This window comes from Taudactylus pleione, unplaced genomic scaffold (assembly GCF_031769625.1).
Source record: "Taudactylus pleione unplaced genomic scaffold, aTauple2 ptg000066l, whole genome shotgun sequence".
NCBI lineage: Eukaryota > Metazoa > Chordata > Amphibia > Anura > Myobatrachidae > Taudactylus > Taudactylus pleione.
The window spans coordinates 20,255,095-20,395,000 of NW_028284468.1; the positions used below are offsets into that span (position 1 = coordinate 20,255,095).

General features: G+C 46.0%; 2 protein-coding genes and 1 pseudogene across 2 annotated transcripts in view; 2 read left to right on the top strand and 1 right to left on the bottom strand.

Annotated features, from left to right (window-relative positions):
- The first annotated feature begins 55,675 nt into the window (after positions 1 to 55,675).
- On the top strand, positions 55,676 to 121,640 carry ALG1 (ALG1 chitobiosyldiphosphodolichol beta-mannosyltransferase). Its single transcript, XM_088466736.1, has 13 exons — positions 55,676 to 56,003; positions 72,563 to 72,640; positions 74,126 to 74,229; positions 77,591 to 77,739; positions 79,915 to 80,004; positions 80,283 to 80,393; positions 96,233 to 96,354; positions 99,012 to 99,050; positions 102,344 to 102,403; positions 104,468 to 104,578; positions 110,766 to 110,880; positions 111,355 to 111,430; positions 120,856 to 121,640. The coding sequence occupies exons 1-13, from the start codon at positions 55,760 to 55,762 to the stop codon at positions 120,994 to 120,996; spliced, it is 1,440 nt and encodes a 479-aa protein (XP_088322862.1). The 5' UTR covers positions 55,676 to 55,759; the 3' UTR covers positions 120,997 to 121,640.
- A 3,834-nt stretch (positions 121,641 to 125,474) lies between these two features.
- Positions 125,475 to 125,593, top strand: LOC148534519 (5S ribosomal RNA; annotated as a pseudogene).
- Positions 125,594 to 133,325: 7,732 nt separating this feature from the next.
- The window catches only part of EEF2KMT (eukaryotic elongation factor 2 lysine methyltransferase), a 96,736-nt gene continuing 90,155 nt past the window's right edge, over positions 133,326 to 139,906 (bottom strand). Inside the window, exon 9 of the mRNA XM_088466738.1 lies at positions 133,326 to 133,473. Coding sequence (XP_088322864.1) covers positions 133,373 to 133,473 — 101 coding nt within the window. The 3' untranslated portion in view covers positions 133,326 to 133,372. The remainder of the gene's footprint in view (positions 133,474 to 139,906) is intronic.

Here is a 139,906-nt window from a genome sequence, read left to right on the forward strand (position 1 = left end):
ACTGGATTTGTTCTAGGGAACAGGATTGCAACAGCTCCCACCCTTCTTTCTCCTCCTTTGCTAGGTCTATTGTTTCTTCTGACGATCCTTTCTTGAGTTGCTAATAACCTTACCCTTATTATTCCTCAAGGTGCTGCAAGGGAACCAAAGAAGCCTCAAGCAGCCACTAATAAGGAGCAGAAGTAACCTACTACTTAGCACCAGATTCCGGCCTAAAGTGTGGAGCCGTCGCTACCTTTTCAGTTCTGATTCCATCATACAAACCATTTTTTCCTTCTGGAAAGTTGTAATTTACAGTTCAATAAAATTTTTCTTTGTGAAGCATTCATGGTTTAGTCCTTCTTTGCAACCAAAAAAGTGTCAGACTCATCAGGTATAAAGGTTTACCCTCCCTTTCACCACTATTCTCTGGGGTTGGATTGCCAACAGCAAGCTTCCGAAAAATCTGAATCAGCGGCTCAGGTGAGTGCGCGAGTGACCGCGTGCGTGCACATGACCCAGGATGCATGTAACCTGCGGGTGTATGTGCGTCCTCGAGCTGCGCTGTGTATAGGCAGAGGGAGTGAAAATTCACTCTCCTGTCTCAGCATTTTTGGGAGGCTTGCTGCCTAACCCACCTGCTGTTGCTAGGTGACAATCCTGTTCCCTAGAACAAATCCTGTTTGCAGGTCATAGATTCCTGCAAACTAGTGTTTTCTCACACACAATACTGTACATTGGGCCTGATTAAGAGTTGTACGCTAGGTCGAAGTTTTTGCAGTTGAGTGATTATCGGACACCTGTGCATGAGTCTGAGTCGCACAGCGCATGTGTCGTGGTACATTACCGTAGTCGCAAGTAGCAACTTTTACTCATACAGTTATTGACAATTAAGGGCAGTCTGGAGGAGTTAACGGGGTGTGCTGCCAAAAATGCCGATATGTGGCGACAGGTTTCATGGCTTGCTGCCTGCGTCTGCGATCACATACTTAAAAAACATGTCTCCGGCATCTCAATTCAGGTGGCCATTCTGTGTGACCATAGAGTTATTTGTGAGGCCGATTATGTGCGCAGTTGCTTGGATTTGCGATAGTACCTGGGGGACTTTCCATACAATCCTGGCATCTGCAACATTAGCATATTTTTACATATCCTCTGCATACAAAATTGCAGCAGTGATGGCAATAGCATACTTCTCTGAATCAGGCCCAATGTACATACTAATTATGTATGTGTGATTCTATAAATTTCTTTGCTCCCAGCTGTTGGTTAAGTTCCTATAATGAAACTTTTTTTGAGTCCAGATCTGTGTGTCTCATTCCGATGGATAATTAGTACAGCCATGGCCAAAAGTTTTGAGAATGAAACAAGTATTGGTTTTCACATAGTATGCTGCTTCAGTTTTTTAGACCTTATTGTCAGATGTTACTATGGTATAATGAAGTAAAATTACAAGCATTTCATAAGTGTCATAGGCTTTTATTGACAATTACATTAAGTTTACGCATAGAAACAATATTTGCAGTGTTGACCCTTATTTTTCAAGACTTCTGCAATTCGCCCTGGCATGCTTGTCAATCAAATTCTGGGCCACATACTGACTGATGGCCGCCCATTCTTGCCTAATCAAAGCTTGGAGTCTGTCAGAATTTGTGGGTTTTTGTTTGTCCACCCACCTCTTGAGGATTGACCACAAGTTCTCAATGGGATTAAGGTCTGGGGAGTTTCCTGGCCATGGACTCAAAATTTTGATGTTTTGTTCCCCGAGCCACTTAGTTATCACTTTTGCCTTATGGCAAGGTTCTCCATCATGCTGAAAAAGCATTGTTTGTCACCAAACTGTTCTTGGATGGTGGAAGAAGTTGTTCTTGGAAGATTTTTTGGTACCATTCTTTATTCATGGCTGTGTTCTTAGGCAAAATTGTGAGTGATCCCACTCCCTTGGCTGAGAAGCAACCCCACACATGAATGGTCTCAGGATGCTTTACTGTTGGCATGATACAAGATGAAGACTTTTGAAGGATGGCCTGGTGTAAAGAAGGGCAGCAAATAAGCCACTTCTCTTCAGGAAAATCATCAGGGACAGACTGATATTCTGCCAAAGGTACAGGGATTGGACTGCTGAGGACTGGGGTAAAGATATTTTCTCTGATGAATCACCTTTCAGATTGTTTGGGGCATCTGGAAAAATGCTTGTCCGGAGAAGCAAAGGTGAGCACTACCATCAGTCCTGTGTCATGCCAACAGTAAAGCATCCTGAGACCATTCATGTGTGGGGTTGCTTCTCAGCCAAGAGAGTGGGCTCATGCACAATTTTTCCTAAGAACACAGCCATGAATAAAGAATGGTACCAAAACATCCACCAAGAGCAACTTCTCCCAACCATCCAAGAACATTTTGGTGAGGAACAATGCATTTTCCAGCATAATGGAGCACCTTGCAATAAGGCAAAAGTGATAACTAAAAGGCTCGGGGGACAAAACATCAAAATTTTATGCCCATGGCCAGGAAACTCCCCAGACCTTAATCCCATTGAGAACTTGTGGTCAATCCTCAAGAGACGGATGGACAAACAAAACCCCCAAAATTCTGACAAACTTCAAGCATTGATTAGGCAAGAATGGGCGGCCATCAGTCAGAATGTGGCCCAGAAGTTAATTGACAGCATGCCAGGGCAAATTGCAGAGGTCTTGCAAAAGAAGGGTCAAAACTATAAATATTGACTATTTGCATAAACTTAATGTAAATGTCAATAAAAGCCTTTGACACTTATAAAATGCTTGTAATTTTACTTCAGTATACCATAGTAACATCTGACAAAAAGGTCTAAAAACACTGAAGTAGCAAACTTTGTGAAAACCAATACTTGTGTCATTCTCAAAACTGTTGCCCATGGCTGTACTCATCCTGACTTCTATGATCATACACCAAACATCAGTTCCAATGCAGCAAAAACATATTCTTCCTTCAAATGACTCTGCCTTAACGTGGGTGGTTGCATTAGATGTATAATCAATCACTGCAGTACTCTTGGAATATGTTTTTTGACGCTGAGGGTTGAAATTAAGTATATATATATATATATATATATACATATATATATATTTACATATGTACATTCCACCCGAGACTTTTCTAAAAATATGCATCTTGTTCACATCACTAATGTGACAACAGTACAATGCACCAAACTGATGATGACATACCTGTACATTTTTTTAAATATCCTGTTGATTTTTACTAACCAGTTGGTGGATTACTAACAAAGTTTGCACTTTCATGGACATTATTTATTTATTACCAGTTATTTATATAGTGCACACATATTCCACAGCTCTTTACAGAGAATATTTGGCCATTCACATCAGTCCCTGCCCCAGTGGAGCTTACAATCTATATTTTCTAACACATGCGCACACACATACACACTAGGATTAATTTGTGTTGGAAGCCAATTAACCTACCAGTATATTTTTGGAGTGTGGGAGGAAACCCACGCAAGCATAGGGAGAATATACAAACTCTGCACAGGTAGGGCCGTGGTGGAAATCGAACCCATGACCTCAGTGCTCTGTGGCAGTAATGCTAACCATTACACCATCTGTACTGCCCATTAACTATTAACAGTAACTGGACATTAACTATACCTTAGTGGGATTGGGCTAATCCATATTTGCAGGTTATTCTTGGATGTTGTGATTCCACCATAAAACACAATTAAATCTACTGCTATCAGTTCATTAGCATTTGGTGATGCATTAATTGAGAGATCTAGGGGTACTAGGAATCAGTTTAGGGTTTTCCATTGGTTTTGCAAACCGCTGAGTTACTAAAGTGAAAATCCACAGGGTTCTGCTGATATACAGACTTCAGAAAGCTATTGAACATTGGCTCACTATCAATGTTTTTTCATTAGAAGTATGGAAACCCTGGATTTACTAAGCATCGGCTTTAGAAAATCAGTAGAAACCGTCCAAAAACTGCCAGAAAACCCCCCAAATAATAGACTAAAAACAGGGAGGCAGATTTTTGCATCGAAACACATTCTTTTGGTGAAAGCTTCATCATGATGCCTATAAAAGGGACACAAGCATGGGCCAAACTGTTGGTGTAGGCAAGATGGATGTATATATGAGATATGCAGCACTCCATTAGCTGACTTAGTAGAGTCAGAAGGCAGATTCCTGAGGTACAGCAGAGCCCATGGAGGCCTAAGTTTTTTCACAGGCAGTTGAACACTGTGTATGATGATGAGTTCAGTTGTTCTGCCTCAACTGTAATAACTTAATGAACTTGTGTGACCTTGTCAAGGATCAGCTTGAGCCAGACATGGCAAATTCATGAGCCTTATTAGGCCTGCACAAGTTGCTGTGTGCTCTGCATTTTTTTGTGACTGGTCCCTGCCGGTCAGTGACCTCTTGAGTGGTGTGCTTAAGTTAACCTATGTTCTTCTGCCATCTCTCCCAGGTGTTGGCTGCCCTAATGACAATTTCCTACTCCTCAAATGCTTCTCCAGCCAGAATTCACAGTGACATGAATTAACTAGCTTTCTATGGTCTTGCAGGCATGCCTTATGTCTGGGGAGCTAAAGACTACATAAACATTGAGCTGAGGTCACCTATCAGAGAGGCCTATATTAATAGGCGCCATGCCAATTTCATGAATGTAGAGATGGTCTGTGATGAAAAACTTAAAAATATGATTGCTGTAGCTGGCTATCCTGGATAGTGTCACAATGCTTTTATCCTTAGTCAAGACATCCATATATTTGAGGCAGATTTAATGCCAGAGGAATAGGTGCTGGGTGTGTTATGTATATTATTTACCCAACCATGTAAGTGACACACATATATGTATGTTAATTGTCTTTTTTCTTCAAACATCGGTGTTTCTGGCTATGGCTGTAACTCCTGGCTTCTGACTCCATTGTTGCTTTGACAGATCCTTGCTAAGCATAAGTTTAGTGAGGCCCACAAAACTAGGTCCAGATTTCTAGATAAATCAGGTGGTGTATTATTATATAGTTCAAGTAATATCTCAGATATTGTTTTCTGCTGCTGTGTATTTTATAATCTGGCATTACATCAAACACCTCCCCCAAATTATGCAATAGACAATGAGCAGTTAGGGGTCTATTTACTTTCAGTGACACTCTGAACACAGAATCAGGGAGGCAGGTGAGGGATTCACTATTGTAATAAACAAATATATTTTAAAGACTATATTATTATAATTAACAACAACTGGTATATGTTACATATGGAGTTTTAATTATTGTTTTTTCATCTATATTATTTTGTAGATATAAAAATACCTTCTTACCAGCGCTGTAATTTTAGTTTTGTTTGTCATTATTGTAAGAGTATAAATAGCATGGAAAGCCTGGTATTCTTATGAATTCATAAGGGCAAGAACGTTATCATCAACAATATGCATTTATAACAGACAGCCAATGTCAGGATCACATTTCTTAAGCTGATTTAAAATCAAAGATCTTGACAAATATGATCTATCCTCACACCTACTGTACATTTTGCATATATACAAATTAAAAGATTTGTATGATCCCAATGTCACGCATATAAACCCAGGACCCCACTCCATTTGAAAGAAAGGTCTTTATAACCCAAATGTTAAGGGTATTATTTCCCTGTTTTACGCTACTATGGTTTCTCCCTCCTTTCCAGCCCTTGAGCCCTTTCAAATAGCTTGGCAAAGAGACTTGGGGGCCCCTTTGGACCAGGAGGGATGGTCCCTCATCTGATCAAAACTCCCCAAAGAGTCTATAAGCACTGCAATCAGGGAAAATGCTTACACAATACACTCCAGATAATATATGGTTCTGTAACAACTACATTCTAATTACCCTCACACTTCCAATCTATGTTGGAGAAACTGTGGCCACGTGGGTTCCTATTTTCATGTTTGGAGGGAGTGCCCAGCTCTATTAACCTTCTGGAATGATGTTCTAGATTTTATTAACAGAGAAATTGGGGTCTCCATCACTAAAGACCAGTTGATTGTTCTGCTGGGCAACTCCATCAAAGATGCCCTCTGCATGTGGACCAGCATGCTCAGCATATCTGTAATGCAGCTAAATTACACCTGGCGACAAATTAGAAGAAAGCTCCTCCACCTTCCTCGGTCACGATTACCAACAAAATACGTTGGCCTCCATGAAATACCTTACTAGCCTGTTACATGGCACAGTGCACTCATTCCATCGGGTCTGGGCTCCATGGTGTAGCAAACCTAATAAGCACCTTCCAGGTTCAATTTAAATGCCGCCTTAATGCAAAAGTTTACTATTTATATTTTGCCGTCTACCCATACTGAATTTGTAACCCTAATTGGTAATATGGTTCAGTTACACTTGTTGTTCTTGTAGATGTTGTTTATTCCCTTCTCCCCACCCCAACCCCGCGTTCGTTCTTTTTATTGCCCCTTTTTATGCTATTTTTTTATGTACGGTATTCTACTATTCATATACTAAAATAAAAAAAAACATCAGTTCCTAATTCTTTCCATACCCTGGCAGCTATTTGAAGTGGTTTTACTATATTATCTGGTTTTTGACTTTCTGTTTATTAGTTCACATTCTCTATTACCTATTATCAGTCATTCTGAATGTCAATCACTCTGTTTTCTCGCTCTACTGTAACACATATAAAGATTAAACAATAGATAAAACATCTCTTCATTTATTTATTGCTTCACCCCCAAAACATTCCAGGTGAGCACAAAAAAGTTAAGGTCCCCATATACTGCACTAGCCAGTGGATTGCCGGATCCTGCACTGGGATCAGAAACGCTGATCCACCGGTTGGAAATGCCGACAGGCGGCCATCAATGTTTCGTGAGCATTGGTGAAATTACACATGTTAAATTTCACCAATTTGCTAAACACGATCATATTTTGAGCGCGATTGGCAAATCAGTGAAATCCAACATGTTTGATTTCACTCATCCTGTAACCCAGCAAATTTATTTATTACCAGTTATTTATATAGTGCACACATATTCCACAGCTCTTTACAGAGAATATTTGGCCATTCACATCAGTCCCTGCCCCAGTGGAGCTTACAATCTATATTTTCTAACACATGCGCACACACATACACACTAGGATTAATTTGTGTTGGAAGCCAATTAACCTACCAGTATATTTTTGGAGTGTGGGAGGAAACCCACGCAAGCATAGGGAGAATATACAAACTCTGCACAGGTAGGGCCGTGGTGGGAATCGAACACATGACCTCAGTGCTGTGCAGCAGTAATGCTAACCATTACACCATCTGTACTGCCCATTAACTATTAACAGTAACTGGACATTAACTATACCTTAGTGGGATTGGGCTAATCCATATTTGCAGGTTATTCTTGGATTTTGTGATTCCACCATAAAACACAATTAAATCTACTGCTATCAGTTTATTAGCATTTGGTGATGCATTAATTGAGAGATCTAGGGGTACTAGGAATCAGTTTAGGGTTTTCCATTGGTTTTGCAAACCGCTGAGTTACTAAAGTGAAAATCCACAGGGTTCTGCTGATATACAGACTTCAGAAAGCTATTGAACATTGGCTCACTATCAATGTTTTTTCATTAGAAGTATGGAAACCCTGGATTTACTAAGCATCGGCTTTAGAAAATCAGTAGAAACCGTCCAAAAACTGCCAGAAAAAAACCCAAATAATAGACTAAAAACAGGGAGGCAGATTTATGCATCAAAACACATTCTTTTGGTGAAAGCTTCATCATGATGCCTATAAAAGGGACACAAGCATGGGCCAAACTGTTGGTGTAGGCAAGATGAATGTATATATGAGATATGCAGCACTCCATTAGCTGACTTGATAGAGTCAGAAGGCAGCTTCCTGAGGTACAGCAGAGCCCATGGAGGCCAAAGTTTTTTCACAGGCAGTTGAACACTGTGTATGATGATGAGTTCAGTTGTTCTGCCTCAACTGTAATAACTTAATGAACTTGTGTGACCTTGTCAAGGATCAGCTTGAGCCAGACATGGCAACTTCATGAGCCTTATTAGGCCTGCACAAGTTGCTGTGTGCTCTGCATTTTTTTGTGACTGGTCCCTGCCGGTCAGTGACCTTTAGAGTGGTGTGCTTAAGTTAACCTATGTTCTTCTGCCATCTCTCCCAGGTGTTGGCTGCCCTAATGACAATTTCCTACTCCTCAAATGCTTCTCCAGCCAGAATTCACAGTGACATGAATTAACTAGCTTTCTATGGTCTTGCAGGCATGCCTAATGTCTGGGGAGCTAAAGACTACATAAACATTGAGCTGAGATCACCTATCAGAGAGGCCTATATTAATAGGCGCCATGCCAAGTTGATGAATGTAGAGATGGTCTGTGATGAAAAACTTAAAAATATGATTGCTGTAGCTGGCTATCCTGGATAGTGTCACAATGCTTTTATCCTTAGTCAAGACATCCATATATTTGAGGCAGATTTAATGCCAGAGGAATAGGTGCTGGGTGTGTTATGTATATTATTTACCCAACCATGTAAGTGACACACATATATGTATGTATGTTAATTGTCTTTTTTCTTCAAACATCGGTGTTTCTGGCTATGGCTGTAACTCCTGGCTTCTGACTCCATTGTTGCTTTGACAGATCCTTGCTAAGCATAAGTTTAGTGAGGCCCACAAAACTAGGTCCAGATTTCTAGATAAATCAGGTGGTGTATTATTATATAGTTCAAGTAATATCTCAGATATTGTGTTCTGCTGCTGTGTATTTTATAATCTGGCATTACATCAAACACCTCCCCCAAATTATGCAATAGACAATGAGCAGTTAGGGGTCTATTTACTTTCAGTGACACTCTGAACACAGAATCAGGGAGGCAGGTGAGGGATTCACTATTGTAATAAACAAATATATTTTAAATAATATATTATTATAATTAACAACAACTGGTATATGTTATATATGGAGTTTTAATTATTGTTTTTTCATCTATATTATTTTGTAGATATAAAAATACCTTCTTACCAGCGCTGTAATTTTAGTTTTGTTTGTCATTATTGTAAGAGTATAAATAGCATGGAAAGCCTGGTATTCTTATGAATTCATAAGGGCAAGAATGTTATCATCAACAATATGCATTTATAACAGACAGCCAATGTCAGGATCACATTTCTTAAGCTGATTTAAAATCAAAGATCTTGACAAATATGATCTATCCTCACACCTACTGTACATTTTGCATATATACAAATTAAAAGATTTGTATGATCCCAATGTCACTCATATAAACCCAGGACCCCACTCCATTTGAAAGAAAGGTCTTTATAACCCAAATGTTAAGGGTATTATTTCCCTGTTTTACGCTACTATGGTTTCTCCCTCCTTTCCAGTCCTTGAGCCCTTTCAAATAGCTTGGCAAAGAGACTTGGGGGCCCCTTTGGACCAGGAGGGATGGTCCCTCATCTGATCAAAACTCCCCAAAGAGTCTATAAGCACTGCAATCAGGGAAAATGCTTACACAATACACTCCAGATAATATATGGTTCTGTAACAACTACATTCTAATTACCCTCACACTTCCAATCTATGTTGGAGAAACTGTGGCCATGTGGGTTCCTATTTTCATGTTTGGTGGGAGTGCCCAGCTCTATTAACCTTCTTTAATGATGTTCTAGATTTTATTAACAGAGAAACTCCATCACTAAAGACCAGTTGATTGTTCTGCTGGGCAACCCCATCAAAGATGCCCTCTGCATGTGGACCAGCATGCTCAGCATATCTGTAATGCAGCTAAATTACACCTGGCGACAAATTAGAAGAAAGCTCCTCCACCTTCCTCGGTCACGATTACCAACAAAATACGTTGGCCTCCATGAAATACCTTACTAGCCTGTTACATGGCACAGTGCACTCATTCCATCGGGTCTGGGCTCCATGGTGTAGCAAACCTAATAAGCACCTTCCAGGTTCAATTTAAATGCCGCCTTAATGCAAAAGTTTACTATTTATATTTTGCCGTCTACCCATGTAACTGAACCCTAATTGGTAATATGGTTCAGTTACACTTGTTGTTCTTGTAGATGTTGTTTATTCCCTTCTCCCCACCCCAACCCCGCGTTCGTTCTTTTTATCCCCCTTTTTATGCTATTTATTTATGTACGGTACTCTACTATTCATATACTAAAATAAAAAAAAACATCAGTTCCTAATTCTTTCCATACCCTGGCAGCTATTTGAAGTGGTTTTACTATATTATCTGGTTTTTGACTTTCTGTTTATTAGTTCACATTCTCTATTACCTATTATCAGTCATTCTGAATGTCAATCACTCTGTTTTCTCGCTCTACTGTAACACATAAAAAGATTAAACAATAGATAAAACATCTCTTCATTTATTTATTGCTTCACCCCCAAAACATTCCAGGTGAGCAGACGGATGCATTCCACAGTGGAGTATGTAAAAAAGTTAAGGACCCCATATACTGCACTAGCCAGTGGATTGCCGGATCCTGCACTGGGATCAGAAACGCTGATCCACTGGTTGGAAATGCCGACAGGCGGCCATCAATGTTTCGTGAGCATTGGTGAAATTACACATGTTAAATTTCACCAATTTGCTAAACACGATCATATTTTGAGCACGATTGGCAAATCAGTGAAATCCAACATGTTTGATTTCACTGATCCTGTAACCCAGCATCTCAGGATCGCAGGAGCACAACAATCCGCCGCTAGTGTATGGGGGCCTTAAGAGTGCAAATATGTGCAAGCAGCACATTTACATAAATATGAGATTATAAGAATCATGCGAGATATCATAAAAGATATTTCAAATAATTTAAAAGTGTCAAAATATTAAAAATTAGCACACATTATAACAAAATCTTAAAAGTTCTAAACATTGCATTTCTTGTGTAGTGAATACATTTAATAAAATTACACTTTCTATAGGTGTCCCAATGAGAGCTGAAATAAGCTGTGTATCATAAAGCTCTTTTGTTATTTTAAGTTTTTTGTTTGTAAAAAGGTGTTTGTTTTACCTTTTTCACATCTGTGGATGTGGGCAATGTACAGTATCTCAGGTGGGGAAAGATGTTCTCTGCAGCTAAAGACCACTATACATCAGCAATCTGAAAACTACAATTGAACAATTTGAAGATTTATTTCCCGATTTTAGGATTTCCCAATCTAGCAATCAGTGCCCATATATTACAGATCTTTTCTAGTGATTTGTAGATCGATTGCAGCAAACTCAGATCTGCCAATCTTGAAAGACCCATCCTTTTGCTAGTAACGTCTGCAAATCTGCTGATGATGTCCATACACTAGCAATCTACAGCCCCAATCGATGTATGAAATCCAACAGGTTGGACAATCTGTTTTAACAATTCCAATCACTTTTTGGTTGCAATCTGTGAAGCCCATACATTACAGATTTTTATACACAATCATCTGCAAATTGCACAATTGCCACAATCGATTGCTGATGTATGGGGGCCTTTAATACAGTCTCCTCTGAAGCCTTAAGGTCCCCATACATCAGCAATCTGAAAACCACAATTGAACAATTTGAAGATTTGTTGTCTGATCTTAACATTTCCCAATCTAGCAACCTGCGCCCATACATTACAGATCATTTTCAGCAAACACAGATCTGTCAGTCTTGAAAGGCCCATCCTTTTACTAGTAACTGTCTGCAAATCTGCTGATCTTCTCCATACACTAACAATCTACAGCCCCAATCGATCTGTTAAATCCAACATGTTGAACAACCTGATTTACTAATTCCACTCACTTTTTGGTTGAAATCTGCGATCTATGAACCCCATATATTGCTGATATTTTTACACAATCATCTGCAAATTGCAGAATTGCCACAATCGATTGCTGATGTATGGGGGCCTTCAGTAATTCCCTATCCACAAGTGCAAATTGGTGAGTGATGCATGTGATCTACAACTTAATGGGAATAAATCACTCTGCAGTTTATGCAGTGCCCTTTTGCCAATCCTGCATATTCATTTAGATAGAAAATGTCAGTGCAAATACTTTTGATGGAGCCGGGTAGTGTCCGAGCGGCAAATATCAGTGATCATGAAAAGCTCCTCCACAACTTGTACTGTAATTGAAAGTATCAGCTCAATATTCAGCAGCCTAATGCATTTCCCTGTTCTTACACAGCTTCACCAGAGGCATAATGGGATTCAGCAATTAAAATACAAACATTTTGTTCTCACACAGTTCAAAAAGTAGGTAAACAACCAACATACTACTGTATATGAAAGGATACAGTCAGAGACTTATATTAGGTAGTATTTGAACAAAACAAAATTATACATTATATATAAAGATTAATTCAATCGTGTTTATATACTGTACACATAAAAGAAATACCCATTTTTTGTTCTCATGAAAATAATCCCGTTCAAATTTGATTTCCCTTTTTTTCAATCAAATAATAATAACTGTATGTGTATATGTACTGTATGCATATATATATATATATTCGGTGTGATTTACCGCTGGCCGCATGGTTCAATGGTCCTTTAGGATGCCTAACCCTAATCCCCCCTCTAAGTGCCTAAACCTAACCCCCCCTACCCCAACGCCCAAACCTAAGTCCCCCGGGGCATGTCTAACCCTAATCTTCCGGGGGGGGGGTGCCTAACCCTAAACCCCCTTCTTCTAGCCTGACCCTAACCTCCCAGGGGGGGTGCCTAACCCTAAATCCCCCCTGAAGAGCCCTAAACCTGACCCCTCCCCTCAGTGTGGCTGTCCGCACCCGACATCCCTTTGATCGGGATGCCGGGGCGCCGGTCTCCCGGCATTGGTAAAATGACAGGCGTCTAGATTTAGATGCCTGTCATTTAACCCTTGCCGGGATTAAGCAGACGGGAAGCCGGCGGTCGGCATTGCTTCCGCCAGCTTCCTGAACGTATACCATATACATATATATATATATATATATATATATACTGTACACCCCACACATCCTAATAATTGCATAGCAGTAAGTCGAAAATTCTGTTCAAAAAAGAATGCAGCTGAATTAAACGTCATAAGCTTCTAGTATAAAAAATTGGATTATTTAAATGAATATATACATAATACATAAATTGAGGAATAAACATTTTTTTTCCTTTTAGTTGTATGTATTATATTATGTTTTATATTATTATGAGGAACATTTTTTATTTTATTAAAAAGAACAGTTCACTACATACAGTATATGTGTAAATGCAACTTTATCAATATTGTCTAGAAGCAGAATAGAAAAACAAATAATGTATCTCCTCAAATGAAGGAGAGATACAATTATTATTATGGAATTTTTTATTAGAAGGTACCGATTTTCCACCACACCACACTCATTTTGTATATGTACGTCCACAAGGGAGATGACATAGTTATAGAAAAACAGCAGATTATCGAAAATGCACACAGGCTGCTCAATATGGGGAAATTGAGGCCAAGATTTTCATACTTGGCCGATTGATCGGATAATCGAAAGAATGTGTGTGTGGATGTATTTTAACAGTTTATTGGTGAAACGCTAAAACGATCATTCATACACACTATACAATAAATCAGGCCGGTCACCCGATTATTGAAAAATCTGACCAATAATTGTATATTGTGTAACTAGCTAAAGGGAGATTGGAAGTGGGAAAAAGGTTGAAAAGCTTTCCACAACAAGTGTACTCATAGTCACAATTATCTATGACTAGCACTAGAATGTAACAGGATACTCAAAGCCAAACCTAAGATGAACCAGAACACATGGTTGTCTAGGCGATAATGTAACCTACTGTATAACTTAAGGCGAAGCCCTTAAGGAAGTGTGAATAAAAAAAAGAAAAGGGGTGAATGGGCAAAGGGGGTTTAGGAAGCACTACCATTTACCCCTTTTATACTGGCCAAATAACCAGGGTTATTTCCGTGTCAACCCAGGTCATGGCTAAGTGGAAAAGGGGCCAGGGTTGAATTCCCAGGTCAAGTGACCCGGCAATCCAACCTAGTTAGCGAGCAGGGTTGAACATGGGAAACCCATGTAACCCTGCAGTGTGAATGGGTGACCTGGGTCATCCAACTGGGGTCCTGTTAACATCATATGTAGAGCTGTCTCACCGGTGCTTGGAAATTATATAATCTCCAAGTGCCGCATAGGAGAAACCCGGCAATAACCCGGGTCCAGCCTGAGGTGTAAAATATGTTTTAAGCTGCTGTGACTTGGCTTGAAACCTGTGTTCAGTGACCGAGGCTGGACACAGGAATTTAAAGTAAAAGGGGTATAAATTGGCAGTGCTCTACTCAGTGGCGTAACTTCTTCCCAGGTGCCCGGAAGCAAGATAAATGTTGCAGTGCCCCTTATGCAGTGCCCCTTATACAGTGCCTGCCTATGTAGTGCCCCCCCAGTAATGGTCCCCCTATGCAGTGCCTCCAGTAGTGCCTCTTATACAGTGCCCCCAGTAGTGGTTCCCCTATGCAGTGCCCCTTATACAGTGCCTGCCTATGTAGTGCCCCCCAGTAATGGTCATCCTATGCAGTGCCCCCAGTAGTGCCCTTTTGTACAGTGCCCACAGTAGTGGCCCTTCCTATGCAGTGACCCGTTATGTAAAGCCCCCAGTAGTTGGTCCCCCATATGCAGTGCCCCCAATAGTGGGTCCCACCTATGCAGTGCCCCGTTATGTAGTGCCCCCAGTAGTGGGTCTCCCCTATGCAGTGCCCCGTTATATAGTGCCCCCAGTAATTGGTCCCCCCTATGCAGTGCCCCGTTATCTAGTGCCCCCAGTAGTGGGTCCCCCCCTATGCAGTGCCCCGTTATGTAGTGCCCCCAGTTGTGGGTCCACCCTATGCAGTGCTCCTTACAAATATAACACACACAGATTACTTACCTGAATCCCCATTCCTGCGCCCACCACGTCCGCTCCTCTGTCCTCCCGCTCGGCACTATGGGAGAAACATCATGACATCTCTCCCATCACCACTGCGGGAACCGGAAGGCAGAGCTCATGAGTGAGCTCCGCCCGGCTCCCTCCATGGATAAAGCAGCTAATGAGAGTCTATCTGACTCTCATTGGATGCTAAAACAAACACTTCGCCGGTAGCACCGCTGGCGATGTGTTTGTTACTGATCAGCGGGCAGGGGGGGTTTCTGTTTACTCAGAAACCCCCCCTGTGTGCGCGTCGGGTACTCAGGCGACCATAGAGCACTTCGGCTGCAGCAGGTCATGGAGGTGGAGCGAAAATCAGCGGCGCTCCTCCTCCATGCAGCTCCTCCATCCTCAGCAGTGCCCGGAACAGCCAGGTGACAATGGAGCCAGGTGCCCCCTTCAGGGCTGGTGCCCGGTGGCAAATGACTCCATTGTCTCCGGGAGTTCCGCCACTGGCTCTACTATAAGAGGAGAATCTCCCAGGGACTACTTAAACACAAAGGGCCTGATTCAGCAGTAAAGGCAATGGCGATTATCTATGCAGATTGAGCAATTGTTTGTCATCGTGTATACGTATAAGCCACACTACTCGTGCGCAGAGATTGCATTGCAATTATGGATGCACAGAGGAATCCATCACAAAGTGAGTGACAGGCTGTCAGCATTTGGGAGTGGTGACGGGGCGTGGTCGGGAAACCGCTGGCGTGTCTGTCCGTTTGAATGCCGTTTCATGGACGTGCATCAATTAGCCACTACGATTGCATATGCCGCAGTTCTCTGCATGCTGGGAGACTTGCAACGTCTGCGGCTGGTCAGACTTGTTGTAAACGCTACATGACTGGCCGATGTGGCACGATGTTACTGATGTTTATACTAGGGGTGAGCGGGTTCGGATTTCTGAAATCCGAACCCCCCCGAGCCCCCCTGATCCAAGGCCGATCCGAGTCAGGCTCAACTTTTCCCGCCTGACTCGGATCTGAAATCGAGGCAAAACGTCATCATCCCGCCTTCCGGGTCTCGCGGGTTTTGGATCCTATATAAGGTACCCGCGTCGGCACCATTTTCTCACTCGGCTGTGGACAGTGAAGAGGGAGGGTGGGAGTTAGGGCTGGCTGGGCTGTGTAGTGTAGTGTTGTAGTGTAGTGTAGTGTAGTGTTGTGCTGTGCTGCTGTTGTCCATAGGGGCTGTGTCCACTACTTCAAAGTCCATAGGGGCTGGTTGGACTGTGTTGTGCAGTCAGTTGTCCATAGGGGCTGTGTCCACTCCAAAGTCCTGTGCAGTGCCCCAGTCCTAAAGGGGTGCTGTAGTGTTGTCCAGGGGGTGCTCTGTCCGTCAGGGGTGATCCCCCCAAGTGCAAAAAAAAAATAATGATTTTTTCTGTTTTTGTGAATTGTGTGCACTGTGGCTGCACGTGCATCAACAAAGGAGCAGCGCCAAGCATGCACCTGTGTCCCATAAGTAAAAGGCCGGCTGGCTTGTCCGTTAAAGGGTGCTATAACCCCCAAAGGGCACTCCAAACAAAATAAAAAAAAATATTTTTTTGTGTTTGTGAATTGTGTGCGCAGTAGCCGCACGTGCATCAACAAAGTAGTGCCAAGCGTGCGCCTGTGTCCCATAAATAAAGGGCCGGCTGGATTGACCGCTAAAGGGTTCTGTAACCCCCAAAGGGCACTCCAAACAAAATAAAAAAATATATTTTTTTGTGTTTGTGAATTGTGTGCGCAGTAGCCGCACATGCATCAACAAAGTAGTGGCAAGCGTGCGCCGGTGTCCCATAAATAAAGGGCCGGCTGGATTGACCGCTAAAGGGTGCTGTAACCCCCAAAGGGCACTCCAAACAAAATTAAAAAAAAAATTCTGTGTTTGTGAATTGTGTGCACTATGGCTGCACGTGCATCAACAAAGGAGCAGCGCCAAGCGTGCGCCTGTGTCCCATTAGTAAAGGGCCGGCTGGCTTGTCCGTTAAAGGGTGCTGTAACCCACAAAGTACACTCCAAACAAAAAAAAAAATATTTTCTGTGTTTGTGAATTGTGTGCACTGTGGCTGCACGTGCATCAACAAAGGAGCAGCACCAAGCGTGCGCCTGTGTCCCATTAGTAAAGGGCCAGCTGGCTTGTCCGTTAAAGGGTGCTGTAACCCCCAAAGTACACTCCAAACAAAAAAAAAATATTTTCTGTGTTTGTGAATTGTGTGCACTGTAGCCGCACGTGCATCAACAAAGGAGCAGCGCCAAGCATGCGCCTGTGTCCCATAAGTAAAGGGCCGGCTGGCTTGTCCATTAAAGGGTGCTGTAACCCCCACAGTACACTCCAAACAAAATAAAAAAATATTTTCTGTGTTTGTGAATTGTGTGCACTGTAGCCGCACGTGCATCAACAAAGGAGCAGCTCCAAGCATGCGCCTGTGTCCCATAAGTAAAGAGCCGGCTGGCTCATTTCTTAAAGGGTGGTGTAACCCACAAAGTGCACTACTCTCCAGCAAAAATAAAAAAATATTTTCTGTGTTTGTGTGCGCCTTAGCCGCACGTATATATCAATATAACATAAATGGAGGACCAAACTTTCTCCGATAAAAATAAAATAGGGAAAGATCAAGAACCACTTCCTCCTAGTGCTGTTGCTGCTGCTGGGAGTTGTTCATCATCCCAGAGAGGAAGTAGGAACACCACTACTTTTACTAAACAATTGACCCTCCAACAGTCCCTAGCGAGGAGGATGAAGTACGACAGCAGTCATCCTGAAGCAAAATGTATAACTGAGGCCTTGACTGCTATGTTGGTATTAGACATGCGTCCGGTATCCACCATTAGTGCAGTGGGATTTAGACAATTGATGGAGGTAGTGTGTCCCCGGTTCCAAATCCCGTCTAGATTCCACCTGCATCCTCAAAGCAGCAGCGACAAGCATGCGTCTGTCTGTTAACCTCAAAGTGCGCTCCACAAACAATAAAAAATTTTTTTTTTTTTTCTGTCTTTGTGAAATGTGTGGGCTGTAGCCGCACCTGCATCCTTAAAGCAGCAGCGACAAGCGTGCGTCTGTCTGTTAAAGGGTGGTGACACCCTCAAAGTGTGCTCCACAAACAATAAAAAAATTCTTCTTTTTTTTCTGTCTTTGTGAAATGTGTGGGCTGTAGCCGCACCTGCATCCTTAAAGCAGCAGCGACAAGCGTGTGTCTGTCTGCTAAAGGGTGGTGACACCCTCAAAGTGTGCTCCACAAACAATAAAAAAATTCTTCTTTTTTTTCTGTCTTTGTGAAATGTGTGGGCTGTAGCCGCACCTGCATCCTTAAAGCAGCAGCGACAAGCGTGCATCTGTCTGTTAAAGGGTGGTGACACCCTCAAAGTGTGCTCCACAGACAATAAAAAAATTCTTTTTTTTCTGTCTTTGTGAAATGTGTGGGCTGTAGCCGCACCTGCATCCTTAAAGCAGCAGCGACAAGCGTGCGTCTGTCTGTTAAAGGGTGGTGTAACCCTCAAAGTGCGCTCCACAAACAATAAAAAAATTCTTCTTTTTTTTTCTGTCTTTGTGAATTGTGTGGGCTGTAGCCGCACTTGCATCCTCAAAGCAGCAGCGACAAGCGTGCGTCTGTCTGTTAAAGGGTGGTGTAACCCTCAAAGTGCTCCAAAAAATAAAAAACTATTTTTTTTTTGTGTTTTTGACTTGTGTGCGATGTAGCTGCACGTGCATCAACACAGTAGCAGCGCCAAGCATGCGCCTGTGTCATAAGTCAAGGGCCGGTTTGGACATCTGGTCCGGACTGAAGGACGTGCCAACAATTTCTGACAAGTCTACTGTCACTGCATATGATACTGTCCTCAAAGCAGCAGCGACAAACGTGCATCTGTCTGTTAAAGGGTGATGTAACCCTCAAAGTGCGCTCCACAAACAATAAAAAAATTCTTTTTTTTTCTGTCTTTGTGAAATGTGTGGGCTGTAGCCGCACCTGCATCCTTAAAGCAGCAGCGACAAGCGTGTGTCTGTCTGTTAAAGGGTGGTGACACCCTCAAAGTGTGCTCCACAAACAATAAAAAAATTCTTCTTTTTTTTTCTGTCTTTGTGAAATGTGTGGGCTGTAGCCGCACCTGCATCCTAAAAGCAGCAGCAACAAGCGTGCGTCTGTCTGTTAAAGGGTGATGCAACCCTCAAAGTGCGCTCCACAAACAATAAAAAAATTCTTCTTTTTTTTTCTCTTTGTGAAATGTGTGGGCTGTAGCCGCACCTGCATCCTTAAAGCAGCAGCGACAAGTGTGCGTCTGTCTGTTAAAGGGTGGTGTAACCCTCAAAGTGCGCTCCACAAACAATAAAAAAATTCTTCTTTTTTTTCTGTCTTTGTGAAATGTGTGGGCTGTAGCCGCACCTGCATCCTTAAAGCAGCAGCGACAAGCGTGCGTCTGTCTGTTAAAGGGTGGTGACACCCTCAAAATGTGCTCCACAAACAATAAAAAAATTCTTTTTTTTCTGTCTTTGTGAATTTTGTGGGCTGTAGCCGCACCTGCATCCTCAAAGCAGCAGTGACAAGCGTGCATCTGTCTGTTAAAGGATTACATCGGTGACAACATCCAAGTAGGCATGTCAGACAGTCCGTACATATACTGGCAGGAAAAAGAGGCAATTTGGAGGCCCCTGTACAAACTGGCTCTATTTTACGTGAGTTGCCCCCCCTCCAGTGTGCACTCCGAAAGAGTGTTTAGTGCAGCCGGGAACCTTGTCAGCAAAAGGCGTAGGAGGTTGCTTCCACAAAATGTGGAGAAGATGATGTTCATAAAAATGAATTATCAACTTTTCCAGGGAGACCAGCCTCCAGAACGTACAGAGGGACCTGTGGTGGTGGATTCCAGCAGGGACGAATTAATACTCTGTGAGGATGAGGATGTACACAACACTGAAGAGGGTGAGGAATCGGTGAATGAGGAGGATGAGGACGACATCTTGCCTCCGTAGACCCAGTTTGTGTAGGGCCAGATTAATTGCCAGCTTGTTTTGTGGGGGCCCAAACAAACCAATCATTTCAGCCACAGTCGTGTGGCAGACCCTGGCGCTGAAATGATTGGTTTGTTAAAGTGTGCATGTCCTGTTTATACAACATAATACCAAGGTCAATTCCATCTTGCACCTCTTTTTTTTCTTTGCATTATGTACTGTTTGGGGCCTAGTTTTTCAAACTGCCATCCTGTCTGCCACTGCAGTGTCACTCCTAGATGGGCCACGTGTTTGTGCCGCCCACTCGTGTCGCTTAGCATAGTCATCCATCTACCTCGGTGCAACCTTTTGGACATAAAAACACTATTGTGAGTTGTGAGGTGTTCAGAATAAACTGGAAATGAATGGAAATTAAGGTTTTTGAGGTTAATAATAGCATAGGAGCAGAAAAATCAACACATTCTGTGAATTTAGCTGTTTTTATGCTTTTTTAAAAAAAAATACAGATGCAAAACACAAAACCCAGAACCCAAAACACCGAAGGGTGGTTTTGGCAAAACCAATCCAGATCCAAACCACGAAGAAAGATCCAGATCCAAAACCAAAACACGAAAAAGTGGCCGGTGCACACCCCTAGTTTATACAGAAGAGCAACATTGGAAAGATATGAGAAAGCAGCAATGGACGTCTTTATGCCTGCTGAGCTTTGGCAGGCATTAACATATTTTCGCAGCTGCGTTCCGTGCAAAATTGCAGCTGCAATCACATTAGCGCTCTCTGCTGAATCAGGCCCAAATTGTTTGCATATTCAGCTTCTCTTATTTTATATGCAATGTAATATTTTCTTACAACACTTCTTGTAATAAAAGTTGCAAATGTCTGTGTTGTATCAGCTGGTCAAACTCTCCCATTTCTTTAACACAATTATTTACAAACGTCTTTGACATTCCTAAAAATATTGCACAATAATGGAATATATTGTAATCAAAGACATTTTGTTTCTTATCTTTCCTATCAGTATTGTTCTCTTTTGTCTCAAATAATTTTAATTAATAGTTTCACATAAATTCATAAATTTATCCCAATCCCTGTTATGTAAGATTTATCTCTTATCTGATTTCACCCACCTATAGCTTTCATTATGAGCCAGCAACTTGTGTACATTACATACTGTACCTGTCAACTCTCCCTGATTGTCAGGGAGACTCCCTGAAATAGTAGCAATCTCCCTGACTCCCTGAAGAGTCTAGGGGGTAAATTTACTAAGAATCGAGTTTGGGCGAATTTGGTTGTGTTTAAACTCACTTTGCTTCACGAAAACTCGGGAGAGTTTTCCCCTTTTAAAACTCGCAAGAAGTGAGTTTGGCTGAAAGTGAGTTTTCCGATGGTGAAGCAAAGTGAGTTTTTTTCTCCAAAATTGCAAGTTTAGATGCGAGTTTAGATGATTAGCGGCCGCTCATTGGCTGGGACCCACATGGAGGAGCCGCTCATTGGCTAAGCCCACGTGGGTCCCAGCCAATGAGCGGCCACTAATGTAAGCTGCCGCTGATTGGCTGGCACCCCAGCACTAATAATAGCTCAAGCCCGGAGCTGTCATTAGTGATACTGTAACAATATGCTGTAGCGTCTTGTTACAGTGTCTCTGGGGCCCTCTTTGGAATACTGCAAAGAACATCGTGGGACAAAAGGTGAGTATTGGATCTATTTTTTAGGTACAACCATTGGATACTTTACATTGAGAAGGGGACGTGAACATCTGGGAGCAGGTGAGTATGTATGTGTATGTATGTAATAAAACTTTAGTTTCACAATTTGTGTTGTGTTTTTTAACACATTTCTTTACAGGTGAACTACATGTACCATTGAGCCCTTAATGCCCCGCATACTGGTACTTGTGGTTCTCCAAATACCAGCAGGTGGGGGAGGCTTGCTGGGACCTGTAGTTCCACTGTAATGACAATGTGAATTAATCTAATTTTTACACACTACACCTACACTATCAACCCGCCACCCACTGCCCAGGGGTGGCGGGTATAGCCCCAGGCTATCAACCTTGGCTAGGGGTGCCCTGGAGGGATTCCTGGCCTGGGCTGACTAGCGGTCAGGGCTGATGCTCAAGCTGGGGGGCCCGGTGAAAGGGCTCCCCTGGCTGTGGCATCAGTCCCCCGCTAGAAAGGGTCTGGAGCTTATTTGAAATATAGTGTGAACCTCACGCAATTTTTTTAACCCTGTATTTAAAACCAGATCTGGCCCTGCTGCCTGGTGCTGGTTCTTAAATTATGGTGGCACCCTATTCATTTTGTTCCCCATAATTTTAGGAACCAGGACTGGCTGGCAAGTCTGGGCCTGGTTATGCTTTAGGGGGAGGAAACTATGGCCCTCATTCAGAGCCACTCGCAAACAGCAGTACGCTCGTTGCGTTCCGATGTTGACTAACCACGCATGCGTCGGTGTTACACTCCGCATGTGCGTACGGCAGATTGCGAGCTTTTTTTCTGTCGTTCCTAAAATAGCGTACAGGAAGTGACATGTCAAATGTGATTGACAGAAAAGGGCGTTTTTGGGTGTTGACGGGGGTGGAGATGGAAAAACGCAGGCGTGGCGAGGCGTTTTTGGGGCGTACATACATTAGCAGATGCGAACGTCAAATGTGTTCGGACCGTCACATACGTCACTGGAACATCCTCTTTCCCTTCAAAATGCTTGCACAGTTTAGGGTCTGGATTACTCGACCACATTGGCGATGGCCTTCTCCTCCGTCCCGGGACTCCACGATGTTGCAGCGATTAATCGCGGGTGGTCACAAAAGCAATTAGTGTTGTATTGAAAAGCGGCTTGGTATGTGTTTGGAAAGCAGTTTATTGGGATAGCACAAAACCGTACGCAGGTGGAAATCATACCTGCTAATGTCAGGATTACACAATCAATTGGCGTACATTTTTGGGGGGGGTTTTTGGCCTCAATTTGTTGTTTATGGCCTATTGTGACAATAATGTCATCATGTTTTAATTAGCTCCCCTTTTTTTTTTAATGTGCAATTTGCATCGTTATGTGATTTTTTAAACGTTCCTTCAAGAGGCCTTTTTTTTATACAAATGAAATGGTTTTTGGTGTCCTTTTTTGCCTTTAGGGCCAGGATTAAATGTAACCCATTTGTACAATAATGTCACAATACAATGTCAGATTTTTTTCATAAATTTATTGTTTAAACACAAACCAATTGGCATAATATTTTTTTTTTTTTATGCCAAAGATACTTTTTATCAAAAATAAATAATCAATAACTGATAACATAAACGTACAAAAATAACTTAAAAACATTTCACAAGAAAGGAGAGGGAAGTTTTGACCAGAAAGGAATATGAGCCAAGCACAGAAGGAGTGTGGGAAAAGTCGCCATTGCTGTCACCGTTTTTTCACCCGTTTGGATGGGGGAGGGTGGGCGCCAGACCGGGTCCGGGATGCCATCGGGCTGGCCTGTCCAGAGGCAGATGTTGTGGCCTCTGGACTAGGCACAGGGCTAGGCACATTTGGAGGATTGGCTGATGTTGTGCCAGAGGTGGAGGATCCTGATGTTCCGGCAGGAAGGGAGGTTGGCTCCACCATGTGCTGGCGAACGAGCTGCTCCAGGGCATCGGCGATGCGGATGTTGGCCCTGGTATTTTCTGCCAGGGCCTGACCAATGGTCACGTTGGCCGCAGCATTTTGCTCCAGGGCCTCAGCCACCCGTATCAGACTGGCGTCCATCCTCTGCAGAATCTCCGTATGGAAATCCGATTTGAAATTGAGTTCTGTGAGGAGGCCCACTGCCTGCGAGGGGGCACGCCCTGGACTGGCTTCTGCAGGGTCCTCAGCCGGATGTACTGGTTCCTCCCCTGCAGAGCCAGCAGAAATTCTGCGGCCAAGGCTTCCCTCTGGAGCAGACTCATCCGCCTGTGTCTCTGTTGGAAAAATGAGAAAAGACTCACATTAGAATCTACATATTGGCACAATAGCATTTCAGAGTTGGTGACATCACAATACTTACCTGGGCCAACATGAGGAGCCGCAAAGTCTGGCATGTCCGTATCCATGTTGGACACGCCAAACACCTCCACAGGCTGCACACACCCCTGTGCCAGCTCTTCTAAATCCGTCAACTCCAATGACACAGGGGTGGGACCCCCACCTGTCCCCCTTGCATGCCTAGCCCTGTCCGCGAGTTTTTGCTTTAGGCGATATTTGAAGTCGGCCCATCTGTGGGGAAAAATGGAAGCCATTATCCTTTGGTTTAAAATGGGGTTTGTTTTTAGGGGGGGCAAGGGTTTACTTACCGCCGTTTGACATCCCGGGCTAGACGGACATAATCACCCACTCTATTGACAGCAACGGCTACCTCTTCCCACATTCTCCACTTCTGGCTTAGACTCATATTCCTGTCTGCCTGTGGCAGGATGTCCACACACTTCTGGATCAAAACCTCCATCTCCTTTCTTGTGAAATGTGGCTGCCTTTTTTTTTTGCCCGCTTTGGCCGGAATACTGGGCCCAGCAGCCTCTTCCATGTCATCCTCCTCACCTATTTGTGTAAATTTACAGAATTCACAAAATCACAATTTGCCTAATCTTATGTTTCAAATTAATCGTTGATAGAAAATGCATGAAAGACTTACCGCCTGACTCTTGTGCATTTTTTCCCTGGTCTGTCGCCATGTCTGAGGTCCAAACAAGAAATACACCAGAATTTGAATGTGTTTTCGTGACGTATTTATACATGCGTCCTTATTTTGCGGCCGCATCATTGATTGTGCGGCCCTATGATCCCTCCTTAATTTGTGCGGGAAACGAAATACTATTTATGGCTTGGTGTGTCTCAAGTCGAGGTGGCGTTTTTGGATTGTTGGAGGTTATCTTGGCTGGAGTTTATTGATTGCGTAGAAAGGAGTTGGAGGTTGGAGATTCGTTTGTTGGTTAGATTTGCGTTTTTTTTTCCGTTATCTTTGTTGGTTTATATTTTTGGGACCTCGTTTGTTGATTTGGTAAGTTTTGTGAAGTCTAACTTTTGTTCAATTGTTGTTTCATTGTGTTTCGTATATTTTGTAATTTTTGGATACCTAATTTATTCTATTTTAGATTTTGTTTATTTTCGACCCCAAAGACCTTTTGATTTTGCATCTTAGATATTTGCTCTTGGTAAGTCCATTTTTTATCTTGTATTAGCGAACTAATTAGCGCATTTTTAGTAGTTACTCTTGTGACTTGTATTAGCGAACTAATTAGCGCATTTTTAGTAGTTACTCTTGTGACTTGTATTAGCGAACTAATTAGCGCATTTTTAGTAGTTACTCTTGTGACTTGTATTAGCGAACTAATTAGCGCATTTTTAGTAGTTACTCTTGTGACTTGTATTAGCGAACTAATTAGCGCATTTTTAGTAGTTACTCTTGTGACTTGTATTAGCAAACTAATTAGCGCATTTTTAGTAGTTACTCTTGTGACTTGTATTAGCGAACTAATAAGCACATTTTAAACAGCTTAATAATCATTCTAACTTTTTGATGGTTTAGCTTTCGCTTTTTGAGCCAACATTTCGACCCGTTTTGATGTACTGTGTTAAATGTCGCTTTGCGGTTTTGCTAAATGGGTGTTTGGCATATTTGAACTTTGGTCTTGCACAAAATGTATCCACAAAAATGCACAGAGTGAAATGTGTCAAGTAATTTTGTTGTTTATTTTCAGTTTGGACGTATCATGACAATACCCCGACATGTAAGCAGCAATGGATGGTATCATCAAGCTAAGTTGTTTTAATATAGTTTTGGGGTGGGTCAAAAGCCTTACTTTGAAATTTTTGAATTTCAGGTTGATCTGGGGAGGATTGTTCTGGCCATGCTCCCGGAAGCCGACCAACCTCAATCTCATCCCAGGCGTAGGCATCGTAGGCATGCAAGGCCCCAGATATTTCGAACACGTGTCACCCTTTTTGGAATGCACGATGATGAGGTTTTAAGACGCTACCGTCTACCTCCCAAAATCATCATAGACACTCTCTCATTAATAGAAAGTGATCTTGAGCGGCAAATTGACAGTCCAACAGCAATACCACCACTGACGCAATTTATGGCGGTTACATTTCTGTGCCTCAGGATCGTTTCAAACAACGGTGGGAATAGTGGCGGGCATCTCCCAATCCTCCTTTTCCCGGATCCTGAGGGCAGTGATGGAGGCACTTTTCAAGCACCTCCATCATTTTATTCAAATGCCTTTGGATATGGGTGCCCTTAGTGTGGCCAAGGCCAATTTTTACCAAATAGCTGGCTTCCCACACATCATAGGGGTTGTGGATGGTACTCACATACCACTTCAGCCTCCAGCATGGCTGGAGGCAATATTTAGAAACAGGAAACACTATCACTCCCTGAATGTAATGGTGGTATGTGATGCCTCCCTCCAGATCCTGTCCCTGAATGCTAAGTTACCAGGAAGTGCACATGACTCCTTCGTCATCCGGCAATCAGGGATATGGCAGAAATTAACCAACCTACAAGCTGGTGATGCGTGGCTTCTGGGTAAGTGGAGACCTTTAGTACATAACAATGTTAAGCTTGATACACAGTGTTCCTGGTGTTGTCTCTTATTTTTCACAGGAGACAGTGGATACCCTTGCATGTCCTGGCTGCTCACTCCTTATTTGGCTCCCACACCAGGCCCACAAAGTGAGTATAATTCCGCACTTACAGCCACCAGGCAAGTGGTGGAGTGCTGTATCGGCCTTTTAAAAGGCCGATTCAGATGCCTCCACCGCTCTGGTGGCGAGCTCATGAATTTGCCGGATATGGTGTCGAAAATTGTGGTCCTGTGTGGGATATTTCACAACATCGCCATAAGGAGTGGTGTCCCAATGCAGCCAGAGGATGCCTTACCTGAGGATGGCCCCCCCGAGGTTGGTCGGAGGTCAGTATGTGGGGGGGCCATACGCGATGATGTGGTGGCCAGATTTTTTAGGTAAGTTTGACCCAAACTACAGTGTTTATACCTAATGTGTTTGTGTTTGTTTGCGAACATCTAATTTTTTTTTTTTTTTCACCATCTTCTGTTTGTTCACATAATCTTTGCCACTCCAACGCTCACTACTTCCTGCTACCCTTACCAAACCTGGATCTGGTGATTTTGTCCATATATTCTGGAACCCATATCGCAACGCCATGTTTGTGGAATCATGTTGACATGGTCCTTCGTCAACCAGTTCTTGATTGTTTTTTTTAATTAAATATTTTATTTGTATGTGTTGTATTTGAGATTATCACTGTTTTTTTTTTTTGGGACTGACCACTTTGATTTCTCATTTATGTTGTGAATAAATGTTTGGAGAGTGAAATGGTCTTCCTTTTTTTGGACGTTAACAGCAAGTGTAACCAGGTTAACACACCTTACAATTGACTAAGGGGTAATCCAGTACTGACACCAGTTGATGTAAACTGAAATATGTTTGCAGGTTCCCAACCCACACCAAAAGGAAGCCTGTCCAAACCTTTGGATTTTGAAGATTGGCCAAAGCAGCTTGCACACCAACTAGGAACCTGTAAAATGGCGAAATATCTAATTGACACTACACCCAAAAAGGGAAATGACATTGTTACTGTTATGTGTTTCTTGTGGCTGTTTAACATACAAATACAAAATACAATCTAACTTTTAAAAAAGGGAAATCCTTGCAGGAACAGTCTACTTATGTCAGGGAAAACTATTTGTGTTTTTGAAAAAAAGAATGAGCCAGAACGTATATTAGAACTACAAAATTTATTTACAAAACGAAAATAAACAAAAAAAACTACTGGCGAAGGATGCCAGACAGCCGGTCAAGGGCCACAAGAATGCCAATGACATGTTGGCGCATCTGGCCAACACAATCCTCCACCTCTTGTCGATGCCTCTGTTCCTCTGTGGGTGAGAAAAGTGTGTGGATTAATAAAACAATAGGGAATCCACATTAAAAAAACAAAAACACAACGAAATCACTCCTAAACCGAAAAAAGAAAAACCAAAACAAAAAGGGGGTGCTGGCAAAAATACAAGGCCTATGTACAAATTCACACAGGTGTGATATGTGTATGTTGAAATCAGCAGGAAGAGGTAAAGGCAAACTGCTAAATCACCAAAAGTAAACCAAACAAGCACGAATAAAGGAGCCAAAACGGGAGCTCCGGAAGTCCCTCCATGTTCCTCCTTGGAGGAGCCTTCATTCCCCAAAGAACGGGGAGGGGTAATGATGGACTCCGGGGAGGGGGTAATTGGAAGAGGGGTGGGTGGAGGAGAGGGGGAAGTGGGACGGAGGGGAAGGAGGCCCGACAGTTCCGGGAGAGGGTCTGGGAAGGCTGGGGAGGAGTGGGGTATAGGGGAAATATTTGGGGTGGAGTGTTGGCTGGGGGTTGGGGATAGTGGCCGGGAACGCCGTCTGGCCGGACGGTGACGGCGTAGTCTTGGCTGTCCTCCTAAAATATGTCAAACAAATTGAGGTTCGTTTCTGGGCAAATCCGGGGCCCAAATAAACAAAAAAAAACCAGCAACAAAAAACATGCAAAAAGGAGTAGAATGAAAAAAACAGAAATAGAGGGAAAACAAGCACACGCTGATATGAGGACAAATAATTAATAGGACAGACAGGAAAACATGCACACGCAGATATGAGGACAAATAATTAATAGGACAGACAGGAAAACATGCACACGCAGATGAGGACAAATAATTAATAGGACAGACAGGAAAACATGCACACGCAGATATGAGGACAAATAATTAATAGGACAGACAGGAAAACATGCACACGCAGTTTGCCCCACAAACACAAACATGAAAACCACAATACATAACACTTACTTTCAAGGATCTGCATGCGAAAGCATGCCAGCAAGCGGGGCGTTCGCCGTTGCAGGTCTGACCACCTGCGCTCAAGCTGCCCGATGTTGCGGCGTGAACCCATCGACCGCAGGCGGGACCGTGCCTCCGCATACGCGGAGCGCTTCTGCCGGTTGGTGATGGGTGGAGGCTGGCTGGTGATCCGCCTATCCATCACCTCCGTAAGCACCAGCAGCTCGCGCCTGGTGAATGCGGAGGCTCTCATGATGGCAATGGAGTTTTTCATACAAAACATTTTTGATAAGGTGTGGCAAAAATTTCTGATTGGCTAATGTATTTTGGAAATTAACAGGAGCAATTTTATTGGTTAGTGTATGAGTCATGTGTTCAACAGGGCCAGAAATCTCTGGAGAGTTATGATAGGCTTGATGCAGTGACATGCGTTTGCAAATTTAAATAAAGAAATGAACCCCGGAAAATAAGCGGGGATCCACAGCAATAGAACAATTGTTTAATTGTGGTTCACATGTTTTTTGAACAATAAAAGCGAATGTTCCATCCGTACGTATTCTGCGGGTAAACACAAACACGGACAAGAGTAAAGTTTCTTGCATTGTGTTGAAAAAAAACAAACAATTAAGCTAATTGATACATTGATTGGCATGATACGATTGAGGGAGGTAGGCAGAATAAAGGAGCAGGTAATCGACATCTGACAAGGCCACTTCCGGGTTCACTTGTGCGTGCGTTCCCTTCAAGCCATTTCGGGGATGTACGCTCGCTATTTCGCACACTCGTTAGTTAGAGGAGGGGTCGCCTGAGTTTAGGGAGGAATTTTAGATGCGAACGAAAATACGAGCGAGCCATTGAATTTAAATAATTTTGTACGTACGCCTAACGTACGTGCGCCCGCTTGCGAGTGGGTCTGAATCAGGCCCTATGTCTTTTTTTTTTTTTTTTTAAATAAAAAAACTTATATTAGGTATTCAGCCAGAAACATACACAAGTCACACTGATCTGTGAGTGTTTAAAACTTCAATTGAACAGTGAGTTTGCTACAACTCACCCGAGATTGTAAACTCGATTCTTAGTAAATTTGCGAATTTCATCTTTTCCATGTAAAGTACTTTTGGCCGATGATGAGTTTAGTTGAGTTTGCAAACTCGCATGAGTTTTAACAGTGAGAAGAGAAAACTCACATCCAAACTCGCACCTGTTTGTTCTTAGTATATTTGCGAGTTTGAAAAAAAGGCTAAACTCGCATGAGTTTGCAAACACAACCAAACTCGATTCTTAGTAAATTTACCCCTAGGGGTAAATTTACTAAGATGGGAGTTCTATTTAAGAAGTGATGTTGCCCATAGCAACCAATCAGATTCTACACAATGATCCCTATGGCTACTTGCATTTTTAAATAAGATTTTTCGTGGCCACTTATATGGAACCACTTTTAAAAACACAGGACCTAATTCAGCAGTGCACGATCCTGAAGATCGGGAATCTGCGCAGGCACCAGACCCGTTCTGTGCAAGCCCGCACGTAAACTCGCAGCAGACTGTCAGTGATTGAAAATCTTCTGCAGTTTAGGGGAGGGGGCGGTGACAGCCTCCGTTATCCAAAATGGAGGAGTGTCGCCACCATTGGGGGGAGGGAAGAGGCCAGGATCTCTGTCGGCTGACAGAGATTTCCTGGCCTCTTCCTCGCAGCTTTGATGGCCCGCTGTGTGACAGCATGGGTCTCCTTAGCCGGCCGATGGTCCGCAGAGTATCCGATGCTGTGTTGAACAACGCAGCTCGGATACGTAATGCAGCAGGAGGCGTGATGCCCCCGCATTCCCATATCAGCACAGATGAAATAGCACAGCTGCTTGTGAGCAGCTTAGCTATTCTGTCTGAAGCTGAATCAGGCATCCCGACCGCCGGCAATCCATACCCAACCCGTAATTGACAACAGACTGATTATTTTCAATAATGTGGATACATAATTAAGCCCTGAAAAGAATCAGTCTGTTGTCATTTACGGGTTGGGTATGGATTGCTGGCGGTCGGGATGCCGCTGGTAAGCATACTGACAGCAGCATATCGACAGTCAGAATCCTGACACCCATAGGTAAGTATGCTAGCACTAACCCCTACCCTAACCCTGTCCTTCCCCGATGCCGAAACCTAACCTCCCCCCTAGTGCCTAAACCTAACCTCCCCCTCCCCACAGCCTAAACCTAACCCTCCCTTCCTGGTGCCTAACCCTCCCCCTAGTGCCTAACCCTTACCCTAACCATCGATACTTCCCTGTCGGGATTTCGGCGCCGGTATTTAGACCATCAGCATCCCGCACGCCGGGATGCTGACTACATCCCGTCATCAACATGTAGATCTTACTAACTGCTTTGGGCTCAAGTCTATGACACGCCGCTCAGATGTAGCAGTACACGTCCACTTTACCACCACGCACATAGATGTTGTTTTCACAATCTCCCTGAAATGCTTTTTCAAAAGTAGGAAATATGGTACAGCACATCAGTAGGACCCAGATGACTCACTTGTTATCAGCGTATCTGCCAAGCACTTACTACATGCATTGTTTTTCTGTGCAAGGATCTGAAAGTGGCAGTATTATAAAAGGCAAAACCAGGTTAGGCTGGTGGAGTGGAAATGCTGAAATATAAATTTTGGCCCCGGTATTATAGGCATCAAAAGCTGCATCCCCAGGCTTTTTTTAAGACGACCTAATAAGTTAAGCATCTAAGATATAGTATAAAAAGATGAGCGCTAAAATAGAGGTGGTATGCATAAAAAAGCCTTAAATTATGTGCAATACACAAAATCAAAACACAGAAATAAAAACCATATAATATTGAGATTAGCTCCTCAAAGTTTATGGAGAACAAGGATAATGTCAATAAACAGAATAATTGCGGGATAGAAAAGCAGGTACTTTTCCTATGCTTACCCTAACTTTCTTCTCCCTCCGGTGTACGGCTGTATTGCTGTGTGCAGTGCATTCCTGTGCAACGTCATCCTGCTTCTGATCAATGTCTTGGCAGTGCTTCTAGCCAGACTGCTAGTGTGCAGTATGCTGTGACTGCAGCTTTCTCCTTTTTCGTGCCACTGGTTGCTGTGTCCTGTGAGGGGGACCGGGAGCGGGTGGCTTGTGGAACGGAGGGGTACGCTTGTGTCTCCATTGCGTTTTGTACAGGAGTACTTTACCAAGGATGACACTATGTATCAAACAAACTTTATTGATACTTTGTTAAAAACTTAATACTTTGGAATAAAAAATTTTTAATGCTCTAAATCTGGTTAGTGCATAAGTCATGGCTCATTTATGCATTATAAAGATAATAAACTCGATATTATACGTGTTTGTGCAAATAAGCAAATACTTTTAAAATTAAATATATATAAAAAAAATATCTATATATATATATATATATATATATATAAAAAGCAGTATAAAATTATTATAAAACTTCATTTATGGTTTTACTTGATGTTTAAAAATACTGCCAATTCCATGTCTATATTAAGCCCTTGTAGTTCCATTTGCTTTCATGTTTGTTTTATTCCTTTGTTAAATCGCCTTCTCTCCAGTTTGGATTAATTTTTTGGATGCCCATAAATGTAAGTTTCGACGGGTCCATGTTATGTTTTCCAAGGAAATGTTGTGCGTCGCAACACCTCTTTTTATATTGTACACATATTCTGCAATGCAAGTTTTTACCTCACTCTTCATTTGCCCTATGTATTGATGTCCGCATGGGCTCTCTAAAAGATAAGCAATTCAGGGCCTGATTTAGAGAAAGACGCTATGCCAATGTTTTCACAGTGATTATCAGCTATCTGCATCAAGGTCCATTACCGTAGCTGCAAGTAGCGACGTTTTACTCACAGAGTGAGTAAGGGGTTCGTTAGGGGGAGGTAATGGGGTATGCCGCCATAAAGTAGATATGTCGTGTCCGTTTTCTGGGTGTGTCGCTGCCTGCATCTGTAATCCTGTACACATAAATGTAGCTCTGTCATCTCATTTCAGGTGGCCATTCTGTGCGACCATAGGCTTGATCAGGAGGACGATTATAGAAGGATCTCTATATGTGGCTACGTATTAGTATGCAGTTGCCTGGATTTGCGATGGCATCTGTTTGTGTTTAAATACAAATCCTGGCGTCAGTGACATTAGCATATTTTGGCATATCCTATGTGTACAAAATTGCAGCAGCATCGGCAATAGCGCACTGTACTGTACTTCTCTGAATAAGGCCCTCAGTTCTATTGCACTGTATGCCCTCAGAGATCTCCATCTAACTGCCTTAGCCACTCATGTGGAAGCAATAACAGGCCTAACAAAGCGTAAATTTAGGGAGCATGGCTTGGAAAACATCTAGGAAAGATGTGCCAAACAATTGCAAATGTCCCTAATCTGTGGGTTTATCTTACTTACCGGTGCTCATTTATACCTATAGTATAACACTCACCAATGACTAAGGTAACTAGGAGAGGAGGAGAAATCTGTGACCTACCACCTTGCCACATGTGGACAACAGCGAATCATGTGGAGCTGCTCTTAGGGCTGACTCTCCACCTGAAGCTAGACAGAGAGGCTGCCATCATATTAATTATCACCTGCTGCAAACTAGTGACGTGCGGTGAAGTCAATGGCTGTGGAGGCACACATGTATAAAAACACAGGTTTTATATCAAAACTCTGGAGCATCACAGGAAGTATGATATGGAAGGGAGTATGACAGGGGAGGCTCTGCCTCCCTTGCTTACCCTGACTGCACATCCCTGCTGCAAACATCTGCTTTTTTAATCCTGCAGTGCCCGCCCTGGGACCCTGGACCTAATGCAGAGTCACACACAATGCCAATGTACTCGGAGTTTAGCTATTTGTTGCTACTGCTGATGCGTGAAAATCCCTAAATACTTGTAAGGCGCATGCGTTACACAGAGTGTATGCACAAAGGCACATTGCGAACGAGATGTACAGTATCAGAAAGGTCTTAGAAAAGTGCTGGGCGTTCCTGGACGGTGACTAAACCAACTCATGGATATGGTCCGTCTTATAGGCATGTTATGGGAGTGCTAAGTGTTTGTGTTCACAGAGGCTTCATCGTTTCGATGATGTGACCAATGGTGGCATCTAAAGATGCACCAGGAGTGTTTAAAGCTTTCTACAGATGCTCAAAATGGGTGTCTCAGTCCTTGAACATTCATACACATGGATGTGCACCAGGGAAGGGATTTGTTGCAGACGGGCAACCGGCAAAAGCTGCAGTGGTGTCCACATCTTACTCTGAAACAGGCCCTTTGCCTCCGCTCTTTAAAGCTTCTTGACCTGCTGGTAAAGATCATTTGCCATCTGCAATTCCCTTAAAAGTACCGGACTTCTCAGCTGCAACTTTGGAGTCTCTGCCTGAAGCTCGTCACAGGATACCACTGCCCAAACTAACTGCTGGTGCCTTATTAGGGATAGAACAGTGCCTTCATATGGGACAATCAAAATGCTGACTCCATAACAGGCACTTCCTGCCTAGAGCTATTTAACCTAAAGGAATTCTGTATTGTCACCCCCATCTCAGGGCTTTCATTGCCTCTCATTCTCTGTTACAAAGATGAGGTAAACTTAAAACACCAGCACTTCTTATTGTTGAAACAACATTAACACTACATGAAGAGTTTCACAAGTCCTGTACATTTATACAGATCACCTTGTGTGGTTTTTTATATACTGTGCAGCATTTAATTTTTTGCTTTCCATCTACAGGCCTTCAAGTACTCTGGATCCTATTGAGCCTGCTGCCTCCCTGTGGTTTATAATATTACTTCATCCAAATAATAAAAAGTCTGAGCTTCCTGCCACCTACTGTAACTAGCAGCATTTTGATTCCTTGATCTTGTTCTCCCTTCTAGACCTGTAGAGAGAGCCATACTGCTCTGAAGTTAATTGCTTATATCTGGCAACATCTGAATATTGCTATTTTTTTATATTATTTTCATCACCTGAATATTCCTATTTTTTATTATTATTTTCAGCTTGCCACAGCTCGAATAGGCCTTCAGCCTCACTGTAATCTGTTTTACTTTGTGGTCCTTGCTAATATGCAAGTTATTGATTTCACAGTGTAGTGTGGAGATCTACTGGAATTTGTCTTGGCAACAATTGCAACAGCTGAAACTTCTGCAAGCTTTGACTGATGTACTGTTGAAATGTAACATCAAGTATCGCTGGGGATCCCACTTGAACTTACTAATGTTACACAATGGTAGATCTGCTATTCACAGGGAACAAAAACACCTCAATCAATTTAGCAGTGTTTAGGCATATCTGTGATTAGTCGGCCCAAGTAGTCCTGATTTTTCAGATCCCTAGATCCACCACCCATTCCAGACAGGGATCCTGGCAGATGAGCAGAGGGCCTGATTCAGACACGGTCGCAAGCGCTGAGCGCTCGCAACCGGGTCGATGGTGGCCCAGAGCTCATGCGTACGGCGGTGCCGGCTCCGCCGTGTGCGCATGCGCGAGACCCGGATAGCGACGGGCAATCCGTCGCTCCGGATCTCGTACCAAAGGGGGTGTGCTGTTGATGTTGAGTGACAGCACGCCCCCTTTGCTGGGCGGGCCGGGGGAGTGGCTGCCCGAACGGAGGCGTTCCCATGTGAACGAGTGATGTCAGTGGGAGAGATTTCGGCTCTGTTAGAGCCGAAATCTCTCTGGGGCTTGTGGCAACGAGACCCTACCACAAGGGTCTCGTTGCAAGCCCGATGGTCACGATGGTCTTGACCATTGCGACCATCTTCCTGGCCGCTCGCTATAGCTGTGGGTGGTCACCCACAGCTATGCGAGCGGCTAGGAGGTCACTCTAAAAAACAAGAAGGCCGGCCCTGATTCAGAGCGAGCACTCTGTCAGAGCGTCCAGCTCTGAATCAGGGCCAGAGGACACATACAATGAATGATGTTATATGGATTGAGAGTAGATGGTTACTTTTTTAATTTCATAGATATTTTATCCAGTTTTCAGACAACAAAAAAATAACAACAAATTCAAACAACAAGTGCTTGTCTTATATCCAATAAGCAATACACATAAAACAAGTAATTAGCAATACAAAAACTTAGAACATGAAGGGTGGTAATACGAGCATATACAGTAAAGTAGAATTTGAGAAGTGTCACTAGAAACAATAAGTGATCCAAAGCACAAAGAGTAATAAAATCAATGTTGTAGGAATCAAATATTAAGGGTTAAAAAACATATATATCACATCACACACGGGAGCTTATTTATCACAATCCGCAGCTCATCCTGCAGATGGGATGTGATAAATGTGCCCAATATTGCACTGCGATATTTGAATACATAACAAGGATGTATCAAATATTGCATGCGGGACAGAGGGGTCTATGTACTAAGCCTTGGAAATAAATAAAGACGGAGATAAAGTACCAACCAATCAGCTCCTGTCATTTTTCAAACACAGCCTGTAAAGTGACAGTTAGGAGCTGATTGGTTGATACTTTATCTCTGTCCACTTTATCTCTCTACAAAGCTTAGTACATAGACCCCATAGATTGTGAGAGAGCTCTGTCTCTGCGAATCCTCTTGGCACACTTTTCAGGGTAGTATTTGCAAAAAATACCCTGAAAATGTGACTGTGCATGTGTCGCCAGCTCTCATCCCTGCGCACATTCAGCCTCTTCCCTCCATGATCGCCCAAACCCCTCCCCCCCTGCTCCCTCACTCAGATTCCACTTATATCTGTTCAGGTGATAGGTGAGCTCCTATGTAATCCAGTCATCTGATGGCTGTGCTGAAGATGCTGCTGGGACTTCACAGCATCTCAGTTTACCAATCAGATGACCGTGGCACAGCAATCACATGACCGGGTTAAGAGAAGCTTACCAGGTCACCCATCATATGAATATAGGTAAGTGTGTTTTGTTTTTTTCTGTGTTATCAGCAAATACGATATACCAAAAAAAAAATAAAAAAGTTGAGGCGCTAATCAGTTATAAGAATTTAATAAAATATACCAACTAAAAAGAAAAAATACACAATTTCACAAACACAACTATTAATTTTTTTTTTTAAATAGAACCTCATTAACTGACAGTTACTATTAAATCTATGTTGCTCTTCAAACATTAAACTGCATTAAAAAATCTTTAATATACATTTCATATGCACATCAACATAGGGGTAAAAACCACATCAAAAGCAGCAATTATTGTTAGTTTAGAGCAGCAGATATATTCTATAGCTCGAATAAAGGAAGTTAGTTAAAGCAGCAGTGAGATAAGATGCGGCCTTTGGGCTGTGCAGCAGCCTTGAGGGCTGGTAAGCCTTGGCTTGTTGTGGCCTGTGGGCCGTAGGACAAGATGCGGAATTTGGGCCGTGTAGCAGCCTTGAGGGTTGGTAAGCCTTGGCTTGTTGTGGCCTGAGGGCCGTAGGACAAGATGCGGCCTTTGGCCTGTGTAGTAGCCTTGTGGACTGATAAACCTAGGCAAGCTGTGGCCTGTGGGCCATAGAATAAGTTGCGGCCTTTGGGCCATGCAGCAGCCTTGGCTGCGGTGGTCTGATGAAGGACCTGTGCCGCCGGGTTGACACAGGCGGCGGTATGCTGGATTGTGTACTTTGGACGCTGGGTTGTGGCCTGTGCCACAGGGTTGACACAAGCGGTGGTACACTGAAGTGCGGCCTGTGCCGCCGGGTTGACACAAGCAGCTGGACGCTGGAGTGCGGCCTATGATGCCGGGTTGACACAAGCAGCTGGATGCTGAAATGCGGCCTGTGCCGCCGGGTTGACACAAGCAGCTGGACACAGAACTGCGCACTCTGGACACTGAGTGCTCTGTGCCGCCTGGATGACACAAACGGCAGAGCGTGGATATACGGACCGTGCCGCTTAGATTACACAAACGGCAGGTAACAAAAGCTGACAGGAGGACTGGGTACTCGTCTAGATAACAGGAGACAACACCAAAACTGGAAACACGTGAAAAATTATCACCGGCATCGAAGCAGCCTTCACATCTGCAGGAAATAGCCACAGAAGCCAATCCAGGACAGACCAAGGATGATGGACAGCTGATGGGGGGGAGTTCATCGAACAATTGACCAGCGTAAGCCTCGCCCTGCGTTCTCAGTGTGGTGGCTTGTGGCAGTACCCCCCCTTGACGAGGGGTTAAGGAACCCCTAGACCCTGGTTTTGAAAGGCAAACTGAATGCAAACTTGTGAAATTCTGGAGTAAAGAATTTTTTCACAACAAACTCCTGGCGACCTTGAACGAGAACCGGTGGAGGCCTGACTGAACGCCTCAGAAAAAACCTGGAAAAAAAGAAAATCAGTTTCAGGAGAGAATGGAAAGTGTTGTTGATTCTGAGATTCCAGGGTAACTTCAGTCGAAAGGCGACAGGATTTACTTGAGAAATAATTCTAAAAGGGCCAATGAACTTGGGACCCAACTTCTGTGATTTCTGGTGCAGGTTAATGTTTCTGGAGGACAGCTAAACTAAGTCTCCCACTTTGACATCACAGGGCCTACGACGTTTGTCAGCCCAAATCTTGGAATGACCAGATGCTTGAAGAAGAGAATGGTGCACTTTTTTCCAGACAGACCGTAATCTAGAAACAGATGAAGGAGTTGTAGTTGATGTAGTCTCAAAGGAATTACTCCTAGGATGAGTCCCAAAATTTCAGAAAAAAAGAGACACTGAAGAAGCAGAATGGCAGGAGTTGTATTATGCAAATTCAGCAAACAGCAAAAGAGTAACCCAGTTGTTTTGACACTTGGAGATGAAGCAGCGGAGGTACTGCTCCAGGGATTGATTGGCCTGCTCCGTCTGTCCGTTGGACTGTAAATGGTACCCTGATGAAAGACTGACAATGATACCCAGATCTGCACAAAAGCATCTCCAAAACTGAGAAACAAATTAGGTACCACGATCCGAGACAATGTCTGAGGGAAGTCCATGAGGTCTAAAACATGTTGAATAAAAAGTACTGACAATTCTTTAGCTGAAGGCAACTTGCTGAGGGGAACAAAATGCACCATCTTCGAGAATTGGTCCACAATAGTCCAGATGACCGAACAACGGGAAGACAATGGAAGGTCAACAACAAAATCCATAGCAATATGGGTCCAAGGCTTAGAGGGTATAGCAGACCTGAAGGAGTAGTCTGGAGAGTCTTATTCCTGGAACAGACATCACACGCCAAGACAAACTCACAAGTATCTCAAGACATAGACTGCCACCAAACAGAATGAGACAGGAGTTCCAAAGTCCTAGAAATGCCTGAGTGACCCACCCACAGCTTTTGATGAATGGAAGTCCTTCAAGACTCCTTTACTGAACCTCTCAGGAACAAAGAGCACACCTGACGGTTTTTCAAGAGCAACTTCAGATTGACAAGTCCTCAAAGAATCCGGCAAGGTTCTGGTTAAGGCTAAATGAACCCTGGAAGCCGGAATAATGGTTTCTTCTGAGGTAATAAGAGGATGATAGATTGAGAAACTATGAGAAAGGGCGTCCACCTTTATATTCTTAGACCCTGGTCGGAAGGAGATTATATAATTAAACTGGGTGAAGAATAGAGCCCAGCAAGCCTGCCTTGCGTTCAACCTCTTGGCCGTTTCAATATAGACGAGATTTTTATGATCTGTGAGAACCGACGCCACATGATTAGCCCCCTCTAACCAGTGTCTCCAGTCCTAAAACCCCCACTTAATGGCCAAAATCTCCCAGTTGCAAACATCATAGTTCCTTTCCGCAGAGTCAAATTTCTGGGAAAAGAAAGCGCACGGATGAAACTTGTCATCTTTGAGATCCTTCTGGGAAAGGATAGAGCCCACTCCAATCTCAGAAGCGTCCACCTCCATGACAAATGGAAACTCAGGGTTGGGACGCCGAAGAACAGGAGCAGACAAAAAAGCCACCTTAAGCGTGTTGAGGCTTAAATGGCACTAGTCAACCAATTAACATCCTCCGCTCCTTTTTTAGTTAGCTCCACAATTGGTGAGACAATGGAGGAGAAAGATTTAATGAACCTGTGATAGTAATTTGCAAAACCCAAAAAACACAGGATGGCCTTCAGCATAGGGGATTGTTCCCAATCCAAGATGATCTTTACCTTGCCAGGATCCATGGAGAAACCTTGTGAGAAGATTATGTAGCCTAATAAGGAGACCTCTTTAACCTCAAACTTTCATTTCTCAAGCTTGGTGTACAGGTTGTTATGCAAAAGTCTCTGTAGGACCATCCTCACATGTCTACGATGTTCCTCCACTTATTTGGAATAGATGAGGATGTCGTCCAAGTATACCACTGCAAAGACTCCAAGAAAATCCCTTAACACCTCATTGATGAAATCCTGAAAGACGGCTGGGGCACTGGAAAAACCAAATGGCATGACAAGATACTCAAAATGTCCTGAATGGGTGTTAAATGCCATCTTCCACTCATCTCCTTCCCTGATGCGAATGAGGTTATATGCACCTCTGAGGTCGATTTTAGAAAAGATGGAAGCTGGTCAAATAGAACAGAGATGAGTGGCAAGGGATATGCATTCTTGATGGTGATCTTATTCAATCCTCGGAAGTCAATGCAAGGTCAGAGAGATCCACCTTTCTTCTGGACAAAGAAGAAGCCTGCTCCTACTGCAGGTCTAGAAGGACAAATGAATCCCTTATCCAGAGCCTCCTGAATATACTCCTGCATAGCTTTATCCTCTGGGACAGACAACGCATACAATCTGCCCTCTGGAAGCCCAGTAACAGATCAATGGCACAATCAAATGATTGGTGAGGTGGAAGGACGTCAGCTTTCTTCTTCAAAAACACTTTGGCTAGGTCATGATAAGGAGTGGGAATGGATGACGGTTCTGATGAGACGGCAGCAGCAAGACGAATGGGTTTGAGAAAGGCACTGGGAAAAACAAGAAGATCCCCATTTGAGAATTTCCCCGGTTTGCCATTGGAGCACTGGGTAATGCTTTTCAGCCAAGGCAATCCCAACATAACTGGAGCCAATGGACATTGGAAAAGGAGGAAAGACAACTCCTCCAGATGCAGAGCCCCAATGGATAACTGTAAAGGAGTACGAAAGGCAATCGGAACTTTAGAAAGACTTTCGCCATCCAGACCAATAACTGACACAGGACTGGATAAGGACTCAGCATTCAGGCCCAATATTCTCAAAAAGAAAGGTCCATAAACTTATCTGCAGCACCACTATCCACGAAGGCAGGGGTGGAAATTTGAGCATTGGGTAAATTGATCACTGTTGTAATAAGGACAGAATATTCAGGGGAGATGGATGCAAGGCCTAGATGTACCTCCCCTACCTCATCTAGACCTTGCCTTTTCCCAACTTTAGTGGACAAAGCTGGGCCAAATGTCCTTTACCGCCACAGTAGAGGCAAAGACCCAACAAACTTCTCCTACATTTCTCGCCGGCCGGAAGACGAAATGCTCCCAGTTGCATTGTTTCTTCAGGCTCAGATGAAGCCATTCATAACGGAGATCGCGGAGGCAGAGAAGGTAGATTCTTTTGTACTCTGCCCTCCCGGAGTCGCAGATCAATACGAATGGCCAAACTCATGAGGTCATCTAAGGAATCTGGACAAGGATGTTGGACTAGGATATCCTTTATTTGATCAGACAATCCCCAACGAAACTGGCTTTGTAAGGCCAGGTCATTCCAACCCACATCAATGGCCCATTTCCGGTATTCCGTACAATAGTCCTCAGCTGCTCTGTTCTCCTGTTTCAAGGACCTGAGACTCACCTCCACCATAGCCGCTTTATCGGGGTCATCATAAAGTAGACCCATGTGGTGAAGGAATCCACAATCAGTAATGCCATACTAGAGGAGGGAAGACCAAAGGCCCAAGTCTAAGGGTCTCCCTGTAATAGGGAAATTATGATCCCAACTTGTTGGACCTGCAAGCCCGAGGATCTGGGCCGGAGCTTAAAATAGAGTTTGTAACTCTCCTTGAAATTGAAGAAATCCTTCCGATTCCCTGAAAACCGGTCAGGCAGATTAAGCTTAGGTTCAAACACCGCAGGGGCTGGAGCACCTCGAGTCTCATCAACACAATTGGAAAGCTCCTGCACTTATGGGTCTGGGTGCAGCCTTCAGTATGTGGACCGCACCACTAGACCACTACACATTAGATTTATAGAGCATAGGAGGAACATGCTGAAAAATTGAAGTCACATACAGAAGTGCCCAGCTATTTTGTTACGCCATAGGCTTATTTCTCACGCCACTTATTGCGCGCCACACACCATGCCATGAGTCGCGCCACACAGAAAGTTTAGTAATGTAGCGTAGCGTAACGCTGGAAAAAAGTCATTACGTGTAATACAACTTTTTGCCCACCAGGTGTCACTTTTCAGAAACTACATAGCGCATGTGTCTGATTTCCAATGTATTTTCTGTATCACCGCCCAATGATTGGCTGACAGAAACAGTGATTCGATACACTATACAGTATTACAGCATTTTCCACATGGAATCAGGAATGTATAATAAAGCGGTAGAAGAATGTCTAATAATGTTTTAAATCATTAAGCTCTGTATTACACACTGACTGTGCGGTTGAAATCACACTTGCGCCAATGTAAATACTGTCGGCACTGTCCCAGGCTTAGACATTGTAGTGGTTTCATTACTTTACAAACTACAGAACTGTGGTAATGGGTGAAGTGTATAGCCTGGCCGTCTAATGCCTAGTCTCAGCACTTCTCCCTTCTTCTTGTCCCCTGGGTTCGAGACCTTGAAAATATATATTTTTTTATTATCATTTTTAAAATCTTCACTTAATATATTCAGTATTCAAAACAGTACATGTGGAGCGCATGCCCAGTGCTTCGGGAGTCAAACAGCGAAAGTTGGATTTTTTTATTACTGTACATACTGTACTGTATCTTAGAACGCAAACTTGCGTCAATGCCGGCACTGTCCCAGACTTGGACACTATAGTGATTTTTTATGACCAGCAACTGGTAGTGGGCTCAGTTTAAGAGAGAGGGCTCTGCATTACAAACTGGCTGTGCGTTTAAACCGCAAAATTGCGTCAATGTCAGCACGGTTGGCGCATGCCCAGTGGAGGGGTTACAACAACAATGGAATGTGTGCCGCATGCCCAGTGGAGCCAAGCCATAAACCAAGTAGCGCTATGCCATGGCGTATGGAAGATCATCACTGCGCATGCCCAGTTGTCTGCATTCCTACAGTATAGTACTGTATGCTGCTGAATTTTCACACTTGTGCCATTCTGCACTGTCCCAGATTTACAGTACTTGTACACAATAGTCATTTCATGACTTCAGAAAGTGCTACAGTAGTGGGCTTTGTTTGGGAGGGAAGTCTCCGTCTTACAAACTGACTGTGCATTAGAGCACAAACTTGCGTCATTGTCGATGCTGTCCCAGACTTGGACATTTTAGTGAGTTTATGAGTTCAGTAACTGGTAGTTGGCTCTGTTTGAGAGAGGTCTCTGCATTACAAACTGACTGTGCATTTAAACCGCAAAATTGTGTCAATGTCAGCACAGTTGGCGCTGTTAGCCAGCTCCGAGGGGTTACGGTACAAATGGGATCTCTGGCGCATGCCCAGTGGAGGGGTTGCAATGCATTGCCAGTGGCGCCGCGCCATAGCCTTGTAGCGCTATGCCATGGCGTACAGTATGGAAGATCATACAGTAGCGGGTCATGATTCACACACAGTGAAAGTGGGATCTCCATATTACACACTGACTGTGTAATAATAATATTAAAAAATAAAAAGTGTAACCTTGACTGTGTAATAATAATAATAATAAAAAAAAAGTTTAACCTTCCAGGTTTCGAACCCGGAACCGGGTTGTACAGACGTCTGCAATGTACAAGTTCGATTTCTTACCTCTACAGCTGCCTGATTACTTCATCGTACTGTAGATGTCACATAAAGTACTGTACAGGACAGATGCAATTCTTACTAGGAGAGACTTGTGGGCAAGGGGTTAGGTGATCCGCCTTGCTTACACTTCTCTCCTTCTGTTCGAGACCTTGATAATTTTTTTTTTTTTTTAAATGTTCACTATAGTACTGTAGTTCAGTATTGCTATCCAACCCTTACAAAACTCAATACATTATACTGTATGTACTGTAGATGTGCCCAGCTACAGTACTATAGTTTGTTGCTCCATATGCCATATAGCGCATTGATAGTCACGCGCTACACTGTGGCGTATTGAGTCTCATAGCACTGCGCATGCCCAGTTGTCTGTATTATTGTAAGTACAGTACAATACTGTCGGCACTGTCCCGGACTTAGACATTGTAGTGATTCCATGACTCTAGGAACTACAGTAGATGCAGTAGTCTAGGGGGCTAATGCCTAGCCATACTGCATCTACCATTTTCTTGTCCCGCTGGTTCGAGACCTTTAAAATATATACTGTATAATTTTATTTTGTTTTAAATCTTCACTAATACATTATCCAGAAATTCTGGCATTTCTATGCCACAGTACTTTATGACAAAAAAGTGTAACCTTGACTGTGTAATAATAATAATAAAAACTAAAAAGTGTAACCTTCCAAGTTTCGAACCCGCAAAAGGGTGTGTCCTACAATACTGTACGTCATCGTATCTCAGGCGCATGCCCAGCTCCATACCCATGTAGCGCTATCCCATGGCGTATGGAAGATCACAGCACTGCGCATGCCCAGAGGGTCGCGAGTCAAATGCAGCTAAAGTCTGATGTCTTGCTACGACAGGCTTGTGGATGAGTGGTTACGTGTTCCGTCTCTCTACCTGCCTGTCCTAGACCTTAATAAAAAAAATTTTTTTAATTCTTCGCTGCTTTTGTTCAGTATTGTTATCCCAACCCTTACTAAACTCAGTACATTTTATATATTAGGGGGTACATTTACTAAGATGGGAGTTCTATTAAGAAGTGATGTTGCCCATAGCAACCAATCAGATTCCAAGTATTATCTTCTAGAAGGTGCTACTGTAGATAAATGAGAAGTAGAATCTGATTGGTTGCTATGGGTAACATATAGTACAGTAACTTCTTAAATAGACCTCCCATCTTAGTAAATTTACCCCTACATGTTTAACGTTGTCCCCCAAATTTTTTCTCTTCCGCCCCCAAAATGAAAGTGAATTTTTGGGGTGTTCTGACTGTCAGTGTTTTTTTTTTTTTTTAAATTTACGTAATTTACAGTACCTTTAGGGGATTGTCTGAAGGCTGCACGTTGAAGGCTTCCCGCAACGTTGCACCCCAATTCACCACTTTTTTCCGCCTGCTATTCATACAGTAGGCGAAACTTTTTCGCATACTGTCTTACTGTATGTTGCATTGACTTCCTGCCTAGGCTTCATCACGTGTATTAAACGCAGTTTTCCACTCATCTCCTTATTTAACTCTGATCAAGTTGTAAGCTCCTCTTAAATCAAGTTTAGTAAAGTCGAGACCCCTGAATTCTGTCAAACAATTCTGTAATGAGAGGCAAAGGATATTTGTTTTTTACCGTGATCTCATTTAGACCTCGGAAGTTGATATATGGACGAAGACCACCATCTTTTTTCTTTACAAAAAAGAAGCCCGCTCCAACGGGAGATGAAGAAGGCCTGATAAACCCCTTTCGTAGGTCATCTTGCACATATTCCGACATGGCATGAGTCTCAGAAACAGAGAGAGGGTATACTCGACCTTTGGGTGACATTTTACCAGGAATAAGTTCAATAGGACAATCCCAGGGATGATGCGATGGAAGTTTGCTTGCCGCCTGCTCGGAAAAGACATCAGCAAATTCATGATAAGGCTGTGGGAGAGAAGGTGGAACATCTACTTTCACTTCAGCCATTCGTACCACATGAATCAAACAATTTAATTTGCATTTAGGACACCAAGAAAGAATTTGAGAACAAGTCCAGTCAATATGAGGGTTATAAAGAGTTAACCATGGTAAACGAAGAACTATATCATACATAGAAATAAGTAATACCAGAAACTCTAAACTTTCTTCATGCAAAGCTCCTACCCTCAACTTCATAGACTTTGTTTGATGCGTAACATATCCATTAGAAATTCTAGTCCCATTTACTGCAGAAAGAGAAAGAGAACGGGTTCATTTGACAACAGGAATTTGCAATTTTTTAACCAATGACAGCGAAATAGAATTGCCCACTGCTCCAGAATCTAGCAATGCAGAAAACTCTTGACACGGAGACCCAAAATCAGGAATACCCACAGAGATTAAACAATCCATTTTGGGGAGAACTTTTGACAGCACCCCTAGTTTGACTTCCCCCTCCATCAACTAGGGACGACCGTTTCCCGGCCTCATTGGACATTTAGCCAAAAAATGTTCTGAGGAATACAAGCACAAATTAGAATGCCTCCTACATTGCTTCTCTACTTCAGACAACTTAGCTTTATTAATTTGCATAGGCTTATCAGATGTACCATGAAGGGAGCGAGACTGGGGAAGGGAACTTTTAGAACACTCAGCGCGATTCCTCTGAACCCCTCATTCTCTCATACGCAAATCAATTATAATAGTCAATGAAATTAACTCATCCAAATTCTCAGGAAGATCCCGAGTCACTAACTCATCTTTAAGTTTCTCAGAGAGACCATTCCAATATGCTGCTCTTAATGCCTCATTGTTCCATTTAAGTTCTGCCACTTTAGTTTGAAAGCGAACCACATATTGACCAACTGGAGCTGTTCCTTGTTTTACTCGTAAAATGTCAACAGAAGTGGCCACTGATCATCCAGTTTTGTCAAATATCCTTTTAAAAGTGGAAACAAAAGCTTGGTAAATAGACATTAAAGCATCATTTCTCTCCCATAAAGGAGAGGCCCACTCAAGAGCAGCACCAGACAATAATGACACGATATAAGCCACTTTAACACGAGAGGTGGTAAAACTTTGGGGTAATAATTCAAAATGAATCTCACATTGGTTGAGAAATCCTCTACAGGTTTTTGGATTACCATCATAAGAGGTAGGAGTCGGTAAAGGTAGATGGGAAGCAGAAGCCCCTGATGTACTTGTAACAGGAATCTTAAGTTTATCAAGATGCGTGGAAAGATCCTGTAAACATTGCAAAATTTTAACTTGAGTATTTTCCTGTACTTCCAGACGGGCGGTCAAACCTTGAAGCACCTGTACCCCAGTAGCCTGTTCCAGATCCAGATTCATTTTTAGGTCTGTGCAAACTGTCACGGCTGCCGACCCTTGAGACTCCTGGAAGGAGTCAGGCCTACTGGGCACTATAAACTGAGGTGGTTATAGAAATGACCTGGAATCTCAGTAACACGGCATAAAAGTAAATAGAATTTATTCACAGGCAAAATATATAGCAACGTTTTACATGAAGTCTCAACGACACAGAAGTTCAGATATGCAGTAGTCAATATAGGAGTAAACCCCATATGTAAATAAAGTTTCTGATACTAATGTGGTGGGGAACCCCGAGTCCAATATGAGGCTAAGACCTCAGGATGGTATAAAGGATGTTACTAGGGTTGAGCCCTGAGACGTGGTGAAAATCCGAGGCAGGGTTGAGCCCTGTGATGTGAAGCAGGGTTGAGCCCTGTGATGCAGTGAAGATCTGTGACAGGGTTGAGCCCTGTGATGTAGTGAAGATCCGGGACAGTGTTGAGCCCTGCGATGCGGTGAAGATCCGAAGCAGGGTTGAGCCCTGCAGAGTGACGAGGATCCAAAGCGGGGTTGAGCCCTGCGATGTAATGAGGGTCCGGAGCAGGGTTGAGCCCTGCGGCGTGATGGGGATCCGGAGCGGGGTTGAGCCCCGCGATGCACGAAGGGTTCGGCGATGATAACTGCAACGGTGCAGTTGACAACTGTAGTAGAGGTGAGTTCAATGTCCACGGAAGTAGAAGACAACAGGCAGAGTAAATAATCCAGCAGGGGATGCAACCACAGTGATGGAGCAGGATAACAATACTTAGGCAATGGCAATGCTGAGCTCTGTAGTGTGGCTGGTAACCAGCATCAGAAGTTTAACCGGAACACGGGCAGAGCTATAGCAAAGTCCACAGCAAACCACAGGCACAGAAGGGATCTGGCAGGAGTCCAAGAAAGACCAGAAAGTAACGTTGCACAGACACTGAGACACAGTCAGTAGCAGGCTTTATACTATGGGTCTGTGATCCATAGGAAGTTCAGAACATGTGACCCAATAATATAATAATTAATAATAAGCGATCAGAAATTCCACAACCTGATAACACCTTTGATACAGATGATCATTTCAACTCTCTATCCCCTGTATGTGGGGAACGCCAGCAACCAGGATAGCTCCTCCAACAACCACAATGGAACTTTGGCAAATGTAGTTTATCTTTATGTACTGAGATAATCACAGTCCTGATACAGTGGAAGTACTGTCTCCTGAGGAAGCAGCCAATAAGTCTATGAGGCAGAAAAAAGTGTGGATAGGAATGCCCTTTGAGATGAGAGGATTTATGGAATAAGAAAGGCTGGCCTTAAAGAGTGTTCCCTCGTATTGAAATGTGATCACCATTAAACAGGGAAATTTAAAAGCCCTTTATACTGGATGCTGGAGATTCTAAATTGGGATTGAGTAAAACAATGGACTAATATCACCTTGATGCATGCATGATATTACAAACTGTCCAAAATGAACTCTCCTTAATGGGACATACCTCACAACTACCAGGCAGATTAAGACGATGCAATCTTGATTGTGACAGCCAGACAGAGCACTCATATAGGGACTATCCAGAAATTGGGAGAGTTGGGAGGTATGAATAGCACCTTACACAGCCATGCATGTAACCAGTTACTGTTAGCAGACCTTCTGCAATACTGAACAAAAACCCTCTGAATAATAGACAACCAAGCCACTGATATAGGGCCTGGTTCAGAGTTGTACGCTATGCCGATATTTTCGCAGTCGCTTGCAGTGAGTATTTATTTGCAGTGTTACTGATAGTCAAGGAACTTTGTGAGTGTTGACTAAAAGCGCAGGTGTGTCATGAGCGTTTCAAGGGCGTATCACATCCTGCGTCTGCGATCCCATATGCAAGAAATATGGCTCCATGATTTTAGTTCCCGCGGCCATTCTGCGCCACCATAGAGTTACTCAGGACTGTTAACATCAAATGATCTGCGAACCATGCTGCATCTTTGTACGCAGATGCTTGGATTTACAAATACCCCAGTAGGCTGTCTCACTACACTGACTAGCACTCAGGGCCTGTTTCAGAGGTGGATACTAATGCCATCGCGACCGATTTCTTTCTGATTCGCTGCTGCAATATTATGCATATGCTAGTCTTAGCCTTTCCCATCTGTAATTGCTTGCACTGGAGATTGCAAGCCCTGAGGCCCCCACTTTCAATGTCCGTGGACAATAGAAATCCACCGCTGAACTCAAACACTCCACTATCGGTGCACCATCACGATGACCATCAACACTTATGACACCCTATGGCTAGCGCAGAGCTTCCATCTGAACTTTCTCTAATCATGACTTCTTTAGTTCCCATTACATGTCCATGAGATGAAGTTTGCTTAAGGCCATCTTCCAGGAACACCCGTAAGTTTTTTTCACCAGCTATATTACAAGCGACAGTGTATAGTTGCCTACCCTCCCGCATTCTGTGAGAGACTCCCGCATTACTTTGGAGTCTACTGCTACCCCGCATTGTAAATAAAAAATCCTGGATTCCCCTGCCATGAGTCTGAATTTGACGGGGGTGGGGTCTGGACAAGAGGATATCGAGCCCTGACGCCAGTTGCAAGCCCCAACCCTCAACCCAGCCGCTGCTTCCTCCACACAATCCTGCACGCACAACCTGACAAGGAAGCAGCTGAGACAGAAGGCAACAAGGATCCCCCATTCTCGATCAGAGCTGCACCGATTACTGCTGATCACCTACAGCTCAAGGCACCCTTCCGCTAGTATCACCTGAACATATTCCCATACCTCCCAACTGTCCCACTTTTTTGGGACTGTCCCACCCGCAGGCCGCAGTGTCCCGCAGTGGGGGGGAAGCATACACCACTGCTCTGCATAGCAATGGGTATGCAAAGCGTGAAAAGATGCGCATGCGCACAGCATCTATTCACAGTATGGGGGGCAGCCCAGCATCTTGGAGCATGCCTCTTCCTGATTTAAATGGGAGCATGCTGCAAGACCATGCCTCCTTTCGTATAGGCCACACCCATTTTTGGGAATAGCGCGCGGATGTCCCGATTGGAGATCTTCAAATTTTGGGAGGTATGTATTCCTTACCTGGGGTGGCATTGCACTGCTGGTAACCTTGATGGGTGTTCCAGCAGTAGCAGAACTGGACAGTGTCTTCCCCTTGCTGTGTGCGCACGGACCGGGACTTCATTCACCCACCCATAGACTCGCACCCACACTCGCTGCTTCAGCCTCTTCATCTGACCAGGTACTGGGTGCAGAGCACTTTGCTGCTGACAACTGCTGCTGAATGATCCTGTGTAATGTGCTGCTGACCCCTGCCTCAGCGACTAGAGTCTCACTCAGCTCCGTACGCAGCTCCTCTGCAATCTGCATGTGTTTTCAAAATGGTAACTTAAGCCAATGGTGAGGGGGCTATGATGGTGTAACCCTGGTTAAGGGTTAAAATAAGTACTGTACTCATAAATGATTGTAATATTTATAAATGTACAATTTGTGAGGTAAAGTATATGTATATATATGTATTTAATTGTATTCATGTACATGGCCCTTTTATAATTTATGTATACAGGTATATCTATTTCATGTATTTAAATGGAAGTTTATATGGTACTTCTTTCTTTGGTGGGGATGTGTCTCATTGTATGGGATACACACACACACACACACACACACGAAGAAGGGGCATGGATGAGGGTGGTTGGGTTCCTGTCAGGGAAAGAAGGGCAGGGACAGAGAGATGTATAAAAGAAGCTGCTGGCAGACTGAGTTAAGCTGGCCACACATCTAAAGATTATCTGTCCAACCAGCCAACTAGTTCCGCTATTCTCTGTGTATGGCAACCCAAGTTCCTTCACCACATCCCCCCACCATCACACAATTACTATTCAACTCCATTGAGCTCATTATATGGCTCACCACCACCCCCACCATCATTCACTTCTATTCAATGTTGCCGCATGCTGAGCCCACTATTGACATTGTACACATTGCCTGCTTTAATTTGCACACATCACATCACATACACGACAGGTGCAACTCTCAACATGGCTAGAATGTGTGGGCTAGTGGGCAAGGTCTGTGCCTTGCACCTTGGGGTCTGGGGTTCGAATCATGGAAGGGGAGGTTTTTTTTCTTCTTCTTTTGAATCTTCATTACTAGATTAAAAATAAATCACTTGGTGGTGTGTGTGAATTCTGTTATGGAGCGAGCGTCTTTTATGCGTCTTTTTACCTTCAAATGCATCTTAATCATACAACGAATCAAATTGGTAGCACAAGCAGCTTCTGCTGATTAAAATGATATGCAGCATGCCTATATTCTGTGAGCCAGTTTGGGTGTATCTGCACGTGAAACGTTACGTTACACTAATAGCGACTATAACACTTTAACGTAGTGATTTGCTTGCAGATACACCCATACTGTCTCACACAACATAGGCATACTGCATATCATTTATCATATATCAGCAAAAGCTGCTTGTGCTAATAAGACGCATTTTAGGGTACAAAGACGCATAAAAGACGCTCTGCGCTACCGAGTCACATAGCACTCCTGCGCTATGTGTGGAGCAACTTGTAGTGCACGGAGGATAGATATATGTGGACACATCTCTATTACTGTACTGCAAAGTACCTGTCCCCAAAAGTGACCCTACAGTAGATGCATATTATTGTGCCGAGTCCCAATAAAGCAGCCGCACAGTAGCTAACATTGACCAGGAGACGCACACTAGGCATTACATAATGACAGAGCAACTAAAGTTCAGTTATTTTAAAGAACTCTACTGAACTAAAAGCATTTCTCTCAACATCCCACCACAGTACAAATTTTGTCAGTGGAGCACTTGCCACCTAGAGGTTAAGCAGCGTGTTACATGCCATGGCTTATCTTTCATTGTAGAATACCATGGTACGCCACAGTACAGCCATCACGTAACATTCCATGGCGCGACACAGGAGGCCTGAGTGGCACGCTATGAGCAACAAACTAGCTGGGCACATCTGTAAATAGGGGACTTTGCTAGGGTACTATTTCATGACATGTGAGTTTACATTAATTTAAGTTAACGGACCGTATATATATATATATATATATATATATATCTATATATAAAGTCACTGGAGCCGGCACTCCACAGTACCAATCAATACTTGCCCAGGTGCCATCTGAGGCGGGGGAACCTGATGTATGAACATGAAGAAAACAGCGGCACTCACGGGACTTGGTAAAGAAAGACTCAGGTACACAAGAGGTGTATGGGATTCGACGTTTCAGTCGGTGAGGACTTTTATCAAGATAAAAGTCCTCACTGACTGAAACGTCGAATCCCATACACCTCTTGTGTACCTGAGTCTTTCTTTACCAAGTCCCGTGAGTGCCTCTGTTTTCTTAACGTATATATATATATATATATATATATATATATATGTTTTTATATGATGTGCCTAATTTGTTCAGTTAACATATAAACATCGGGATGTAGTCAGGAATCCGATGGTCTAAGGGCCTGATTCAGATGCGCTCGCTATTTGCAAGCGGTCGCTCTGAATCAGGGTGGATTTTTAAAAAATAAAAATCCGCCTCCAGGCCGCTCGCATAGCTGACGAGACCCTTGTGGTAGGGTCTCGGCTCCCGCAAGCCCGAGTGAACTTGCTGCTCTGATCATGAATGATGTCAGTAGGGCCGCCCACAAACGGCAGGCGTTCCTTCGGGAACGCCTCCGTTTGTCCAGCCACCCCCCGTCCCCGCCTACAAAATGGGGTGAGCTGTTGATCAGCATCAACAGCCACCCCGTTTTGTAGCGAGCCCCGGGAGCCAGACGCCTGGCATACTAAACGAATGTAAGCCGGGGGCGCGGACAGCCGCGCGGGCAGGGGGAGGGTTAGGTTTTAGGGCTTCTGGGGGGACTTAGGGTTAGGCACTCCCCCCCGGGAGAGTTAGGTTTGGGCACGTAGAGGGGGGTTAGGCACCCCTAAGGGAGGGTTAGGGGGAAAATAGGGTTAGTTATACTTACCTTATTAGCGAATGGGATCTTCACCCCTGCCGGGCGGCAGTATTACATACTACACCCATAAACATCATATGCACAATGCTTGGAATGATAAAGTTGTATTTGTGTTAACATTAATTTACAACCATCTTACTAAAGTATAAGTATTTTTCAAACTATATCTTGTGTGTCACTTTCCTGGAGGAGCAGTGGAGGAAAGAAGTACATCATTATTCTGGTAAAATGTATATTCATTGTGTGAACCAATGTTACATGACAATTCAACATTTAAATTAGGGTTTTCCCAAGTAGGCCCATACTACTTAAGCTGGGCATACACGTCCAGATAAAATGCCTGTCAGACCAACAGACATTTTATCTGGCAGCCTGCCAGCCGCAGATGTCCGCGTCATACACTGTGAGAGTTCTCTCACAGTGTATCAGCCCGACATCTGCGTTCCGCCCCCCGGGGGAGGAGTCATGGAAGGAACACAGGAAATGTCGGTCTGTCGGACGTTGCTGGTTATACACTGACCGATGCGGCCGACAGTTTACCTCATAAATATTGCATCGGACGGGCATGGTGGACAATCCGGCATGCCCAACCGAGCAATATTTAACCCTCGGTCGCCCGCGCACACACTACAATTATCGGGGCGATCCGCGGATATCGGGCGGATCGCCCCTATAATTGTAGTTTGTATGGCCAGCTTTACTTACACTTGGGTGGAGGCACTGATTTAAAAAGCAGTTACACCACTTAGTGGGAGGTAAAGGGTGGGTACAAGAGAGTATATGGGAGTTAGTAACCTGTTGTCCCTTTAGAGAGTAAAGTGGGGTTACAATGGTATATCAAGGAGTCGGCTGTACCTAAGTAGTCTTACACAGTGGACAAAAACAGCACTGGATGGAATTGCAAAGCTGCACGCAAGCAGCTTTGCAATTCCATCTTTGCTATTATGTTAATGCAGCAGGAGGTATCATGCCTCCTGCATGCATTAATGATTCGAGCTGCACCCACAGAGCAGCATCGGATAATCTGCATAATCCTTGGCCGGCTGAGTGACCATGGAGTCACGCAGGCCGGTCATCGCATATGCCCAAAAGAGACCAGTTAATTTCCATCTGCCGTTGGAGATCCTTGCCTCTTCCCTCCCCCCCTCAATGGCAGCAACACTGAAAATGGAGGCCGTAGCCGCCCCCTCCCCATCCCAAACAGCAGCAGACTATAAATTTCACAGACACTGCGTCCACCTCTGAATCAGATCCTCAATGTCGGAAGGCTGCAATCTGCAGGACACTGGGCTAGATGTATCAAGCCTTGCAGAGAGATAAAGGACCAACTAATCAGCTCCTGCTATTTCACAAGCTGTGTTTGAAAAATCACTCTGCGATGGGTCTGCGCAGTCCCAATCGCAGTGGCTGGTGCGCACACGAGCACTGCGATGCATACGCATGTGCAGTACGCAACAATCGGCCGATTGCAAGCATATTAGCAACTACGTTCCTGGCTGAATCAGGCCCTCTGTCTAGACAACAACTTCTAACTGACCAAGCTCACTTGAGTAGTGTACCATGGCTTATAGCCCTTCTGCTCCATGGGAGGTTTCTGTCCTCCCTGAGCTCGCCTTAGGACACCTGCGTTACGGTTTGACAGGTGTACCGCCCCAGACCAGGCTCACAGACCATGTAGTGTGCAGCATACTTACCGACCTCCAGGAGGGGGCTGCCAGGTCAGTGCAGAAGGGAGGGTGGTGGCGGCTTCAGTGGGCGGAGCAGGGGTGTGCTGGCGCGATCACGGCCCCACCCCCTGCTTTATAATGCTGATATTACAGGCATTATAAAGCATGGGACGGGGCTACGATGACGTGATTCAGCGTGAATAGCGTCATCATCCCCCGAACCGCCCAATTTTACGTGCAGGCGTGGGGAGCTGGCGGCCATTCCGGGGGACTTGCGGCACCGGATTTACGGGAGGCTCCCGGCAGTCCCGGGAGAGTAGGCAAGTATGGTGTGCAGTATACAGTAATTTATTAGCAGGGTGTGTGGCCACGCGATCGTGTCATTCTGGCACCACCCCCACTACACAATGCTGAGATTACCGGAGATTACGCGTGAATCGCGTCATTCGCCACCCTCGCTGCGGGGGTTTCTCTTGGGTAGAACTTATTTCCCCTTCATGCTAAGGACCTGGAAGTGACGTGCAGTGAGGGCGGAAGCGCAATTCAATGCCCATAAAGTCCACCTAAAGAAGAAACTTGTCCCCTCTCGGGTTCGCTTTGCTCACCACGATTCGGGCTCGGTGACTCACTTTGCTCGCCACAAGATTGTAATCCCCCTCCATGTCCACGTGGATGGTAGGGAATGATGTTGGACAGTAGCTGATGATGTCAGGGTCCTCTTCGTGAAGGGCATCCAGACACTACCGTTTCTCTTGCAACTGCGGGGGGGCGTAGGGGTCTGCGGCCGCCGGGAGGCTTTCCTGCCTTTCCGGGGGGCCAGTAGCGGCGCTCGATTTTCGGGAGTCTCCGGCCGTATTGGGAGGGTAGGCAATTATAAGATTCCACTTCCAAAAAAATCAGGCTTAAATTTTAAATATCTGATTCAAATGTTATTCAGTATAAAAATCGATATATTTTCAGCAAGACAAAAGATGCAAACATTTTTTTTTCAATAGTAAGAATATCGAAACAATCGATTGTAACAGATTACTCGATTCCTAGCGCTGGAACTGAGTGACGTCACACTTTTCAGACGGGGGCGTTCCCAGGTCTGTAGTTTAATACAATACTGACCAATCAGCGGGTGAAGGCGTGTCGAGCGGCGGCTTGCCACTGCCAGTCATCCTTACGTGCATACAACAATCTTTACAGCGGTTCACAGACAGCAGTTATATATACACAGAACATGGCGGGTGTAAGCACTGCACTGCTGGCTAGCTGTACTTGTGCAGCATGGGTGTATGGCGCTGGCCCCACCTATGTTCTGCTCCTGCTGATACTCACCATTGTGTTACTCATCGCCAAGCCTGCGGGCGCCGGACAGGTGTGTGTGCTGGTCCTAGGAGACCTGGGCCGCAGTCCCCGGATGATGTACCACGCGCTGTCACTGGCTAGGAACGGGTTTAGTGTGACCCTCGCCGGCTTCCGTGGTAAGAAGGCGATGGCTGCTGATTACGTGTCATCCTGGTTTTGTATTGTGCTCCGATCGACACATGGGGTTGGTTTCTAGACCTAACCATGGGGTTAGTTCTCAGGTGCCGGGCACATTCCTTCATGTCATGTCATACTGTACACTGCTTTATATACAGATCGGATTCATTTACTATGGGCCCCCAGCTCACTGGTCGGTCCTGCCAGATAGATTACAGCCCTCACCTTAATGCAACTGGCTATAGGGAACCGGTATGATGGACTTCCTGCACAGTATGACTTCTGTTATTTTGTGTACGGCATGCAAATGTAATTGTCCATTCTTATTCTCTATTCAGGGGGTAAGCAACGTGCTAGGGCTAGGCAGCTGCTGTAGAACTACACATCCCAGCGTGCCCTGCCATCGTTTTGCTGCTAGGACATGCTATAACTTTTGCAGGGAATGCTGCAATCTATAGTTCTGCAGTTGCTGGAGTGCTGCACCTTGCCTACCCCTACTCTATAGGCTTTTTAAATATTTAAGATTAGAATTGAAAGCTGACATATAGGGGCTGATTTAATTAGCTCATCGCCGCAAGTAATTGTGGCTATATGCCGCACTTATGGTAGCTTCAGACTCGCTGATTTTAGTTTGCAGTCCAGGATGAGATAATGTTGCATGGGGGGCGATTTGATGTAATGGTGCCATTGCAACGGCAACATGCCCCCTTGCAGCTAATTGAATCAACCCCAAATTGTCTTTATAACCAGGTTTAAGAACAAACAAAACATATGATGGGTTTTGTAGTCTACAAATTTCTAATCCACAACTCGCATGACCTGCGAGTAATATATATGACAAAATACAAACGCAATATTAAATATAATAAAAGAAAAAAAGACAATATGTTCTTTGCATAAAGCCTATAAAATCTTGCATAGAAACTTCATATACACAGTAATTAATAATTTGTTATAAATGTGAACCATTATTAGCAGCACCAGCAAAGCTTGTCAATCAGCTTACATGAGCACATAAAAATTGTGGCTACATGTGCCCATACACGGTGCAATAAAGCATCCGAAACGACGGATTGGTACGATTTGGCTGCTCTATTGTACCGTGTATGGACATGATATCGTACAGTCCGCACCCTTGGGGTCGTACATTGCACCCCCAGATTTTACTGCAGGTTCCGTAGATCTGGAAATGCGATGTGCGATCCCATGCAGCGCTATGAGGGTGCGGGAGGGAGGAGCCGGCATATCGGGTGGTCGGCCACCCGATTGCTCCGTGTGAGGGGACCGCCCGATATGTCGAACGTCTGATCCCCCGTCGCAGTGCACGGTGCATATGCGGCTTAAAACCCAAAAAGTTTCCATTGGAGTTTTTCTCAATTCATAGCAACAGTGTATAACTCTGTTCCAAAACATAGTTCAACATGGTTCCAAATGGGACAGACTCCTTTTCCACTGTGGCGCCGAACCATGTTACTCCCGGATCGGCGCTGTTCATGCTGCACACGGGTGCAGTGAAACACTTCTCCCGGCGCTTGGTGATTACCTGGAAGACCACGTGCTGTAAACGGGACCCGGGTCGGACAACCCGGGGTACCCGTTTACACTGCAGGGTTTCACAGGTCGTTCCCGTGTTATACCCTGTAAGTTACCTGGGTTGGATTGCCGGGTCCAACCCTTGTCCCATTTTACACCTAGCAGCAACTCTGATTAACCCTGCAATAACCTGGGTTTTAGATCTGGTGTAAAAGGGGTATAAGTAAGAAAAGGGTGGCAGGGAGAGTATGATTTCAGCAGAATTAAGAAGCCTTTCTTCACCTCTCTGGCCCGTCGGCAGCTTCTACAATCTACCTCCATCTCTTGAGGAAGCCGCCAACGGGCCATAGAGACGGAGAAATGCGTAGAGGAAAGTGCCCCTACTTTGAGAAGACTTCTTTGCTTAAGGGTTGGCAGCAAACCTTGTGGACTGGTGTTACCTGCTGTTAGCCTCTGGTCGAGTCTCTGACCTTTTAAAACTTCTGATTGAAAGACTGTGGGGTATTAGCGTTCCCGCTAGGCTGTTTTAGCGGGGCGCAGCGCCCTGCCCTCCTTCTGGAGGGCAAAAAGCACCCTGCCCTCCAGAAGGGCGGCAAAAAGCGCCCTGCCCTCACAGCCTGCGGGTGTCCCGCGGGTGTAGAAATGTGCGGTGACCCGGTCACCGCCGGAGAATAGACGCCAGACACATGCACCCGGCATCTATTCTCACTGTCTGCAGCGCTTGGGGGCTGCCCGGCGTGTCCGTAAGTGCCGGGCACGCCCCCAAGTACGACGAAAAGGGGACGCCCCCTTTTCATGGCCACACCCTCTTTTCATGGCCACGCCCCTTTTTCGGACACGCGCGCACAAAGTTTCCCTCTCTAGCTCCAGCGCCCTGCCTGCCGCCTGAGCTAGAGTGAACACTAGGGTATGGAAGAGTCCAAGTAAAAATTAAATAGTTACTGGGGATCTCTGAAATAAAGGGATAGAGTGAAATGACGGACGATATAATACGCATTCATGCTTCTTAATTCTGCTGAATTCATACTCTCCCTGCCACCCTTTTCTTATTAAAGATCCCCATATTTCTACCGTCGGGTCTCTCGATCCAGCGATTTTATTGAAAACATGGTCCGTCACCGGAAATGCCAACCTGTGGCCATTGATGTTCCGTAATCTGTCGGAGGATCGGTGAAATTATACTTATTAAATGTCACAGATTTGCAAATCACGATCCTATTTTGACTGTGATCGGCAAATCTGTGAAAACCAACATGTTGGATTCCACCGATCCTCCGATTCGGCATCACAGGATTGCGACGATCCGTCGCAGATGTATCTTTTTGGTAATTCTGTCGATTATTTATGGGGTTTTTTTTTGGGGGGGGGGGGGGGGGGGTTGTCCAGTTTACCCATTTCATGTGGTGGCTGTTGTCGGTTATATGCACTTTACTGAACTTTTTTATAAGTTTATTATAATTCATTCTAAGTATTCACCATTAGAGTATAGATACGACTTTAAGATTAGATTACAATAGACTGCCCAGTGGGTTAGCGCTTGTTGTTTCTCAATTGTGTTTTTAAAAAATAGCTGTGTCCCCGGGGAAGTGCTCTGCTGCGGTCAATCCCTGACAGCCGCACTGCAGCCCTTGAGAGAGACAGCGCGGTCATTCAAATCTGCCACCGGTCGCGAGCCAATCTGAGCTTGCGGACAAGCAGCTAATCTGCAGCAACTGCTGGTCCGCTACCTCCTATTGGCTTGTGACCGGTGCCAGATTTTGTGGCATATTTTGTAAAGATCATTTCTAAGTGGCATAATGTGTTATAAGGGGAATTACTGTGTGTCATAATGTATAAGGGGCACTACTGTGTGGTTTAACGTGAATAAGGGACACTACTGTGCAGTGTAATGTGACAAATTTTTAATTTGGGTATTATTGTGTTGTCATACCCTTCCCAGTAAGGCCACACCTGTTTTTTCACATCCCGCGTCTTCGGCGTGCGCTCTACCTGCTTAATTTGTGGCTGGGGGTTACCAATGCTCTTTATGTACACAAGGCACCAAAAGATATAGTTACAGCTCTGCTTTGGTTGCACAGACGTGTCCTCTGTGGGAATTTCTTAGGGCAGGAAGTGCTGAACACAGTGATCACTATCTGGTCCTCTACAACTGCTAAGCTAGGGCTTGGTCAATTGGGAAAATACCTTCCCTTTTCTTTGTGTGTGACCATATGAATATCTGCTGTGGTCCCCTTTACATACATCCTGGTATGTAAACAATTGCTTTCTGGGATATACCGCACATCTTCTTTGATAAATATGTCTCCTAATGCTGGGCATACACTATACAATCTGTCAGATATTTGTCCAATCTGGCTGGTTGTCATTTGCTCTTATACATTACCAGGTTTTCATCCCAACCAGACAGATATCTGACAGATAATTGTATAGTGTATGCCCAGCATAATGCCTTATTCACTATGAGTTTTGTATACAGACAAGTCATATCACTTGTAGCATCATGCACACATTAAACATGCATTTAGGGGCATGTGGGGAGGTCTGCTGCTGTTGGGGTTATGAGATGGGCATTCTAGGGGTATGTGGGTAGTGTTCTCGCCAGACTGGGGGCAGAGCGCTGAGGTGCGGACAGGAATTCTCTGTGCATGTGCTCCCGAAAAGAGAGCGTGGCTGACCAGGGAGGGGCGTATCCTTGTGGCAGTCCCCCCAATTCATCACACTTGGAGCTTGCCCAGCACTTACGGAGGTGCTGGGCTTCCCCCAAGCTCACCCCCACTATGAATAGATGCTGTGAGCATGCACACGGCATCTGTTCACCCGACAGCATTTGGTATCTGCAACTTTTCCCACCGAACCCGACACTGTGGCCCATGGGTGTGGAAGGCACAGGGCAGGCTCCCTTTAGCAGGGTGCTGCTATTGGGGGTAGGGCGCATTTTGGCACTTTAAAATCTGACAGGGTGCGGCGCCCCGCTTAAACAGTTTAGCAGAACACTGGGCATATCTGGTGTTTATATCTGGAGGTCTGTGGGGCACATGGGGAGCTCTAAAGCATAAATTATCATGGGACCCAGAAATGGTCTGGACCCCAATTTTTTTTTTTTTTTAAATTGTGGGATCCCTGGCACCCACATATTGTCACTGCAATTATGTTAATGTATACTGCAATCCACTTCAGGTAATTTTATTTTTTAGTAAACCGTATTAGCGTTCATTTTTCCAAGTTCATTGTAATGTACAAAAATTATACCTAAACTTTTATTTGTCAATTGCATATTGTATTTGCATAATTACATTTGCGTAGAAAGAACTGGACCTCAGGTTAACCGCTCAAAATGCCTCTATTATAATCATCCACTTTGCGATTTTGGAAAAATGCAAGCTCTCATGGCAAAAACAATTGTGTTTGATTGACATCCATTGCACTACTGATAGTTACTGATGTCGACTGCTAAACTGTCTGACTGTGACCCGTGGCAAATTCTGTGTGCTTGAGTACACAATTGATTTTCTCTTTCATCCACTAGGGGACACTGGAGGTTGCTTACGCTGGGGTATAGAGGCGTGGATAGCTGGAGCTGGCACTTTAAATAATTTAGAAATGTGAAGCTCCTCCCCCTCTATGCCCCACCAGCCCCCAGTTTAGAAAATGTGCCCTTTGGAGCTGGTCACAATCTGCTGTGCTCCAGCAATACATGATTTTTATTTTTAATTTAGATATATTTTTTTCTTTACATCTTTTACACTTGATGGGTACCCTTCGCCACCTCTCTAAAGGTGGGGTCCGGGTACCCGGTGCCCTGACTTGTTAGAAGCAGGAAGGAGTGCACAGTGCTTATACTAAAAGCACTGACAGCTCCTTATCGCCACAGCACATCTCTAACAAGGAAGAAGAGAGTGCTGAAGCTGAGAGAGCCCTCCGGGGAATGCAGTGAGTATGTGGCTGCGTGTTCCCCGCTGCTCCCCTCACCCCCCCCCCCTCTGCTACCTATCGTGCCTCTCCTACTGCCCAGGTACTTAGCGTTACGGCGCTGATAACTATTCTGCCCACGCTGGTAGCCATGCGTTAGCGGCTGCAGCATAGCGGGGCTCACACGTGTTCCCCGCCCGCCGGGACCTTCACTGCGGCAACGGGGCTCTGTATGCCGGCACTGTTGCATGTGGGAGCCGGCAAGCACTGTCGCTGCTCCCACACGCACCTTCCGCAGCTGCTCTCCTCCCCCCCCGCCGAGAGCTTTGCTGCGGGAGCAGGGGGCATTGTAAAAGTGTTGGCTCCTCCGTTTAACGGAGCTAGCAGCCATTTCCGAGCCCTGGGGACTTGAAGAAGGGACGGAGCCTATATAGCGCGGGCTCTCTCTCTAAGGCACGGCAGAGAGCTGTTATGAACAGCGTGTATGCCGTTTTTCATTCAACCTGCACCTCTCCCTCATAGAGGTAATGTGCAGCTGTCATGGCTCCTGCTTCCACTAAAGGATCCTGTGCAAAGGACTGTAGGTGATTTACACTGAAGAAGTTTGCAGTGTAGAGACAGAAGGCTGGATTCCTCTGCTGCCATCCCTGTGCTGCAGGACATTTACATCGCCTGACTACAACCCTGGTAAAGAGGCTGTAAGTAACTGGGGTGTAAGTGCAGGGGAATCTGATCTGTGGGAAGGGGTACCTCCTCCTCTGTGTCCCAAACCAGCCTTCTTTCTACTTCAGGGTCCATAGGGTATCCACAGGATACCTTGGGTATAGGTGTGACGTCAGTCGCAGGGCACCAAAGAGTTAAGCTTTCAGCCTCCCAGGATGCACTAGGTCCCCCTCCTATACCCCGCCCCCAGGCCAAGGCACCTCAGTTTAGTTTGGTGCCCGGCCGGAGTCGGGTGCACCTGTTGGAGTGGGGGCTAGAAGAGCCCCTGAAGCTTATTCTTCATGCAGCTGTGGCTGCACAACTGGATGAACAGCATGGACAGTCAGTCCTGACGTCCATGCTGTCTTCCCTACACCCCGCCGGTACCAGAACGCCGGTACTGATCCGGGGATGCTGGTGGGCGTCTGGGGTCACAGCTAGCGGTGACCCCAGATGCTCCGGACCATGGCCGGATTCAAGGGGGACAGAGGTAAGCAGCGGGGTCCCGCGGTGGGTCCCCGCTGATCACATGGTCCTAAGTCCCCAGGCAGGGGGCTCCCTGGGGACTGGCTGCAGCGTGGAGCCAGGCGACCAACCTGCGCTTCCACTACCCCCTGGGACAGCGGACCGCAGCAGAGCGGTAGCGCTGCGGCGTCCCAGGGGTTAAATGCATGCCAGGGGAGCGCGCCTTCCCTGTCTCACAGCCGGCGCCTCCCCCGCTGCACACAGCCCTCTCTGCACTGTGCTGACTGGTCCTGTGTCAGCGCTCCTCCCCCAGGCCAGCTTCTCTCTGCTCCTCGGCGGCCATCTTCTCTGCAACGCATGGTGAACGCTGCTGGAAGTCTGGAAGGAAGCATCGTGGTCTGGGTCCCCCCGCATACCTCTCCTCCGCTGTGGCTCAGGTCTGTGTATGCAGCGCTGTGTCCTACCAGGCCCTGTGTCTGTGTAGTTGAGTGATCAGCGCTGTTAGTGCAGGAATTGTTATTTCTCTGCATTGTATGTGACTGTGCTAGCGCTGCCTGTAACTATTCTTCACTAAACTGTCAGCTTTATTACTGTCCCTGTTCTTTCTGCTAAAGCCCTTGCGGTGCGGTGCTGCAGGGTGGTCTCTCGCCTATTTAATACTTAATTGGTGAGAGAGGTCACATACGTGGTGCCATCATGTCTGAAAGTGATTTTCCCCTCCGGCTACAGTGTACCACGTGCAAAGTACCGTTAGCGGAGGGGGAGGGTAGCGCGGAGGGCCTTTGCCGGCAGTGTTGTCCATGGCGCGGCCTATTACGGTTACAGCACCGGTACAGGAGCCGCCCTGGGCTTGTTTCGCTCAGGCGTTAACAGCTTTAGTGGGCCAGTTAGCTCCGCAGCCCGCGTTTACTCCGATGGGTTTGTCCCAGCAGTCTGTGGTGTCGTCACCCATGCAGGGGTTCCCACGACAATTGGTGGTACCCCACAGTCTCCCTATTTCCCCGCACCCGGGTTCTCAGGAGCCAGCGTGGGTTAACTCCCTGACGAGTTCTTTACAGCACTTGTCGGATGTATTGCAAGGGGAGTCTGTGATGCGGCCTCATAAAAGGCCGGTGGCGTCTCTGTCCGCTCCTTATGAGGATGACGAAGGGACGTCTGATGATGGGGAGATTCTGGATCCTTACGATCAGGAACCTTTCCATACTAAGGACGCTGATGCTAAGTCCAAAGTATATATTCCTGGACTTATTCGGGCGGTCCGCACAGCCTTGGTGATTGAGGACGAAGTTCCCCCAGCGGCTAAATCTAAGTATGCCTTTTTCAAAGATGTGAAGGGCGATGCCACAGTCTTTCCTCTTTCGGGTCAGTTGGTGGACCATTTAGAGGAGGCGTGGAAACAACCTGGCAAAAGATACCAGCCGCAGAGACGCCTGGCGGTGGCTTATCCGTTCGCGGATAATTATTTTGCTAAGTGTGAATCCCCTCCACAGGTGGATTCTCACGTGACCCGTCTTGTCCGTAGTGCCACATTGCCGATGCCATCCATGTCCTCCCTTAAGGATGCTACGGACCGCAAGGTAGAAATCTGCCTGAAGTCCGCTTATTCCCTTGCAGGGGGGGCAGCACGGCCGGCTATGGCCATTTGCTGGGTTGCCAGAGCGATGGAGCGCTGGGCGGATTCATTAGAGGCTTCTTTTGAATCCGACTGTCCGGCCGAACAAGCGGAGTTGATTGGCAATCTCCGTGATTCGGCCACCTACATCAACGAGGCGGCTCTAGACATTAGTACTCTGGTGTCTAGAATTTCTTCAGCAGCGGTAGCTGCTCGTCGCACCTTGTGGCTGCGATCCTGGAAGGCGGACGCAGATCCAAGAAAGGTCTGGAAGCGTTGCCGTTTACCGGAGAAGTTCTCTTCGGTCCGGATCTGGATAAGATTGTGGCCACGCTGGCGGCAGCCAAATCTGCTTGTCTCCCGTCGGCCGCTGCTCCTTCTGGTTCTGGACCATCGTCCTTTCGGTCATCTAGGGCCCAGGGCAGGCCCAAACCACAGTCGTTTCCTCGACAGGCTGGCCCTAAGAAATCGGGCAAGCCCCGGAAACAGGCATGGAGTACCAGACGTCCGGCCCCCAAGCCAGATGACAAGCCTGCGGCCTGACGGTCCGGGTCTCCCCTTGGGGGATCCCAGGGTGGGAGGCCGCCTGCTGCAGTTCTCCCGGTGTTGGTCGTTCACTACGACAGACACTTGGGTTCTGGAGGTGGTCTCTCACGGGTACGCCCTCTCCTTCCGGCACAGACCCCCGGCTCGATTCTTCACCACGGGTCTACCATCAGACCGGAACAAGGCTACGGAGCTGCGGAAGGTATTGCACACTATGCTCCAGGCTGGAGTTATGGTGCCTGTTCCATTCTCCCAGAGGGGCCAGGGTTTCTATTCAAATCTATTTTTGGTACAGAAACCCAATGGGTCATATCGTCCGATTCTCAACCTCAAAGCACTCAACAAGTCTTTGCGGGTCCCGAAGTTTCGGATGGAGACCCTACGGTCCATCATTCTGGCGCTGGAACCTGGGGACTACATGGTGTCATTGGACATACAGGACGCTTACCTGCATGTCCCTATTCTTTTGCGCCATCAAGAGTTCTTTCGGTTTGCAACCGCAGCGACCATTTCCAGTTTCGGGCGTTACCTTTTGGCCTGGCGACAGCACCACGTGTTTCACCAAGGTGATGACGGTCATGGCGGCTTCTCTGCGGCTGCAAGGAGTCCGCATGTTGCCGTACTTGGACGACCTGTTATTGGTGACAGGATCTCCAGAGCTCCTGTTACACCACTTGGACCTGACCATTGCACTGCTGCAACGGCACGGCTGGCTAATCAACTGGCAGAAGTCCACTCTAATCCCGTCTCGGAGGATTCTGCATCTTGGAGCCTTATTGAACTCGGGACAGCAAAGGATCTTCGTGACGGAGGACAAGATCTCTGCTTTACAGTCAAGGGTGCGCAGTTGTCTGCACAGCCGCCGGGTGTCCTTACACTCGGCGATGAGGTTACTGGGCTCCATGGTGTCGGTGTTCGACATGGTGGAATACGCCCTGTTTCACTCCAGACCTCTGCAGCACCTGATCCTGTCCAAGTGGAACGGGCTGCCTCAGTCTCTGAAGTTCCAGACGATTGTGCTCACCCCGGAGGTTCGCCTGTCCCTTGCGTGGTGGTTAAAGACGACCCACCTCAACAAGGGACGTCCGTTCTGGGTTCCAAATTGGGTCCTGTTGACAACGGACGCCAGTCTTCGGGGCTGGGGAGCAGTTTCGGGTCCACACTTGTTCCAGGGCAGGTGGACGCCGACAGAAGCGGAGCTTCCAATAAATATCTTGGAACTCCGTGCGGTCTTCAATGCTCTCCTGCAGGCACAGCGGTTTCTCCAGGGTCACCCGGTGCAGGTCCAGTCGGACAATGCTACCACCGTGGCCTACATAAACAGGCAAGGAGGAACTCGCAGTCGGGAGGCTCTCGTAGAGGTCTCTCGGATCCTGGTTTGGGCGGAGCGCAATCTTCCGGCCATATCAGCGGTCTTCATCCCGGGAGTGCTAAATTGGCAGGCGGACTTTCTAAGTCGCCAGGACGTTCATCCAGGGGAATGGTCCCTGCACCCGGACGTTTTTCAACTACTGGTGGACAGGTGGGGTCTTCCAGAAATCGACCTCATGGCGTCCCGGCACAACAACAAGTTGCCGGTGTACGGGTCTCGCACAAGAGACGAAGGGGCGTCTCTGGTGGATGCTCTGTCCGTCCGGTGGACGTTCAGGTTCACATACCTGTTCCCACCGGTCTCCCTTCTTCCACGGGTAGTCCGGAAATTCAAACAGGAAGGAGGGATGCTCCTGTTGATAGCTCCCGCGTGGCCCAGACGGCACTGGTTCTCAGACCTTCAGGGTCTGTCCGTGGACAGTCCTCTGCGGTTGCCGCTACGACCGGACATTCTGTCTCAGGGTCCTTGTCTTCACCCGGACCTGACTCGGCTGTCTTTGGCGGCGTGGCTATTGAGACGGCCATGCTGAGGTCCCGGGGGTTTTCCAGCTCTGTGGTGCGTACCATGTTACGAGCTCGGAAACCGTCTTCCGCGAGGATATACCATCGCGTGTGGCATATGTTCTTCCAGTGGTGTCGACCGAGAGGTTATGCACCGCGGGAGTTTCGTCTGTCTCGGATTCTCGCCTTCCTGCAAGCGGGACTAGATCATGGGCTTCGCCTTGTTTCTTTGAAGGTACAGGTTTCGGCCCTATCTGTCTGGTTTCACCGTAGGATTGCTACAATCCCGGATGTGCGCACCTTTATGCAAGGTGTTCTCCGTATTCAGCCGCCCTTTGTTCCACCTGTGGCGCCTTGGGATTTGGCTGTGGTCCTGAGGGCTCTCCAAGGACCGCCGTTTGAACCACTGGGCTCAGTGGATATTAAATGGCTAACAGCTAAGACTGTTTTCCTTCTGGCCGTTGCTTCAGCCAGACGTGTTTCTGAGTTAGGGGCTCTTTCTTGTAGACCCCCTTTCTTGGTTTTTCATGGGAACAGGGCAGTGCTCCGCACTCGGCCCAAGTTTCTTCCCAAAGTTGTTTCCCAGTTTCATGTTAACGAGGAAATAGTTGTTCCGGCCTTTAACTCACCGGGTCTTTCCGTGGGTGAGGCCTCTTTGGATGTTGTGCGGGCCTTAAGGAATTATGTGGACCGCACTTCTTTGTTTAGGAAGTCGGACGCTTTGTTGTCCTCTATGGCTTCTGTAAAAAGGGTTGGCCTGCTTCAAAGCAAACTTTGGCAGCCTGGATCCGTATGGCTATTTCTGAAGCTTATCTTCATGAAGGCCTACCGGTCCCTCCTTCTCTGAAGGCTCATTCCACTAGGTCTGTGGGTCCTTCGTGGGCAGCTTGACGTGGTGCCTCGGCAGTTCAGATCTGCAAGGCTGCTACGTGGTCTTCTGTCCATACCTTCGTGAGGTATTACAGGTTTGACACCTTCGCCTCTCAGGATGCTTCCTTCGGGCGGCGGATTCTCCTTTCTGCACAGGAGCGTCCCCACCCTTAAAGGATACTGCTTTGGGACATCCCCAAGGTATCCTGTGGATACCCTATGGACCCTGAAGTAGAAAATATGAGATATGGTAAGAACTTACCCTTGTTATCTCTATTTCTACGAAGTCCATAGGGTTCCACAGGACTCCCGCCCTGTCGCACCTGTGCTGCAGATGGGCTTTGCTCTGGTCACCGGTTTTCCGTCTCCCTCTGGTGAGAATGTGATTCTTGTATGTGTCCAGATCTTTGTTCTCTCTCTTCCTTCTCCTCCTCCGGCCTATGGCTTGGTAACTAACTGAGGTGCCTTGGCCTGGGGGCGGGGTATAGGAGGGGGACCTAGTGCATCCTGGGAGGCTGAAAGCTTAACTTTTTGGTGCCCTGCGACTGACGTCACACCTATACCCAAGGTATCCTGTGGAACCCTATGGACTTCGTAGAAATAGAGATAACAAGGGTAAGTTCTTACCATATCTCATATTTTGTCATTTCTGTGTCTTTTCTGTTTAAGCTGGGTGACTGTGTGTACCATGTCCAGCAGAACCAAGGCTTCTCAAAAGCTGTTTGTTTGTTCCAAGTGTAACAACAAACAGACCAAGCCGCATGCTACTGGGTCCACGTTATGTGATGCTTGTATAACAATGGATCCACAGATGGCGATTACTAGCTCACCTGCTCCGCCGTGGGCGCTGACATGGTAGGAGTTATGTCAGACTTAATGTCAGTGTTAGCTGAGGCTCAGCCTCCCTGGGTGGCTTGGTTAACCAAACACCCTGGTACAGGTTATGGGTACAGCGGTGTCTGCACCCTCCACTGCTTATCAGCGTACTATAACGACTGCTCTCCAGGCAGAAGAGTTGGAAGAAGAATTCATCGCCACGGAGGATACCGAAGAGGGGGGCGGTACCCCTCAAAAGTTAGAGTCCGCCTCTGCCGGGGTGGATTTTCTAATTTTGACAGTCAGAAATGTCCTTAATTTACCTGAGGATATGTTTCCTGCATCCCAGGAGTGTGAATTATTTCACGAACAACCTAAGAGCTCGGCTGTTTTTCCGTTTTCACAGTGGTTCCAAAATTCCACGTCTGTTTCCGTCAAGCATCCTTTTGCATCATCCATGATGGTGTAGTTGGAAACACCTCCTCCTGTAGATGCGTCTGTCTTCCATCTCTCTAAGAAAACAGAACAGCACTTCCAGTGCCGGGAATTACAGTGTTAAAGGACCCTTCGAATAGTAAATGGGAGACAACACTAAGAAGCAGCTGGGGGCTCAATTAGACCTGCCCTTGTTACCGCCTGGGTTAACAAGGCTGTGGTTTGCTGGGCTGACCAGTTGATTACAGGACTCAGGTATTTCCAGATATCTGCGTATGCTATTTCGGGCAGCAGACCTCTCTGGTTGTGCGCTTGGCAAGCAGATGCAGAGTCCAAGCGTGCGGTGGAGGGTTTACCATTCACTGGTGACATGCTTTTTGGCCCGGAATTGGGTATCCCAGGCCTCGTGGGGTAAGTCTTCTTTCCTCCCACCTACTGCTCCGGCTCCCAGAAGACCTTACACCTTCGTTTCATGGTAGAGCCAGAGGTGCTCCCACGCAAGCTAGAGTCAGCAGAGGGAGAGGTCGCCCACACACTGTTGCAGGAGCCTTAACCAGCTGAAAAACAGGTGGCATGACGGTCTTCCGCCCCACCTGGGGTCTCCTGCGGTGGGAGTCCGCTTGCAGAAATTTCAAACAGTGGATTTGCAGACTAATTTCCCTGGGGTACTGAATAGACTTCAGAGTCCCCCATCCACCTCGGTTCTTCACTACCTACAGACAAGGCCAGGGTTCTACAAGAGGCTATCCAGTCTCTAATAGTGTCATCTGGGCTAGTTCCGGTTCCGGAGCATCAACGAGGTATGGGGTTTTTACTCTAACCTGTTTGTCGTGCACAAACCGGTTGGTTCGGTCAGACCCATTTTAAACCTCAAGTCCTTACACCTGTACCTGAGGATGTATTGTTCCAGAAATGGAATCTCTGCAGTCCGTCAGGGGTGAGACCAGGGGAATTCCTTTTATCCATGGATTTCAAGGATGCCTATCTCCATGTTGTCAGTTGGGAACCGCATCAAGCCTTCCTGCAGTTTGCTATACTGCAGAATCACTACCTATCTCGAGCATTACCGTTCAGGTTATCCTCGGCTCCCCGCATTTTTACAAACTCATGTCAGTCATGATTGCTTTCCTTTGGTCATTGGGAGTGAACATATTCCCTTATTTGGACGACCTATTACTCAAGGCTTCATCGGTAACCCTTCTTTCAGGCCATGCCTTACTGACATATCACACTTTAATCCAACACTGTTGGATAATCAACTTCAAGAAATCACATCCCTATCCATCCCAGAAGCTCCTGTTTTGTCTGCGTCTCTTGGAAAAAATAAAATAAAAATAAATGGTAGCTGCTTTCCAGGCACTACAGTTCAGATGGTTCCACCCCAGAGTGTTTCAACCGGACCTCCTGTCACAAGTCTCAGGATCTCATCTGCTTCTGCATTGACAGATCCGTCTGAACCCGGTTACCAGAAGGGCTCTCCTCTGGTGGACACAATCCAACAATCTTTTGGCGGGCTGAAGATTCGGAGGGTGGAATTGGACTATCGTAATAACGGATGCCAGCCTTCGAGGATGGAGAGCAGTAGTCCTCAAGTATCACTTTCAGGGTAGATGGTCCCCTCTGGAACAGAAGTGGCCCATAAATGTGTTGGAACTAAGAGCTATTTACAATTCTGTTATAGAAACAACAGAGTTTCTAAAGTCTTGTCCGGTAAAAATTTAGTCTGACAACGCGACGACCGTCGCTTAAATCAACCGATAGGGCAGGACTCGAAGTCGCATGGCCATGCGAGAAGTAACTCGGGTTCTCCCGTGGGCCGAAATTCAGTCAGTAATCCTGTCAGCGGTATTCATCCCGGGTGTGGACAACTGGGAAGTAGATTACCTAAGTCGCCAGGACATCCATCCCAGGGAATGGAAGCTTCATCCAGACGTGTTCTATGCACTGATTCATCGCGGGGGGTGTCCTCAGGTGGACCTCATGGAGTCATGATTAAATTATCAGCTCCCAGTATATGTGTGAAGAACTCTGGATCCGCAGGCAGAGGCAGTCGACGCTCTGACAGTTCCATGGATCTACGACTTCGTTTTTTCTCCGATTCCTTTTCTTGCTAGTCTTCTCAAGAGAATACAACACAAGTCTGCCTCTTTCATTCTAGTGGCTCCAAGCTGGCCTCTGAGAAGCTAGTTGTCGAACCTTCGGTCCCTATTGGTAGACGACACGTGGCCCCTTCCTCTGCGGCCAGATCTTCTTCAGCAGGGTCTTTTCGTCCACCCCAAGTTAGCGCAGCTGAGTTTAACGGGGTGGCTCTTGAAACGATATCTTAAGACGTAGACGTATCCCAGACTCTGTTATTCCTACCATGCTGCGCGTCAGGAAGCCATTTTCGGCTGCGCATTATCATCAAATCTGGCATTCTTATATGTCGGGGTTTTCCGTCTAGGATTTTTCGTCCTGACGGGATTGGATTATGGCTTTCGCCTTGGAACTTTAAAGGTGCAGGTCTTTGCCCTTTCCATTTTCTGTCAACGCAAGTTGGCCCTCATTCCTGAGGTGCAAACAGTTCTTCAGGGGGTCTTGCGTGTGCAGCCTCCTTTTGTACCTCCGGTAGCTCCTTGGGATTTGAACTTAGTGATTCTGTTTCTTCAGTCGCCCTTGTTCGAACCTTTTGGAAGTGGTTGATCTTAAGTACTTGTCCTGGGAGACGGTCATCCTTTTGGCTCTAGCTTCGGCTTGTAGAATTCCGGACTTGGGCGCTCTGTTCTATAAGCCACCTTACCTTGTGTTTCATGCTGATAGGGCGGAACTCTGGACGGTAGCCGCCTTCCTTCCCAGGGTTGTGTGTTTCCATATCAACCAGCCAATTGTGGTTCTGTCATTGGTGGAGGACTCGGGTGATTCTTCTACCTTGGGGGTGGTTAGTGCTCTCCACAATTATGTTGCTAGGACAGCGTCCCTACGTAAGTCAGTTGCTTTTTGTCCTATGATGCTGTTCGGAGGTGTTGGGCAACTCTAAGCTGACGTTGGCACGTTGGATAGGCTGACTATTCATCAGGCTTATATATTAGTGCCGGACGTCGGCCTCCTTCGTCCTTTTCGGCTCATTCCACACGTTCTGTGGGTGCGTCGTGGGGGCCGGTAGGGAGCCTCCACGTCACAATTGGGCAGTGTGGCCACTTGGTCTTCTGTTCACACTTTTGAAAATCTTTTTTTTTTTTTCAGATTTGACACTTTTTGCCGCTTCAGCATTACGTTTTGGCCTTCTTGTTATACAGGTTCTACAGAGCGCTCCCACCCGTGGGGAAAACTTTGGGACGTCCCCAGCGTAAGCAACCTCCAGTGTCCCCTAGTGGATGAAAGAGAAAATGGGATTTTGGTACCTACCGGTAAATCCTTTTCTCTGATTCAACAGGGGACACTGGATGCCCACCTCTGCGCTCTTAGCCTTACTGTTCAGTTTGTTCCGTATGTGGTATGTTTTCATTATTGTGTGTTCTTCTCTCCCTTTTACTCCGCTTGTTCTCCATCTCCTCTCGGTCTTCATTTTCTAAACTGAGGGCTGGTGGGGCATAGAGGGGGAGGAGCTTCACACTTCTAAATTATTTAAAGTGCCAGCTCTAGCTATCCACGCCTCTATACCCCAGCGTAAGCAACCTCCAGTGTCCCCTGTGGAATCAGAGAAAAGGATTTACCGGTAGGTACCAAAATCCCATTAAATTATACATTGCTTTACTGTTTGCTTGACATTAGACTACTGCACATATATTAAAATAAAGGTAATATATTTTGTTTTAAAAGAAACGGATCCTCACAGAGATGTCTTGAACAATGACAAAATAAAAATTCACGGGATATCTGACTTCAAGGCACTAAGAGGTAATAACAATTGGACAGGGAATGTCACATAATTATATTTTCAGTAATAAGGCGTTTGTCATAATTAAATAAAGAACAAAGGTCAGCACCAGATGGCGATGATTAATGTCGTTTTGGGGGCTTTTTAGTTTTTCATATTAGTCTGTAAGGCAATGTTTGATCATACTGTATCCATGCTTGATCAGATTATTTTTAAACTAAAGTGCATATAGTTATAGGGTGTTTGAACGGCTGGCAATAACGTAATGATGTGTTACCAGGAAGATACAGTATGAATATTTTTTATGAACCTCAAAATAGTGAACATTTGATAACTACGACAACTGTCCATACTCATGGCACTTGACTTAAAACACCATACATGCCAAAAGATTCATCAAATTGCAGCCAGGCCCCATCTAGAGTACAAAGTCAGCACTACCATCCAGTTACTCACTTGGTCTTTGCTCCATGGCCACACTGCTTGGAAACTGTCATTAACAACTAGTACATGGCTTCTGGTGATTTAGCCTATATGGTTATCTGAGTACTTAAATTATATTGTCTAATATTAAATAACTTAGAAATATATATGTAAAAGTCCTTATGTCTTTCTAGAATTTGAGATGTTTGTATTTAGTGTGCAGTTCAGTGGTTATTACTTTGCTGTCAGTCATCTTTTTACAAAATGTGGTCAATGAAGTTTGCCTGCAATATCCTTGATTGGGATATCTGACAGACAGTAAAGTAGAGTGATCTTATCTGTAACTGTAAAGCTGGCCACACTGAATGGTAATTTCTCAGATCAGCTGATGGCACAGTGGTTCTTTTATATCAGGGGTCATGGAACTTTTTTACCTTTTACCCCAAAATATATTTAGATATGCCGACGTTACCCCCTTAATTTGAAAGGAAGGAAATCGTATAGTATGGCCCCCATATAATACCCCTGTAGTAGTGCCCTCATATAATGTCCCCATATAATGCCCCTTTAGTAGTGCCCCCATATAATGCCCCTGTAGTGCCACTTGTACAAATAAAACCTCAAAAAACACTTGCCTTAATCCCCGCTCCTGCATCCGCCGCCGTTCTGTCCGCCCGGCTGCTACCCTGAACTATGTGAGAGACGTCATGACGTCTCTCCCATAGTGCGCATGGAGAGAGCCGGAAGCTGGAGTTCAGAAGAGAACTCCAGCCTTCGGCTAACGTTTCGCTGCAGGGAAGGAGCCGGGCGCCCGCTGGTAATAACATCTCAGCGGGCGTCCGGCTTAGAGCCTTATAGAATGATTCATATGCATGCCCGGCTGTCCGTCCATTACCCCCAGGAATTTCATTTTTACCCCATGTGGGGTAATTTACCTCTGTTCCCCGACCACTGTTTTTTATATAAATGAAGTTGTATTTTGATCCTACAATAGAAGCTGATTATTGTTTAACTAGTGATGCCCGAGTACTGCTTAATATTAAATTGTGTGGGTAGCAATATATATATTTTTTGTCTTGCAGTCGGTCCAAAGATATTTCGGTATGTTATAAAGGTCATAGTGCAAGCTTTTCAGCTGTTTTGGGAACTGATGAAGATGGATCCCCCATCTTTCATCCTTCTTCAGGTATGGGAGCATAACACGGTATAGATATATGCAGCTGTACGTTATGAATGACCAGACTTGTTCAGTGAGGCTGCATAAATTCTAGTTTATAGACAGCAGATAGTATAAAATGGGAATAGTACACCTGTCAGTATAGAGACATTGGGGGGAATTTATAGTACTTTGTGCTGGGTATATGTTTGCACTTACAATTTTTGTGCCAAATGACAATGTGTTTATAATTGAAGATGGTACGTTTGTGTCTGTCCTCCCAGTTTTCAAGAGGACGGGGATAGAACATCCTGCTACCTTGTGGGATTGTGGCACTACATTTTCTTTTCCTGTCGAGTAACATTACTCATAATATTTTTGGAGTGTATTTATATCCAAAGAGAAGTATACAGTAGCATCACAAATTCAACATAATATTCAAACGACAACATGCAAGTTGGGCAGCATAATAATAATATTAAATACCCTTTTAATCTTATTATATACTAGTGTATTGGACCCACTGTTTGGCCCTGTCCCCTCTCTGCTGTTAACGTCAGTGACAGTGCGATGTATGACAGCAAAAATCCATTCTTTTGCTTCTTATTTAGCTTTCTATTTGTGACAAGTCAGTAGTGTAAGAGTGCCAATCTTCTTCTAAGGGGCAGAGCCACAGAGAGCAGTCTAAGCAACGCAGTGACTCCTGCCCCAAACAACAAATACACTGCAAGCTTCAATAGTAATGCCCTCCAGACAAGTCAGGATCTCGCAGAGTGCAGAATGGAACCAATGACAGCCCCCTCACACTCTTGCATGGCCAGGTGTGTCTAGCTTGAAAATGCATTCAGCTTGGCAAAACTTGGGGAATCATTCTGCTGTAACAGCTGCTGTATCATAGGAGAGACATGAGCGTTATCTTGGACCCTTTGCGGAAACTTTGTTTATGGCTTGCCTGGAGCTCCGCAGGCTCCACTGTGACCAATTCCAGGAGTGGTAGGCAGCAATCAATCATCCATCCTGCCCAATGTCTTTTTGAGACACACAAACCATGTTGAATACCATACATGGCCCTACATGTTAGTTGTAGGGAGAAACTTGGCTAAAGAGGGGGCACAGTTATGGCCATTGTCCTGCGCAACGTTTCTTGCCCCCATCAATAGATGTGCTGTGGGCTTCTATAGCAGCACTTTCCGGAGCATGTTGCTAATGTTTTGCTTTTGCCATATGTTAACTCCCATGCATGAGGCTGAGGGAGTCATTCAGACCCGCTCGCGAGCGCAGGACGCTCGCAAGCGGGTCGATGTTGCCCCACTGCGCATGCGCACGACGGAGGGAGCTCCGTCGTGCGCATGTGCGAGACCCGGATAGCGACGGGCTCTCCGTCGCTCCGGGTCTCGCACCAAAGGGGGCGTGCTGTCGATGTTGATTGACAGCACGCTCCCTTTGGTGGGCGTGCCGGGGGCGTGGCTGCCAGACGGAGGCGTTCCCATGGGAACGCCTACCGTCTGAAGCCGGCCCCACTGACATCACTAGTGATGTCAGTGGGAGTGATTTTGGCTCTGATAGAGCCAAAATCACTCCAGGGCTTGCGGCAGCGAGACCCTACTGCAGGGTCTCCGTCGCAAGCCTGATGGTCGCAATGGTCTTGACCATCGCGACCACCATGGACGCTCGCATAAGCTGTGGGCGGTCACCCACAGCTATGCGAGCGTCCAGGAGGACGCTCCATTTTCATGGAGGAGGGCCCTGATTCAGAGCGAGCGCTCTGGTCAGAGCGTTCGGCTCTGTATCAGGCCTTGAGTGCTATGAAGGCGTTGGAGGAGCCTATCTATGTATTATTGCAATCTCTGAAATGAGTACATGAATACTTGTAACTAATAGATGATGGAATAATCAAGACACCCAGCAGCGCAGATTGTCAATGTTGGGTATCTGTAGAATGCAGCACTATGAAACCATCCATAGGGCCTGATTCAGCAAAGGAGCGAACGCACGCTCTTGGCCGATGTCTTTGATCTGTGTATGCATTGCACTGTGCGTGCGCGAACTAGCCATTGCGACCCTTCTGATATTGATTGAAAGGAAGTGCTGTTTGTGGGTGGTGATGGCGGGCTTTATAATGCCATGTTAGGGGCATGCATAATTAAGGCAGTGCGGCGACATATAAAGCCATACCGTAAGCTGTACACATGAAGCGGGCAAAATCCTGCAGCAGGTCAGGTCAACCACTATTGTGCATATGAGTCCGATGGTTCTCGATGTTACCGATGTTTACGCTATCTTGCGTACTGATCAGGCTTTGAGTAAAGGGAGATGGGCGGCTTAATATGGGGCTGGGCGTCTGCATCTTGTGCTGCAGTCTCCGTCGCATGCATTGATTAGCATATTCTCGCAGCGGACGGGTGCGTGCGTCTGCTAGCTTGCGTTCCTTGCTGAATCAGACCCATAGATCCACATATTTGGATTCTGCTGATAATATGCTACTGGTCTTACTGGTGAGAACAGTAGCAACCATTTATTAATTAAAGGTGTTTCATCCAGTCAGGTGAAATTTTCCATCTTGCACTTTCCTAGTAGAATGGACAGAGGCCCTGATTCAGAGCCGGACGCTCTGACAGAGCGCTCGCTCTGAATCAGGGCCAGCCCTTTTACTATTTGGAGCGGCTTCCTGGCCGCTCGCATAGCTGTGGGTGACGACCCACAGCTATAGCGAGCGGCCAAAATGATGGTCGCGATGGTCAAGACCATCACCACCATCGGGCTTGCGACGAGACTCTTGTGGTAGGGTCTCGCTGCTGCAAGCCTCCGTCTGGGCAGCCACGCCCCCTTTGGTGCGAGACCCATAATGACGGCTTGGCCGATCGATATTCGGATCTCGCGCATGCGTACTTGGGCAACATCGACCCGCTTGCGAGCGCTCAGCGCTCGTGAGCGGGTCTGAATCAGGCCCCGAGACTGTAAGCACTGCTACTGCTGATAGAGAGAGTTTCTTGTCTGCCATACTGCTAAGCAAAGGCAAAGAGATGTTTTTATAAGCACAGAACCATTCTAAAAACGTGGTCCTATAGCCAAACCCTTATTTAATGTTCAAGAACATCAGGAAATTACATGTCTACTTTAGTGGGACCACTGAATTACTGCATGAATTAATGTTTACGGTTGCACTGATAAGCGTTTCATTGACCACCAGTAGGTATATTGTTACAATGCTGTTCCAATGTGGGTTCAGGGTAAGCAAAAGTACAGTCAGGTCTGTGAAATGTTTGAGTGGAGATAAATAATGCAAGCAGAGTTTATTGGTCAGTGAATATTTCTTAATTTATTTAAAATATATATTTTTTGCTTTGAGTTTCTAAAAATCTAATATATTATCTACTTATCTTTAAGGTAGAATCCACCAGGTTTACCTAGCATTGCAGTAGCCTGGTTCTTTTGCCTTCTAAGAAGATGCCAACTGATAATTGATTGGCACAACTATGGGTATTCCATCATGAGTCTGACAAATGGATCAGGACATCCAATTGTTCGCATTGCAAAATGGTTTGTATAGTATGTAATTGAGGAAGATACTGTTCTCTACATGTTAAGCTCATAGAAGATTTGTAGTGCTAGAATGCTTACTTGATTCTCTCTGGAGTGTAAAGCCATGACCTTTTTAGAGTGAATCTTACTGCTACATCAATGATTCTAGCATTTTTTTATTAAAATGTTTACATTAAAAAGAGCTAATATTTCCACATACTGTACCACTTTAACTATGACTATCTTGAAAACGGCATGAATCATTTGAATTGGGTCCTCACTGTGTTGCATGTGGTCCACCTTGATTATAGAATTTTGTGCTAGTGACTGCTTTTGCAGCTTTCCAACCCCTCTGATGTATTAATGCATTCCTCTGTAGCTTGGATCTTAGAACGTTGCTAAGGTGATTTAGATGTTTAGGCGGCACAGCCAGTTTAGGCAGCATAGCCACTTCAGCTGTGATCACTAGGTGATTTATGCAAAGTAGCTATTCTGCATGTAATGCACGATGTCTGCTTCTGTATAGGAATGGAGAGGTGAAGGTATGCAGAGACCAAAGGTGCCCACACACATAACGACTTTTCATCCAATTTGGCCGATTTCGATGAATCGTGGCGACAGATCATGTAAAAAACGGCCAAATCGTGAGTTTCTACTCTTGATCACAATGCCGATGCTCGTCCCCGCTCATCGTACCTCGCATCTTCAGATCTGCTGCGCTGTAGGGCAGATTAGCCAATCTGGGATACAATGCACTGGCTGCAAGATAGATCTTAAGTCAGATTGGACATTTTTAACTCCAAATCGTGACCCCGACTGCCTGGGGAGAGTTCAGGGGAAATCGTGTACATCGGCTGAATGGGAGCAAGTCGGTATGTGTGTGGGCACCTTAAGTGTATCAGTCGTGAACAAATGGGTAAACTATGCAACCTTTGAACGTGTAGTGACTGTTGACAATCGCAGCAGCGGTTCGAGAATTAGCAAAACAGCTGTACTGGTGAATTGTTGAAGGGCAGCAGTTGTTAAACTGTTCACAGAGGGGACCAACAGACAAGACTATAGGCCTCATTTAGTAACGAGTTTTATCACCAAGACGAATTATATATTTCACTGTGTATGATAAATGGTGCTCCAGCCAATCGGCTCCCAACTGTTAGAAAAATGACCAGTACCATTTATCATACACAGTGACATTTATCACTCGTTTTGGTGATAAAACTCATTGGCAAATGGGGGGCCTGAGTCTGAGAGCATGTCCTGTGGTTGGAAATTGCTACGGGATGCTAGAGTGGAAAGGAGAATGGGCAGACATGTTCATTCCCACAGACTGCAACAGTGCATCAAATTATGGATAATCTGAATCAGGGACCATTTCAGATGGCCTCTCAACAAATAGTATGCCGCACACTAAATCGTATGGGCTACAGAAGCAGAAGGCCTGTTCGCACGCCATTGCTATCTGATGTAAATGGTGAAAGTCTCCAGTTTTCTCAGGAACACAGGAATTGGGCAGTAAAGGATTGGTAACAGGTCTCTGTTGTCTCTTACTTCCTTGCGCATTAAACAGTCATTCCAGTCCCACCATGGCATGATTCTGTAGTGCTGAGCGTCTATTCGTGCGACTTTTTACCTTCAAATGCGTCTTATTCCTGATGTGAATAGGACACACAAGCAGCGTTTGCTGATTAAAATGAAATGCGACTATAGGTGTATCTGCATGCAAAATGCTACGTCACTGTGTAACAGCGCCTGACACTGTAACGTAGCATTTTGCATGCAGATATACCTGCAGACTCATATAATTTTAATCAGCAGAAGCGGCTTGTGCATCCTATTCACTATAAGGCGCACTTGAAGGTAAAAAAATGCTCTAAACTACGTGTTGATATGGAGACAACAGCATAAAGGCATGGATCCTGCTTGCATTGTCACGACTCTGCAGGCTAGCGGAGGCAACATTCTGCAGATTATCGCATTTAGACTAATATTCTCAGTGAAATGTACTGACGGTTAGTAGAAACCATGCCTAAAATTATTCTAGCTGTATTAAGGGCAAAAGGTGGCCCATCCCAGTACTAACCCAGTGACCATAATAATCTGACCACTCAGTACATATCATCATGTGCTTTTGTAAATAAGAATAGTGAAAAATGTAGTGTCAATTTGATATGTCTCGATGGTTGTTTCTTGCAGGTATGAAAAAATATTTGGCCGATTGTCTGATTACAACTTCTGTGTAACAAATGCCATGAAGGAAGACTTGCTGCATAACTGGAGTATAAGGTACTGTAAGGCTACATGAGATTGCTAGCATGCAGCATTCACCTCCTAGATCCATTCACGTAGCTGAGCCACAGGAATCTCGTTCACTTGTTCTGATTATACCTCGTCCTTTTCCTGCATGTTGCTGCTTTAAGGACTGGGACAATTTTAAATGTAATAGACACTCCATGCTGTCTGCTGATTACATCTGATAGGACAGTGCATAGAGACATCATTTAAACATTTCATCTATTAACCATTCTATGTACGCCTTTTATGAGTTACATTTATTGTTGCAGGTCCATCACTCTATATGACAAGCCTCCTTCAATATTTAAAGAGACTTCAGTGGAACAGAAGCATCAACTATTCATGGAACTTGGCAATGATTATGATCCATTCAGAGATCAGTAAGTTACTAAAACATTTAATAAAAAAATATAAATGCAGAAGTCTTTGGAATTTCCACCTCCTATCCCTGAAATTCAAACAAATTGGTGGTAGCCAGTCAGGAAAATGCTTTAGGGAAAAAGAGAAACCTTTTACCCACGTATACACTGCGACCTCTGGGAGAGGGAGCAAACTAGTCACACAAGTGACCAGTGGAGGTTCCAGAGGTGGGGCTGCAGCACAGTCCAAGATTCAAATAGGGGAGTCACACCAACTGCCATTTCACATGCTGCCAAACATAGATGTCTGGGACTCACTGGCAGTTGAAGTGTCTCCCCTATTTGAGTTTTGGACTGCGCTGCAGCCCCACCCCTGGAGCTGCTACTTCAAGTGACTAACACTAAATGAATATATAATTGTCTAAAGGTGCCCACACACGTACGGACTTGCTCCCAATCAGCCGATGTACACTATTTCCCTTGAACTCTCCCCAGGCAGTCGGGGTCACGATTTGGAGTTAAAAATGTCCAATCTGACTTAAGATCTATCTTGCAGCCAATGCATTGTATCCCAGATTGGCTAATCTGCCCTACAGCACGGCAGATCTGAAGATACGATGTACGATGAGCGGGGACGAGCATCGGCATCGTGATCAAGAGTAGAAACTCACGATTTGGCCATTTTTTACATGATCTGTCGTCAAGATTCATCGAAATCGGCCAAATTGGATGAAAAGTCAGTATGTGTGTGGGCACCTTTAAGACTATTTCTAAAAATGAGCCCAAAGTATTGCAGTAACACAGACCTGTTTACTGAACATGGACCAGAAAACGACTCCCTGTAACTCTGGTGACTCGTGGAATACAATAAATGCAGCATGTGAGGGCATATTCTCCACATTTAAGTATAAGTTTATCTCTAATGCTGCCCATCCACTAGCAGACCTCAAAACGACTGCACGATTACGACATTGTAATCGTGCAGTCGTTTGTCAGTCTGTGATGTGCCTTCACTGAACAAGCAGTCATTCAGTGTGGGGCACAATCAATCATCTGTAAACATGCTGAACGTTATTGTCAGGTTGTCCAGCATGTTTGCCCGATGATAGATGTCTAAATGACCAGCGGGAAGATAGTGCACTGAAACATTGATATATATTATATAGATCTTGGAGCGCTTTTTCTAGGATGAGTGCCGCACTTTGCCTTTGTATACAATTATTTCTACTTCAGGGTCCATAGGGTATCCACAGGATACCTTGGGGTATAGGTGTGACGTCAGTCGCTGGGCACCATAGAGTTAAGCTTTTCAGCCTCCCAGGATGCACTAGGGTCCCCCTCCTATACCCCGCCCCCGAGCCAAGGCACCTCAGTTTAGTTTGGTGCCTGGCCGGCGTCGGGTGCACCTGTCGGAGTGGGGGGCTAGAAGAGCCCCTGAAGCTTTCTTCAGTGCAGCTGTGGCTGCACATCTGGATGTACAGCATGGACAGTCAGTCCTGACGTCCATGCTGTCTTCCCTACACCCCCGCCGGTACCAGAACGCCGGTACCGATCCGGGGATGCTGGTGAGCATCTGGGGTCACAGCTAGCGGTGACCCCAGATGTTCCGGACCATGGCCGGATCCAAGGGGGACAAAGGTAAGCAGCGGGGTCCCGCGGTGGGTCCCCGCTGGTCACATGGTCCTAAGTCCCCAGGCAGGGGGCTCCCTGGGGACTGGCTGCAGCGTGGAGCCAGGCGACCAACCTGCGCTTTCCACTACCCCCTGGGACAGCGGACCGCAGCAGAGCGGTAGCGCTGCGGCGTCCCAGGGGTTAAATGCATGCCAGGGGAGCACGCCTTCCCTGTCTCACAGCCGGCGCCTCCCCCGCTGCACACAGTCCTCTCTGCATGCTGCCGACTGGTCCTGTGGCAGTGCTCCTCCCCCAGGCCAGCCTCCTCTCTGCTCCTCGGCGGCCATCTTCTCCAGAACGCATGGTGAACGCTGCTGGAAGCGCTGGACGGAAGCATCGTGGTCTGGGTCCCCCCGCATACCTCTCCTCCGCTGTGGCTCAGGTCTGTGTATGCAGCGCTGTGTCCTACCAGGCCCTGTGTCTGTGTAGTTGAGTGATCAGCGCTGTTAGTGCAGGAATTGTTATTTCTCTGCATTGTATGTGACTGTGCTAGCGCTGCCTGTAACTTTTCTTCTCTAAACTGTCAGCTTTATTACTGTCCCTGTTCTTCTGCTAAAGCCCTTGCGGTGCGGTGCTGCAGGGTGGTCTCTCGCCTATTTAATACTTAATTGGTGAGAGAGGTCACATACGTGGTGCCATCATGTCTGAAAGTGATTTTCCCCTCCGGCTACAGTGTACCACGTGCAAAGTACCGTTAGCGGAGGGGGAGGGTAGCCCGGAGGGCCTTTGCCGGCAGTGTTTGTCCATGGCGCGGCCTATTACGGTTACAGCATCGGTACAGGAGCCGCCCTGGGCTTGTTTCGCTCAGGCGTTAACAGCTTTAGTGGGCCAGTTAGCTCCGCAGCCCGCGTTTACTCCGATGGTTTTGTCCCAGCAGTCTGTGGTGTCGTCACCCATGCAGGGGTTCCCACGACAATTGGTGGTACCCCACAGTCTCCCTATTTCCCCGCTCCCGGGTTCTCAGGAGCCAGCGTGGGTTAACTCCCTGACGAGTTCTGTACAGCACTTGTCGGATGTGTTGCAAGGGGAGTCTGTGATGCGGCCTCATGAAAGGCCGGTGGCGTCTCTGTCCGCTCCTTATGAGGATGACGAAGGGACGTCTGATGATGGGGAGATTCTGGATCCTTACGATCAGGAACCTCTCCATACTAAGGACGCTGATGCTAAGTCCAAAGTATATATTCCTGGACTTATTCGGGCGGTCCGCACAGCCTTGGTGATTGAGGACGAAGTTCCCCCAGCGGCTAAATCTAAGTATGCCTTTTTCAAAGATGTGAAGGGCGATGCCACAGTCTTTCCTCTTTCGGGTCAGTTGGTGGACCATTTAGAGGAGGCGTGGAAACAACCTGGCAAAAGATACCAGCCGCAGAGACGCCTGGCGGTGGCTTATCCGTTCGCGGATAATTATTTTGCTAAGTGTGAATCCCCTCCACAGGTGGATTCTCACGTGACCCGTCTTGTCCGTAGTGCCACATTGCCGATGCCATCCATGTCCTCCCTTAAGGATGCTACGGACCGCAAGGTAGAAATCTGCCTGAAGTCCGCTTATTCCCTTGCAGGGGGGGCAGCACGGCCGGCTATGGCCATTTGCTGGGTTGCCAGAGCGATGGAGCGCTGGGCGGATTCATTAGAGGCTTTTTTTGAATCCGACTGTCCGGCCGAACAGGCGGAGTTGATTGGCAATCTCCGTGATTCGGCCACCTACATCAACGAGGCGGCTCTAGACATTAGTACTCTGGTGTCTAGAATTTCTTCAGCAGCGGTAGCTGCTCGTCGCACCTTGTGGCTGCGATCCTGGAAGGCGGACGCAGATTCCAAGAAAGGTCTGGAAGCGTTGCCGTTTACCGGAGAAGTTCTCTTCGGTCCGGATCTGGATAAGATTGTGGCCACGCTGGCGGCAGCCAAATCTGCTTGTCTCCCGTCGGCCGCTGCTCCTTCTGGTTCGGGACCATCGTCCTTTTGGTCATCTAGGGCCCAGGGCAGGCCCAAACCACAGTCGTTTCCTCGACAGGCTGGCCCTAAGAAATCGGTCAAGCCCCGGAAGCAGGCATGGAGTACCAGACGTCCGGCCCCCAAGCCAGATGACAAGCCTGCGGCCTGACGGTCCGGGCCTCCATTTGGGGGATCCCAGGGTGGGAGGCCGCCTGCTACAGTTCGCCCAGTGTTGGTCGACCACTACGACAGACACTTGGGTTCTGGAGGTGGTTTCCCACGGATACGCCCTCTCCTTCCGGCACAGACCCCCGGCTCGCTTCTTCACCACGGGTCTCCCATCAGACCGGAACAAGGCTACAGAGCTGCGGAAGGTATTGCACACTATGCTCCAGGCTGGAGTTATAGTGCCTGTTCCATTCTCCCAGAGGGGCCAGGGTTTCTATTCAAATCTATTTTTGGTACAGAAACCCAATGGGTCATATCGTCCGATTCTCAACCTCAAAGCACTCAACAAGTCTTTGCGGGTCCCGAAGTTTCGGATGGAGACCCTACGGTCCATCATTCTGGCGCTGGAACCTGGGGACTACTTGGTGTCATTGGACATACAGGACGCTTACCTGCATGTCCCTATTCTTTTGCGCCATCAACAGTTCCTCAGGTTTGCAATCCGCAGCGACCACTTCCAGTTTCGGGCGTTACCTTTTGGCCTGGCAACAGCACCACGTGTTTTCACCAAGGTGATGGCGGTCATGGCGGCTTCTCTGCGGCTGCAGGGAGTCCGCATGTTGCCGTATTTGGACGACCTGTTATTGGTGGCAGGATCTCCAGAGCTCCTGTTACGCCACTTGGACCTGACCATTGCACTGCTGCAACGGCACGGCTGGCTAATCAACTGGCAGAAGTCCACTCTAATCCCGTCTCGGAGGATTCTGCATCTTGGAGCCTTATTGGACTCGGGACAGCAAAGGATCTTCGTGACGGAGGACAAGATCTCTGCTTTACAGTCAAGGGTGCGCAGTTGCCTGCACAGCCGCCGGGTGTCCTTACACTCGGCGATGAGGTTACTGGGCTCCATGGTGTCGGTGTTCGACATGGTGGAATACGCCCAGTTTCACTCCAGACCTCTGCAGCACCTGATCCTGTCCAAGTGGAACGGGCTGCCTCAGTCTCTGAAGTCCCAGACGATTGTGCTCACCCAGGAGGTTCGCCTATCCCTTGCGTGGTGGTTACAGGCGACCCACCTCAACAAGGGACGTCCGTTCTGGGTTCCAAATTGGGTCCTGTTGACAACGGACGCCAGTCTTCGGGGCTGGGGAGCAGTTTCGGGTCCACACTTGTTCCAGGGCAGGTGGACGCCGACAGAAGCGGAGCTTCCAATAAATATCTTGGAACTCCGTGCGGTCTTCAATGCTCTCCAGCAGGCACAGCGGTTTCTCCAGGGTCGCCCGGTGCAGGTCCAGTCGGACAACGCTACCACCGTGGCCTACATAAACAGGCAAGGAGGAACTCGCAGTCGGGCGGCTCTCGTAGAGGTCTCTCGGATCCTGGTTTGGGCGGAGCGCAATCTTCCGGCCATATCAGCGGTCTTCATCCCGGGAGTGCTAAATTGGGAGGCGGACTTTCTAAGTCGCCAGGACGTTCATCCGGGGGAATGGTCCCTGCACCCGGACGTTTTTCAACTACTGGTGGACAGGTGGGGTCTTCCAGAAATCGACCTCATGGCGTCCCGGCACAACAACAAGTTGCCGGTGTACGGGTCTCGCACAAGAGACGAAGGGGCGTCTCTGGTGGATGCTCTGTCCGTCCGGTGGACGTTCAGGTTCGCATACCTGTTCCCTCCGGTCTCCCTTCTTCCACGGGTAATCCGGAAATTCAAACAGGAGAGAGGGACGCTCCTGTTGATAGCTCCCGCGTGGCCCAGACGGCACTGGTTCTCAGACCTTCAGGGTCTGTCCGTGGACAGTCCTCTGCGGTTGCCGCTACGACCGGACCTTCTGTCTCAGGGTCCTTGCCTTCACCCGGACCTGACTCGGCTGTCTTTGACGGCGTGGCTGTTGAGACGGCCATGCTGAGGTCCCGGGGGTTTTCCAGCTCTGTGGTGCGTACCATGTTACGAGCTCGGAAACCGTCTTCCGCGAGTATATACCATCGCGTGTGGCATACGTTCTTCCAGTGGTGTCGACCGAGAGGTTATGCACCGCGGGAGTTTCGTCTGTCTCGGATTCTCGCCTTCCTGCAAGCGGGACTAGATCATGGGCTTCGCCTTGCTTCTTTGAAGGTACAGGTTTCGGCCCTATCTGTCTGGTTTCACCGTAGGATTGCTACAATCCCGGATGTGCGCACCTTTATGCAGGGTGTTCTCCGCATTCAGCCGCCCTTTGTTCCACCTGTGGCGCCTTGGGATTTGGCTGTGGTCCTGAGGGCTCTCCAAGGACCGCCGTTTGAACCACTGGGCTCAGTGGATCTTAAATGGCTAACAGCTAAGACTGTTTTCCTTCTGGCCATTGCTTCGGCCAGACGTGTTTCTGAGTTAGGGGCTCTTTCTTGTAGACCCCCTTTCTTGGTTTTTTATGGGAATAGGGCAGTGCTCCGCACTCGGCCCGAGTTTCTTCCCAAAGTTGTTTCCCAGTTTCATGTTAACGAGGAAATAGTTGTTCCGGCCTTTAACTCACCGGGTCTTTCCGTGGGTGAGGCCTCTTTGGATGTTGTGCGGGCCTTAAGGACTTATGTTGACCGCACTTCTTCGTTTAGGAAGTCGGACGCTTTGTTTGTCCTCTATGGCTTCCGTAAAAAGGGTTGGCCTGCTTCAAAGCAAACTTTGGCAGCCTGGATCCGTATGGCTATTTCTGAAGCTTATCTTCATGAAGGCCTACCGGTCCCTCCTTCTCTGAAGGCTCATTCCACTAGGTCTGTGGGTCCTTCGTGGGCAGCTCGACGTGGTGCCTCGGCAGTTCAGATCTGCAAGGCTGCTACGTGGTCCTCTGTCCATACCTTCGTGAGGTATTACAGGTTTGACACCTTCGCCTCTCAGGATGCTTCCTTCGGGCAGCGGATTCTCCTTTCTGCACAGGAGCGTCCCCACCCTTAAAGGATACTGCTTTGGGACATCCCCAAGGTATCCTGTGGATACCCTATGGACCCTGAAGTAGAAAATATGAGATATGGTAAGAACTTACCCTTGTTATCTCTATTTCTACGAAGTCCATAGGGTTCCACAGGACTCCCACCCTGTCGCACCTGTGCTGCAGATGGGCTTTGCTCTGGTCACCGGTTTTCCGTCTCCCTCTGGTGAGAATGTGATTCTTGTATGTGTCCAGATCTTTTTTCTCTCTCTTCCTTCTCCTCCTCCGGCCTATGGCTTGATAACTAACTGAGGTGCCTTGGCTCGGGGGCGGGGTATAGGAGGGGGACCCTAGTGCATCCTGGGAGGCTGAAAAGCTTAACTCTATGGTGCCCAGCGACTGACGTCACACCTATACCCCAAGGTATCCTGTGGAACCCTATGGACTTCGTAGAAATAGAGATAACAAGGGTAAGTTCTTACCGTATCTCATATTTTTGTGAGGGCACCATCCGCAGATATTTATTGTTTCTAGGAGTGACAGAATGTTGGAATATATATATTTCTACTTCAGGGTCCATAGGGTATCCACAGGATACCTTGGGGTATAGGTGTGACGTCAGTCGCAGGGCACCAAAGAGTTAAGCTTTCAGCCTCCCAGGATGCACTAGGTCCCCCTCCTATACCCCGCCCCCGGGCCAAGGCACCTCAGTTTAGTTTGGTGCCCGGCCGGAGTCGGGTGCACCTGTTGGAGTGGGGGCTAGAAGAGCCCCTGAAGCTTTTTCTTCATGCAGCTGTGGCTGCACATCTGGATGAACAGCATGGACAGTCAGTCCTGACGTCCATGCTGTCTTCCCTACACCCCGCCGGTACCAGAACGCCGGTACTGATCCGGGGATGCTGGTGGGCGTCTGGGGTCACAGCTAGCGGTGACCCCAGATGCTCCGGACCATGGCCGGATTCAAGGGGGACAGAGGTAAGCAGCGGGGTCCCGCGGTGGGTCCCCGCTGATCACATGGTCCTAAGTCCCCAGGCAGGGGGCTCCCTGGGGACTGGCTGCAGCGTGGAGCCAGGCGACCAACCTGCGCTTCCACTACCCCCTGGGACAGCGGACCGCAGCAGAGCGGTAGCGCTGCGGCGTCCCAGGGGTTAAATGCATGCCAGGGGAGCGCGCCTTCCCTGTCTCACAGCCGGCGCCTCCCCCGCTGCACACAGCCCTCTCTGCACTGTGCTGACTGGTCCTGTGTCAGCGCTCCTCCCCCAGGCCAGCTTCTCTCTGCTCCTCGGCGGCCATCTTCTCTGCAACGCATGGTGAACGCTGCTGGAAGTCTGGAAGGAAGCATCGTGGTCTGGGTCCCCCCGCATACCTCTCCTCCGCTGTGGCTCAGGTCTGTGTATGCAGCGCTGTGTCCTACCAGGCCCTGTGTCTGTGTAGTTGAGTGATCAGCGCTGTTAGTGCAGGAATTGTTATTTCTCTGCATTGTATGTGACTGTGCTAGCGCTGCCTGTAACTTTTCTTCTCTAAACTGTCAGCTTTATTACTGTCCCTGTTCTTTCTGCTAAAGCCCTTGCGGTGCGGTGCTGCAGGGTGGTCTCTCGCCTATTTAATACTTAATTGGTGAGAGAGGTCACATACGTGGTGCCATCATGTCTGAAAGTGATTTTCCCCTCCGGCTACAGTGTACCACGTGCAAAGTACCGTTAGCGGAGGGGGAGGGTAGCGCGGAGGGCCTTTGCCGGCAGTGTTTGTCCATGGCGCAGCCTATTACGGTTACAGCACCGGTACAGGAGCCGCCCTGGGCTTGTTTCGCTCAGGCGTTAACAGCTTTAGTGGGCCAGTTAGCTCCGCAGCCCGCGTTTACTCCGATGGGTTTGTCCCAGCAGTCTGTGGTGTCGTCACCCATGCAGGGGTTCCCACGACAATTGGTGGTACCCCACAGTCTCCCTATTTCCCCGCTCCCGGGTTCTCAGGAGCCAGCGTGGGTTAACTCCCTGACGAGTTCTGTACAGCACTTGTCGGATGTGTTGCAAGGGGAGTCTGTGATGCGGCCTCATAAAAGGCCGGTGGCGTCTCTGTCCGCTCCTTATGAGGATGACGAAGGGACGTCTGATGATGGGGAGATTCTGGATCCTTACGATCAGGAACCTTTCCATACTAAGGACGCTGATGCTAAGTCCAAAGTATATATTCCTGGACTTATTCGGGCGGTCCGCACAGCCTTGGTGATTGAGGACGAAGTTCCCCCAGCGGCTAAATCTAAGTATGCCTTTTTCAAAGATGTGAAGGGCGATGCCACAGTCTTTCCTCTTTCGGGTCAGTTGGTGGACCATTTAGAGGAGGCGTGGAAACAACCTGGCAAAAGATACCAGCCGCAGAGACTCCTGGCGGTGGCTTATCCGTTCGCGGATAATTATTTTGCTAAGTGGGAATCCCCTCCACAGGTGGATTCTCACGTGACCCGTCTTGTCCGTAGTGCCACATTGCCGATGCCATCCATGTCCTCCCTTAAGGATGCTACGGACCGCAAGGTAGAAATCTGCCTGAAGTCCGCTTATTCCCTTGCAGGGGGGGCAGCACGGCCGGCTATGGCCATTTGCTGGGTTGCCAGAGCGATGGAGCGCTGGGCGGATTCATTAGAGGCTTCTTTTGAATCCGACTGTCCGGCCGAACAGGCGGAGTTGATTGGCAATCTCCGTGATTCGGCCACCTACATCAACGAGGCGGCTCTAGACATTAGTACTCTGGTGTCTAGAATTTCTTCAGCAGCGGTGGCTGCTCGTCGCACCTTGTGGCTGCGATCCTGGAAGGCGGACGCAGATTCCAAGAAAGGTCTGGAAGCGTTGCCGTTTACCGGAGAAGTTCTCTTCGGTCCGGATCTGGATAAGATTGTGGCCACGCTGGCGGCAGCCAAATCTGCTTGTCTCCCGTCGGCCGCTGCTCCTTCTGGTTCGGGACCATCGTCCTTTCGGTCATCTAGGGCCCAGGGCAGGCCCAAACCACAGTCGTTTCCTCGACAGGCTGGCCCTAAGAAATCGGTCAAGCCCCGGAAGCAGGCATGGAGTACCAGACGTCCGGCCCCCAAGCCAGATGACAAGCCTGCGGCCTGACGGTCCGGGCCTCCCTTTGGGGGATCCCAGGGTGGGAGGCCGCCTGCTACAGTTCGCCCAGTGTTGGTCGACCACTACGACAGACACTTGGGTTCTGGAGGTGGTTTCCCACGGATACGCCCTCTCCTTCCGGCACAGACCCCCGGCTCGCTTCTTCACCACGGGTCTCCCATCAGACCGGAACAAGGCTACGGAGCTGCGGAAGGTATTGCACACTATGCTCCAGGCTGGAGTTATAGTGGCTGTTCCATTCTCCCAGAGGGGCCAGGGTTTCTATTCAAATCTATTTTTGGTACAGAAACCCAATGGGTCATATCGTCCGATTCTCAACCTCAAAGCACTCAACAAGTCTTTGCGGGTCCCGAAGTTTCGGATGGAGACCCTACGGTCCATCATTCTGGCGCTGGAACCTGGGGACTACTTGGTGTCATTGGACATACAGGACGCTTACCTGCATGTCCCTATTCTTTTGCGCCATCAACAGTTCCTCAGGTTTGTAATCCGCAGCGACCACTTCCAGTTTCGGGCGTTACCTTTTGGCCTGGCAACAGCACCACGTGTTTTCACCAAGGTGATGGCGGTCATGGCGGCTTCTCTGCGGCTGCAGGGAGTCCGCATGTTGCCGTATTTGGACGACCTGTTATTGGTGGCAGGATCTCCAGAGCTCCTGTTACGCCACTTGGACCTGACCATTGCACTGCTGCAACGGCTGGCTAATCAACTGGCAGAAGTCCACTCTAATCCCGTCTCGGAGGATTCTGCATCTTGGAGCCTTATTGGACTCGGGACAGCAAAGGATCTTCGTGACGGAGGACAAGATCTCTGCTTTACAGTCAATGGTGCGCAGTTGCCTGCACAGCCGCCGGGTGTCCTTACACTCGGCGATGAGGTTACTGGGCTCCATGGTGTCGGTGTTCGACATGGTGGAATACGCCCAGTTTCACTCCAGACCTCTGCAGCACCTGATCCTGTCCAAGTGGAACGGGCTGACTCAGTCTCTGAAGTCCCAGACGATTGTGCTCACCCAGGAGGTTCGCCTGTCCCTTGCGTGGTGGTTACAGACGACCCACCTCAACAAGGGACGTCCGTTCTGGGTTCCAAATTGGGTCCTGTTGACAACGGACGCCAGTCTTCGGGGCTGGGGAGCAGTTTCGGGTCCACACTTGTTCCAGGGCAGGTGGACGCCGACAGAAGCGGAGCTTCCAATAAATATCTTGGAACTCCGTGCGGTCTTCAATGCTCTCCAGCAGGCACAGCGGTTTCTCCAGGGTCGCCCGGTGCAGGTCCAGTCGGACAACGCTACCACCGTGGCCTACATAAACAGGCAAGGAGGAACTCGCAGTCGGGCTGCTCTCGTAGAGGTCTCTCGGATCCTGGTTTGGGCGGAGCGCAATCTTCCGGCCATATCAGCGGTCTTCATCCCGGGAGTGCTAAATTGGGAGGCGGACTTTCTAAGTCGCCAGGACGTTCATCCAGGGGAATGGTCCCTGCACCCGGACGTTTTTCAACTACTGGTGGACAGGTGGGGTCTTCCAGAAATCGACCTCATGGCGTCCCGGCACAACAACAAGTTGCCGGTGTACGGGTCTCGCACAAGAGACGAAGGGGCGTCTCTGGTGGATGCTCTGTCCGTCCGGTGGACGTTCAGGTTCGCATACCTGTTCCCTCCGGTCTCCCTTCTTCCACGGGTAATCCGGAAATTCAAACAGGAAGGAGGGACGCTCCTGTTGATAGCTCCCGCGTGGCCCAGACGGCTCTGGTTCTCAGACCTTCAGGGTCTGTCCGTGGACAGTCCTCTGCGGTTGCCGCTACGACCGGACCTTCTGTCTCAGGGTCCTTGCCTTCACCCGGACCTGACTCGGCTGTCTTTGACGGCGTGGCTGTTGAGACGGCCATGCTGAGGTCCCGGGGGTTTTCCAGCTCTGTGGTGCGTACCATGTTACGAGCTCGGAAACCGTCTTCCGCGAGGATATACCATCGCGTGTGGCATACGTTCTTCCAGTGGTGTCGACCGAGAGGTTATGCACCGCGGGAGTTTCGTCTGTCTCGGATTCTCGCCTTCCTGCAAGCGGGACTAGATCATGGGCTTCGCCTTGCTTCTTTGAAGGTACAGGTTTCGGCCCTATCTGTCTGGTTTCACCGTAGGATTGCTATAATCCCAGATGTGCGCACCTTTATGCAGGGTGTTCTCCGCATTCAGCATTTAAGTCCTTAAGGCCCGCACAACATCCAAAGAGGCCTCACCCACGGAAAGACCCGGTGAGTTAAAGGCCGGAACAACTATTTCCTCGTTAACATGAAACTGGGAAACAACTTTGGGAAGAAACTCGGGCCGAGTGCGGAGCACTGCCCTGTTCCCATGAAAAACCAAGAAAGGGGGTCTACAAGAAAGAGCCCCTAACTCAGAAACACGTCTGGCTGAAGCAACGGCCAGAAGGAAAACAGTCTTAGCTGTTAGCCATTTAATATCCACTGAGCCCAGTGGTTCAAACGGCGGTCCTTGGAGAGCCCTCAGGACCACAGCCAAATCCCAAGGCGCCACAGGTGGAACAAAGGGCGGCTGAATACGGAGAACACCTTGCATAAAGGTGCGCACATCCGGGATTGTAGCAATCCTACGGTGAAACCAGACAGATAGGGCCGAAACCTGTACCTTCAAAGAAGCAAGGCGAAGCCCATGATCTAGTCCCGCTTGCAGGAAGGCGAGAATCCGAGACAGACGAAACTCCCGCGGTGCATAACCTCTCGGTCGACACCACTGGAAGAACGTATGCCACACGCGATGGTATATCCTCGCGGAAGACGGTTTCCGAGCTCGTAACATGGTACGCACCACAGAGCTGGAAAACCCCCAGGACCTCAGCATGGCCGTCTCAACAGCCACGCCGCCAAAGACAGCTGAGTCAGGTCCGGGTGAAGACAAGGACCCTGAGACAGAAGGTCCGGTCGTAGCGGCAACCGCAGAGGACTGTCCACGGACAGACCCTGAAGGTCTGAGAACCAGTGCCGTCTGGGCCACGCGGGAGCTATCAACAGGAGCGTCCCTCCTTCCTGTTTGAATTTCCGGATTACCCGTGGAAGAAGGGAGACCGGAGGGAACAGGTATGCGAACCTGAACGTCCACCGGACGGACAGAGCATCCACCAGAGACGCCCCTTCGTCTCTTGTGCGAGACCCGTACACCGGCAACTTGTTGTTGTGCCGGGACGCCATGAGGTCGATTTCTGGAAGACCCCACCTGTCCACCAGTAGTTGAAAAACGTCCGGGTGCAGGGACCATTCCCCTGGATGAACGTCCTGGCGACTTAGAAAGTCCGCCTCCCAATTTAGCACTCCCGGGATGAAGACCGCTGATATGGCCGGAAGATTGCGCTCCGCCCAAACCAGGATCCGAGAGACCTCTACGAGAGCCGCCCGACTGCGAGTTCCTCCTTGCCTGTTTATGTAGGCCACGGTGGTAGCATTGTCCGACTGGACCTGCACCGGGTGACCCTGGAGAAACCGCTGTGCCTGCAGGAGAGCATTGAAGACCGCACGGAGTTCCAAGATATTTATTGGAAGCTCCGCTTCTGTCGGTGTCCACCTGCCCTGGAACAAGTGTGGACCCGAAACTGCTCCCCAGCCCCGAAGACTGGCGTCCGTTGTCAACAGGACCCAATTTGGAACCCAGAACGGACGTCCCTTGTTGAGGTGGGTCGTCTTTAACCACCACGCAAGGGACAGGCGAACCTCCGGGGTGAGCACAATCGTCTGGAACTTCAGAGACTGAGGCAGCCCGTTCCACTTGGACAGGATCAGGTGCTGCAGAGGTCTGGAGTGAAAATATGAGATATGGTAAGAACTTACCCTTGTTATCTCTATTTCTACGAAGTCCATAGGGTTCCACAGGATACCTTGGGGTATAGGTGTGACGTCAGTCGCAGGGCACCAAAGAGTTAAGCTTTCAGCCTCCCAGGATGCACTAGGTCCCCCTCCTATACCCCGCCCCCGGGCCAAGGCACCTCAGTTAGTTACCAAGCCATAGGCCGGAGGAGGAGAAGGAAGAGAGAGAACAAAGATCTGGACACATACAAGAATCACATTCTCACCAGAGGGAGACGGAAAACCGGTGACCAGAGCAAAGCCCATCTGCAGCACAGGTGCGACAGGGCGGGAGTCCTGTGGAACCCTATGGACTTCGTAGAAATAGAGATAACAAGGGTAAGTTCTTACCATATCTCATATTTTCTACTTCAGGGTCCATAGGGTATCCACAGGATACCTTGGGGATGTCCCAAAGCAGTATCCTTTAAGGGTGGGGACGCTCCTGTGCAGAAAGGAGAATCCGCTGCCCGAAGGAAGCATCCTGAGAGGCGAAGGTGTCAAACCTGTAATACCTCACGAAGGTATGGACAGAAGACCACGTAGCAGCCTTGCAGATCTGAACTGCCGAGGCACCACGTCGAGCTGCCCTTTGTTCCACCTGTGGCGCCTTGGGATTTGGCTGTGGTCCTGAGGGCTCTCCAAGGACCGCCGTTTGAACCACTGGGCTCAGTGGATATTAAATGGCTAACAGCTAAGACTGTTTTCCTTCTGGCCGTTGCTTCAGCCAGACGTGTTTCTGAGTTAGGGGCTCTTTCTTGTAGACCCCCTTTCTTGGTTTTTCATGGGAACAGGGCAGTGCTCCGCACTCGGCCCGAGTTTCTTCCCAAAGTTGTTTCCCAGTTTCATGTTAACGAGGAAATAGTTGTTCCGGCCTTTAACTCACCGGGTCTTTCCGTGGGTGAGGCCTCTTTGGATGTTGTGCGGGCCTTAAGGACTTATGTTGACCGCACTTCTTTGTTTAGGAAGTCGGACGCTTTGTTGTCCTCTATGGCTTCTGTAAAAAGGGTTGGCCTGCTTCAAAGCAAACTTTGGCAGCCTGGATCCGTATGGCTATTTCTGAAGCTTATCTTCATGAAGGCCTACCGGTCCCTCCTTCTCTGAAGGCTCATTCCACTAGGTCTGTGGGTCCTTCGTGGGCAGCTCGACGTGGTGCCTCGGCAGTTCAGATCTGCAAGGCTGCTACGTGGTCTTCTGTCCATACCTTCGTGAGGTATTACAGGTTTGACACCTTCGCCTCTCAGGATGCTTCCTTCGGGCAGCGGATTCTCCTTTCTGCACAGGAGCGTCCCCACCCTTAAAGGATACTGCTTTGGGACATCCCCAAGGTATCCTGTGGATACCCTATGGACCCTGAAGTAGAAAATATGAGATATGGTAAGAACTTACCCTTGTTATCTCTATTTCTACGAAGTCCATAGGGTTCCACAGGACTCCCGCCCTGTCGCACCTGTGCTGCAGATGGGCTTTGCTCTGGTCACCGGTTTTCCGTCTCCCTCTGGTGAGAATGTGATTCTTGTATGTGTCCAGATCTTTGTTCTCTCTCTTCCTTCTCCTCCTCCGGCCTATGGCTTGGTAACTAACTGAGGTGCCTTGGCCCGGGGGCGGGGTATAGGAGGGGGACCTAGTGCATCCTGGGAGGCTGAAAGCTTAACTCTTTGGTGCCCTGCGACTGACGTCACACCTATACCCCAAGGTATCCTGTGGAACCCTATGGACTTCGTAGAAATAGAGATAACAAGGGTAAGTTCTTACCATATCTCATATTTTATTTATTTAGTCTCCCATATCCAAAATGCTTGGGACCAAGAGTATTTTGGATATCGGAATATTCCGTATTTTGGAGTAATTGCATACCATATTGCAATGTCTTAGGAATAGGGCCCCAATATACACACAGAATGAATTTATGTGTTACGTACACCTTATACACACAGCCTGCAGGTAATTATATACAATATTTTCAATAATTTTGTGGCTCAAAAAAAGTGTGTACACATACATGAAATTCATTTATGTTTCATATACACCTTATAGGTCATTTTATACTTTATTTTTAATAATTTTGTGAATGCATTAAGTTTGTGTACATTGAACCATCAAAAATCTCAGTGATGCTAAAAATATTCTGAATTTCGGAATATTTGGATACGGGAGACTCAACCTGTAAAATATTATATATAAATATAAATTTTATATTATTTTTCTTCCCTTCCATTCTCAGGACAAAATCAGCAAAATCCGATATGGAGAAATCAGCATTCACAGAATTAAACCTTTCAACTGGAATGGTTGCATATAGGGAAGAGAGACCCGCCTTGCTGATTAGTAGTACAAGTTGGACAGGTATTTTTTTGGTTTCTTTAATTACAGACCAGAATAAATTTTATGATTATAATCCAGCATATAATGCATTCTGCCCCTTTCTCTTCTGTATCTCCATCCTGCAGAAAACTTCATTTTTTTTCTTTAATTCTTTATTTTGTTATTGGGACAGGGTCTTTTTCTCTGAGATGGCATTAGAATGTATTTATTAAATAATTTAAGAACTCCTCTCCCTACTTGGGACAGCAGCTGTGTGGAATCAGACCACCTCTATTGGCTGCCTGAAAACTAGACCAGGGTAAGGCGGCAACATTATTGTTGCCACCTACTGCTTTTCAACTTGTGGGTCAATTTAAATAGACTGCTCACCTCACATACTATAAGTGAGTGCATATGGCACTTATAGTAGCCCTGAACTTGTGTATTTTTGTATGCAGCTCCATAGTGCTGCATACAAAAATCTGTGCGATTGGGAGCAAGTTTATATGCTATAGCCGGCATTTCCATGCCGTGCAACGGCATACCACGCTGCTTGCAGCTAGTTGAATCGACCTACTTTGGGGTTATTCCACTGGCTGCTGCTGCTCACAACTATGGGTTTGGTCACTGATCTGGCAGAACCAGCGTTGGCTAAATCCCTTGCACAGGCTATTTCTGAGCTCATGTAGCTCATGTTGGTTGTAGGTGAAGGAAGCTGTCCCTTTACTACTTTCACTGATCAGCGAATGGCTCCATGTCTCTGTGTGTGCTTTGCCACAGTTCACCTGGTAACTTAACACTTCTAGACATAGTCTTCCATTCTGGGAAGGTCACCTATGATTTCTCCTATTTTCTGTTTGGTACAATCATTGCCAGTTTAAGGCTCTGATTTTTGTCCTAGCGACATCCAAATGGACGTTAATGAAAATGATGGTTGCCATTAAGGGTTTTCTAAGGTCTAGGGAAGTGATGATTATCCCTTACCTAGATTATCTCTTGATCTCCGCTTCTACTTCAGGCACATTAGCAAAAGATGGCAAAGGTTTTGGAGCTCCATGGATGATCAAAGTACCAGAAACCAATCTGATCCCTACCCAAAGACTTTCTGGGTCTTCTGTACAACCCTTAGCAGGGGATGTAGTCAGGAAGCCGGCCGTCGAAATACCGTTCGCCGGCCTCCTGACAGTGAAATCCCGACATGGTAGGAGTCTAAATACAGACTCCTATCATAAGCCCCACAGCAAAATCCCGATGCCCAGCAAACCGAACGTAGGTAAGCCGGGTGTCGGGAGCTTATAGCCAAGGGGTGGCGGGGGGGGGGAAGGGGGGCTGCAGTGCAGCTTTAGGGACTCCAGGAGGAATTAGGGTGAGGCACCCACCCGGGAGGGTTAGGCCAGGGGAAAAGGGGCGGTTAGTGTCAGGCACTACCGCGGGGAGGTTAAGTTTAGGCCCCACCCCCCCTGGGAGGGTTAGGATTAGGTTGTGGGGGAGGGTGGGTTAGGTTTAGGCACCCCTGGGGGGAGGTTAGTGTTAGGTACCCCTAAGGGAGGGTTAGGGGTCTTACTCACCTCAGTCCGCCGGGCATAGGTCCGGCGGTAATTCCAGCAGAGGGCTCTTCTTCCAGGGGCCAAGATAGACTAGTAAAGTATCTGTTGGCTCTCAGGTCCATTCCTGGGGAAAACTGTTTCAACATTCAAAGCCAAGTAGCTGTGTGGTTTCATTTGAGAGCGTTACAGATTGATATCCTCCCAAAACACTTAACAGGTTGTGACATTGATTAAACAATTATAGGTAACTTTGTGCTCACATACCTATCAGTACTTTTATATACATGAAAGATGGGGGCCTTGCAGCTACTGATAACAGGGATTTTTCAAAGACAAAAAGCATTTACAGTATAAAACAGAAAAAAATCAGCCCTAAACAACTGGTGATGTTTGGTGTGAAAATAAGACACTATAGATGCATATTGCCTGCAGTCTGATTCTAAGCATTTGATAATGTTTTGATATCCCAAATGTGACACTTGCTCAGCTTTCAGGTGATGAGACAGTTTGCAGGCTTGTATCTGTAAAATATTTCTTTATTGGGGAATTAGGCATTCCTTGGCTCAAATTGTGTGGGTTTTATGTGTGGTTCTTGTTATAAATAAACATTTTTAAACTTTCTAGCCAAGTCTTATACACACTCCAACTTGCATGCAAAAAAAAACATTGGGGAAGACCTGAATCCAGAGGAGAACAAAAAACCTCTCCACCACATTTTGCTTTTACATTTAGAGCATCAAACATGCTGGGAAGTGGCAGCATTTGCAATCTGCCACTTCATAATTAAACCCAAAAGTCTTTATCTGAACAAATGTTATTCTGTGAGCAAGCTACCCCATTGTGTGGTTCATTCTTGGACAGAATACTGTACTGTTCATGCTTGTGTTAAATCTATCGAGGGTCACTGAGCGCCTGCCAATATATGCTCTAGTTCTTTCGTCAAAAGTTTACAATGGTATAATGTCTCTCTCTCTTGGTTAAATTCTCTTTGGTTCTGTTGGACTTTGTTAGAAAAATACATTTTAAGAAGACACTACTCAACGGTCCAGTGTTCGCCATTGGATTTAAAAACAATGGATTCAAAGACAAGGTTTTTGTTGAATTCACTGATAAATGGATGAATGACTATATGCCTTTTTTTTTTTTTTGCAGAGGATGAAGACTTTAGTGTTTTATTAAATGCATTAAAAGGTAAGTTGTTTTGTTTATTTTTATTTGCTTCACTTATAATTAAGCTCAGCATCCATATTTCCTGTTCAGTGGACACTGGTAACAATCAGACGAATACTTTATTTTCTACATCTATTTGTCTAGGGTATGCAAGGTAATCAGCCATTTTTTACTGCATGTCCCAAATTCTAAGCCTCTTGTAACTGTTTGGGAATGTTAGCTTTTAACAGTGGAAATGGTATAATGTTATTAGGGTGCTTCTAGGGACAAATATGTCAGACCACACTCAACTCAATCAGTTTACTTATGCATGTACAGAGGAATGGCATAAAATTATATCTAGCATATACACTCAATGGCCACTTTATTAGGTATACCTTCCTAGTACTGGGTAAGATCCCACTTCGTACCCACAACAGCCTCAATCCTTTGTGTCTTTGTTTACAATCAAGTGCTGGAAACCTTCCTCAGAGAGTCTGGCCCATGTTGACATGATGGCATCTGGTAGTTGCTGTAGACTTGTAAGCTGCACATTAATGCCCATCCCACCACATTCCAAATGTGCTCTGTTGGATTGAGATCTGGTGACTGTGGAGACTATTGGGGGTATATTTACTAAAGTGCAGCTTTATAGAAGTGGAGGGGTGTGTTGCCCATAGCAACCAATCAGATTCTAGCTATTCTCTTTTAGAAGGTGCTAGTTAAATAAGTAGAATCTAATTGGTTGCTATGGGCATCACCTCCACTTCTATAAACCCGCACTTTAATAAATTTACCTCCTGGAGTAACTCATTGTCCTGTTCATGGATCCAGCTTGAGTTGACGCATGCTTTGAGACATGGCGCATTATCATGCTGGAAGTAGCCATTAAAGGATGGGTAGACTGTGGATAAAGTGATACACATGGTCAAGCTATGGCAGTTGGTATCAAGGGTTCTAATTTGCCAATAAAACATTCCCCACACCATTACACCACCACCAGCCTAATTGATGGCCCATATGATGCCGTGTTTGAAAGCTGAACATATCCGAGTAAAACCGAATCGCATACCTCTACTAATTTGTTGAAACAAAGCAGGATAGATTCATGTATATGTTGTTTATGCCAAATTCTGACCCTGCTATCTGCATGTCACAGCAGAAATTAAGTTTTGTCAGACTAGGCAACAATTTTCCAATCTTCAACTCTCCAGTGTTGGTGAACCTGTGCCAATTGCAGCCTCAGTTTCCTGTTCTTAGCTGGCAGGAGTGGAACCTGCTGTGGTCTTCTATTGTAGCCTATACCCATAAGGGTTAGACCTGCTGTGCAGCCATGGCCAAAAGATTTGAGAATGACACCAGTATTGGTTTTCACAAAGTCTGCTGCTTCAGTGTTTTTAGACCTTTTTGTCAGATGTTACTGTGGTATACTGAAGTAAAATTACAAGCATTTCATAAGTGTCAAGGGCTTTTATTGACAATTACATTAAGTTTATGCAAAGAGTCAATATTTGCAGTGTTGACCCTTCTTTTTCAAGACCTCTGCAATTTGACCCTGTCATGCTGTCACTCAACTTCTGGGCCACATACTGACTGGTGGACACCCATTCTTGCCTAATCAATGCTTGGAGTTTGTCAGAATTTGTGGGTTTTTGTTTGTCCATCTTTCTCTTGAGGATTGACCACAAGTTCTCAATGGGATTAAGGTCTGGGGAGTTTCCTGGCCATGGACCCGAAATTTAGATTTTTTTTTGTTCCCCGAGCCACTTAGTTATCACTTTTACCTTATAGCAAGGTGCTGTCCATTATGCTGGAAAAGGCATTGTTCATCACCAAAATGTTCTTGGATAGTTGGGAGAAGTTGCTTTTGGAGGATGTTTTGGTACCTGTGTTCTTAGTCAAAATTGTGAGTGAGCCCACTCCCTTGGCTGAGAAGCAACCCCACACATGAATGGTCTCAAGATGCTTTACTGTTTGCAGACCTTAATCCCACTGAGAACTTGTGGACAAACAAAAACCCACAAATTCTGATAAACTCCAAGCATTGATTAGGCAAGAATGGGCGGCCATCAGTCAGTATGTGGCCCAGAAGTTGATTGACAGCATGCTAAGGCAAATTGCAGAGGTCTTGAAAAAGAAGGGTCAACACTGCAAATATTGACTCTTTGCATAAACTTAATGTAATTGTCAATAAAAGCCTTTGAAACTTATGAAATGCTTGTAATTTTACTTCAGTATACCATAGTAATATCTGACAAAAAGGTCTAAAAATACTAAAGAAGCAAACTTTGTGAAAACCAATACTTGTCATTCTCAACTTTTGGCCATGGCTGTACATTCAGAGTTTCTCTTCTGGATACCATTATTGTAGCTCATAGTTATTTGAGTTACTGTCAACTTCCTGTCAGCTTGAACAAATCTGGCTATTCTGCTTTGACCTCTCTTATTAATAAGACGTTTTCTCTCTCAGAACTGACGCTCGCTGGATATTTTTGCTTTTGGGGAACCATTCTGTAAACTGTAAAAACTATTCTGTGTGTGTGAAAATCCTGGGAAATTGGCAGTTTCTGAAATACTCAAATCACCTTGTCTGGCACCAACAATCATTCCATGATCAAAGTCACTTGGAGCACATTTCTACTATTCATTATTCTGGTATTTATTCAACAACAACTGAACCTACTGACCGTGTCTGCATGCTATTTTTTTTATGCATTCAGTTGTGACCACTTGATTTGGCTAATTAGATATTTTCATTAACATGTGTGCATATTAAAGTGGCCACTAAGTGTACATCCTCCTATTTAAGAAGTTCGATACAGAGTAGAATGAAGTAGTTTAAATTTTCTACACTGCTGTAGGTTTATAGATGTGGCATCTGATCCGTGGCTTTTACAGACATTTGCCATATAGATACCTTTTTAGTCTAACTGCTTGTTTGAATACCTGGGATGAGATCAGTTCACCTTTATCTCCCTGCTTCCAAATGTGGGCTATGTGAAGGTTATGGCAAAAGCTAAGAAAAAAGTGTTATATTGGAAGCCACTGAAAATTCATCTTGGTAACTCTAATAATGTCAAAGACCTTGAAATATAACGGCTTACACATCTTGCACAATATTGTAATACTCTAATATCAGGGGTTCTTCAGTCAAATCTGCAGTGGCGGCCAGTATATTAGACACTCCACAGATTCATTATTTGTTTTCATCTAACACTCAGTAATTGAAAGTACTAAAATATATATATATATCTATATATATATATATATATATATATATATAAATATTATACACATACACACTGTATCTATTGGGTATCATTTTGTTTCCTCAGACTATGACATGTTTATCAGAAATGGAACCAAGCTTCCCTCTCTTGTTTGTGTTATAACAGGTAATACCATTCAAGTTATTCCTGAAAAGCATTTTACTTGCCAATGGAAATATGCAATTATATGATGAATTAAAGCTGAATTTCTGTTAATACATTTGTTGATTGCCTTTAATGAATAATTTTTAATCTACTTTCCTTATGCATAGCTGAAAGAAGGCATTTTTTTGGGGGGGGGAATGACTTTTTATGATGTATAGTCATTCTTGCCTGTTAATTAACATCTATTATCGCCGCTTTTTGCCGTGATTACAGATTAGTTACCGGGGGATATTTCACAATTAACTCTTACCAGGACAGCACATTGATGAGGTTATTATACTGATGACTATCAATATATAAAAATTTTCTGGCCTGGCATACCTACTGTGCATGCGTGGTTGCACACATAAATTTAAGGACAGAGGTGAGGAGTGTCTAGCCTGCTGGGGATGGGATCAGAAGATCTTTCTCCAGCTGGGCTTTCACTACAGATGTGTCTTCATACACCTAGCCTAAATACGTCATGCAGCACGAGACACATGGCGTGAGTGAGCCGCTAGGTCCCGTGTGACTCTGCTTGCCCGAGACTTTATGTATCTTTTCAAATGAGAATGCGCAATGCGATACTGCACCGATTTAATTTGATATGTGACACTTTTATATCTGTGTGCGACAGAGTCTGTGTACGAAGCATAACGGACCTTGGCATGGAAAAAAGCCATGGCCATTGCATCGTAGACTTCGTATACAGATTCAGGGCGGCATATTCTACAACCTAAACAGCAATGTGTATAGAGTAAGCTTCACTTATACACCCGATAACTTCTGTTGCCCATGCGGCACATTTTTATTAGTGTATTTATATATTCTAGAAACTATGATGGATCCTGATGTTTCCAAAGGCGATGCAAAAATCTTTGAAAATTACTGATTAGCCACTAAACTAGCACTTGCTAGCGGGTGGGTTACACTTTAATACCTACAGTGTATGCTGGGGAGTGATGATAAATCTTGACCATATTGACCATACAGCTCTTACTGCAGGTTCAGTCGATCTGGGGATGCGATGCGCGATCCCATGCAGCGCTATGTGGGTGGGGGAGGGGAGAGCCGACATATTGGGTGGGCGGCCACCTGATTGCACCATGTGTGGGGACCGCCCGACATGTCGAAGCCCCCATTGCGTCACACAGTGCATATCGCACTGTGTATGGCCAGCTTTAGACTGCACAAGAAATTGTCCTAGTTTTTTTTATGCAAAATGTGCCGGCTTTAATTGTATCTGGAATGTTTCTATTATACCTTTTAAATTTGGTTTTTTTTTTAATATTTTTATTAAAATGTCATTGTTGCTACTTATGTGTGTTGCATAGCATAGTAGGGGGAGATTTATCAAATCTTGGGTAAAGTGGAGAAGTTGCCTACAGTAACCAATCGGCTTCTAACTCCTTTTTCTGGCATAGAATGTAAACAAAGTTAGAAGCTGATTGGTTGGTATGGGCAACTTCTCCACTTTATCTCTCTCCAAGATTTGATGAATCTCCCCCATAATGCATAAATGTTAAGAGCAAAATTACTTTGTTCAACTCGCTTCCCACTAGGCATAATGTTGTTACTTCAATTTGTTGTTGGGTGTCTTCCATCTGAGCCAGTGCAGATATGTGCATACAGTGTGGTATCTCTAGACGATTTATGTAATTTTACAACTCCTCAAAATCAGCAATTGCCTCATTTGGCACGCGGGGGGGATGGTAGGGGGAGTAAAATCATGCTGTGTGCCAGGGTTGGCATGAATTCCTGCCATTATGATTGCCAGTACAGTATGTGGTCAAAATAATGGGGACCTGTGTATATATAGGGACATGTATATGTTCCATGCCAGTTCTGTTTTAGTACTCTCCAATACTGATGCTATATTGTAATATAATTGTATCCAGGATTATGAGTGTTTGGTTTTTTTTTGGCGTGAATTTAATAGAATGCTTCTTTTTAATGTGCAATTTGTATTCTATTTAGTATGAATTTACACTGAAATTGTATTACATTTGTTATTTTAGATTACTTTGATTTGTGTTTTAATCTTAGGGAAAGGGCCTTTAAAGGAATATTACACCAAGTTAATAAGAGAGCTACAGCTTGAGAACATCCAGATCTGTACGCCTTGGTTAGAAGCTGAAATGTATCCAGTTTTACTTGGTAAGAACATTGGTCAGAAGAGTCATTGGTTGTCTATATTATTAGTGTTTTGAAATGCAAATTTACTTATGCAAGACTAATAACTGCAGCTAATATGCAGTTTGGAAGTAGTAATATTTGCATTTTTGTGACTTGATAAATGACAATACTGTATTATGGATCCCACATTAGACTGACTTTTAGTACAAACTCCATAAGCTACAGAAGTCGTAGTTAAGCAATAAGCATTATTGCATTTTCCACATATGCTATTCTTATCCAATGCCTAGTAGGACCTCAATGTGGCTTCAATTTGAAATGATTGCTTTTAGACACCACACAACCTTAAGCCTAGTCATTACAGTGCACTTTATCGCTAACATTGTAATGACTTGACTGCCCTAACTACTTCCTGCAGTAGTACTGACACTGTCACTTTGTCTGGAAGATGCTACTTGCAGAGAAAACTATCTAAATTGAAGCCTGTTCAGACAGCACTTATGGATATCCTATCTGGAGAAGTGAGGCCACAAAAATGAGACTTATGTCTTACGTGTTAAGTCTTTTTCTTCTACTCCATAGGGGGAACAGGGAAAATGCTGCGTATAGACTGGTGAGGAGAGTCTGGGCACCAAATGGTTAAATACAAATACCCACAAAGCCCAGACTCCTCCTCTATACCCTGTCCCCAGACAGAGGACCTTCAGTTTTTAATTAGCAAGCCCAAGGCAGGAGCGAGGCAGAGGAGAAGAGAAGGAAGGCCGGCATACATACAGAACCATCCATACCATGCAAGTACAGCCGGACCGCGGTCACCAAGGAAACACCCCCAGCAGACAGGTGCGTCAGGGTGGGCGTCCTGTGTCCCCTATGGAGTAGAAGAAAAAGACTTAACAGGTAAGACATAAGTCTCATTTTCTTCTTCCTCCACTAGGGGGCACAGGGACAATGCTGGGACGTCCCAAAGCAGTCCCCTATGAGTGGGGACGCTCCTGAGCTGCAGAGAGCACTGAACGCCCGAAGGCGGTGTCCGAGGACGCAACAGTGTCAAACGCATAAAACCTGATGAAGGTATGAGCAAATGACCATGTGGCAGCCGTACAGAGCTGTTCAGCAGATTCCCCACAGCGCGCTGCTAAAGAAGATCCAACTGACAGCGTGGAATGGGCCGTCACCACGGTAGGCGCAGGATGGTTTGCCAGGGAGTAAGCATGGTGAACGGAGAGGCGTAGCCACCTGGCCAAGGTCTGCTTAGAAGCCGGCCAGCCCCGCTTAAACACATCATACAACACAAAGAGAGAGTCCGACTTGCGTAACTCCTTGGTCCGTCTGACATAAATCCAGAGAGCCCTTACCAAATCCAGCGAAGCTTCTAGTGGAGGAGAATCAGTAAGCTGGAATGCCGGAACAACAATCTCCTGATTAATGTGGAAACTGGATACCACTTTAGGAAGGTAGCCCAGACGCGTCCATAGCAGAGCACTGTCAGGATGGAAAAATCAAAAATGGAGAGCGACAAGAAAGAGTGCTCAATTCAGACACCTGCGGCAGATGCAATGGCGAGTAGAAAAACAGTCTTCCACGTGAGCCAGCGCAAATCCACTGACTGTAAAGGGAACCGCCTGCAAAGCCCAGAGAATCAAAGAAAGGTCCCAAGGAGCCACAGGAGACACGAATGGAGAACTCCCTTGAAAAAAAAGTTTTGCAGGACCGACAATGCAAGATACCTGGACCTTCAAGGACGAGAGACTTAGGCACAAGTCCAGACCCGTCTGTAGAAAAGATAGGATCTTGGAAAGATGAAAAGACCTGGGATTAAGACCTCTGGTCGAACACCAGGCAAAGTAAGCACGCCAAATTCTGTGATAAACACGCGCTGAAGAAGGCTTTCTAGCCTGTAGCATGGTCTGAACCACTCTTCTAGAGAATCCCTTCGCTCTTAGGATGGATGTACCTAGAGCCATCCAGTCAAAGCGAGTCTGGCCAGGTCCGGATGGAAACATGGACCTTGAGACAGCAGATCCGGTCGCAGCAGAAGCCGTAGAGGAGCGTCTACGGAGAGGCCCAGGAGATCTGCGTACCACACGCATCGTGGCCAGTCCAGAGCCACTAGGATCAATGCCACCTTCCTGCTTGAATTTGTGGAAGACCCGAGGAATCATTGATATTGGAGAGAAAGACATAAATCAGGTTAAAGGCCCAAGGAACCGTTTGCGCATCCACCAGGAGAGTGTTCGGATCTCTGGTGCGGGAGCAATACAGAGGAAGTTGATGGTTGTAGCGAGATGCTATCATGTCGATGTCCGGTAGGCCCAACAACGGACCATTAGCTGGAAGACGTCCGGATGCGGAGCCCACTCTCCTGCATGAACGTACTGCCGACTTAGTCCGCTTCCCAATTTTGCACTTTGAGTGCTGCCCTGGTGGTTTATGTAGGCCACCGCTGTGGCATTGTCCAACTGAACCTTCACCGGACGTACCCGAAGGAGGTGTTGTGCCTGACACAGGGCTCTGTGCACAGCACAAAGTTCCAGAATGTTGATAGACAGCTGGCCCTTTTGACACTTCCAACATCCTTGAAATGTTAGGTGACAAGTTACCGCTCCCCACCCTCGAAGACTGGTATCGTTTGTGAGAAAGACCCAGTCCTGGAATCAAAATGGGCATCTTTTGTCCAGATGGGGATCGTTGGAGCCACTATAGTAGGGAGAGACATACCTCCTGAGGAAGAAGTAAAGTCTGAGCCATCGTTTCAGAATAAGACCCAGGAGAGGCTGGGAGTGGAACTGACCGCACACCACCATACCGAACGTTGAGACTTAACGACCCCAGAACCTGCATGCACGAGTGTATGGACACTCGACTTTGACTGAGGAAATTCTGTATTTTTATCTGTAGAGTCTGGGAGGAATACTCGCTGAGCTCTGGAATCCAACAGTGCTCCTAGATGGAGCATTTCCTGGGACGGTGCCAGTGTGAACTTCTTCCAATTGATTATCCAACCGTGAGACTGTAGGAGCTCTACCGTCAGAAGGATGTGGTCTTCGAGAACTGTTGGCGATTGCGCCAGTAACAGCAAGTCATCCAGGAATAGTAAAATTAGGACACCATCACTGCCATGACCTTCGTGAACACACAAGGGGCTGTGGACAGACCAAAGGGCAACGCTTGAATCTAGTAATGACTGGTTTGGATAGCAAACCTGAGAAATTGGCGGGAATTGGCTCGTATAGGGATATGCAAATATGAATCCTGCATATCCAACGATGCCATAAAGTCCCCCGGTTCCAATGCTAGAGTGATGGACCGAAGGGACTCCATGCAGAATCTGGGAATCTGAAGAAACTTGTTGAGGATGGGTCAAAAGGAGCCATCCGGCTTCTGAACCAGAAATAGATTGGCTTAAATCCCTACCCCTCTCTGGGAAGGGGGAACCGGAATGATGGCCCCTGAGGCCAAGAGAGAGCGAACTGACGACACGAGAGCTTCTGCTTTTTCTGGCTGTGTAGGCAGGCCGGTGGAAAAGAACCGGGAAGGTGGACAATAATGGAAAATGAGCGCATAATCTGGAGACACGATGCCTCTGACCCAAGCATCTGTTGTGGTCTGCATCCACACCGCCGAAAAGCTAAGAAGACTGCCTCCCACTCCAAGGTCCCCCGGCAAGAGGCCCGCCCCATAATGCGGCAAGTTTGTCTGCTGGCTTGGCAGCTGGATGGACTAGTGGACCATGGCTGCTTACCTATGGGTTTGTAGCTTTTAGAAGCTGAAATCTGGTTTCTGGAAAAGGGCTGACCTCTGGTCTTGCCTTAGGATGAAAGGAATAAGATGTAGAAATTCTGGATCCTGGGGTGGAAACTGTTTGCAAGTAAGCAGATCTAGAAGCTGCTAGCGTAGTCACTATCTTGTCCAATTCTGGACCAAACAAAAAGTCACCAGAATAGGGGAGGGATTCCAGGGCCGCCTTAGACTCCGTGTCCGCCTTCCAGGTGCGCAGCCAGAGTGCTCTTCTCGACGCAACCGCTGAAGCAGAAATTTTAGAAGTTAAAAACCCCGAATCTATGGCTGCTTCAGAGAGATAAGAATCTGCCTCTCTCACGTGTGCAACCATAGAAACTAATTAGACCTTCCTCCAGAGCGTCTACCCAGTGGCCAACAGCTTTAGTCACCCAAGCTGATGCAAGGGCTGGATGAGCCAGAGCACCTGCGTTAACATAAATTAGGAAAATTTCCAGCTTCCTGTCCGAGGGATCCTTTTAAAAGACGCCTAGTTAGGAATAGGTAGGAGGGATGATCTAATCAGCCGAGTGATGTGGGCATCCTCCGGAGGAGGAGACTCCCACCTATCCACTGCAGGGAGAGGGTAAAAGGTAGCAATGCGCCTCCGCTAGGAGGTCTTCTAGCTGTGCTGACGATGGAAATTCCACCACTGTCTTCTATTGTATTTTTTTTAAAGACAAGTGTCTTGGATCTTAGAGGTTGGTCTGAGTCCTCCACCAGAAGGATAGTTCTAATAGCTCTAATAAACGCCTCTACGTCTACTCGAGACATTGCTTCCTCGGGTACAGAAGATGTCTCCACATCGGAAGCAATAGAAGCACTAGCCTCACCATCAGAAGAGACTTCTGACTCAGAAACTCCGCCAGATTGGGAGTGGGACTTTCGCGTGGGGCAGGCCTACTAGGAGCTCTATCCTGATCAAGCATCTGTTGAAAGGATGTGGATACGTGAGCCAACCCCTGTACTGACTGTGCAAAAGTTTGCATCCAGGGTTGCTCAGCCATTGGCAGCTGAGGCATTGCGACAGGGACAGGCGGTACCGGGAGTGACCTACGGTCTGCAAATTGCGACATTACCTGAGTCAAACGTGACGCCCAGGGCTGTTCTGGAGTAGAATCCATGGGTCCAAAGCGACTAACACACAGGCCGTCGTGCTCTGGATCCTGAGGAGACAGAATAAGAAGACATTTCTTGCATGTGCGCAGTGCAGATGCGCCTGTGTCTTTGGTATATTTATTTCTGGACATCTTATAAGTCACAGAAGTAACACCACACACTCTAAGATGCGTATGAAGCAAAAACAGGAGTCCTGAAGTAGTGTCAGTATTATATAACAGCAATATGTGTATATATTTATATACTGTACTCGCCCCTGCAAGGTATGCGCCCCCAGCAACCAGTAACAGCAGCACAGGAACACAACAATAAAGGGCACACTTGCTTACAAGCACACAGACCTCTTAATGTAGAATAGAGGGCTAAATAGCTCAACAATCCAGCTAAAAATCCGGAAGGAGCAGAATATAGCATGGCTGCAGGGAGCAGGCTATAAAGGATACTGGAGTCTGGAGCCCAAACTTCACTCCAGCGCTGAGGCAGACATGGAGTAAAATGGCCGCCCAGTGTCTCGGAGGGGGAGAAAAGAAGTTAGAAGATAGCTGGTGCTTACTGACCGCAAGGGAGAAAGGTGCTCCTGGGTTGGGGGAGGGGAGAACAGGGAAGCGCCCGCCTCCCCCTTCTGGCAACCCCCCGAGAATATGGCCGCAGCTGGTTGTAATAAGCATCATACCATACCATATACCAATGGTGGTCTAGTGGAGAGCGCGGTGAACCGGGAGCCCTCACCTACCAGCACCGCCGGAGGTCTCCTTCGAACTCGCGGCTCCCTGCATGCACTGAGCGTTGGCTGCGGCTCCGATGTAGAGGAGATCGCAGCCGAAGTCACTGGTCCAGTCGTCGGTGCTGCAGCAACTGGCGCTGCGGTGATGGAGAAGTATAAAAATAAATTAAATAAAAGTGAAGAAAATGTTAGGTAACCACCTAAAGTACCCCCCCCCACAAAACCCCCCCCCAAAAAACAACAAACCTGGTGCCCAGATCCTGCCTAGCACCAGACTGAAGCTCCTCTGCCGGGGAGCGGGGTATAGAGGAGAGGACCCTGGGCTTTGTGGGTATTTGTATTTAACCCAGACTCTCCTCTCCAGGCTATACCCAGCGTTGTCCCTGTGCCCCCTAGTGGTGGAAGAGGAAATAGATGTTTCAATTAACAAAAACGAATTGTTGCGCACCTGTGGAAATTCTATTAAATGGATATTTTATCTAGTCACTATGTGTAACACTGTATCTTTCTGCAAGCTTGCATGTACTATTTGTTCTAGAAATTGAGAAAATAGCAGCTAAAATATTTGTATTACTGATTTTATTCCAGGATCGGCTGACTTAGGGGTCTGTCTTCACAAGTCTTCTAGTGGTTTGGACCTTCCTATGAAAGTTGTTGATATGTTTGGCTGCTGTCTTCCTGTGTGTGCAGTACATTTTAAATGGTAATGGTATGAAAAATCGCTTGTAATTTGTTTGGTGAAAGTAGAGACTATCAAATTAGTTACATATAATTATGTAACTACATTACATAACCTAAATGTTACAGTAAAAAGGTTGAGGTACCCAGAGAGTATTCTTTGCATACATAGAGAAGAAAATGCTGGCTATATTCTATAACCAATGCAGAATTATTTAGACATTCATACTTTGCTGATTTGGTATTGGGAAACAATTGTATAGGATTTCATTTATGAGCAGTTATATTGCATGTTTAAATGTACACATTCTAATACTGCAAATTCACTGAAGCTACTGTACGGTATTCAATACTCTAGATCAGCAGGTTTTACAAACTCCAGGGTTAGTAACTTCTGAGCTGTGCTACATCCCAATATGGTCATTACTGTAGCAGCCCAACAAAAATTATATCTCTGATGTATAAAGAACACTAATAATAATCATCATTTTTCTCACAGCTTACATGAACTTGTAAAACATAAGGAAAATGGTTTGATATTTGAAGATTCAACAGAGCTTGCTGAACAGCTAAAGGTATTCTGAAACATCATTTTATATATTATAACGCTGTAAACGCTGTTTGCATGTTTTAAAGTGGTAGATAATTTGATGTAATCTTATAACTTGAAACACTTTGGATTATGTTATGTTTTTCCTGCAGTAACTTGGGAACACAACACTACAACACTGGGATCCTTTTTTGGAGGACACGTTACATAATGCAGGGTTACACTTTAGGCATGCTATTTATTATAATACACTTTTGTGTAATAGACACTAATATTAATATGCAGTAGAATATTTGGAATAAACACATTTATTAATACACATTTTGAATGCTTATATACTGGGACAAGGTGACTACATACTGATGTGTACCTACTTTCAACTATTCATTTCTATATGGGGTACATAAATGTTTCTGGTGCATCTATACAAGTTCTAGATCTGGAGTAGGCAACCTGTGGAACTACACATCCCAGCTTGCCCTAACAGATCACATGTGGCAGGGCATGCTGGGATGTGTATTTTCGCTGCAGCTGGAGTGCCACATGTTGCCTATCCCTGTTATAGATAATGCAGGAAAAGTCTAGCTAAAAGCTACCCTGATTAAAAGCATCTATGACAAATGGGTTTGGGTCTGGGCCAACATGAAGAAAGTCAGACTTTAAAGTGCTTGAGAAAAAAAAATTAGGGATTTATTGGTCCTTCTACAGCCCAATTAGCCCCTAATAAGTTAGTCTCCAACTTGCCACAAGTTGTGCCAGTGGATCCTAAAGTACCAGAGCAATTCAATATTGTTTTGGTTGTAGGACAGCTGCTCTGGAAGCAGCTGTCCTGCGAGCCGTATTACTAACACTTTCACCTGTAATTACTAGCGGCAAAAGTTTTACACTGATGGGTTTGACCTGAGAGTGTTACCGAACTGCATGAACTGAGTTACCGCATGCGCATTGCCGGAGGCTGGAGGGATCCACAGCTAATGTGTAATAATAGAGTGGTATACACAATGACTAAATGTCCTCCTGCCGTCATGTCTTGTAATTTGTAAATGGCGTTACAGCTGCAATGCACCTTTTCATTTGACAAATCTGTGGGTGCAGACAAAATAATCTTTTGATGTAGAAAAAGTACGGTCTTCTCTTTTATATCGACAGCATCCATTACAATCTCTAGGGGGATTTATCCTCCCAATCAGAACGTTTCGTCTCTGTGCTTTAGCATTGATTTTATTTATTTTTTAAAAATCTTATTTATTTCTTTGCTTTTTACTTTTTGCTTCTAATGCTGGCCATACACGCTACAATTATCGAGACGATCCGCCCGATATTGGCGGATCGCCGCGATAATTGTAGCGTGTGGGGGGGCGACCGAGGGTTAAATATTGCTCGGTCGGGCATGCTGGATAGTCCAGCATGCCCGTCCGATGCAATATTTAGCGGGTAAACTGCCGGCCGCATCGCGCAGTGTATGCCCAGCGCAGCCGACAGACAGACATTTCCTGTGTTCCTTCCTATGGAAGGAACAGGGAAATGTCTCCTCCCCCAGGGGCGGAGCGCAGATGTCGGGCTATACACTGTGAGATTTCTCTCACAGTGTATGCCGGCGACTTCTGCGGCTGGCAGGCTGCCAGATAAAATGTCTGTCGGTCTGACAGGCATTTTATCTGGTAGTGTATGCCCAGCATAAGGTTTTTTTTTTTTTTTTTTAAATTTACTGCAAACTGTATTTCCATGCATATGCACTTGGGAGCAGCAACACACCTGCGTGTTTTGGCCGCTGCTTGCTGTATTTACTCGCATCCGCTGTATGTGAACGCTCGGGAGTCAGTAGGGTGTCCTGTATTAATTCCTCTCCTACATGCAGCTTCTGCAAATGTCAAAGCATTTAAAGAAGCAAAAAAAGAACTCCTCCATATAGAACATACTACTAGTATTAATGACTATATTAAAATCTAACTTTTATTTGATATTTCTAAAATTACTAGTAGAGCTATATGATGCTGAATCTCTGTAAATGTAGGAAAATAGTTAGCAATAATGATTAGTTGCCTATATGGGAGAACTCAAAATGTTTTTAATCAATTAATCTAGTGAGGTATGAACACCTCAAAATGAAAGACTATTGGTTGCCGTATATATCTGGCCGCACAGTAATGGTAAGAGCTACTAAACCCTGCAGCGTTGTCTCCCACTAATGCTTCAGAGATATTTTGAAAGTACTGTAGTTCTTCCTGCTGACTGAAATAATATAGGGAGCTGGGTATGGTATACTGTTTTTACATTAGGCAACTTGTACTCTGCTCCTTCAGCCGTCTGCTTCCCATGCACTTAGCACTCTCCTGTAAAACAGAATCACAATAAAAAAACAGAAGACAGCGCTGTACGTTAGTCCCTTATTTTTAAATCAATGTGTTTCTAATTATTCAGCCATGGTAGGAAAATAATTCTCATTTAGCTGTTAAAAAAAAAATATATATATATATATATATATAACAAGACATCAAAATAATGTATAAAATATAATTCACATGATACTGCAAATGACGCCTGGATACATGATATTAATGATAAAATGGATAAGTTGGTATATAGCAGTCTCCAACTTTATTTGCAGCTTGTTGCTTTTAGTAATAATTATCATTTTTCTTCAGGGTCCATAGGCTCCCACGGGGAGACCTTGGGGTGTCCAGGCATCACGAAGTTAAAAGCTTTCAGCTCCCAGGATGCACTGGTCCACTCTCCCTATACCCCACCCCAAAGCTAGGGGCACCACAGTTTAGTGGGTCGGGTCACCATTACGTGGGGGCTTCTTAGACAGCCCTTAAGCTTTTTATTTTTATGATTTCTTTATTTTACTTTTACTACTTAGAGCGCGCAGCAGCAGACTGTTCGTGGGACATCTGTACTGGTGCTCCATCACCCCTCCGGTACCGCGACTCCAGTACAGAGCTGGGGATCTCAGCGGGCATCTCTGGGTCAGTGCTAGCCAAGGCCCCGTAGGAGAACCCAGACTGCACCCGGACGCTAAGGGGACAGGTAAGGCGGGTCACCGCTTGCGGTGACCTTGCGCATTAGCAGTCATACCTCCGGTCTCAGGAGACAGACCAGAGGTGCCGAGTGTTGACGCAGGCTCTAGCCACCGCGATCCACTAGGCCTCCAGGGTACACATGGTTCTGGAACCAGCGCCCCGGTGGGTAAATAATTGGCAAGGGGAGGTCAGCTTCCCCGTTAAAGCGGCCCCTCAGCTCAGGGCGCCATTCCACTGAGGTCTTGCTTTCCCGAGCTGCTCTCCTCCTCCGATCACGCCCCCTCTGAGGTCTCTGGCGGCCCTTTTCTCTTAAAGGCACAGGACTCGGGGATATGCAGGGTCCGGTCCCCCTACATGTAGCGCTATAGCATACCAGACACTGAGTCTGTGTAGTTGATTGTAGTGCCAGTTTGCAGTTGTTATATCTGCATTATATGTGACTGATGCTAGCGCTGCCTGTCTGTTTTCTATTCTACTGTCTGCATATATCTTTACCCTTTTTTTCTGATGTTACCCTAACATACAGGTATATTCAGGGGGTTTTCCTGTACCTCATGTAAATAGAACTAAGTATTTGTGAGGCTTGTCACATACAGTTGGTCGTTGCACTGTGCCATATTTGGGCTGCGTGATCCTGCAGCTTACCCAAGCATAAGACAGTACCAGTAGATTGCATTCCTACTAGTGTCCTACATACATGGTAGTTGCATTATACCCAGTGCCATATTGTGTGCCATATTACTCTGCAGTTATGTCTAGCAAAGGCAAGAGTAATATACAGGCATCTGCACCCATACTGCTATCATGCAAATTATGTGCTGCAGGCTAAAGTGAGGAGGATTTGATACAAGATGGGTTATATAGTAAGTATTATACTCCACCAGGTACATCAGACAACCCACCGCCTGTACAAGAGTCCCCCTGGGATTCATTTTCTCATGATCTGGCCACTAAGCTGTCAGATCCATCTTATTAATAGAACATGACGAGCCAGCTCCTAAATCCAAGCACCCTCAGAAAGTGGCTTCAGCAGATTTCCCCCGGATCAACTAGCTGAACACATGGCTGCAGCCTGGCAAGCGGTTTCAACCACAAAAACGTTTGACCTCATGTTACCCTTTTCCTGTGGCTCATTGTGCAAAATGAGAAACACCCTCTGCGGTGGATTCACATGTTACGCGTTTAATTAAAGGCACTACGTTGCCTATTCCTACAGTTACTTCCTTGAAGGATCCTACGGATAGGAAAGTGGAAGCTTGCCGAAATCAATATACTCTTTCAGGGGCTGTTGCCCGTGCAACTGTGGCTAAAGCTATAGAGAGCTGGGCTGACGCACTTGAAGACTTTTCCCTCAGATGCTTCTAGGGATCAGATGTCTTTTGTTGCTCACATTTGAGATGCAGCTTCCTATTTTGGAGAAGCGACATTGAATGCCTGTCTCCTACCCTCTAGAGTCTCGGTCGTGGCTGTGTCTGCCCGCTGTACCCTGTGGCTACGCTCATGGAAGGCAGATGCGGATTCCAAGAAAGGCCTGGAAGGGATAGCCTACAATGGGGAGATCTTGTCAAGGTCTGGGCCAAACAAGATTGCAACCACGTTGGCAGCATCAAAAACTGTATTTCTGCCTTCAGCAGCTACTTGTACTAGGCCTCGGACTACATCATTTAAGTCCTTTTGTCTTCAGGGAAAGCCTAAAGGTCAGTCCTTTCCTAGGCAGTCAGCTTCCACTAGGGTCGCCAAACCAGGACCAAGCAGACCTGGAACACCAGACACCCAGCTTCAAAACCCGAGGATAAACCCTCAGCCTGATGGGTCGGACCTCCCTCTGGAATATCCCTGAGTGGGAGACCGGCTTCTTCAGTTCGCCCAGTGTTGGTGTCAAACCACCACGGATGCTTGGGTAAGAGAAGTGGTCTCTGATGGGTACGCCCTCTCATTTCTCAGACTGCCTCCCCACCAGTTTTTCTACACAGGCCATCCTTCAGACCTGAACAAGGCCTTACAAATCCAGAAAGCCATTCAGTCCTTGCTGCAAGCAGGGGTAATTGTGCAAGTCCCACTATCTCAGCGAGGGACTGGTTGTTGTTCTACTCTCTATCTGGTTCAGAAGCCGAAGGGGTCTCATCGGCATATCCTCAACCTCAAATCCTTGAACAAATTCCTCAGGGTACACAGGTTCAGGATGGAAACCCTATGCTCCTTCATCCTAGCTATGGAGCCTGGGGACTTCATGGTATCTCTGGATATTCAAGACGCGTACCTAAAGTGCCCTCGCGTCAGCAATATCTCCGGTTTGCTATACTACAGCAACACTTCCAATTTCAGGCTCTGCCCTTTGGACTATCCACAGCTTGACGGGTGTTTACCAAAATTATGGCTATCATGGCGGCCCACCTACGTGGTCAGGGTGTCCGACTGTTACCATATCTGGATGACCTCCTGCTCCTAGCAGGATCCCCAGAAGTGCTTCACCGCCATCTGTAGTTAACCATTGCTTTCCTGCACAAGCACGGATTTTTAATCAACTGGAAAAAGTCCTCCCTGAATCCCTCACAGAGAGTGATTCATCTGGGAGCACTGCTGGATTCTCAGGATCAGAGAATCTTTCTGATATCAGACAAAATCTCCACACTTCGACTACGAATGCGCAGATGTCTCCACAGTCACCGAGTGTCAATCCACTCAGCAATGCAGGTTCTGTCCACCTTCGACATTCCAGGCCTGTGCAAAGGCTGATCTGCTCCACTTGGAGAGGGTTACCCCATTGGATCAAAGTTCAGATGATGGTGCTCTCTCCAGAGGTGCGTTTGTCTCTATCTTGGTGGCTACAGGCATCTCATCTAACCAAGGGTCGCCCCTTTTGGATCCCGGACTGGGTAATCCTAACAACAGACGCCAGTCTCCGGGGCTGGGGTGCAGTGACCTTTCAGCACTCCTTTCAGGACCGTTGGACATCGGTCGAATCAACCTTTTGGAACTTCGAGCTGTTTACAGGGCCCTCAACCTGGCCCAGCACATACTTCACGGAAAACCTGTACAGGTTCAGTCCGACAATGCCACAACAGTGGCTTATATCAACCATCAAGGAGGTACTCGAAGTCGGGCAGCAATGACAGAAGTGTCCCGCATTCTGACATGGGCCGAGGGTCACATCCCGGCCATTTTGGCAGTATTCATTCCGGGAGTTCTCAGTTGGGAAGCGGACTTCCTCAGCCGTCACAACATGCATCCCGGGGAATGGTCGCTTCATCGGGTCCAGAACATGATACCGAGGCAACCTTTGTAGACGTACCATACCTGTTTCCTACAGTCCCCTTTCTTCCTCGAGTTCTTTGGAAGTTCAAACAAGACGGAGACACTGTCCTGCTGGTGACTCCAGCTTGGCCCAGACGTCATTGGTACTCTGATCTTCAGAGTCTCTCCAACAACACTCCCGTTCCTGTTGCCTCAATGACCAGCCTGTTGTCTCAAGGTCCTTGCCTTTACCCCAACCTGGCTCGTCTGTCTTTGACGATGCGGCTCTTGAGACATCCCTTGTGAGGTCCAAAGGTTTCTCTAGCGCTGTAGTTAAAACTATGCTCAGAGCGCGTAAGCCAGCCTCTGCTCGGATCTACCACAAAGTGTGGCATACATATTTCCAATGGTGTCTTATCAAAAGCTACGACCCCCAGGTGTTTAGGATTTCCAGAGTCCTGGCCTTCCTTCAAGCTGGATTGGACCTTGGACTCCACCTGACCTCACTGAAAGTGCATGGCTCAGCTCTGTCCATTTGGTTCCAGCGTAGACTTGCTCCACTGCCGAATATCCACACCTTCCTCCAGGGTGTCCTCCGGATTCAACCTCCCTTTGTCCCTGCAGTGGCTCCTTGGGATTTGTCAGTTCTTCCGGCCCTCCATTTCAACCCCTGGATTCTGTAGCACTCAAGTGGTTAACAGCGAAGACTTTCTTCTCGCTATAGCGCCAGCCAGAAAGTGTTTTGATTTAGGGGCGCTCTCCTATCGCTCCCCATTTCTAATTATCTACCAGGACAGGGCAGTAGTTCGGACCTGGTTTCCTTCCAAAAGTTGTTACTAGTTTCCACATTGAGGAAATTTAGTCCCGGCCTTTCAATCACCAGACCTCTTGGCAGGTGAGGCCTCCTTGGATGTGGCCCGTGCCCTCAGGATATATGTGGACCGTACCAGTTCCCTTGTTCAGATATCAGACTCCTTATTTGTACTATATGTATTTCACAAGAAGGGATGGCCAGCCAACAAACAAACATTGGCCAGATGGCTTTGCAGACTTTCTCACAGGCTTACATGCAGGCAGGCCTTCCTGTACCGGCTAATGTTACTGCTCATTCTACTCGGTCTGTGAGTTCCTCGTGGGCAGCTTGCCTTCGCACCTCGGCTGTTGAGCTTTGTAAGGCGGCCACGTGGTCTTCTGTCCAGACCTTTCTGAGGTTCTATGCCTTTGATACCTTCGCCTTGGGCATCGGATTCTCTTCTCAGCGCAGGAGCGTCCCCACTCTTAAAAGGACTGCTTTTGGATATCCCCAAGGTCTCACTATGGAGCCTATGGACCCTGAAGAAGAAAATTAGTTATGATAAGAATTTACCTTTTTGTTAACTTTCTCCATAGGGTCCACAGAGCACCCGTCCTGATGCACCTGACTTCATATGGTCTGTTTCTGATCACCGATTTCCCATCTCCTTCTCTGTGAGAATGTGATTCTTGTATGTACCAGTCTTCCGTCTCTCTTATCATTCTTTGGCTTATTACGAACTGAGGTGCCTCTGGCTTGGGGGCGGGTATAGGGAGAGTGGACCGGTGCATCCTGGGAGCTGAAGCTTTTAACTGCGTGGTGCCCGGATTGCAGATCCACCACCTACACCCCAAGGTCTCCCTGTGGAACATATGGACTTAGAAGAAAGCGAGTTAACAAAGGTAAGTTCTTACCATAACGCTCATTATTTATATGGTGCCACAAAGCTTATGGCGCCTTATAGAGTACATAAACTAATGAACACACAAGAAAAACCGTTAACAGTACAAAACAATGCTTGATAAGGACATGGTTTATAAATATTGCAGCATAACGCTGAAATAAGCAACAGTGCGTCAGCAACCAAGTATTAGGTGCTGTTTGGGGAGTTAGGAGTAAATTATAGTATGAGTAAAGGTAAAGGGCCCTGCTCGTGAGAGCTTATATTGTAAAGGGGAGGGGCAGCAGACAGGGGCGACACAGATGGGGTACATGTGAGGAAGGACCATGGGGCATTGGGCTAGGATGAGAGCTGGAAAGCTTTGATTGTATGTAATGATATTAAAAGCAGTAATTTCTCAGTAAAACCAGTAAAAGGTGGTAGCAGCAGATATAGTAACTAAGTTGAAATGTCCATATAGACTTGCTATATAGGATTGGCAACAGACACTTGTCTGGCGTAAAATACTTAAAATGTCCAAGCGGGGAACTGGGAGTACTGTACTTGGATCCACATAATATTCCAGAAGTGTCTGATCTCAAATGGTAGAAATGATCCAATTTGTATTCGCTATTTGTCTGTTGTGGGAAGTTCCTGGCCTGGTATGAAAGTGGAACAGCGTATGTATGTCCAGTGTAGAAACCACTAATGCATTTTGTTCACACTGGGTGAACTTTTTTTCAAAGTGAGTGATGGCTTGTTTACTTATAACATTAAAATTTAAATTACAGTATATGTAGATTTAATTAAACAGAAGCAATTCCTTTTCCTACAATGGCTGAATAATTAGTCACTTATTTTTAAATGAATGTGTGTCTAACGAACAGCTGTCTTTTGATATTTTTTTTGTGTGGATCTTTTCCCTATAGAGGTTATGCAAATACCTCACTCACTGCTGCAGTTCATCTGTGTATGTAAGTTCCAGGATTTTATTTCACTCTCTTGTTAGAGCCTGTGCAAACAGTTGACATACAAATGTATGGAGGTTAGGTTTATGAGAACGCATAGAGGGTTAGGCTACTTACCACCTCCGTCGGGTTTCTCCATCCTCGGGCTTGCACTGTCGGGATTTGAACCAGCGGCTACTCAGCTTCTGGTATTTCATACCCAACCCCACTATAGTACAGTTGTGCTACATATCAAACTAACATTCCTAATTCTCCTTTATGTAACACAAATGAGTGATCTGGTACTTTGTCCAACCCCCGCTTGCATCTCTTCAATACCCTCACTTCTTCCATCCGCTATAGGATGTAAGCTCTTGCAAGTTGTGTCCTCCCTCCTAGTTTCATGCTTCCTAAGCTACTACACGTATACTTGTACTATATATTTAAAGTAGGTACTTTGTTTACCCTGTATTGTATCTTTGCGGGAACCCTAAATAAAAATGTGAACAATAAACTGATTGTAGTTAATGGCATTATAAACTATATCTATTTTATTTATTTTTTTCTTCACAGATGTTATTTACTTCCTTTACTACTGACTCCAGCAAACTTAAGCACTTTCGGCAAAACCTACACGAATCCAAACAAATGCGTTGGGAGGAAAGCTGGGATCAAACTGTTCTACCAGTATTTAGGGGCAATTGCAAAACGTAACATCATTATTGCATAGTTTTAATATTGAATTTAATATTTAAAATAGTTTGTCTAGGGTGTCTGGACTGATTTTCCCGGCATGTACCTTTTGTGAAAGGCAATCTTTTAACAGCATTATTCAAACTACATACAGTATAACTGTTTTAAGGCAGAACATTTCGCACACATTGTTATTAATACATATGCCTATACTGTATATTTACACACTAGTTATAAAGATTGTTGAAAATAGTTTTTACTTAAACGTTTTAAAGGAGAATTGTCATAACATTTATTTTTGCTGTGGTCCCCAATCCAAACTATGACAGTGGTGTGTAGTAGTTTCAGGGACGTCACAAGTGGTCCCTGATCCCAAAGAAAATATAGTGTGTGAAATAATTGCACTGTCTTTACACTCAGCTATTCGAGTCGATACAATAAGGAAGTGTCCGTGGCACCCTAGGTGTTTTACTTCTGTGACTTTCAGCTATAAATGCTGGTATCTACAGTAAGTTCATGGTATACTGTATGCAATGGAGAGCGGTTACTCTGTTAGCGGTCTAGTATTTATAGTCTGTACTTTCTATTAATTCTGTCGTATACAATTTTTCTACAATATTGCCTGAATAAATTTTATAGTGCATCGATTATTTTGCTGTTTTTCTTTGTATCAAGATCTGCAAATCAATGTAAAATTTGATGGTATTCAGTCTTATCTTGACTTTCAACCATTCTTTTCTGTCAACTTCCTCTTAATCATCCCAAGGCTTTCCATATCTTGGATGAACGTCATCAGACAACTAGGTTTTAGCTTCTTCTAATATGTTTGACCTATATTTTTTTTTAGAGATGAATCACAATTCAGTATTTGGATTTTATTTCTCAGTATTTTTCTACTCCCTCTGGACTCTGCGCAGGAATTGGTCCATGCCCAATATGCTCCTTATGAGGCCCAACTTGTTTCCTTTTCCTCATTTTCAAGATGGATTTGCTGTGGGTTTTTTTTCTTCTTACCTCTAGCTTTACTAAAGCAATTTTTTTAATATATATTTTCTTGACAGACAGTGCTTTATAGTAATACCATAATCAAGTAAACTTGTTTTTAATTTGTGGGCTATGTGTGATGTATTGTAGTAGTGCTCCTGTATTTAAGCATATAGTTAGACTGGCACTGAAGAAGGTGGAGCATGGCAAATAGCGTGCGTCACAGCAAAGTGGAATAAACTGTCCGTTTGTAACAGTATGGCATTGTCGGCATCTGGATGTTTGTAAAATATAACCTTGCATGTGTGGTCTAAATGTAAATGCTGGTGAGTTACATGTATAATTTGAATCATTTTATTTATATAGCTATTTTCTTCTTCGGGGTCCATGGGGTCCACAGCCATTACGTTGTGGTATGAATCCCGGTCACCAAACAGTTAACGCAAATGAGCTCTCTGCTCCCAGGATGCACTGGGGTTCCTCCTCATATACCCCACCCCCTGCCTCAGGTAGCCAGTTCTTCCTGTTTGGTGTGTTCACCTCATAGACAGTGGGACTGCTGGAGCAGTCCTGTAGACGAGTAACAAAAAAAAATTAAAAAAAAGAGTTTTACACACTCTCAGCGGGTGGTCTGAGCTGTCCTGGAAGCAGCCTCGCGCCTGATTGGAGGCGCACCAGCCACGCGCTGCAACTACCTCTTCCGGCGCCGCACCGCTAGCCTTGGCAGGTCCATGGCTAGGGCTTCGGCAGGGGCTCCCTGGACCGCACCCAGATCAAGGGGATGGCAGGTAAGCAGGTGGTTGCGGCGGCCGCTGACGCCGGGACCACGTGGCGGTCCGGCCACCGACGGTGAGACTGGCCGGAGGCACGCTGCAGTCAGGAGGCATACGGCTTGTTGTCCTACACTAGACCGCTGGGATATGATGTTCCTGACCAGCCGGGGCTTGTGGCGGCGGCCAGGTCAGTTTACCGGGCAGGTCCAAGCAGCATAGGGGAGGTACGCTTCCCCGGCGGACCCTTCCCCAATCCACATGCTAGATCAGTACTCTGGCGCAGTGATTGTGGGTTGTTCCTCCCAGCCTCCATAGGACAGCCAGAGTGTATGTCAGTTGCTCTCTGAATGCTGCTCCTTCAGGACACTGGGCAGTCTCCCTGTATACCTTTCCTACTGCTGGTTTAGGTTTTGCAGGGCTCTATCCTACCTAAGCCTAGGCTGATTGTGGTAGTGAGAGCTTATATGCATATGACTCGTAGAGTGTTTATGCATGACATGTGATTGTTGTTTTTATGGATACTGTTTCTTATGTAAAAATAACCGTGACTCCTGTAAACTATCACTCTTTCCCCTTAACCCTTTCCTACGGGTTAAGCTGCAGTCGGGAGGCATACAGCTTGTTTCCTACACTAGACTGCCGGGATGTGATGTTCCTGACCAGCCGGGGCTTGTGGCGGCGGCCAGGTCAGTTTACCGGGCAGGTCCAAGCAGCATAGGGGAGGTACGCTTCCCCGGCGGACCCTCCCCCAATCCACACGCTAGTTCAGTACTCTGGCGCAGTGATTGTGGGTTGTTCCTCCCAGCCTCCATAGGGCAGCCAGAGTGTATGTCAGTTGCTCTCTGAATGCTGCTCCTTCAGGACGCTGGGCAGTCTCCCCTGTATACCTTTCCTACTGCTGGTTTAGGTTTTGCAGGGCTCTATCCTACCTAAGCCTAGGCTGATTGTGGTAGTGAGAGCTTATATGCATATGATTCGCAGAGTGTTTATGCATGACATGTGATTGTTGTTTTTATGGATACTGTTTCTTATGTAAAAAGAACTGTGACTCCTGTAAACTATCACTCTTTCCCCTTAACTCTTTCCTACGGGTGTGTGGGTAGTTAGGGTGAAACAAAATCACGTGTGTACTCAGAACTTGTCATTATTATGTCTCAGAGTCTGAAGGACAGGCGGCTAAGGTCCCTGTGCTGGGGTAGTTTTCCCCACAGGATTTCATACAATCTGAATTATGTGGTTACTGTGTTAAGTAGACAAACCTCCCAGCTTCTGGATAGGAACTCCCTTGGGTTTCCTTTTCCCAGATTATGGACCAAAATACCTTGCTTAGTGGCCAGGTTGAACAGGCTCAAATATCCTACTAAGCTGCTGTGCGTTTTGATTAAGACCCTATGGCAAATATACTGCTTAAATGCTTTAAGTTTTGCTGAGTTATGCTGCCTTTGTTTCTATGTGAAGACGAGCACATTACATTGGCCCCCAGCTGTAGGCTATATGGGCTAAACTGTAATTCACATATACTGGTAGGGCTGGGTTGCCCATCCCCCCCTCTCTCCTAATTAGGAAGACTCAACTGAGTTGAGTACTGATTGGGGGGGAGGGAAGTTGGCTATAGCTGCATACACACACAACGATTGAGTTAATGAATGATTTTAGTAAACGATTTTCTACCTTGAAAAAATGAACTAAAATCGTTTACTAAAGTTGTTCATTTACTATGTTCATTTAAATGTAATGAACGATTTTTATGAACTACAAACGATTTTTGCATATTAACTTAATGAAAATCATTCAGTTGACAAGTCTGACTGAACTACAAACGTGAACGCGCATGAACAATAATCGTTAATCGTTTGAATCAGAAAGTGAACGATTTTTTCAAACAATTATCGTTAAACGATATCGTTTAACAAATCATTGTGTGTGTGTATGCACCTTATCCCTGAGTATGCCTTGTTCCCAGAAAAGTGCATAACATTGGAATCCTACCAACTTTTGTTGTCTGGATTCAGTACTGATTGATGCAAATCTACAGGTAGATCTTGCAAAACTGATCAGTGAGACATGGATGTGCTACTGTTCAAAGTTTTACTTTTCCTTAAACCTGTAAACTGCAGTTAGGGGTTAGAGAGTGCTTCACATGTATGTTTCTGTGGCAGTTTAAACCAACGCTTGTTGTGGGTTACTTGCAAATGTTCTCAGGAGATTTGGTTCATCTTCCTGGGTGCCTCTCTGTGGATGGCCAGGTTATACAGAGCTTGATGTCCTACTTAGCCTTGTCTGCTGTTCGTAGTTAACTAAAAATGTGTTGCATGTATGTATATATGCCTCCACTGCAGTGATCAGGCCATGCAGAGCTCTAGGTCCTACCTGGTGTTTTGGTAGTTGGCCAGAGAGGTGTGTGTGTGTGTGTGTGTGTGTGTGTATATATATATATTTAGTGTGCGTTTATCGAATTATGTATCCATGTGCATTTACAGGTGAGTTATGGAATCTGCTGTATTAGGCTGACTTTGTCAGAATAAGTCTCACTGTTGTGTCTCCTCATGTAACCCGCTACAAAGTTACGTGGGTACATTGGATGTAAAATGATGGTCACATTAATACTACACATTGGATAAACCTTGTATGTCCAATGAAAAGTTAAGACAGATGGCTGGAGCCCCTGAGTTGGTCATGTGTGACCTGTAGCAGCAGCCCCCTATGGTTATGCCCTCTATATTTCCATCATGAATGGACATTACCTACAGCCATACCACACTGGACATGCCCAATCTCATCCGATTTTGGAAGCTATGCCGTATTGGACCTGGTTAGTACTTTGATGGGAGACCACCTGGGAATACCAGGTGCTGTAGGCAGTGGTTGGGGCAGGGCATCACCTTTAATAGCCGTTCAACAATCACTACAGGCTGCTAGATCTTTGCAGCCAAAGACCAGATGGCGTCGGCCCCTCACGCGGGCCAGGCCACAGAGAGTGGCGATGGGGGTGTCCTCACTGGACTTAATATAAATGGGTTGTGGTGGTCACTGTTCTTAAGAGTCACCACAGTAGTCAAAACTACCAGATCATAGTGCAGGTTGTGGATAGGTTGGCGACTCCTGCGCCAACCCTGATATTAAGGTATTATCAGCAGCTGCAACCTACCATGTTTAGGCTTCCTAGGCATCTGTACTGGAGGGACATGTGTGCTCACTCGGGTCAAAAGGTGACTTCGTCCTTAGCAGCTTTCCAGCAATTATGGCAAGCAGCTAGGCTAGTACAGCCAAAAGTACCAGAAGACTGTCCCACGCTCCATCCAGCCCTCAGATTCTGGTACATCTTCTGGTGTTTAGGGGGGGACACGGGTCTCCTCCCAAGAGTCACTCTCAAGAGAGGAAGACCGTCTTCCAACAGTACGTCTCCTCCCTGATCAGAGGGGTCAAAGCTATGCTTGTGGAGCCGGTATAAGGAGAGGATCCAGTGTTCTAATGGCAGAAAGTTGTGAAAGTCTCCCAAATCTGACTACAGCCAGACCATACTGGACATGCCCAAGATTGTCTGATCTTGATAGCTAGGCAGCATTGAGCCCAGTTAGTACTTGGATGGGAGACCACCTGAGATGCCAGGGATTGTAGGGAAGGTAGTATGGAGTTTCTCCGGGCAGAAAAATACATATTACCAGAAAGGTTTAGGCCTTATAACCTTTTCCAGTACCATTTGGCATTCGCCTTTAAATGTTCTACTGATGAGAGATTTGAAGCCGTTTCAGGGCAGTCTTTCTCTGTCAGGAGCTGTTATTTGCCCGGCCAGGGGATACTAGCCTCCGTGGGTGGGGAGCAGTGACAGGTCGACACACTTTTTCAAGGAAAATGGAGGACAACACTAAGCAGTCTCTCCGTAGAACGTCCTGGAACTAAGGGCAGTATTCAGGAGCACTTTTCAAGCTCAGGAAATACTAAAGGGGCAGGCCGGTCTAGGTTCAATCTAACAACACCATCGCAGTAGACTGCCTCATCCATCAGGGGGCAGAATGTCATTTTCCAGCGAGATCGGTTGTGTTCATACCAGGAGTCCTTAATTTGGAAGTGGACTTCCTAGGCCAGCAGGAAATACGCGCCAGAGAGTGTGGGCTCTTCATCCACAGGTATTTCAGTGCCTTGTGGATGGATGGGTCTTCCAGATGTAGACCTCCATGGCCTTGAGTCACAAGCACAGGGTCCCTAGGTATGGGCACAGAGTTTGTGGATGCTCTGGCAGTAGAGTAGAACTTCAAACTAGTGTATTTACTTCACCCGCTATCCCTCCCTCTAAGGGTTAACGGGAATATGCAACAGTAATACTGATAGCCCCTGCTTGACCCAGACGCTGCTGGTTCGCCAACCTGCAGAGTCACTCCATAGACACTCTGTGGCCTCTTCTGCTAAGGTCGGACCTGTTAATACAGGATCCCTTCCTGTATCTAGACCTGACTCGTCCATCTTGGATGGCATGGTTCTTCAGACCTCCGCCTTGAAGAAAGGATGTTCTGTAATTCAGAGGACAAGAAAAATACTTCTGGCTGCATTTATTACAGAACTTTGTATGTTATCCGGGGGTGAACTGTGAAAATGTGGCTCTAGGGGGTTAGGTTTTCTCGAGTATGTTCTTTTAGTCAGACTGGAGGGTCTCTGATTTAGCTGCACTATCTTCCCGCTTCCCCGTTTTAATAAGTCATCGGGAGAGAGCGGTACTTCATACTAGGACGGAATACCTTCCAAGAGTGGTATTCTGGTTCTATAGGAATGAAGAGATTGTGGTCCCAGTTTTCAGACTACAAGCCTCTCGGTAGATCACGCCAACAGCATGAGGAAGTAGGTTTCCTTTTTGTACTGTATGACAGTCATAAGGCTGGCCAGCCGATAAGCGGACGCTGGTCAGATGGATTCATATGACTATTTCTCAGGTAACCACACACAGACTAGTCTGGTGGTGCCAGACTCAGTAATGGTACATCCACAAGGTCAGTGGGGCCTTCGTGGGCGGCTTGCTGGGGCGCCTCTGCTGAATAGTTCTGCAGGGCAGCTACATGGTCTTCCATCCATACCTTTGTCAAATTTTTATACCTTTGACAATTTTGCCTCTCAGGATGCCTCCTTCGGGCGTAGGGTTCTCCTCTCTTCCGAGAGTCAGGAGCGTCCCTGCCCGTAGGTTTAGTGCTTTGGGATATCCCCAACGTAATGGCTGTGGACCCCATGGACCCCGAAGAAGAAAATAAGAGTTAAGGTATAACATACCTTTTGTTAACTGATTTTCTTCGAGGTCCATGGGGTCCACAGGACACCCACCTAGACGCACCTGTTGTTCTGGGGGAGGTTTCCGTAATTTTCTTCCCTTGAGACTCTGGACTCGTGAGTATGGGTTTCTTCTTTCTTACCCTTTGTTTGTCTCCACCTGCTTGAGCTTGGTAACGAACTGGCTACCTGAGGCAGGGGGTGGGGTATATGAGGAGGAACCCCGGTGCATCCTGGGAGCAGAGAGCTCGTTTGTGTTAACTGTTTGGTGACCGGGATTCATACCCCAACGTAATGGCTGTGGACCCCATGGACCTCGAAGAAAGAGTTAACAAAGGTATGTTATACCATAACTCTTATTTTCTCTAGAAGGACTAAAGGCACGTTACAGAAGTCATGAACCATAATACAGAGGCTTAGCTTTACAGAAACCATTAACATAAAACAGAGGCGAGGCAGTTATTTTGGGTCATATATGCAAAGAATTACTAATCCTACCCACAAAGGTACTGGTCTAGGCAGGAATGTTGAGCACACTATATAGGCACACTGGGCTGAATAGGTAATACCTAGATGAGATGGCATGTAATGGGGCAGCTACAGAATATTAAAGCAAGATGCATGATCCTCACAAAATCATCAGATCCATGTATAGTTCATCCTACGCATGAGAATACCAGATGGGCCATTGGAAGCTTGGAAAGTACACTAAGCAAAACATTTTTTCTTTTTTTTGCACATTGTTAGAAGCATGTTAATGTGTCTCAAAGTGCTGAACATTCTGATAATACTTCATTGTATGTTACTGAATGATCTGGCAATGTCTGAATGGATACAAAACCCTGGTCAGAAATAGTGTGTGTGTACCTATCAGCTCAGCCAGCTGAGAACTATCGGAAGCAGGAATAGAGGTGGAAACACATTAACTAGAAGAAACCCTGGAGTCCTCATACAATAGCTGCATCTGTCTATTCTGTAGGACAGGATGTAACTAGGAAGCATGTCCCTATATAATCTCACCCTCGAAGAAGATGGTAAAGGACATGGGGACATCTAGAAATCTGCAAGGATGTAAAGCACCTTTGCAAAACTATATCATCTCAATAACCCAGAAGAGATGATAAACCCCCAACCAAGGGAAGACCCTAGTAATAGATTGGGGGATAGTTAGTGGTACACTAAACAGCCATGAAAACAAATCACCTGAGATTAGAAGAGTTGGACAAAAATGAGATAACATAACTAAAGGACAGTGTAAGCCCCATTGGCCTGGAGAGAGGTTAGGTAACTCAAAAAAATCTCGGACCATAGCCTAGTGGAAAGACCTGTACATGGTGAACTCGTCCAGTAGGATAAACTGACCTGATAACCAAGGAACCAACGGTTCAGACTCTTATGGGAACAACCTACCCGCATACTACAGGGATACTGTAGAGCTTAAGTCATAGCGTACTCCTGATAGATACACCAGAGGGAGAAGTCCCAATTTCCAAGATAGCACTTGTATACAAAAAAAATATATATACTTATCCTAGAGAAGATCTTTCAGTACCACAGCATGCCATGCAACCATCGTATGGTGTAGAAGACACGTTACCCCACGTCACCAACTGGACAGTTATATAAAGAAGGTTAGATAATGTAGAAAGAAAAAAAAAAAAAACACCAAGGGACAGGGAGAGAGTAACACACCCTGAGCCAAAGGCAGCCTGATCCATGTGGGTAGTGTTGAGGACATACACCCAGAAGGCAAATGGACACTATGTAAGCTGAACACCTTATAGGATAAAGGTGGGACTGGTCTGCTGGAATGTATCTCAGGTACTAAAGGAAAAACAGGCCTTAGCAAATGGTATGCACCTGAAGCTAGAGGGTTTATTAGTTTAGAAGTGCGCTATAAGGCAATGTAGTATTAGTCGGAGGGGTGTATATGTTCTCAGTCGCCATTTCTCCCTTTTGTGTGTCCCTTCTACAATAACCGGGACAAAAAAAGTGATTACAAATATGTATGTAGTGAACACCTTGAGGTGTGAGTATTTGTACAGTATATGCTGTGAAGTATTGACAGACAGAGGAATCTGCAGGGACATATCATCTGAGCACTGTAGCCTTTGGAGAGTAAAATGTACTCCTGTTAAGCTAGAACATGGCCCCAACAAGCAAATTTAAGGTATTCTGTAGGATAAGAGTAAATAGTCTCAGTATTAATGCTGTACACTGACAGGTCATCCAATAAGATATGGCCTTTTATGCAGGGCAAAGCATGTCACCTAAGGTAGTGAATACACACCTAAAAAGAGTTGTATGTGCCCTGAAGTATAGCATGTACAGATGTGTCCACATACATCTTCCTTGCGCGTTAAACAGCCCTTCTAGTAACTGTAGCGTAGTGTGTATTTTCATGCAACTGTTTACCTTTAAATGCGTCTTATTCACAAAGCGATGTGAATAAGATGCACATGCAGCTTCTGCTGGTTAAAATATTATATGCAGCATGCCTATATTGTGTGCTGCTGCGTATGTATCTGTATGCAAAATGCTGCATGACACTAACATAGCATTTTGCATTCAGATGCACACAATAATACGCATTTAAAAAGGTAAACAGTCGCATTAAAAGATGCTCCGCGATGCAGAGTTGCATGATGCCTTGTAGCACACGGAGGTAAGATGTATGTGTACAAATCTGTATTTGTCTTGTAGTATTGAGTCTGGAACAGGAACAACACTGGGAAATGGGAAACTTATGTGGGTCCTGGAGTGTTACTAGCAGTCAGGGGACCGATAGCGGGAATCCAGACATTACAAACTGACAGACAATTAGAATACCGAATGAGAAAAGGGTACTCCGGAAGTAGGCTACTTGAGGCAAACCACGGATAAGTGTATCGTAAATCGCATAAGGGATATTAAAAAGGCACATTAACCGTAGGGCTGTGGTCTTATCTTAGAAATAAGTACCTTATCCAGAGTTATCTGGGAAAGCAACTGCACAAAAAACTGCTGTGTTGGGTATGTATAAAATACATACGTTCTATAACTGATAGTCTAACCTTCTGAAAGTCACCTAGCCATTGTATAACCGATGTAAGTCATAGTGTACTCTTGGACCCAGGAGGAAATCGGAAAACAACCATACTTATCTGCAGGAGCACAGGCTGCTGGAGAAGATAACCTCCCGAAGTTCTCCAGAGATCCCTTTAGCGGGTTTGTCCACAAGAGAGAACGCTGTACTGGGTCTAAACCTCGGCTTCGTACCAGTCGCCTCCGTCAGAAGGTAAGCAGCACTAGTCAAGTGAGTAATGTATTGTGTTGATGTATCAGCTCCTGATGGGAAGCCCATCCGATTCCATCAGGTTCGAGGGAGATGCCCAAAACACCAATAACGGTTACTAGAGACCCCTGAACAAACCAAGAGGTTTGGTCTAAAATTCTGCACAAATACCAATTTGCTAGTAGCAATAAAGAGGGTTCAACCTCTGGCTGATTCCTCTTCAAAATGTATATTGGGAAGTTGTTAACTTGTATACAGAGGAATTTGGGGTCCAGCCTCTGCAGTAGCGAACTGGACACAGGAGGAAAACCCAATACCTACTGGACTATCCCTGCTGCCCCTAAAGGGACCTCATTGTCTCTAAAGGGAACTTGCCTGTTTTGTGAGGAACTGCTGTACAGAAATAGACACTTTAGCAAAAGTATACCAGATCTGTAATACACAATATACTGTACATTGCTCTGTGTAATATAGGAAAACAGTGAATTTGTGACCTCACGCTGCTGTAACATGAGCTCTAGCACTTTATACAATTAAGTCATATTTAGCATAACCCTCAGCAGCACCTGAAAACAGAGAGGTTCATTCTGTACAAATATAACTCTGCATCCTATACAGCCAACCCCTATATAGGTGGGGCAGGGACACTATACCAAAGCACCAGTTAGCGAGGTATAGTTCCTGGGAGGGTTTGCGCACTCCATAAAAATATGGTCTGGCCTGAGACTTGAACAGAGACAACTGTTAGTCCTGGCAGGCATGGGACTTTAAACAGAAATTACTGTCATACCTGTTAGGTATAACTGTTAAGAAATTAACCTGTGGCCACATGGTATCCTAGAGCAATTCAACAGTGCAGTCAGACACACACATACATATACAGTATAACAATGCCTGCCTAAATGAATGCACACTACCCTAATAAGCCATCTACTTTGTAGAAATGGCTAGTAACTTAAAATGGATGTCTATGTGGAGAGTGCATGGACCATTTGGGATCTGCCCTGTGGAAGGGAGTGCGCCAAAAGGGTGGGGGAGAAACAGAAGATGGTTTCTCCCCACCCATATGGCCGACCCCCAGGGACTTGCTGCCATTTTTAACGGTGTCCTGTTACATCAATGTTCCTGGTGGTCCAGTGGGTGGGCAGAAATAACTGGGGCCCCCACTGCCATTTCCTACGGTGTCCCCACCAGCGGGGGATCGGTGCTGTGTGCCGGCTGTCACATGTGCCCCGGGGACTGGATGGTGTCACTGACCCAGTCACCAGTGTGCCGGCCACCCAGAGCAGGGTAATGGAGTGGCTGGTGTGAGCGCTGCCTCTGCAACGTCGTTGCCAGCCACCTAAGTAACAATAAAAATAAAATAACCCAACAAAACAAATTTAAGCAGCTGCAGAGACAGGCACAAAATTGAAACTGGCTGCAGGGGGTGTGGTGTAGGGGAGTAGGAGCCTGTGCTGCAGCTTCAAACTTTAACTATTTGGTGCCCTGGTTCCTCTAGCTCCACCTATACCTAAGGTCAGGGCCGTAACTAGGGTAGTGCGACCAATGCCATGACACGGCACCGCAGGGCAGGGGGCGCTGTTTGGGCCTGTCAATTTTCCTGTTTATTATCATTCTCTCCACTTGCAGCTTCCTCTTCTTTTATCCCCAGCATACCCTGGCCACCCCTATCTCTTCCCTGGCCCTTCCCCATGAGGCCATGGCCCTTTTTCAGGTGCACTATCTTATGTCCCTATTTAAAAAATGGGGCAGAGGGCGCCAATGCTTTCTCTGGCACAGGGCACCAAAAAGTCTAGTTATGGCTCTGCCTAAGGTCTCCAGTGTCCCCCATGGAAATTAACATTGCTTCATACAGCATCAGTAATGTCCGCAGCACTTTACAATTTGGTTTTGTACTAAGGGCACTGTCCAAACTGTGCTGTCTTGGGAGTGTGGAAATTGACGTTGTCCATATTGTGCAGCTGGAAGTAACCATTGTGCGTTGCCACCTCTACTTGTATAATCCTGTGCTACTGTTGGAGGCATACATTAAGTAGACAATGGATTTACTGTGTTTTCTTGGAAATAAATGTAAATTTTATTATACACATCACAACAATACCTTTTATATTTACAAAGTCACTTTTAAAATTTCAGCAGGGCAGCTTGTGTCATATGCAAAGATCCTCTTCTTGTGTTCAGGAAGCACTTGCCACCTTAGGCCAGCTTCATCTAAAGGGGGAAATAAAACAACAGTGAGAATATTTTGTTGCAAGTGCATCAGAGAGGAAACAAATCCTTCCTGATAAAATACACATCCATCAGATTTTCTTGGATTAATCATCTTGTTCTACTCCGCTACAGAACCACATACATCCAACTTGTTAAATACAACTGGTCATTGTGCCATTACTTATTGGTCCTAAATTCAACATTCTAACTACTCTCACATAAAAAACAAGGGCATTAACAATTTTATTTCTCCAGTCATCTAATTAATGAAGTAGTAGAGGACCACAAAGCAATAGTTAGTCCTCTCACAAACAATCTTGCATCATTGTACTACAAAATAATGCGAAGTCTGAGCACCTATAGGGTAATTATGTTGGTACTGTGGATACAGATTGTTTGTTCAAACGGCTTCTAAAGAAAAGACAGATGCAAAAGTTGGGTTTCCCAAGTTAACAATTAATACTGTAAGCTGCAAATATAGTAAGTCAGAGGTTCCCAAACACGGTCCTTAAGGCACCCCACAGTTCAGGTTTTAGAGAACACTGGTGGTTAAATCAAGTTAACTGGTACTAATTAAGTCGCATGGATATCCTTAAATCCTGGACTGTTAGGGTGTCTTGAGGACAGAGTTTGGGAACCTCTGTGGTAAGTATTACTAGTGTAAACCAGTAATAAAAGTTCAAGAGGAGTAGAGCACTTTTATTGCAGTTGTTAAGTATGGGCAAATCAAACCTGCCCAGACTGGGAACTGATGTATAAGATGTGATGTGAAATCTGGACAAGAGCTATGGCCAATCTGACCATAGCCATAGTACAGAATACTATGGATTGTTGTGGTACTCCTCTACCTGTCACTGATACTTTAACTGTTGGAAGTTTTAGTATTCTCTCCACATCATAGATGGAAGGGTGTATGGAAAGAAACACCCTTCAAGGATCAAAATTAAGAGTTATGGTATAACATACTTTTGTTAACTCTTTTTCTTCGAGGTCCATAGGGTCCACAGAAGTTACCTTGGGGTATGTAGTTGGAGTGATCCATGCATCAAACAGTTTTGAAAAGCTTCAGCTACTAGGATGCACCGTGTCCTCCTCCATATATACCCCGCCCCTGGTCACAGGCATTTAGTTTGTTCCAAGCCCAAGGCAGGAGAAGGAAAGAGGAGAAGGAAGGACAATTGTACCATAGAAATACTCTCTCTAGGAAGAGGGAATCATAGAAATGCAAAAGAAAAAGATTACCCAATACACCAGGTGCGTTAGGGTGGGTGTCCTGTGGATCCTATGGACCTCGAAGAAAGAGTTAACAAAAGTATGTTATACCATAACTCTTAATTTCTTCTTCGGGTTGCATTTAGGGTCCAGAGAAGTTCCCTTAAGGGTGGGGACGCTCTTGTTTAGTAGAAAGGAAAATCCGACGCCCAAAAGAAGCATCCTGAGAGGCAAATGTATCAAATGCATAAAATATGACAAGCGTGTGTACGGAAGACCACGCTGCTGCCTTGCACAATTATTCAGCAAAGGCACCACGACAAAACGCCCACGATGGTCCCATGGATCGAGTAGAATGTGCTGTCAGTGTTTGACACATTGATCAGCTTCACAAAACAAAATAGGTCGCACCAAAGAAATATAATAACACACAATACCTCCCCTAATAGGATTCCTATAGATAAATGCTCTGAATGAGTTGGGAGGATGCTATTCCTGGACAGTAATTCTAATATACAATACAAAGGAAAAGTGGTCCATATACCGGAATGCACTAATGTGTCACTATATATAATATTTAAAACATAACTTTTATTGGTTATAAGTATAAACACAAAAATAATATAAATTCAGCGAATTAAAATGATAGTAAAGTAAGAAAGTATTAAAATAAGGGCTGTAGTATTCTTGTATCCCATCAATGTATTAGTAAACTGTATGTGAATATTGTAGCTGTTTATATATTGTTACAGCTACAACAGTAGGCAACGTAATTGTGATAATAATGTATCTAATACCAGAAAAACAGATATAGTGTCTATCAATGGTTAATAATAATCTTGAAAAGACTACTCCGCACAGAGCTAGTCTTTAACCAGGAATATTAGGACTACCTGTTTTCTGTACCATTAGGGTGCCATTAGTCACATTAGAATATTGGAGATACTGCTGTTTGTCCAGTAAAACTGCTAATGATACCGGCTTTTACATGCTATAGCAAGTTTAAGGCAATTTCTGCAGTCCGTTATCCACCACTGCTAAGATCAGCCATTATCTGTTTAGGTGCTAGTGATCATAGCGTGCAGTACTCTGTGGCCACGTTTAACTAAAGCCGCTGTAATTCCCGGCTCGTCTCTGCCTCAAACACTGGCAGTCACCGCGTGCAGCGTTAGTGCCGCGATCAGACCCCCTTGATGTGGGAGGTTAGTAGTGGCTTATACATTTACAACATTGAGATACATAACAACATAACAGTGATTCTTTCAATTTTAACTGGGTACAAATATTTGCTACTACAGCCCAACGCGTTAATTGCCTTAAACTTGCTATAGCATGTAAAAGCCGGTATCATTAGCAGTTTTACTGGACAAACAGCAGTATCTCCAATATTCTAATGTGACTAATGGCACCCTAATGGTACAGAAAACAGGTAGTCCTAATATTCCTGGTTAAAGACTAGCTCTGTGCGGAGTAGTCTTTTCAAGATTATTATTAACCATTGATAGACACTATATCTGTTTTTCTGGTATTAGATACATTATTATCACAATTACGTTGCCTACTGTTGTAGCTGTAACAATATATAAACAGCTACAATATTCACATACAGTTTACTAATACATTGATGGGATACAAGAATACTACAGCCCTTATTTTAATACTTTCTTACTTTACTATAATTTTAATTCACTGAATTTATATTATTTTTGTGTTTATACTTATAACCAATAAAAGTTATGTTTTAAATATTATATATAGTGACACATTAGTGCATTCCGGTATATGGACCACTTTTCCTTTGTATTGTACATTGATCAGCTTGTATGTACACCTGAGAAATTGTCATACGAAGCAACCTTGCCAGAGTTTATTTGTTAGCTGGCCAGCCTAACTTATGACAGCCATACAACACAAAAAAAAGAGAATCCGATTTGCTAATGGAGATGGTGCGATCCATGTAAATACGTAGGGCGCGTACAACATCCAGAGAAGCTTCACCCCTAGAAAGGCCTGGAGGCTGGAACCACAAATTCTTCATTTACATGAAAACAGGATACAACCTTAGGAAGGTAACCTGCGATGGTACGAAGAACAGCTCTATCAAAAACGGAGAGCGACAAGAAAGAGCTGCCAAATCAGAGACCCTATGGGCAGAGGAGATAGCCAGAAGAAAACCTGTCTTCGCTGTCAACCACCTAAGGTCTACTGATTCCAGGGATTCGAATGGGGGAGCCTGTAGAGCCCTGAGAACCAGAGACAAATCCCACAGAGCTACGGGAGGGACAAAGGAAGGCTGAACCCTCAAAACACCCTGAAAAAATGTCCTAACATCAGGCAGCGGGGCGATCCTTCGCTGAAACCAAACAGAGTGCAGATGCCTGAACCCTCAGGATGGCCAGGCGGAGACCCCGGTCTAATCCAGCCTGAAGAAAAGCAAGCACTCAAGAGATCCTAAACACTCAAGGATCATATTTTCTATGTTTACACCACTGAAAATACGATTGCCAAACTCTGTAATAAATGCGGACTGATGAAAGTTTCTGCGCCCTAAGCATCGTCTGAATTACAGAACTGGAAAAACCCATGGCTCTTTAGATGGAAGTTTCAAGAGCCACGCCATCAAAGACAGACGGGAAAGGTCCGGATACAGGCAGGGACCCTGTGTTAACAGGTCCAGCCTTAGAGGAAGAGGCCATGGAGTGCTTATGGAGAGACTATGAAGGTAGGTGAACCAATGGCGTCTGGGCCAAGCAGGGGCTATCAGTATTACTGTTCCGCCCTCCTGCTTGAATTTCCTAATGACCCTTGGGAGAAGGGAAAATGGAGGAAACAGGTATGCTAGCTGGAAGCATTTCACTGCTAGAGTATCCACAAATTCGGCTGCAGGATCCCTGTTTCTGGACTCGAACCTGGGGACCCTGTGGTTGTGGCCTGAGGCAATGAGGTCTACCTCTGGTAGTCCCCATGGCTCTGGAATACTTGTGGATGAAGAGCCCACTCTCTGGCGTGTATATCTTGCTGATTTAGGAAGTCTGCTTCTCAGTTGAGGACTCCTGGTATGAACACTGCTGGAAGATGACATTCTGCCCAGACCAGAATGTTCGATACTTCCGCCATGGCAGCTTGACTTTGCGTGCCTCCCTGATGGTTGAGGTAGGCTACTGCAGTGGCATTGTCAGACTGTACCTGGCCTGCCCTTTAGTACATCTTGTGCCTGAACAAGGGCTCTGAACACTGCACGTAGTTTCAGGGCGTTTATGGACAGGAGACTTTCCCTGGTCGTTCATCTTCCCTGAAATGTGTGCCGATTTGTCACTGCTCCCCATCCGCGGAGGCTGGCATCAGTAGTGAGGAGCACACAATTTGGAATCCAGAATGAGTGACCCCTGTTCAGACAAAATGTCTGCAACCACCATGAGAGGGACAGCCGCAGCTCTGGAGAATGACGGATCGTCTGTGACTTTGAGTGGTACTACCCGTTCCAGCCGGAGAGGATAAGTCATTGCAGTGGTCTGGAGTGGAACGGAGCATATTCCACCATATCGAAGGTGGATACCATGGATCCGAGAACCTGCATCGATGAGTGAACAGACAATGTGGAGAAACCTGTGAATCCGCAACTGAAGTGCCACAATCTTATCTTCTGGCAGATACAGTATATCCTCTGCGCCAGAGAATCCAAGCATGCACCTAAATGCACCATCTGTTGTACTGTAAGAAGCAATAAATTCTTCCAATTTATGATCGAGCCGTGTCTGTGTAGACAGGCAATTGTCAGTCTGAGATGATGCTGCAACATCTGTGGAGATTGTGTCAATATCAGGAGATTGTCCAGGTATGGGAGTATTCGGACTCCCTGGTGCCTGAGGCAGGCCTTCATTACTGCCATTATCTTGGTAAACACCCGAGGGGCTGTTGACAAACCAAAAGGCAGTGTCTGAAATTGGAAATGTTCCTGCAAAACCGCAAACCGTAGAAATAGTTGGTGGACGGTGTAATTGCCAAATGCAGATATGCATCTTGAATGTCCAAGGACACCATAAAATCTCCTGGTTTCATTGCCAACACAATTGACAGAAGGGTTTCCATATGGAACCTGGGTAACCGGATAAATGTGTTGAGACTTTTTAGATTCAGAATAGGGCAGTGAGATCCATTGGGTTTTTGGATCAAAAATAAGTTGGAATAACCCTTTTCTAGTTGATTCATTGGAACCCGGATTACTACCCCGACTCCAGCAGGGAATAAATGGCCTGCTGGAGGGCCAAGGCCTTTGCAGACTCCTCTGAAGGAGTTGTGCAGAAGAATCTCTGCAGGGGACTTCTCCAGAAAGGACATACTCCTGAGAGACCACCTCTCGAACCCAGGCATCTGTTGTCATGAGAAGCCAGGTGTCCGAAAACTGAAGAAGTTTGGAGGCCCGCCCCATCAGGCCGTGGATTTATCGTCTGACCTGGAAGCCGGACGTCTGTTTTAACAAAGTTTCTTAGATTGCGGTCACTTACGAGAACTGGTTCTAGAGGAAGACTGACCCCTTGCTTTTCCTTGTGGCCGAATGGACGACTGCCTAGGTCTAGGAGTAGATTTTGAAGGCAGACCAGCCGCCTTGGAGGTTGCTACCGTAGCTACAATCTTATCCAATTCTGTGCCAAACAGAATACCTCCCGTAAACGGAAGGGATTCCAGGGCCTTCTTGGACCCTGCATCTGCTTTCCAGTACCTTAACCATAGGGCTCTGCAAGCCACAACTGAGGCAGCTGAAGCCAGACAGAATACCGGCGTCCAATGCTGCCTCTCCTAGATAGGAGGCAGCCTCCTTAATATAGGAGATAATTGTCAGCTGTTCTCTGGAAGCCTCTGGAAGTGTATTTTCCAGTGCCTTTGTCCATTCCTCACTGGCCTTAGAAACCCAGGCCGTAGCCAGGCGGGTAACAGCTCCTGACAAAAAAAAGACCACCTTGAGACAGGCTACAAGTCTCCTCTGTGGAATCCTTAAGGGAGGATGCAGATGGTATGGGCAATGTGGCGCTTGACCAGATGTGGAACTTCCCACTTAGCGCACTCGTCTGGTGGGAGGGGGTATAAGGCTATAACCTTCTTTGTAACATGAAATAGTCTAACTGGAGAACTCCAATGCTTTTCCCATAAGTTCAGAGAGGTGCTCAGATTTGCGAATTTCAGCTTTTATCACTTTCTGGCTTTTAAACACTGGAGCCTTTCT

Excerpts from the sequence above, each read along its gene's own strand:
- ALG1 (XM_088466736.1), top strand. The coding sequence starts at position 55,760 with ATGGCGGGTGTAAGCACTGCACTGCTGGCTAGCTGTACTTGTGCAGCA. Across the intron at positions 56,004-72,562 it reads GACCCTCGCCGGCTTCCGTG|AAACGGATCCTCACAGAGAT; the intron begins GTAAGAAGGCGA and ends TTGTTTTAAAAG. Across the intron at positions 72,641-74,125 it reads TGACTTCAAGGCACTAAGAG|TCGGTCCAAAGATATTTCGG; the intron begins GTAATAACAATT and ends TTTGTCTTGCAG.